The 144179-nt window shown below is 44.3% G+C and overlaps 1 protein-coding gene across 3 annotated transcripts; it reads right to left on the bottom strand.

Annotated features, from left to right (window-relative positions):
• Positions 1-33221: 33221 nt before the first annotated feature.
• On the bottom strand, positions 33222-141092 carry LOC121539004 (ribosomal protein S6 kinase alpha-1). 3 transcript variants are annotated; one of them, XM_041847165.2, is made up of 22 exons: positions 140436-141092; positions 124554-124601; positions 63798-63914; positions 60587-60668; positions 59668-59748; positions 59339-59418; positions 59001-59107; positions 56694-56731; positions 47400-47542; positions 47043-47113; positions 45110-45198; positions 44543-44607; positions 44245-44347; positions 43222-43352; positions 42377-42502; positions 42010-42099; positions 41712-41870; positions 40937-41098; positions 35422-35498; positions 35159-35276; positions 34805-34942; positions 33222-33781 (listed from the first exon to the last, which is right to left on the bottom strand). In XM_041847165.2, the coding sequence occupies exons 1-22, from the start codon at positions 140496-140498 to the stop codon at positions 33659-33661; spliced, it is 2211 nt and encodes a 736-aa protein (XP_041703099.1). In that variant the 5' UTR covers positions 140499-141092; the 3' UTR covers positions 33222-33658. The 3 variants fall into 3 exon arrangements, with proteins under 3 accessions (XP_041703099.1, XP_041703100.1, XP_041703098.1); XM_041847166.2 differs by lacking the exons at positions 124554-124601; positions 140436-141092 and adding an exon at positions 72276-72323; XM_041847164.2 differs by lacking the exons at positions 124554-124601; positions 140436-141092 and adding an exon at positions 68685-69025.
• Positions 141093-144179: the final 3087 nt, after the last annotated feature.

Here is a 144179-nt window from a genome sequence, read left to right as displayed (position 1 = left end):
GGTCTGAGGATCTCATCTCGGTACCTAATGGCAGTCAGGCTACCTCTGGCGAGCACATGGAGGGCTGTGCGTTAATGCCACCCCACACCATGACAGACCCACCGCCAAACCGGTCATGCTGGAGGATGTTGTAGGCTGCAGAACGTTCTCCACGGCGTCTCCAGACTCTGTCACATGTGCTCATGTGCTCAGTGTGAACCTGCTTTCATCTGTGAAGAGCACAGGGCGCCAGTGGCGAATTTGCCAATCTTGGTGTTCTCTGGCAAATGCCAAACGTCCTGCACGGTGTTGGGCTGTAAGCACAACCCCCACCTGTGGATGTCGGGCCCTCATACCACCCTCATGGAGTCTGTTTCTGACCGTTTGAGCAGACACATGCACATTTGTGGCCTGCTGGAGGTCATTTTGCAGGGCTCTGGCAGTGCTCCTCCTGCTCCTCCTTGCACAAAGGCGGAGGTAGCGGTCCTGCTGCTGGGTTGTTGCCCTCCTACGGCCTCCTCCACGTCTCCTGATGTACTGGCCTGTCTCCTGGTAGCGCCTCCATGCTCTGGACACTACGCTGACAGACACAGCAAACCTTCTTGCCACAGCTCGCATTGATGTGCCATCCTGGATGAGCTGCACTACCTGAGCCACTTGTGTGGGTTGTAGACTCCGTCTCATTCTACCACTAGAGTGAAAGCACCACCAGCATTCAAAAGTGACCAAAACATCAAGTGAAGTGGTCTGTGGTCACCACCTGCAGAACCACTTCTTTATTGGGGGTGTCTTGCCAATTGCCTATAATTTCCACCTGTTGTCTATTCCATTTGCACAACAGCATGTGACATTTATTGTCAATCAGTGTTGCTTCCTAAGTGGACAGTTTGATTTCACAGAAGTGTGATTGACTGGGAGTTACATTGTGTTGTTTAAGTGTTCCCTTTATTTTTTGAGCAGTGTATATATACATATATACACTACCGGTCAAAAGTTTTAGAACACCTACTCATTCAATTTTCTTTATTTTTACTATTTTCTACATTATAGAATAATAGTGAAGACAGGAAAACTATGAAATAACACATATGGAATCATTCAGTAACCAAAAAAGTGTTAAACAAATCAAAATATATTTTATATTTTTCAAAATTCCAGTCAATCCGGAAAATGTCAAGAACTTTGAAAGTTTCTTCAAGTGCAGTCGCAAAAACCGTCAAGCGCTATGATGAAACTGGCTCTCATGAGGACCCAGAGTTACCTCTGCTGCAGAGGATAAGTTCATTAGAGTTACCAGCCTCAGAAATTGCAGCCCAAATAAATGCTTCACAGAGTTCAAGTAACAGACACATCTCAACATCAACTGTTCAGAGGAGACTGTGTGAATCAGGCCTTCATGGTCGAATTGCTGCAAAGAAACCACTACTAAAGGACACCATTAAGAAGAAGAGACTTGCTTGGGCCAAGAAACACGAGCAATGGACATTAGACCGGTGGAAATGTGTCCTTTGGTCTGGAGTCCAAATTGGAGATTTTTGGTTCCAACCGCCGTGTCTTTGTGAGACGCGTTGTGGGTGAACGGATGATCTCCGCATGTGTATTTCCCACCGTAAAGCATGGAGGAGGTGGTGTTATGGTGTGGGGGTGCTTTGCTGGTGACACTGTCTATGATTTATTTAGAATTCAAGGCACACTTAACCAGCATGGCTACCACAGAATTCTGCAGTGATACGCCATCCCATCTGGTTTGGGCTTAGTGGGACTATCATTTGTTTTTCAACAGGACAATGACCCAACACACCTCCAGGCTGTGTAAGGGCTATTTTACCAAGAAGGAGAGTGATGGGAGTGCTGCATCAGATGGCCTGGCCTCCACAATCCCCTGACCTCAACCAAATTGAGATGTGCTGGGATGAGTCGGACCGCAGAGTGAAGGAAAAGCAGCCAACAAGTGCTAAGCATATGTGGGAACTCCTTCAAGACTGTTGGAAAAGCATTCCAGGTGAAGCTGGTTGAGAGAATGCCAAGAGTGTGCAAAGCTGTCATCAAGGCTAAGGGTGGCTATTTGAAGAATCTGTAATATAAAATTTATTTTGATTTGTTTAACACTTTTTTGGTTACTACATGATTCCATATGTGTTATTTTCATAGTTTTGATGTCTTCACTATTATTCTACAATGTAGAAAATAGTAAAAATAAAGAGAAACCCTTGAATGAGTAGGTGTGTCCAAACTTTTGACCGGTATTGTATATATACCAGCTCTAGATTTCATAATCAAATCCAGCATTAATCACAGATCAGTATTATGATAGAAAGTCAAGCGAGAGCAAAAATATCATCTGTATTTTAGGGACATGATAAAGTCATAAACATGTCACATTTTGGCATTAGGCAACTCACAACCCATTATTCTTATTTTATACATTTTATTTTTTTCTCAGTAGACCTTTGAGATAACTCCGTAATGAAAAGAGCTATACAAATTAAATGTATTATTTTATTACTATTATTCTTTAGCATCTAAATGGAGATTAATAATGACTTTATACTGAAGTCAAATTTGATCAAATCATATTGCCAATGTGGAAGCTGCAGACAGATAGCTTTGATATGCCAAGGTAGCTACAGTGGGGGAATTTTTTTTTAGTCAGCCACCAATTGTGCAAGTTCTCCCACTTAAAAAGATGAGAGAGGCCTGTAATTTTCATCATAGGTACACGTCAACTATGACAGACAAATTGAGGAAAAGAAATCCAGAAAATCACATTGTAGGATTTTTAATGAATTTATTTGCAAATTATGGTGGAAAATAAGTATTTGGTCACCTACAAACAAGCAAGATTTCTGGCTCTCACAGACCTGTAACTTCTTCTTTAAGAGGCTCCTCTGTCCTCCACTCGTTACCTGTATTAATGGCACCTGTTTGAACTTGTTATCAGTATAAAAGACACCTGTCCACAACCTCAAACAGTCACACTCCAAACTCCACTATAGCCAAGACCAAAGAGCTGTCAAAGGACACCAGAAACAAAATTGTAGACCTGCACCAGGCTGGGAAGACTGAATCTGCTATAGGTAAGCAGCTTGGTTTGAAGAAATCAACTGTGGGAGCAATTATTAGGAAATGGAAGACATACAAGACCACTGATAGTCTCCCTCGATCTGGGGCTCCACGCAAGATCTCACCCCGTGGGGTCAAAATGATCACAAGAACGGTGAGCAAAAATCCCAGAACCACACGGGGGGATCTAGTGAATGACCTGCAGAGAGCTGGGACCAAAGTAACAAAGCCTACCATCAGTAACACACTACGCCGCCAGAGACTCAAATCCTGCAGTGCCAGACGTGTCCCCCTGCTTAAGCCAGTACATGTCCAGGCCCGTCTGAAGTTTGCTAGAGTGCATTTGGATGATCCAGAAGAGGATTGGGAGAATGTCATATGGTCAGATGAAACCAAAATATAACTTTTTGGTAAAAACTCAACTCGTCGTGTTTGGAGGACAAAGAATGCTGAGTTGCATCCAAAGAACACCATACCTACTGTGAAGCATGGGGGTGGAAACATCATGCTTTGTGGTTGTTTTTCTGCAAAGGGACCAGGACGACTGATCCGTGTAAAGGAAAGAATGAATGGGGCCATGTATCGTGAGATTTTGAGTGAAAACCTCCTTCCATCAGCAAGGGCATTGAAGATGAAACGTGGCTGGGTCTTTCAGCATGACAATGATCCCAAACACACCGCCCGGGCAACGAAGGAGTGGCTTCGTAAGAAGCATTTCAAGGTCCTGGAGTGGCCTAGCCAGTCTGCAGATCTCAACCCCATAGAAAATCTTTGGAAGGAGTTGAAAGTCTGTGTTGCCCAGCGACAGCCCCAAAACATCACTGCTCTAGAGGAGATCTGCATGGAGGAATGGGCCAAAATACCAGCAACAGTGTGTGAAAACCTTGTGAAGATTTACAGAAAACGTTTGACCTGTGTCATTGCCAACAAAGGGTATATAACAAAGTATTGAGAAACTTTTGTTATTGACCAAATACTTATTTTCCACCATAATTTGCAAATAAATTCATTAAAAATCCTACAATGTGATTTTCTGGATTTTTTTTTCTAATTTTGTCTGTCATAGTTGACGTGTACCTATGATGAAAATTACAGGCCTCTCATCTTTTTAAGTGGGAGAACTTGCACAATTGGTGGCTGACTAAATACTTTTTTTCCCCACTGTACATCTGAATGACACAATGATATTACAGATCATGCTTTTTGATCCTCTTGACTGGAGATGCACAACAACAACAACACAGGGAAACATCTGCAATCTCTTTTAATTTTATGATAACCAGGCATGGTACATTGGTACAAACATGACTAGAATTCTACACTGACAAGTATTAGGCCTAGTGTTTCTCTATGAGCAAAATATGTTGAAAATGTGTTTCTGGTTGAAAATACATATTTTCAACCTCTTGTGCTCACTGGGTTGTCATTGGTGGGCAATGAGGGCCCAACACAGTGATGACATCATTTCCTGTCAATGTTTATTCTACATTACATCACAGGCTCTCTGTGTACATTCAGACCAGGTACGGATCCCTCATCCAGATCATGACCAATACATACATACATTCTTCAGACGACCGTACAGGCAAAGTGAGGTGCACCAAAAAACTAAAGCCTTCACTTCACATCAGACATTCCAAGGTGGAGCCAATCTTTTGGACGCTTGAGTGAAGATCTTGCATCCCATTAGTCAATGGGGTACCGGTCACATTCAGCACCATCACATCTATAACTCAAGTTCAATATGGGTGTTGTAACAAGCTCACTTAAAACCCAGGATGATCTTCATTCAGAATGCAATACACATATCACGTCTGCTGATGCTCCCAGCGGTGTTAGATTTAGATTTTTACATTTTAGTCATTTAGCAGACGCTCTTATCCAGAGCGACTTACAGTTAGTGAGTGCATACATTATTTTTTATATTTTTCATACTGGCCCCCCGTGGGAATCGAACCCACAACCCTGGCGTTGCAAACGCCATGCTCTACCAACTGAGCTACATGCCTGCCGGCCATTCCCTCCCCTACCCTGGACGAGGGTCAATTGGGCCAATTGTGCGCCCCCCCCCCCATGGGTCTCCCGGTCGCGGCCGGCTACGACAGAGCCTGGATTCGAACCAGGATCTCTAGTGGCACAGCTTGCACTGCGATGCAGTGCCATAGACCACTGCGCCACTCGGGATACCTGTTAGGGTGTTATGTTATCAGATCCCCTGGCTCTGTCTCTCTGCAGGATGCATGCGGTGTCTCATTACGTCGTTACGTCGTGAGCCATTTCAGTTCTGCTGAGCAGGTTCTATTGTTCTGCTCTTGTGCTCCAAGGTGACACACTACTACTGCCTCTGTCCAAGTCGTGACAGGCCAAATGCGTCATTTCTCCGGAGAGAGAGAGGAGAGAGAGAGAGGAGATAAAAAGAGGAAGGGAGGCGAGAGAGAGCAAGAGAGGGAGGAGAGAAAAAGAGAGATGGAGAGAGAGAGGTGAGAGAGACATTTGCCCAACTGATTGTGCATGGGTAAGCAATAAGCATTCTCACACTACAGGAAAATAGACCCCATTCCACCACATTTCAGACTGCCTCAATTCATTTTCTCTCCCCCAATCAGCAGTATACTACCAGTCCCACTCCCTCTCTCTCTCTCTCTGACAGAACCGAGAACAAATCATCCTGAACGATGTAAAAAAGCCCATCTATTTTTCATGTCTTTACAGAACGTACCATTGTACATTTGTTTCAGCTCTGCACTAAAGCCTATGATTAAGTGATGTATTACAAGCAATTTGTCACACGAGCAAACCATTCTATAATGCAAAAGCCTTATTCAGAGCAATGAGCATGTTCTCAAATTGATGCAAGTTAAGGAGAACACATTTTATCAGTAGAGCTTCAAATATATCTAAATGTATTTTCAAGGTCAACATAGCACTTTAATAATGAAGGACATCTATATAATTTAAAATAAACGGATTAAACCTGGTTTAAAAATGAAATATATTTTAGGACCTTTAGGCTGCATTTACACATGCAGCCCATTTCTGATCCTTTGCCAAATTATGGGCAAAAGATCTGATCTGATTTTTCAAAAGACCAATTGGTGGAAAAATAATTGGGCTTCCTGTGTAAACGCAGCCTTATGTTCATTTTAACAGAACAAAACACTTTCACATCACCAATGAACTATTTAACACAATAGAAGAGAAGTACATTCATAAACAGTAAAGTAATATTGTCATAAAACTTGTTTTGGACCTGTGGTTGACACAGAATGCCCAAATTTTGTTTTAGGTTATCTTTAAACCAGTTTGGATTACATTTGATTGGCTTAGCTGTATGCCTTTAATAGCCTGGTCCCATATCTGTTCGTGCTGTCTGACAATGACCATAAGAAAAGGTAGGACACCACAAACAGATATGGGACTGGACCAGGCTATGCCTATCTAGCCTCCTTCTACCATTTGTTTTGTTTGATGTTAAACGAAACGAGAGTGCAGCAGCAGTCAGGACTGTGGATCAGGATAATGCCTATCATGGAAGCCTCTGACAATTTGGCAAACCAAGATACTGTATTTGACTCTGCCTAACTGTCCTTCAATCAGTCATATTCAAGGGGAAATGTGTCCCTGCAACTCAATTGTAAAGAGAGGAGGGGAATGATTGGGATAACCCTGACGTAAGGAGGATACATTTACAAAAAAATGAAGACAAGGTTTGTTGAGCAGATACCCAGACAGAGAAGAGTCTTTTCAACCACAGGCCCTTATCAGGTTAAGGGAACAATATTTAGTGAGAAACAGATTTAAACATTACATTCATTCTGCATGTGGGCCCACAGCTCTTTAGGAAACTGTTTTTCATAGCAAAACACAAAACAAGGTGTTTTAGCGGTAAAAATAGTATATGAGTTTGAAAGTATTCCAAACTGGACATTGGTGTTCTGGTTTTCATCATTAGAACAATGGTCATGAATTCATAATTTTACATTTAAGTAATTTAGCATACGCTCTTATCCAGAGCGACTTACAGTAGTGAGTGCATACATTGTCATTATTTTTTTCGTACTGGTCCCCCCCGTGGGAATCGAACCCACAACCCCGGCGCTGCGAGCATCATGATCTACCAACTGAGCTCCGCGGGACTCCATCATCACACTATTATATACACACACATTGCATAAGGCATTTAATGAAGAACCATTGTAGCCTGTAGGCTTCCAGTATATTCAGTATAATTTAATCATTTATGTACATAAAGAAAGATAAAGGTGTTTGGGTCTGCAGCCTACAATAGGAATTTTGCTCGTCTCTGTTTGGCAGTACACATAGCAGGCAGTAACTGACCCTAATCAATAAGTAAGCCTATGCAGTGGACTATGATTTAATAATTGAGCAAAAAAATGTTTTGGGAAACGCTGGTGTAGAGACTCATTGTACCATCTAAACCGCTGTGAAATATATTGTATTTTCAGCTGTTTGACGCTGGTGTACAAAACCTAAAGTAAAAGAGGTAAAAACTAAACTTAAGAACGGGAAGCATAGAAATAGCCATTTAGAACAGATCTACCGATTTGTAGACTTGCTTTCAATGAGAATGACAGATCTATAACTCCCATTTCTATGTGAATTTGGTTGGATCGCCCAAAAAGTTACATATTGCAGCTTTAAATTGAAATCAGAAACACTTCCCTGCTTAACTAGGAACCTCGATTGAACCTTGATTGAACCTCGATTGAGCTGTTGAGCAGAATAATAGTGCAAACTGTCACCATGCTGTGAAGTAGCCAATTACCAGTAAGTGGTTTTTTCTGCCCACCTATGACAAGTCGGTTATTATGAAATATGATTAGCCAAAAGGGTCCTCACCATTTCCCCTTTTCAGCCCACTTGTCATATATCAAATGATTGAGCTTTGTATCAGTGTTGAAACGGTATTAGCTACAATCTGACGTTACCTAAACGTCAGTACTCCTTGGATTTGATGCAATATTTGCTCTGTTGTAGCATCAGTTTCAACAATACTAACATAGATACTGCACTCACGTGCACACACACTCTTCCAATTTATGTAGCACAGAGATTGCCTGCCATTACCTACAATTGCCAAAAATAGGTCCCCCTCGTGAACCGTCTGTGCCTTCGATGCACACACACTGCCGCTTAAGTAAAAGGGCCTAGGGGAAGGAAGGGGAAATAGATCAATAATTACGTGAGTGTGTGAAGTAAAGGGTCGATCTCGGTAGAATCAGGTCACCTGCATGGAACACTGATACGGTGCTGTACACAAGAAACATCTAAACACCTTCAAAAAGAGAACTAGCTTCAAAGACACGGTCACACAACCCATCCTTGAACCATCCTCCATCCTTGAACCATCCTCACTTAATCTTTCCTATGAAAAGGAGCACTAATTGAGACGGGTACCGACAACGTCAACAACATTAAATGTCTGCGTCTGCTGATTTATCTACTACTTTGACCCCTCCCTTTCACGTGACTGTCATCCTTTTGCACAAACATCCATCCTCCGTCTCTCAGCTAGTCTATAACCTTGTTATACAGTATATACCCTACCTGTGCTTGTCTCTCTGGCCATGGCATGGCTAGCGCAACCCTCAAACATTTCATCAACCGTAAAAGCATTGAGAGGCCAGCTCTGCCTTTGTCAAACGAACACAGTTTTGCAACAGCGCCATTGTCCATCGCTCAGGTCCGATTTGAAAGAAATGCACCAGAAAAGGAAGTTGTTCTTGAACCCTTTGTTTTCCAAGGACACAATGTTTGTCAGATACATTCTGGAAGGTGAGTTAGGCCAGGTGACAAGGAACTACTTTATTTCTCACCCTCTGAGAGAGCAGACTACTACTCCACTGGAGGCTTGACCGTAAAAGCTCAAAAGATGAGTTGGCTGGGAGATATAGTGAGTGTGCTGGGGAATGCCAAGGCACGTTGCCCTTCTTGACACCATGCGGTCCCCCACGGCCCTCTACCACCCCCTTTCTCAGTTTTCCCCCCTGGTTTTATGAAGCAATGTAGCAAAAAACCCACAGTGTGAAACCTTGACTGCCCTTCGCTCCTCTTTTCTCAAGTCAGTGGGTTGAAAAGGCAGATTGTTTAACTCTCTCTCCCATCCCGTAAGCCCGGCTTTCTTATGGAACCCTCTGCTCTCTTTGCATAACTTAAGAGGTGCAGAGAAAAGGAACTGTTTCCATGTTACCTCACGGTCCAATGCCTGCAACCTGACTCTGTTCTTCTGTCATTGCCACTTCTTCCAACACATAAAGCAAATAAGAAAGAATCTACCAACCACATCAAAGCGATGACATTTTTTGTACAAGTACGGTTCGTACAGTTTCATACAACAACCTTTTGGATTTACAGGTGCACCATGCGAGTCCCATGGCCTCCAAACCAACCCAGACATACAATATACACCCTTTAGTCCACAGAGGGCCAGCTTCCTGGAACCAAGCTCAAGGGAGATTGTAGCATCAAGGAGGGGTAACAGTCTGGGGATGGTGGCAGTCTGTAGTACACGGGTCATTTGAGCTTGACGGGCCATGGCAGGCACGTGCGGAGTCCCAGCATGGAGGAGAAGATGATGGTGGGCCGGTGCTTCTTGAAGCGCAGGCCCTTCTTGAGCCGCTGGCTGTTCTCGGCCGCATATATCTCTCCCTGCTGGGCAGCGCAGGCGATGCGGGTCAACACCTCGTCACGCTCCACCGCCTCCTGTTCCGAGCGCACGAACACCTCCCGGAGCTCCTCCAGGCGCCGTTCCATCTCCCGGATGACGCGCTGGCGCTCCTCCATCTCTAGCAGGCGCCGACGGGCCGCTTCGAACTCCATGCTAGAGCTGGGGGTCACCATCTTGGAGGAAGGGGCTGTGGTAGCCGTTGAGGGGGGCTCCGAGCCGTACAAGGCTGTGGTCACCCGCTTAAAGTCGCCCATGGAGATGGAGCGTCGGGTGGCGGGCGATGGGAGTGGGAGGGCAAGGTTGCCGGAGGCTGAGAAAGGGAGGGAAGGGAGAGCAAGAGGGGGAAGGTGGGGATCCATGGCGTCTGTGGTGTCCGCGGCATGCGCTTGTCTGTGGCGTTTCTTCATGGCTGGGTGCGGGCATCTGTCTGTGCTGCTGTTGTTGATTCTAGTGCTCTGTGGGAGAGCGGTGAGCGGCGTGCTGCCTCAGAGCCGCTCCATTCATTAATAAGGGATCGGAGCTCAGCACAGCGCTTCATGGGGAGGAGTCCACTCGCCCCTCATTGGTTGCTTGCTTCCTGTTGAATGCCGATTGGCTGCTTGCCCCTCTGCTGGCCCTCTCTACCCTCCTCTGGACTGCTATCTCCAGTGCTCTTAGTCTGCTTCAACAGGAAGTGGAAGAGAGGGATAAAATATATTCAGCGATTCTATCCTTTTTCCTCTCCGTGGTTGGCTCAGTGTGTGTATTGTGTGAGCCGCTCTCCTCTCCGCCCTCCCTCCCTCCCTCCCTCTCTCCCACCAGCTGGGATCAATCCATCCTCCTCTCTACTGCTCGGCTCGTTGCCCATAGCAACGCAGTCTTGACATCAGATGGCAAGTGGAGGAGGGAGTGAGGGAGGGAGGGGTGTTGTTCTCCCTCTCTCCCTCTGTATACTTAATGTTGTTTAAAATAAGCCTAGTTAATGTACTTAATGTTGTTTAAAATAAGCCTAGTTAATATACTTAATGTTGTTTATGTGTAGCCTATTTCACACTATTTGTTGTCTCTTAGCTCCTATTTCTAACCACTAGGCTAGAAATAGGAGCTAAGTTCAATGGTCAGGTCATTCTGAGGAAGACGTCAGCTTGATGTCGAAACGTCAGTCACCTGTTCGCATCCTTTACAATGGTAAAATAAATCAATCTCCGCTTTCTTTGTTGAGTGTTCCAACTCCTTTCTACCTTGAATTAGTCCTTTTGGAAATTTTTCTTCGGAAGCCCTTCTCATATTTCACACTATGTTGGGGTAGAAATCAGAGTATAATACTTTCAACCCCAATACATGTTCATGTCATCGTCACCAATCAACTGCATTACACTTGAAAAAACCTTTAGCTACCACGACCGATTTCTATATGGCTAGCTATGCTAACAGCTTATACGAACAGGAGACTTGTGTTTCTAAACCTGAATAGGACAACTTCTATATGCAGCAAAAACAGCCAAATATATCCAAATCGGATTTTAGTAACCATACTATGGGCCTGTTAGAACACGATGGATTTGACGAATATCCACTTTGTTAGATCAACCACAACAAAAATGGCCGCCAATGACCATGTCCTTTTTCTATTCCCCGTGGTCTGCATTCCATTGATCTCTTTACCACATGTACAGCACCCAACCACGGCAACACAAGACAGGAAGTGAATGGCGAGGCTGAATGGTTTCTTCACTCTAGATTCCTGTGATCTTGTGGTGATGTGGGGTGTGGCGATGTGTTTGGGAGATGTAATTACTGTCGTCCACGTCCATGCTGTCAGTGATTGCACTAAACAACAGAAGAAGTGAAGCAGGAAGAGGAGGAGGGGTCGTACCATAGAATCTATCACAACCAGTGTGCCTTTATCAATACATCCATCAGCTCAGAGTACCCAAGGGGCGTATCCACAAAGCACCTCAGAGTAGAAAAGCTGATCTAGGATCAGGTCCCCACCTGTCCATATAATCGTATTCATTATTATCTAAAAGGCGACACTGATCCTAGATCATCATTCTGAGACGCTTTGTTAATATGGGCCCCGATCTAGAACAACGTTCAGAGACCGACATCCTGTTAGCTGCTGTTGTACGTTAAACACACACTACTACATAAGCTACTCAGACCTGGGTTGAAATACTATTTCAGGTATTTCAATTACTTTTCTAAACATTTCAAACAAGTATTCTGAGGCTACTGTTGTATACATGAGACAGACGAAGCGGTAGCCATGGTTATTTTGACCTTAGGTATCTAATGGATGCTTTCCATTGTTTGTTCCATTTGCTGCCATCATAGCTGTCTAGACAATTATTGACCAGGGTTTTGATGCTTCCAGTCATGCCAGGCTAGGTGGAAAATAACAGACAGAGCGAGAGAGCGATCGTTCTGGGGTGGAGGTACATGCAGTATTGGTTCGTAGCGGTAGTGGTGGTGGGAGCGAGAGTGCTACTTTAAATAACAGTTTTTAAAAGCCTCTACCTTGGATGAGTAGTGGCAATTAACCGAGCACGAGTGGGTGGGTGGAAATGGTAGAGGCGGGGGGGGTAAGGTGCTCACTCAGCCACATGCTTTTATCTCCGGATCTGCATGACATCAGCAACGATCTACCGACTGCTGCTACCGCTACTTCTCTTACTTTAATGTTCACGAGGGAGAGGGAGAGAGGGAGTGAGAGGTTTTTTTATAGTGCGTATCTGAGCAGAGGAAGTAGACGTTCAGGGACGAAGGCCTTATTGATTCCCATTGGATGGATTTTGCTGATTGTTGAGGCTTTGGCTGGCTAGAGGCCAAATGAGGGCTTGTGTGGCTTTGGGAATGAGTGATATTAGGATTAACTGGGGTTGGTTGGTGGGTTTTGGGAGTGAGTGATATTAGGATTAACTGGGGTTGGTTGGTGGGTTTTGCGGTGCACATGCTGCAAGGTTGGGGTCAATTCTATGTCAATTCTAATTCCAATTTCCCTTACTCAAACCCTGGCATCCTGTAGCTAGCTTAATGTTTGGGAAGCCACCACTGGTTGGTAGCGCAACAGAGTTCAAAGCAGCATTTCTCATCTAAACCACGGACAGGTTGCCAAGAGTTCAAAAGCATGCATACACACACACCGCCCACTGGGCACACACTGGTTGAATTAACATTGTTTCCACGTAATTTAAATGAAATTAGGTTGAACCAACATGGGACTAGACGTTGAATTGACGTCTGTGCCCAGTGGATGGACACTGCCACCATCAACAGCAACGTGTCCATTCGTGACTTAGTGTGTGAGCCAAGCAAACCAGAGGGATACATAATGCGGATCCTGTCCTGTTATGAAAGACTGGTGCACAGACGCACGCACGCAGTCTCGCGCACACACACACACACACTAAACAAGGCTCTTGATAGGATAATTCAGGATGCATTATAGTATTTCAGGGTCTCTCTCCCATCTCAGATATAATCTCACCCCCCCTCCCTCCCTCCCTCCCTCCTCTTCACTTAAACAGTCCTAATAGCCTGCTCTCAATCCCTTATGAGAATAACCATCCATCCCTGCATCCATCCCTCCCTGTGCATACACAGACCCTCTGTCCCAGATTAGTTTAATCTCCTCTGCCTATGTTTGTTGGTGCTAGTTGGATGGAGTGACTTGGCAGTTGCTGGATAGAGGGAATTGCATCATCATGACGTCTGATTGGGGATTGTGGAGAGGGGGCCACGGGTGAGGCAGGGACAGGGGACTACATTGGCAGCTAGGGTGCATGGTAGTATCTTGGTAGCAAGATGTCACGTTAGTGGAAGGACTGGGTTGTATGAATGCTAGTTATTCAGTAATAGCTTGTTGTACCCATTACAACATCAGATAATTGGGGATGCAGTTTGTAGTAACATGAATCTGTGTATAAAAATAAGTGTTTGACCATGATCACTCCTAATAGGTCTAATAGGCCTTCCCAGGTCCTTGTTGTGCATGCTGGCTGCATCACAGTGAGAACAAGACGTTGGAAATATGTATTTTCAACCAAAAATACATATTTTGCTCATAGGGATAGCATAGTGCCTGTGTGTATGGTTTCAGAGTATGTTCTACTTTTAGGGAGATTTAGTGGGCTGTGCTGCAGAGGAACTGGAGAGAGACAAATCACCTGCTGAGAGAGAGAGAGAGAGAGAGACAAATCACCTGCTGAGAGAGAGAGAGAGAGAGAGAGACAAATCACCTGCTGAGAGAGAGAGAGAGAGAGCGAGAGAGAGACAAATCACCTGCTGAGAGAGACAAATCACCTTCTGAGAGAGAGAGAGAGAATAGTCCATCTTTGGTTTTTACGTGCTTGTGTGTGCACTACTGTAGCACTAACAAACGCTTTCAAGAGGCACAATCAGAATTGAGTTCACCAGCCAGAAAGAGCAATAAAAACCAACTGCATAAAACATCCATTAAAATCAGGTTGTTCAGTAGATGTACATACTGTACTAGTATCAAAAATGTTGATGAAGCTTCACTGTTTTGGAGTGAGAGGGGTCAATGCTCCCTGCGTCTCCAAGGTCTGCTGCCCACACAGAGACAGAGGAGGAGTCAGAGGCAGCCTTCGCTCTGCGTCTTAGGACTTTCAGACATGGTTTCTCATCCGCAGTACAATTGACGCTCTTGCCTCTTAGTCACTGCCTCTAAGTCACTGCCTCTAAGTCACTGCCTCTAGTGCTGACTCTAAATCACTGTCTCTAAATCACTGTCTCTAGTGCTGACTCTAAATCACTGCCTCTAAATCACTGTCTCTAAATCACTGTCTCTAAATCACTGCCTCTAGTGCCGACTCTAAATCACTGCCTCTAAATCACTGTCTCTAAATCACTGTCTCTAAATCACTGTCTCTAGTGCCGACTCTAAATCACTGTCTCGAAACCAAACAGACTTGTGTTTAGTAGGCACATAACAGGGGGGTGTTTAGTAGGAACATAACAGGGGGGTGTTTAGTAGGAACATAACAGGGGGGTGTTTAGTAGGAACATAACAGGGGGGTGTTTAGTAGGCACATAACAGGGGGGTGTTTAGTAGGCACATAACAGGGGGGTGTTTAGTAGGAACATAACAGGGGGGTGTTTAGTAGGCACATAACAGGGGGGTGTTTAGTAGGCACATAACAGGGGGGTGTTTAGTAGGCACATAACAGGGGGTGTTTAGTAGGAACATAACAGGGGGGTGTTTAGTAGGCACATAACAGGGGGGTGTTTAGTAGGAACATAACAGGGGGGTGTTTAGTAGGCACATAACAGGGGGGTGTTTAGTAGGAACATAACAGGGGGGTGTTTAGTAGGCACATAACAGGGGGTGTTTAGTAGGAACATAACAGGGGGTGTTTAGTAGGAACATAACAGGGGGTGTTTAGTAGGAACATAACAGGGGGTGTTTAGTAGGCACATAACAGGGGGGTGTTTAGTAGGAACATAACAGGGGGGTGTTTAGTAGGAACATAACAGGGGGTGTTTAGTAGGCACATAACAGGGGGTGTTTAGTAGGCACATAACAGGGGGGTGTTTAGTAGGCACATAACAGGGGGGTGTTTAGTAGGCACATAACAGGGGGGTGTTTAGTAGGCACATAACAGGGGGGTGTTTAGTAGGAACATAACAGGGGGGTGTTTAGTAGGAACATAACAGGGGGGTGTTTAGTAGGAACATAACAGGGGGTGTTTAGTAGGAACATAACAGGGGGGTGTTTAGTAGGCACATAACAGGGGGTGTTTAGTAGGCACATAACAGGGGGTGTTTAGTAGGAACATAACAGGGGGGTGTTTAGTAGGAACATAACAGGGGGGTGTTTAGTAGGCACATAACAGGGGGGTGTTTAGTAGGAACATAACAGGGGGGTGTTTAGTAGGAACATAACAGGGGGGTGTTTAGTAGGCACATAACAGGGGGGTGTTTAGTAGGCACATAACAGGGGGTGTTTAGTAGGCACATAACAGGGGGGTGTTTAGTAGGCACATAACAGGGGGTGTTTAGTAGGCACATAACAGGGGGGTGTTTAGTAGGCACATAACAGGGGGTGTTTAGTAGGCACAGAACAGGGGGGTGTTTAGTAGGCACATAACAGGGGGGTGTTTAGTAGGCACATAACAGGGGGGTGTTTAGTAGGCACATAACAGGGGGGTGTTTAGTAGGCACATAACAGGGGGGTGTTTAGTAGGAACATAACAGGGGGTGTTTAGTAGGAACATAACAGGGGGGTGTTTAGTAGGCACATAACAGGGGGTGTTTAGTAGGAACACAACAGGGGGTGTTTAGTAGGCACATAACAGGGGGGTGTTTAGTAGGCACAGAACAGGGGAAAGTACTATCTGTACTTACACAATAAGAAATGCTAGCTTTGTGCATGGGGGCATTTTCATGCTGAAACAGGAAAGGGCCTTCCCCAAACTGTTGCCACAAAGTTGGAAGCACAGAATCGTCTAGAATGTCATAGTATGCTGTAGCGTTAAGATTTCCCTTCACTGGAACTAAGGGGCCTAGCCCGAACCATGAAAATCAGCCCCAGACCATTATTCCTCCTCCACCAAACTTTACAGTTGGCACTATGCATTGGGGCAGGTAGTGTTCTCCTGGCATCCGCCAAACCCAGATTTGTCCGTCGGACTGCCAGATGGTGAAGCGTGATTCATCACTCTAGAGTACATGTTTCCACTGCTCCAGAGTCCAATGGCGGCGAGCTTTACACCAATCCAGCCGACGCTTGGCATTGCGCGTGGTGATCTTAGACTTGTGTACGGCTGCCTGGCCATGGAAACCCATTTTATGAAGCTCCCGACGAACAGTTATTATGCTGACGTTGCTTCCAGAGGCAGTTTAGAACTCGGAAGTGAGTGTTGCAACAGAGGAAAGATTATTTTTAAGCTCTACGCGCTTCAGCACTCGGCGATCCCGTTCTGAGCTTCTGTGGCTGAGACGTTGTTTCTCCTAGATGTTTCCACGTCACAATAACAGCACTTACAGTTGACCGGGGCAGCTCTAGCAGGGCAGAAATTTGACGAACTGACTTGTTGGAAAGGTGGCATCCTATGACGGTGCCACGTTGAAAGTCACTGAGCTCTTCAGTAAGGCCATTCTACTGCCAATGTTTGTCTATTGAGATTGCATGGCTGTGTGCTTGATTTTATACACCTGTCAGCAACAGGTGTGGCTGAAATAGCCTAATCCATTAATTTGAAGGGGTGTCCACATACATTTGTATATATAGTGTACCTTAATAGAAAATGACTCAAGTAAAAGTCACCCAGTAAAATATTACTTGAGTAAAAATATAAAAGTATTTGGTTTTAAATGTATCAAAAGTAAATGTAATTGCTGAAATATACTACAAAGTGAAAACATGTTTTTAGAAATCGTAGCAAATGTATTGAAAATGAAGTACAGAAATCTAATTTAGAAAAGTATTCACACCCCTGATTCAATACATGTTAGAATCACCTTTGGCAAGAGCCTCCCGAGTGGCGCAGCGGTCTAAGGCACTGCATCGCGGTGCTAGAGGTTCGATCACGGGCTGTGTCGCAGCCGGGCGCGCAATTGGCCCAGCGTCGTCCGGGTTAGGGGAGGGTTTGGCTGGGATGTCCTTGTCCCATCGTGATCTAGCAACTCCTTGTGGCGCATGTATGCTGACTTCGGTCGCCAGCTGTACGGTGTTTGCTCCGACACATTGGTGCGGCTGGCTTCCGGGTTAAGCAACAGTGCGGCTTGGTGGGGTCATGTTTCGAGGACGCATGGCTCTCGACCCCGAGTCCGCACGGGAGTTGCAGCGATGGGACAAGACTGTAACTATCAATTGGATATCACTAAATAAAAAAAAATAAAAAAATCACCTTTGTCAGTGATTACAGCTGTGAGTCTTTCTGGGTAAGTCTCTAAGGCCCCGATTTCCGACCCGAGTTAAGAGCCGTAAATGTAATGTTATTCCCTTTTTACACACTGTTCTCTCTAAGCGTATTCTGACCTTGAACTGAAGCATGACAATAGCACGCTTTTCACCTGCTATTCGTTCTGGGTGGAGATCTAAGAAATGAAGGAGTGGCAGAGGTGTGTCTACAGATATGCGGTATTCTGACCTTGACTTAATTCCGCCACCATTACAGGAGAGGAAACCATGAATAAAGGTTGAGCGAACCTGCTGGTTCCAAGTGGGAAAAACATCTACTTTCTTTTTTTCTGATATAAATAACAGCATTCTCCATGCACTGTAATTTACAACTTGATAAGATCTATTAAGAAAAGCTAGATAAATTAGTAATCCGTTTGGATACGGGAATTATAAATATAAATGACTCTTGTTTTAGATTTATTTTACCTTATAATCACTGGAGACAAATGTGAAACCAGTCATATGGCAGCAAACTGAAGCATATCAACATATCCACAGTAAAGTTGATGAAAGACTGTGCCATTATGCAGAATTTAAATTGTACTGCATTTTAACTTGCAGGGATGGGTACTCTCTAATGCCTTAATTATAGGCTACCCCTGACTTTCCCTGTTTCCTATTTCTATCATGTTAAATATTAGCCACTATCAGTATCGACCATCAGTAGGCCTAATAACAACACATATTCAACTGACAATTTACTGTTAGTTCCCTTCAGTTGGTACAACTACATTATCATTCCTTTTAAGAACATTGTTTCGTTTACCTTCATTTTCTTCCTCTGTAAACGCCAAGCCGTAACAGTTTGAACCCGACGCATGGCGCAGTACTTGGCTGTCATCACAGTTCCATGGTTAGTTCAGACAATAGACGAGGGTATAGCCTACTATTGTACAATATTCTCCTTATTATAATTCTATGTACACTAATCTTCCAACATTACCATGGGTTTAAGAACTGATTGTGGCAATTTTCAGAATGAATCAAACCACTGTGTCTTTGATTAATCAATATATTTAGCGTGTAAACTCTCAAAACGTTTTTTAAAATGTCTTAATGATTCATACCTTCCTAATCCTAAAATGTGCCTAAATCTACAAGATCAGTGTTTTTAAAACTACCAGTTGGTGCCGAAAAGGAGACGAATATGCATATATTTAGATGGCTTTCTTTCATTGATCTCTAATATTCTGAACCCGTTCTCTCGATGTATTCTAGTCTGTCCACAAAATTCTAATTAAAAAGGTACAACGTATTTAATGGGATGGCTTAAGATAAATGTACTGAATACCCTATTGAATGAAAACAACAAGAAAATCCATTGGCCAGCTAGATGGAGGGTTTTCAGCAGTTGAAATACATTTATTCATTGCTCGCTAAAGAACCACACCTGCAAAGCCCTTAACATGCCTTCATAAGGTAAGTCTGAATACCAACTACTGAGAAGTGCATAGGAAAGGCTTGAGTAAGAAAGGCATAATTGTGGGGATCTATTTTCTTACAACTAGATGTGATGCCTAGCTTAGAAATAATACATTAATGATTAAACATAGATTGTTTAACATAACAAGCTGTGATTAATGTGAGGAACCGTTAGGGGGTAGGCTGAGACAGACTTGTGATTCACACAGACACACACACTGCCTCTTTGTTAAACCGCTCAAGGACAAACTATGTCTGAGGTTGCTGACTCGAGACAAGTGGTAAAGATAACAACTAATGCCTGGCAACAGTGAAGCGCCAAGGGGCTGGGACCAGCCTGTGCGCCATCGATAGGCTGGGTAAGTTTAAACCACGCCCAGCCTCTATCCTGACAGGCCCAGCCGGGAGCTATCTCTGTCAGAGTATTTAAAGAAGAACTTATAACAAAAGCTCAGTTCTCTGACTGCCCTGCGTGGTTTTTCAGTGGGCCCGTATATACGAACATCATATTTAAGTGTCTGCATTAATTAAAATACTAGTCTATTTTAGAAGACGTGTATTGACCTCTTTTTGTTCCTATACCAGATTTGAATTGACGCAATTTAACAATATCCTAAGTCGGAATTGGACCCCAAGAACTTTGCACACCTCAATTGTACAACATTTGCCCATTATTCTTTTCAAAAATCTTCAAACTCTGTCAAGTTGGTTGTTGATCATTGTTCGACAGCCATTTTCAAGTCTTGCCATAGATTTTCAAGCCGATGTAAGTCAAAACTGTAACTAGGCCACTCAGGAACATTTAATGTAATCTTGGTAAGCAACCCTAGTATATATTTTGCCTTGTGTTTTAGGTTATTGTCCTGCTGAAAGGTGAATGTCTCCCAGTGTCTGTTGGAAAGCAGACAACCAGGTTTTCCTCTAGGATTTTGCCGGTGCTTAGCTCGATTCAGTTTCTTTTTATAAATAATTTTTTAAAATCCCTAGTCCTTGCCGATGAAAAGCATACCCATAACATGATGCAGGCCACCACCATGCTTGAAGATATGAAGTGGTACTCAGTGATGTGTTGTATTTGCCACAAACATAACTTTATGTCCTGAATACAAGTGTTAATTTCTTTGCCAAATTTTTTGCAGTTTTACTTTAGTGCCTTATTGCAAACAGGATGCATGTTTTGGAATATTTGTATTCTGTACAGGCTTCTTTTCACTGTCATTTAGGTTAGTATTGTGGAGTAATTACAAAGTTGTTGATCCATCCTCAGTTCTCCTATCACACTCATTAAACTCTAACGGTTTTAAAGTCACCGTTGGCCTCATGGTGATAATTGTATGTGTGGGGTACAGAGATGAGGTAGTCATTCAAAAATCATGTTAAACACTATTATTGCACACAGAGTGAGACCATGCAACTTATGTTACTTGTTATGTACATTTTTACTCCTGAACTTATTTAGGTTTGCCATAACAAAAGGGTTGAATACTTCTGGACTCAAGACATTTCAGCTTTTCATTTTTTATTAATTTGTAAACATTTCTAAAAACATAATTCCACTTTCACACAAAATCTCAATTTAATCCATTATAAATTCAGGCTGTAACACAACAAAAGTTGGAAAAAGTCAAGGGGTGTGATTCCTGGCCATGCTAGCTACTCTGTTGACAGTTTGACAAGAACATGTGGTAGCTAACTAGCTTGTTAATTATTTACAAACAAATTAGTGAATGTGCTAGAAAGCTAAACAGCTACCTAGCTTGCTGACTGCTGTGGCTAGCCAGAAAGGATGTATTTTGAGGCTTTAAAAAAAAGTGTTCTTACCCTATGATTTTGAACATTCAAAGCAACTGGGAAACAGCCATGGCAGGCATTGTTGTCACCTTAGCTTGCTACATAATTTCTGAGTGATAGGAAGCACAAGCACCACCACCAATCAGCCTACACCACTGTGCAAACACCCGTCATTACTATGACAACTAGCGTAGGCTTGTCAGCAAACGACTGCTGTCTGAACACACACAAATCCGATTTGGTCACTTGTAACTTGCTGTTTGGACAGTGAGTAGTGCAAAAAGGTTTTGAAAAACAAAACTGATTTAAGCATTAAAGGCCTGCAGTGTGAGCACGGCTTTAGAGACGTACCCAGAAAGACTCACAGCTGTAATCGCTGCCAAAGGGGATTCTAACGTATTGACTCAGGGGTGGTGAATACTTACGTAAATAAAATATTTCTGTATTTCATTTTCAATACATTTGCAAAAAATTCTAAAACATGTTTTCACTTTGTCATTATGGGGTATTATGTGTAGATGGGTGAAACAATTTAATCAATTCTGAATTAACACAAAATGTGGATTAAGTCATTGGGAATGAACACTTTCTGAAGGCACTAAGTCGTTTTTGGGGGTATCTGTAATTTACTATTTATGTTTTTGACAACTCTTACTCCACTACATTCCTAAGGAAAACATGTACTTTTTACTCCTATACATTTTCCCTGACTCCCAAAAGTACTCGTTACATTTCAAATGCTCAGGCAGGACAGCAAACATGGCCCAATTCACGCACCTATCAATATAACATATTGTCATCCCTACTGCCTCAGAGTGTTGGAGTGTGTCCATAAATTTTAAAAACAAGAACATTTTGCCGTCTGGTTTGCTCACTATAGGGAATTTAATGTATAGCATTTACTTTATACTTTTACTCAAGTAGGACAATATAGTACTTTTTTCCACCACTGCTTTTGACAAGAGCACCCGAGTGGCGCAGCGGTCTAAGGCACTGCATCTCAGTGCTTGAGGCGTCACTACAGACCCCCTGGTTCGATTCCAGGCTGTATCACAACCGGCCGTGATTGGGAGTCCAATAGGGCGGCGCACAATTGACCCAGCGTCGTCCGGGTTTGGCCGGTGTAGGCCGTCATTGTAAATAAGAATTTGTTCTTAACTGACTTGCCTAGTTAAGTAAAGATAAAATAAAAGAGCCCTAGAGCCCTGTAGTGCTCCAAATAGGGAATAGGGTGTCATTTGGGAGGAAAATAAAGTATTTCAGAGAGGAGACCTGGGTAATGGGAGCCACTGCTCTGTCTCAAACAGACAGCGGGACAGATGATGATGGCTTCACTCCATCTGAATGGTTCAGATGCACTTACCATACTGTAAATCGATACCGGCAGCTGTTACCGGCTGGGCTGAGTCCATGTGTGTGTGTGGGAGGGAGAGAATCAGTTACTGCAGTGTGAAGTGCACTGACGTCAAGGTAAGAGCAGAGGCCCTGTGGGATGTGTCAGAGGGAGAGGACAACAACAACAACAACACAACTAGACCCAACCAAATCATGAGAAAACAAAAAGAGAATTACTTGACACATTGGAAAGAACAAACAAAAAAACAGAGCAAACTAGAATGCTATTTGGCCCTAAACAGAGAGTACACAGTGGCAGAATACCTGACCACTGTGACTGACCCAAACTTAAGGAAAGCTTTGACTATGTACAGACTCAGTGAGCATAGCCTTGCTATTGAGAAAGGCCGCCGTAGGCAGACCTGGCTCTCAAGAGAAGACAGGCTATGTGCACACTGCCCACAAAATGAGGTGGAAACTGAGCTGCACTTCCTAACCTCCTGCCAAATGTATGACCATATTAGAGACACATATTTCCCTCAGATTACAGCGATCCACAAAGAATTCGAAAACAAACCCAATTTTGATAAACTCCCTTATCTACTGGGTGAAAAACCACAGTGTGCCATCACAGCTGCAAGATTTGTGACCTGTTGCCACAAGAAAAGGGCAACCAGTGAAGAACAAACACCATTGTAAATACAACCCATATTTATGTTTATTTATTTTCCCATTTGTACTTTAACTATTTGCACATTGTTACAACACTGTATATATACATAATATGACATTTGAAATGTCTTTATTCTTTTGAAACTTCTGAGTGTAATGTTTACTGTTAATATTTATTGTTTATTTCACTTTTGTTTACTATCTACTTCACTTGCTTTGGCAATGTTAACACACGTTTCCCATGCCAATAAAGCCCTTAAATTGAAATTGAAATTGAATTGAGTTGTTCTATTTGATGTTGAACAGAATCAATTATTGTAAGTATTTGATACACTGCCGATTTTGCAGGTTTTCCTACTTACAAAGTATGTAGAGGTCTGTAATTTTTTTTATCATAGGTACACTTCAACTGTGAGAGACGGAATCTAAAACAAAAATCCAGAAAATCACATTGTATGATTTTAAAGTAATTAATTTGCATTTTATTGCATGACATAAGTATTTGATCACCTACCAACCAGTAAGAATTCCAGCTCTCACAGACCTGTTAGTTTTTCTTTAAGAAGCCCTCCTGTTTTCCACTCATTACCTGTATTAACTGCACCTGTTTGAACTCGTTACCTGTATAAAAGACACCTGTCCACACACTCAAACAGACTCCAACCTCTCCACAATGGCCAAGACCAGAGAGCTGTGTAAGGACATCAGGGATACAATTGTAGACCTACACAAGGCTGGGATGGGCTACAGGACAATAGGCAAGCAGCTTGGTGAGAAGGCAACAACTGTTGGCGCAATTATTAGAAAATGGAAGAAGTTCAAGATGACGGTCAGTCACCCTCGGTCTGGGGCTCCATGCAAGATCTCACCTCGTGGGGCATCAATGATCATGAGGAAGGTGAGGGATCAGCCCAGAACTACACGACAGGACCTGGTCAATGACCTGAAGAGAGCTGGGACCACAGTCTCAAAGAAAGCCATTAGTAACACACTACGCCGTCATGGATTAAAATCCTGCAGCGCACGCAAGGTCCCCCTGCTCAAGCCAGCGCATGTCCAGGCCCATCTGAAGTTTGCCAATGACCATCTGGATGATCCAGAGGAGGAATGGGAGAAGGGCATGTGGTCTGATGAGACAAAAATATAGCTTTTTGGTCTAAACTCCACTCGCCGTGTTTGGAGGAAGAAGAAGGATGAGTACAACCCCAAGAACACCATACCAACCGTGAAGCATGGAGGTGGAAACATCATTCTTTGGGGATGCTTTTCTGCAAAGGGGACAGGACGACTGCACCGTATTGAGGGGAGGATGGATGGGGCCATGTATCGCGAGATCTTGGCCAACAACCTCCTTCCCTCAGTAAGAGCATTGAAGATGGGTCGTGGCTGGGTCTTCCAGCATGACAACAACCCGAAACACACAGCCAGGGCAACTAAGGAGTGGCTCCGTAAGAAGCATCTCAAGGTCCTGGAGTGGCCTAGCCAGTCTCCAGACCTGAACCCAATAGAACATCTTTGGAGGGAGCTGAAAGTCCATATTGCCCAGCGACAGCCCCGAAACCTGAAGGATCTGGAGAAGGTCTGTATGGAGGAGTGGGCCAAAATCCCTGCTGCAGTGTGTGCAAACCTGGTCAAGACCTACAGGAAACGTATGATCTCTGTTATTGCAAACAAAGGTTTCTGTACCAAATATTAAGTTCTGCTTTTCTGATGTATCAAATACTTATGTCATGCAATATAATGCAAATTAATTACTTAAAAATCATACAATGTGATTTTCTGGATTTTTGTATATATATATATATATATACACACACATACAGTGGAGAGAACAATGTGATTTTCTGGATTTTTGTTTTAGATTCCGTCTCTCACAGTTGAAGTGTACCTATGATAAAAATTACAGACCTCTACATGCTTTGTAAGTAGGAAAACCTGCAAAATCGGCAGTGTATCAAATACTTGTTCTCCCCACTGTGTATATATATATATATTAAAGTGTTTGTATGTAATTGTACAGAAGCATGTGAAAGAGAGAAAGCAGTCAATTATGTGGAGATATCCAATTAAATATCTTGTTAAGGTGAGAGTGTGGTGTGTGAGAGTGTCAGTCTGCTGCCCTATATACATAGACTTGGAATCACTGGCCATTTTAATAATGGAACACTAGTCACTTTAATGTTTACATACTGCTTTACTCGTCTCGTATGTATATACTGTATTCTATTCTACTGTATTTTAGTCAATGCCACTCCGACATTGCTCGTCCTAATATTTCTTTAATTCCATTATTTTAGATTTGTGTGTATTGTAGTGAATTGTTAGATACTACTGCACTGTTGGCGCTAGGAACAAGTATTTCGCTACACCCGCGATAACATCTGCTAAATATGTGTATGTGACCAATAAAATGTGATTTGTTTCAGGTGTGTGTGTTCAGGACATGCGTGTGTTATATAACAGAATGGCATCGTGCAGTAGAGGAGAGGACAGTGTTACTATGCTAAAACCTGCCACCTGGGAGTGGGAGAGAGTGTGTGTGGGCCTGCAGCAGAGTTCCATCACAGAGCTGGTCTGAGTGCATTTGAGGACCTTTGGGAAGGCGGGGAGAACATGAAAGTGTACTCTGCTGTGTGTGGCAGACAGGCAGTGAGATGCAGTGTTCTTCTGCTTGCATAGCACACCTACACCGTTCCCTAGGTGTTTTAAAGGAACACTCCCGTCAATCACTACAGCACAGGGTCTAGAACACTACAGCACAGGGTCTAGAACACTACAGCACAGGGTCTAGAACACTACAGCACAGGGTCTAGAACACTACAGCACAGGGTCTAGAACACTACAGCACAGGGTCTAGAACACTACAGCACAGGGTGTAGAACACTACAGCACAGGGTGTAGAACACTACAGCACAGGGTCTAGAACACTACAGCACAGGGTCTAGAACACTACAGCACAGGGTGTAGAACACTACAGCACAGGGTCTAGAACACTACAGCACAGGGTCTAGAACACTACAGCACAGGGTCTAGAACACTACAGCACAGGGTCTAGAACACTACAGCACAGGGTCTAGAACACTACAGCACAGGGTCTAGAACACTACAGCACAGGGTGTAGAACACTACACTTAAAGGGGTTGGTCTATGAAAATGGTATAAACATACAGACACATTAATATAGGAACACGTACAATTCCCATTTGAAAGGATGCTGCAAAGACCCTTTTCCACAGTATTTGTAATTTTCATATTATCCAAGACAGCCTGAATTCTCAGTGCAGACCCCACTGTTTTTGTCATATTATTAAAGTCCACACACATGCACACATGACAGAAAAGAAGGTTAAAGCTGACACAGAGCAGTCTTAGATCAGCGCAGAGAAAATGTTTTTAATAGAAAGGCATCTCATTTGAACTGGGCCTGAATCCCCACTGCTGCAATGGCAGAAGAGGGTGAACTACCCCATCCCATCCCGACCCAACAACTCCCCCCCATGGAAAACCAGGAAGGAAGGGAATACAAAGCAAGAGGAACACAAACACATAGAAACATAGGATAGTTCCATACCAAATAAAGCTCCCAGTTTAGGGTCCGAACACACTGGTCGTGGCAACAAAAACGATGGCAGTAAGGATGTCTTTTCATTGGTTCTAGATGGCAGAATCATGGGGCGTGTCCAAGTTAGGTTGCAATTCATCGGTGAATCGTGTTTTTGCCGCGAGAAGTGTTTCTGGAGCCTTATAAGGAAAAGGTACAACAATTTAGAACAGAGAAAATGATGCAAATATCATCATAGTAAATTAACTGTTTAATCTCAACCTTTGTAGCTATAAACATATTGATTTTTTAAATACATTATAACTATGTATTCCACTTGATCTGAGATGAAATGGGTGTTAATACTTTGCAACTGTAGTAATATATGTCACTGTGCTACTATGGCAGACGAGTAACTGTTACTACGAGGAGTCCCAGTGGGTGGTAGCTGTTATTTCTTGTTATATTCAAACATTCCCTTCTTCCTGTTGATCTGTTTCTTCTTAATAATGCGTATCCCATAGAAACAGTTATCCCTTCCTTTCTACAGATATGCATCACATATCTAAGAGTAAAGATTCAAGCCTACATAACCTTACAGGATCTATATGCGGTAGGCGCAGGGGCCAGTTTCCCGGACTACTCCTAGACTAAAAAGCATGTTCAATGGAGATTCTGTGTCTAGGAATCCGGCCCTTAAGGAATTAAAAAGCTACCAAAACTTAGCCATGCAAATGTGTACTATCTCATAAGAACCTCTAGTCAAGATAGACGTTGTGACCTATACTGTACTAGAGTCCACGGCCCGTATCCACAAAGTATCTCAGAATAGGAGTGCTGATCCAGGGTCAGTTGTGTCTGTTGGATCATACAGAATAAGATTACATGGACAGGGTGGACCTGACCCTAGATAAGCACTCCCACTCAGAGATAGTCAAATAGAGTCAAACTGAACAGGATACAGAAAGGACCTATGGACATTTACTTTATAAGTCCTGATTAAGACCAGCAGACAGGCCAATCAAAATCAGAAAAGCACAAACAATATTCCTGTCAAGGATTGTCTAAGTAAAAGAAGAACCAATACTTTACAGAGACCTTAAAGACATGCTCCGGTACTTTGGCGACTAGTAAGTATTTTTTAAACCTCCCGCTTTGTGCTGGATGTGCCGTTGTGTAGTTCATACATGCATAATCTATGAGCAGATTACTGTCTTACCTCAATTAGCCACGAAATCCCTAGTTTGAACGGGACAGTTTTCTGGAAGCTGTGTGGCGCCACTTTCCATACATTTACTTGCACGTTGGCCAGCCCCCTAGCAATTTGAGTTTCAGCCAATGAGCTTCAGCCCCTCAACATTTGACTAGCAAGACGCACACACAGTAGAGCAAAAGAGAGAAATGACGTGGTGTACATATCTGCACATTTGTGACATAGTACGCCATTTTCGGGGAACATCTTTGGCTCGTAGGCGCTACTTTCAGAACTACTGGCTAAAAAGTATACAAAAGTAACGGAGAATATCTTTGAGAGAGTGCATTTGAGTGCTCAGTACAATCATTTTGACAATCAGTCTCACCATACTTGACATTGAAACAAAGAGAGAGGAGGACTGTGGGAAAGAGTCCATCATGGACGCGCCAACAGTGTGTGTGTGCTCGACATGCCTTTCAACAACAAAAGCAAATACAAGAAAGACAGCATTCAAAATATGCATATCCAAGAAGAAAACACAATGGAAAAAAACAGAACAAATTTAAAACATAGATTTCAACTTGTTAAGGATATCACAGATATTATTTTATCTTTTTGTAAATTCTTTTTGACAAAAATATTTGGGCATATATCAAATCTCTTTTTTTTTTCTCCTCTTCTCAGAATCGTCAGTGCAGAAAAGGGAAGGACAAAGCAACATGACGCCACACTGCACCAGACCACGCAAACAACTTTCTGCACCCTTCCCTACGACTAGACGCACTGCAAGTCATGCAATTGAGAGTGAGACACTCGGCCTGGTAAAAACAACAACATTAGAATTGACTACATTACCCAGAAATCCTAGTTCCAGTATAGTCTAAAAAATGAAAGGCATTTATGGCAAAATGTTTTTTTTTTCTTTTAATGGTCATTCAAAATGTAGGAGAATGATAGTGATGGACTGTGATCTCTTTTTGTGCCATTGTCCCTTCCATTTTAAATGGAAAAACAGCAAAAACAATAAACAAATCGATTTGGCAAGCTGATCAACTGGAGACAGAACGATACACCAAACAGACAGACGTGCAGAGAGCTTAGCGACAGCCAATCACAGCGATGCTGAGGGGAGATGGAGAGCCAATCAAAATGACAGCAGAACAAAAACACAACCGAAACATCATCAATGGTCATCAACATCCTCTGTGGTAGCAGGTTGTCTCGCAAACTCAAGACTCACGCACACACACCTCTTATCCAAAATATACTGCCAAATCGCTGGTTGAAAACTGTTTTCTGCCCCTCCCAAAAGATAACATTTGTGGATAATTGGCCCTCTTTCTGGGACTCACCCACAAACAGGATCAAGCCTGACCTGCTGAGGAGTGACGGACTCCATCCTAACTGGAGGGTGCTCTCCTCTTATCTACCAACATAGATAGGGCTCTAACTCCTCTAGCCCCACAGTGAAATAGGGTGCAGGCCAGGCAGCAGGCTGTTAGCCAACCTGCCAGCTTAGTGGAGTCTGCCAATAGCATAGTCAGTGTAGTCAGCTCAGCCATACCCATTGAGACTGTGTCTGTGCCTCGACCTAGGATGGGCAAAACTAAACATGGTGGTGTTCACCCTAGCAATCTTATTAGGATAAAGACCTCCTCCATTCCTGCCATTATTGAAAGAGATCGTGATACCTCACATCTCAAAATAGGGTTACTTAATGTTAGATCCCTCACTTCAAAGGCAGTCATAGTCAATGAACTCATCACTGATCATAATCTTGATGTGATTGGCCTGACTGAAACATGGCTTAAGCCTGATGAATTTGCTGTGTTAAATGAGGCCTCACCTCCTGGTTACACTAGTGACCATATTCCCCGTGCATCCCGCAAAGGCGGAGGTGTTGCTAACATTTTACGATAGCAAATTTCAATTTACAAAAAAAAAATGACGTTTTCATCTTTCGAGCTTCCTAGTCATGAAATCTATGCAGCCTACTCAATCACTTTTTATAGCTACTGTTTACAGGCCTCCTGGGCCATATACAGCGTTCCTCTCTGAGTTTCCTGAATTCCTATCAGACCTTGTAGTCATAGCAGATCATATTCTAATTTTTGGTGATTTTAATATTCACATGGAGAAGTCCACAGACCCACTCCAAAAGTCTTTCGGAGCCATTATCGACTCAGTGGGTTTTGTCCAACATGTCTCTGGACCTACTCACTGCCACAGTCATACTCTGGACCTAGTTTTGTCCCATGGAATAAATGTTGTAGATCTTAATGTTTTTCCACAAAATCCTGGACTATCGGACCACCATTTTATTACGTTTGCAATCGCAACAAATAATCTGCTCAGACCCCAACCAAGGAGCATCAAAAGTCGTGCTATAAATTCTCAGACAACACAAAAATTCATTGATGCCCTTCCAGACTCCCTTCTGCCTACCCAAGGGCGTCAGAGGACAAAAATCAGTTAACCACTTAACTGAGGAACTCAATTTAACCTTGCGTAATACCCTAGATGCAGTTGCACCCCTAAAAACGAAAAACATTTGTCATAAGAAACTAGCTCCCTGGTATACAGAAAATACCCGAGCTTTGAAGCAAGCTTCCAGGAAATTGGAACGGAAATGGCGCCACACCAAACTGGAAGTCTTCCGACTAGCTTGGAAAGACAGTACCGTGCAGTACCGAAGAGCCCTCACTGCTGCTCGATCATCCTACTTTTCCAAATTAATCGAGGAAAATAAGAACAATCCAAAATTTCTTTTGATACTGTTGCAAAGCTAACTAAAAAGCAGCATTCCCCAAGAGAGGATGGTTTTCACTTCAGCAGTGATAAATTCATGAACTTCTTTGAGGAAAAGATCATGACCATTAGAAAGCAAATTACGGACTCCTCTTTGAATCTGCGTATTCCTCCAGGGCTTAGCTGTCCTGGATCTGCAAGATCTCGCGAGGGCCTGGGATCGGGAGAGACACTTAAGTGTTTTAGTACTATATCTCTTGACACAATGATGAAAATAATCATGGCCTCTAAACCTTCAAGCTGCATACTGGATCCTATTCCTACTAAACTACTGAAGGAGCTGCTTCCTGTGCTTGGCCCTCCTATGTTGAACATAATAAACAGCTCTCTATCCACCGGATGTGTACCAAACTCACTAAAAGTGGCAGTGATAAAGCCTCTCTTGAAAAAAGCCAAACCTTGACCGGAAAATATAAAAACTATCGGCCTATATCGAATCTTCCATTCCTCTCAAAAATTTTAGAAAAAGCTGTTGCGCAGCAACTCACTGCCTTTCTGAAGACAAACAATGTATACGAAATGCTTCCAGTCTGGTTTTAGACCCCATCATAGCACTGAGACTGCACTTGTGAAGGTGGTAAATGACCTTTTAATGGCGTCAGACCGAGGCTCTGCATCTGTCTCGTGCTACTAGACCTTAGTGCTGCCTTTGACACCATCGATCACCACATTCTTTTGGAGAGACTGGAAACCCAAATTGGTCTACACGGACAAGTTCTGGCCTGGTTTAGATCCTACCTGTCGGAAAGATATCAGTTTGTCTCTGTGAATGGTCTGTCCTCCGACAAATCAACTGTACATTTCGGGTGTTCCTCAAGGTTCCGTTTAGGACCACTATTGTTTTCACTATATATTTTACCTCTTGGGGATGTTATTCAAAACATAATGTTAACTTTCACTGCTATGCGGATGACACACAGCTGTACATTTCAATGAAGCATGGTGAAGCCCCAAAATTGCCCTCGCTAGAAGCCTGTGTTTCAGACATAAGGAAGTGGATGGCTGAAAACTTTTTACTTTTAAACTCGGACAAAACAGAGATGCTTGTACTAGGTCCCAAGAAACAAAGAGATCTTCTGTTAAATCTGACAATTCATCTTGATGGTTGTAAAGTCGTCTCAAATAAAACTGTGAAGGACCTAGGCGTTACTCTTGACCCTGATCTCTCTTTTGACGAACATATCAAGACTGTTTCAAGGACAGCTTTTTTTCCATCTACGTAACATTGCAAAATCAGAAATTTTCTGTCCAAAAATGATGCAGAAAAATTAATCCATGCATTTGTTACTTCTAGATTAGACTACTGCAATGCTCTATTTTCCGGCTACCCGGATAAAGCACTAAATAAACTTCAGTTAGTGCTAAATACGGCTGCTAGAATCCTGACTAGAACCAAGAAATTTGATCATATTACTCCAGTGCTAAGCTTCCCTACACTGGCTTCCTGTTAAGGCAAGGGCTGATTTCAAGGTTTTACTGTTAACCTATAAAGCGTTACATGGGCTTGCTCCTACCTATCTTTCCGAGTTGGTCCTGCCGACATACCAATCGTACGCTACGGTCACAAGACGCAGGCCTCCTAATTGTCCCTAGAATTTCTAAGCAAACAGCGGGAGGCAGGGCTTTCTCCTATAGATCTCCATTTTTATGGAACAGTCTGCCTACCCATGTGAGAGACGCAGACTCGGTCTCAACCTTTAAGTCTTTACTGAAGACTTATCTCTTCAGTAGGTCATATGATTGAGTGTAGTCTGGCCCAGGAGTGTGAAGGTGAACGGAAAGGCTGGAGCAACGAACAGCCCTTGCTGTCTCTGCCGGGCCGGTTCCCCTCTCCACTGGGGTTCTCTGCCTCTAACCCTGTTGCAGGGGCTGAGTCACTGGCTTGCTGGTGCTCTTTCATGCCGTCCCTGGGAGGGGGTGCGTCACTTGAGTGGGTTGAGTTACTGACGTGATCTTCCTGTCTGGGTTGGCGCCCCCCCTTGGTTTGTGCTGTGGTGAGACCTCTGTGGGCTATACTCGGCCTTGTCTCAGGATTGTAAGTTGGTGGTTGGGGATATCCCTCTAGTGGTGCGGGGGCTGTGCTTTGGCGGAGTGGGTGGGGTTATATCCTTCCTGTTTGGCCCTGTCCGGGGTTTCTTCTGGATGGGGCCACAGTGTCTCCGGACCGCTCCTGTCTCAGCCTCCAGTATTTATGCTGCAGTAGTTTATGTGTCGGGGGGCTGGGAGTTAGTTGGTTATACCTGGAGTACTTCTCCTGTCTTATCCAGTGTCCTGTGTGAATTTAAGTATGCTCTCTCTAATTCTCTCGTTCTCTCTTTCTCTCTGAGAACCTGAGCCCTAGGACCATACGTCAGACTACCGGGCATGATGACACCTTGCTGTCCCCAGTCCGCCTGGCCTTGCTGCTATTCCAGTTTAAACTGTTCTGCCTGCGGTTATGGAACCCCCTACCTGTCCCAGACCTGCTGTTTTAAACTCTAATGATCGGCTATGAAAAGCCAACTGAGATTTATTCCTGATTATTATTTGACCATGCTTGTCACTTATGAACATTTTTGAACATCTTGGCATGGTTCTGTTATAACCTCCACCCGGCACAGCCAGAAGAGGACTGGCCACCCCTCATAGCCTGGTTCCTCTCTAGGTTTCTTCCTAGGTTTTGCCTTTCTAGGGAGTTTTTCCTAGCCACCGTGCTTCTACACCTGCATTACTAGCTGTTTGGGGTTTTAGGCTGGGTTTCTGTACAGCACTTCGAGATATTAGCTGATGTAAGAAGGGCTATATAAAATAAAATTGATTGATTGATTGATTGAACACATTTGCCATAACCTGCGCCTACCCCACTGCCCCTCATCCCCAACCATGTCCTGTTGCTAGTCCAGAGTGATTGACATCAAGTGATCATGCCCCCACGCCCATCCAGGAGGAAATAGAGACTACTGATATCACTGGCAGGGGAGGAGACTACAGCAGAGTACTGATATCACTGCCAGGGGAGGAGACTAGAGCAGAGTACTGATATCACTGGCAGGGGAGGAGACTACAGCAGAGTACTGATATCACTGGCAGGGGAGGAGACTACAGCAGAGTACTGATATCACTGGCAGGGGAGGAGACTACAGCAGAGTACAGTCAGTGGTCCTTGGCTGGTTAGATAGAGGTGATCTACTTGTCTCTTCAGTCCCGTGACTTGTTCCTGTACTGACTGACTGGGGGTGTTCTAGCTAGAGTCTCCATGGTCTCTCTCTGGTGGACCTAAAGAGAGGTGGAGGGGAGCTTCTTCACACGTCGCTGGGCCAGGAAGGACGACTCGATGGGCTTGAGCTCCGGGGTGGGCTGGGAGCTCTTCAAGGCAGAGTAGGTTGCCGCCATCGCCCCCTGTGGGAAGAGAAGAGGTAGTGCAACGTTAAGACACCAGTTTGGAGGACAGAGAGACAGTAGCAGGTATTAAAAAGTCAAGTCGCACTGCACTGACTAGAAATACGCTACATGGCCAAAAGTATGTGGACACATGCTCGTCAAACATCTCATTGCAAAATCATGGCCATTAATATGGTGTTGGTCCCCCCTTTGCTGCTATAACAGCCTCCACTCTTCTGGGAAGGCTTTCCACTAGATGTTGGAACATTGTTGCGGGGACTTGCTTCCATTCAGCCACATGAGCATTAGTGAGGTCGGGCACTGATGTTGGCCGATTAGGCCTGGCTTGCAGTCGGCGTTCCAATTAATCCGAAAGGTGTTCGATTGGGTGGAGATCAGGGCTCTGTGCAGGCCAGTCAAGTTCTTCCACACCAATCGACAAACCCTTTCTGTATGGACCTCGCTTTGTGCACGGGGACATTGTCATGCTGAAACAGGAAAGGGCCTTCCCAAACTGTTTCCAAAAGTTGGAATTACAGAATAATCTAGAATGTCATTGTATGCTGTAGCGTTAAGATTTCCCTTCATTGGAACTAAGGGGCCTAGCCCGAACCATGAAAAACAGCCCCAGACCATTATTCCTCCTCCACCAAACTTTACAGTTGGCATCATGCATTCGGGCAGGTAGCGTTCTCCTGGCATCCGCCAAACCCAGATTCGTCCGTCGGACTGCCAGATGGTGAAGCGTGATTCATCACGCCAGAGAACGCGTTTCCACTGCTCTTGGGTCCAATGGCAGCGAGCTTTACACCACTCCAGCCAACGCTTGGCATTGCGCATGGTGATCTTAGGCTTGTGTGCGGCTGCTCGGCCATGGAAAGCACAGCTGAGCATAAATTGAAATATTTTATTTTATTTACTGGACTGATGGTACCTGCATCTGATGGTCATGGTGTTTTCAAGACAACTGACGATCGACCAGTCAATCGCGATCGACCCGTTTGGTGACCACTGGTGTAAAGTATTGTATGAGTCCAGTACCTTGACCAGCTTGGCGTCCTGGTGCTGCAGCTGGCTGTTGGACAGCTTGTCCCTCTGGACGATCCAGGGGTGCTTGAGGACCTGCATGGCAGTCAGCCGCTGGTGGGGGTCCACATGAAGCATCTTAGACACCAGGTCCTATAGAGACACAGCAGGGAGGAAGAAATCAATGGTTAGATGAGTTTTATATTATATACTGTCCCTCTATCCTTGAAATCCAAACCGAAATACATTTAGCCATCGTTTAATTTCACTACAGTGTGAAAATAAAATATACAAGCCAGCACAGTACGGTTCAGGTCGGGCACGATCATGTGAAAAGTGAAGTCACTCAGCAAGTCAGTCCTACGGTACCTTGGCTGCGTCCGACACGGCGTCCCAGTTGCCTCCTGTTAGAGTGAAGTGACCGCTGCCTATCCTGCTCAGGATCTCATCTGGAGTGTCCTCGGGCCCGTTGGCAAACGGCGTGAAGCTGAGGGAGAGGGGAGGGAGGGAGAGAGGGAGCACAGAGGACAAGTCAAATGAGAATGAATGGGTAAGTGAGTGAGAACATTACATTTTGTTGGAATACAGTGCACAGCTGTATGATTAGCATGTGGTGTGTGTGTGCTCCTTACCCAGCCAGCATGGTATACAACAACACTCCCAGACTCCATATGTCACAGCCCTCGTCATAGCCCTGACGCTTTAACACCTAGAACACACACAGCATTATGTCACAACACCGTCCACCATGCATCACCTGGGTAGAGCTATACACCCAAAGGAAATAGTGCTTCGACTTTGACAAGGATGCTAGCCCATCGATGCCCCCTATCGGACAGAGCTCATGGACGGACACACCCCCTTGGTGATGTGGCTTTCTCCTATTTCCCGCGAAATTAGAACACCGCAACATCAAAAACGGTAGGTCCCGTGAAAATCGACCTCAGGTGAAACTTTCTCTTGAAACAATTAACTGTCTTTCAGGTCTCTGATGGCTTGGAGGGGCATTCAATACATTTCTGAAATCGCCATCTTGTGAAGAAAGAGTGAGGGGAGGGATTTATTGTGTCATCACAGTGCTACGGACCGGGTTGAGGGTCAAACATTGCCATGTTACTCAATGACGTTGTTTGCTATGGGGAATGCTCAGAGAAACGCGTTTGTAAACAAACTATAAAGAATTTGCTCGCCCCCTTCGTGGGATTAGACCACCAATCGATTGCTAGACCATACAGTGCAATCGGAAAGTATTCAGACCCCTTCCCTTTTTCTACATTGGATTCTGAAATTGATTAAATAAAACATTATACACTACACACAATAATGACAAAGCGAAAACAGGCTTTAAGTATTCAGACCCTTTGCTATGAGACTCAAAATGTAGCTCAGGTGCATCCTGTTTCCATTGATCATCCTTGAGATGTTTCTACAACTTGATTGGAGTCCACCTGTGGAAAATTCAATTGATTGGACATGATTTGGAAAGGCACACAATTGTCTATATAAGGTCCCACAGTTGGCAGTGCATATCAGAGCAAAAACCAAGCCATGAGGTCGAAGGAATAGTCCGTAGAGCTCCGAGACAGGATTGTGTCGAGGCACAGATCTGGGGAAGGGTACAAAAACATTTCTGCACCATTGAAGGCCCCCAAGAACACAGTGGCCTCCATTATTCTTAAATTGAAGAAGTTTGGAACCACCAAGACTCTTCCTAGACCTGGCCGCCCGGCCAAACTGCACAATCAGGGGAGAAGGGCCTTGGTCAGGGAGGTGACCAAGAACCCGATGGTCACTCTGACAAAGCCCCAGAGCTCCTCTGTGGAGATGGGAGAACCTTCCAGAAGGACAACCATCTCTTCAGCACTCCACCAATCAGGCCTTTATGGTAGAGTGGCCAGACGGAAGCCACTCCTCAGTAAAAGGCACATGACAGCCTGCTTGGAGTTTCCCAAAAAAACATCTAAAGGACTCTCAGACCATGAGAAACAAGGTTCTCTGATCTAATGAAACCAAGATGTAACTCTTTGGCCTGAATGCCAAGCATCACGTTTGGAGGAAACTTGGCACCATCTCTACGGTGAAGCATGGTGGTGGCAGCATCATGCTGCGGGGGATGTTTTTCAGCGGCAGGGACTGGGAGACTAGTCAGGATCGAGGGAAAGATGAACGGAGCAAAGTACAGAGAGATCCTTGATGAAAATCTGCTCCAGAGCGCTCAGGACCTCAGACTGGGGTTCACCTTCCAACAGGACAATGACCCTAAGCACACAGCCAAGACAACGTAGGAGTGGCTTCGGGACAAGTCTCTGAATGTCCTTAAGTGGCCCAGCCAGAGCCCAGACTTGAACTTGATCGAACATCTCTGGAGAGACCTGAAAATAGCTGTGCAGCGACGTTCCCCATCCAACCTGACAGAGCTTGAGAGGATCTGCAGAGAAGAATGGGAGAAACTCCCCAAATACAAGTGTGCCAAGCTTGTAGTCATACTCAAGAAGACTCGAGGCTGTAATCGTTGCCAAAGGTGCTTCAACAAAGAACTGAGTAAAGGGTCTGAATACTTACGTAAATGTGAGTTAAAAAATATGTGTTTTTGCTTTGTCATTATGGGGTATTGTGTGTAGATTGATGAGGAAAACAAACAATTTAATCAATTTTAGAATAAGGCTGTAACATAACAAAATGTGGAAAAAGTCAAGGGGTCTGACTACTTTCTGAATGCACTGTATTTATGATATTTCAACATTTAAATATTGTGTATTTGATTACATTTAATCACATCTGTACATTAAATGTAGCCAGGTAATTGCAAATGGTGAATGAAACGCGTGTCAAAGCAAATGCAAGAAATCCTTCAGATTGAGAATTTGTTTTCGCTAATCATTGATAGCTAGCTAGCTAGAACATAGTTATTCTATCCTAGCTAGCTGTGGAATTGTAATATAACAAGCTAGACTTTTAGTTACTAATGAGCATGGGCATTTATTCACTTTCAAAGTATCCATTCTTCTACAACCCCTTTCTGTTCCTGCCTGTCCTTTTATAACACCCGGGCTCCCTCTTGTGTCCTTCAAGCCCATTACACTAGGGCGTCACATATCCCCTCTTCTTAATTAAGCAACATGCTTACATAGCACAATAACAACATAGTGTGATGCATTGGCTAATGCCACAACTGGGCTCATAACACAACTGGGCCCTACATTACTGTGGTGTATAACACAACTGGGCCCTACATTACTGTGGTGTATAACACAACTGGGCCCTACATTAGTGTGGTGTATAACACAACTGGGCCCTACATTACTGTGGTGTATAACACAACTGGGCCCTACATTACTGTGGTGTATAACAACTGGGCCCTACATTACCGTGGTGTATAACACAACTGGGCCCTACATTACTGTGGTGTATAACACAACTGGGCCCTACATTACTGTGGTGTATAACACAACTGGGCCCTAGATTACTGTGGTGTATAACAACTGGGCCCTACATTACTGTGGTGTATAACACAACTGGGCCCTACATTACTGTGGTGTATAACAACTGGGCCCTACATTACCGTGGTGTATAACACAACTGGGCCCTGCATTACTGTGGTGTATAACACAACTGGGCCCTACATTACTGTGGTGTATAACAAAACACGAGCTACGTATCCCCCAGTTACTCAACCACCTGCAATGACAAGACTCTGCCCACATAACTAGAACCTAACCATAAACATCAGTTCTTTCCTTCAACCCCATTACATCATTACATCACACTAGCCATATTATATTATTAGCCAGCTAGCTAGATGGTCTTGAATTAAAGGTGTAGTTAATTAATTATACAGACACATATAAAATCACATCCTAACCATCATATTTTCTTATTTTCCAGAACATCATGCCAAACATTAGCACATTGAGAAAACCCCCCAAGAAGATAAGGAAACTTTACTGCCAGGAGGCCATGGTTGCCGCACTGGTGGAAGTGAAGGACAAAAGGCTGGTATAGTCAGGCCTTTGCGGATAGAGCCTCAGTCAAGATCAAACATGGCAAGTCTAGCTAACATTTTACTTTCTCCTCAGATGGGACCACTGCCGCCGCCTCCTCCTCAATCACCCCAGCTGGATGCAAGACACGAGTTCTGCCTCCTACGCCAACCGGTAAAAAGCGTATAATTTTCTAACCATTGAATCTGATTTACAACTGACGTAAAGACTTCACCATTATCTAGCTATCACAGTTTATTAAATCCATATGGGCTCTCTCTCGCAACAGGCCACAAAATAAAAAGTAAATTTCCACAGTTCCTTGTGTGGCCAACGCAAGAGGGAGTTCCCTCCCACCAACGAGGACACACCGTCTTGGGTCCAGTGTGAAAACAAGTGGTTTCACTTTAGTTGTATGCGGTGGAACGGGGAAGAGGAGGAGGATGTCCAATAATATAATATAATATAATATAATATGCCATTTAGCAGACGTTTTTATCCAAAGCGACTTAGTCATGTGTGCATATATACACATATATATATATATACACACACACACACACACACATATACAGTGGGGAGAACAAGTATTTGATACACTGCCGATTCTGCAGGTTTTCCTACTTACAAAGCATGTAGAGGTCTGTAATTTTTATCATAGGTACACTTCAACTGTGAGAGACGGAATCTAAAACAAAAATCCTGAAAATCACATTGTATGATTTTTAAGTAATTAATTTGCATTTTATTGCATGACATAAGCATTTGATACATCAGAAAAGCAGAACTTAATATTTGGTACAGAAACCTTTGTTTGCAATTACAGAGATCATACGTTTCCTGTAGGTCTTGACCAGGTTTGCACACACTGCAGCAGGGATTTTGGCCCACTCCTCCATACAGACCTTCTCCAGATCCTTCAGGTTTCGGGGCTGTCGCTGGGCAATACGGACTTTCAGCTCCCTCCAAAGATTTTCTATTGGGTTCAGGTCTGGAGACTGGCTAGGCCACTCCAGGACCTTGAGATGCTTCTTACGGAGCCAGTCCTTAGTTGCCCTGGCTGTGTGTTTCGGGTCGTTGTCATGCTGGAAGACCCAGCCACGACCCATCTTCAATGCTCTTACTGAGGGAAGGAGGTTGTTGGCCAAGATCTCGCGATACATGGCCCCATCCATCCTCCCCTCAATACGGTGCAGTCGTCCTGTCCCCTTTGCATCCCCAAAGAATAATGTTTCCACCTCCATGCTTCACGGTTGGGATGGTGTTCTTGGGGGTTGTACTCATCCTTCTTCTTCCTCCAAACACGGCGAGTGGAGTTTAGACCGAAAAGCTCTATTTTTGTCTCATCAGACCGCATGACCTTCTTCCATTCCTCCTCTGGATCATCCAGATGGTCATTGGCAAACTTCAGACGGGCCTGGACATGCGCTGGCTTGAGCAGGGGGACCTTGCGTGCGCTGCAGGATTTTAATCCATGACGGCGTAGTGTGTTACTAATGGTTTTCTTTGAGACTGTGGTCCCAGCTCTCTTCAGGTCATTGACCAGGTCCAGCTGTGTAGTTCTGGGCTGATCCCTCACCTTCCTCATGATCATTGATGCCCCACGAGGTGAGATCTTGCATGGAGCCCCAGACCGAGGGTGATTGACCGTCATCTTGAACTTGAAGAGGTTGGAGTCTGTTTGATTGAGTGTGTGGACAGGTGTCTTTTATACAGGTAACGAGTTCAAACAGGTGCAGTTAATACAGGTAATGAGTGGAGAACAGGATGGCTAACAGGTCTGTGAGAGCCGGAATTCTTACTGGTTGGTAGGTGATCAAATACTTATGTCATGCAATAAAATGCAAATTCATTACTTAAAAATCATACAATGTGATTTTCTGGATTGTTGTTTTAGATTCCGTCTCTCACAGTTGAAGTGTACCTATGATAAAAATTACAGACCTCTACATGCTTTGTAAGTAGGAAAACCTGCAAAATCGGCAGTGTATCAAAAACTTGTTCTCCCCACTGTATGTATGTATGTAAACTTCCGACTTCAACTGTATGTATATGGTTTATTTTCCCTTAAAAACCCGGAAATAGCGTCCGATAGGGGGCATCGATAAACGCTATGTACGTATTAATCATCAACATCATCATCATCACACTCTCTCCTGGGCCTTACCTCCGGGGCTACAAAGTTAGCAGTGTAGCATGGGGTCATCAGCAGGCCGTTGTCAGCTCTCAGCTGCTTGGCAAAACCAAAGTCACAGATCCGGATAGACTCAGGGTTCCCCGACTCATCTACATAAAGGATGTTACTGGGCTTTAGGTCCCTGTGGACAACCTGGAGAGGAGGAGAGGAGGGGAGAAAGAGGGGAGAGGAGGAGAGGAGGGGTAGGGGAGGAACAGAGCGGAGGGGGGTAGGGGAGGAATAGAGGAGGAGGTAAGGGAGGAATAGAGGAGGAGAGAGGAGGGGAGAGGAGGAGGAGAGAGGAGGGGGTAGGGGAGGAATAGAGAGGAGGGGGTAGGGGAGGAATAGAGAGGAGGGGGGTAGGGGAGGAAGAGAGAGGAGAGAGGAGGGGGTAGGGGAGGAAGAGAGAGGAGAGAGGAGGGGGTAGGGGAGGAAGAGAGAGGAGAGGAATAGATGGGAGGCGGAGAAGGAGAGGAGGAGGGAAGGAGCGGAGTAGAGGAGTGGAGAGGAGGGTGAAAGACAATTTATGAATTAGTAAAGGTCAAATGTGAACGCAAAAACAATCTACTTCAACTGTTCACTTGGAGATAATCTGTTGGTCGTATATAATTTAAAAAATATATATTTTAAAGTAAGCATATTAGAACAAGAAAGAAAACCATACTAAGAATATGAAGGAATATCAACACACTTGTTTAGACATAGTCCATTAAGTCCATAGCGACCAGTCTGTTACAGTGTGTGTGTGTGTAGATGAGTGTCTCACCCCCTGTACGTGGAGGTATTCTACAGTTTTGGTGATGGTGTGGAGCACGGCGCTGGCTTCTCGCTCTGAGAAGATCTTCTGTTTGAGGATCCGGTCCAGCAGCTCCCCGCCTCGCATCAGCTCTGTCACCAGATACACCTGCTTCCCATTGTCATACACCTGACAGATGGACAGAACACATGATGGATGTTTCAGTGTTTGTGTGTGTGTGTGTGTGTGTGTGTGTGTGTGTGTGTGTGTGTGTGTGTGTGTGAGTGAGTGTGTGTGTGTGTGTGTGTGTCGGTGTGTGTGTACTCACATCCTTCAGGGTGATGATGTTAGGGTGCTGGCCGTATCTCAGCAGGATCTCGATCTCCTCTGAGGGGTCTGTCATGGTCTTGTCAATCACCTGACAGCACACAATAATCCGAAAGACGCTATTATAATCCTCCATTAGGAGACCATGTGGAGATGGTGTGAGACAGACAAGAGATGAGAAATCACTCTCCAAAAGAAAGATCTGACTTAATCAATCAAAATGATTTGTTCAAATGTATCTTTTAGAGAGTCATGTCCAACTACTGTATTAGAATGGATTCAGCACCCCACAATGTGGATGAATAAGAACTTGGTGGACTGGGGAGAGTGATACACCCAGAGAGGGAGGTTACAGTGGGTGTTCTGACCTTGGCGGCGTACTCTGTGTTGGTGGCTTTGTGGACGCAGCGCTTGCAGACAGAGAAAGAGCCCATGCCAATGTCCTCCTTTAACATGTAGCCATCGCTGAACAACACGTTCTTCCCATGGAGTTGCTGTATGGAGACACCACACACGCCAGTCTATAGTCTAGTGCTTGAACTGCAGTCTACAACAGCGCTTCACAAACACAACAATCAATGTATTGAATATTATACTATTATGATTTATTATAATTTATTTATCCACACAATCATCTACATACACACCCCTTTCCATGATCACAGATCCAGCTCACCCAGACACAACCACACTCCCCATCACAGTTGTGGTAAAGCACAGAAAACATTGAGGCAAATCAACCACAGCATCCATCCCTACTGATGGTATTAGACCAAGCCATTCAACTGGATTAGAGGCTTACTCCTCAACATGTGCAGTGTAAAACCACCAAGCACTAAACCCACAGCCTTATCTGCCCTTAGTAAGTATGGCTTACACGGTCATTACATTATACTGATTGACACACAGTGCTGCAGGACGGATGAATATGGCCATCTAGTGGTCAGAGAGTGAAAGAGCATGTTCTCCTTCAAAAGACAAATCTTGGGGAGGGAACCATCTGGCTGTCAGACAGCTCTCTGTCTTTTTACTGTCTATATGATATAGTTTTTGATAGAAATTAATGTAAGAGATGAAAATGAGATGGTTAGTGTTTGAATGCACGCATGACTGCAAGTCACTTTAGAAGAACGCACCTGCTAAATGGCATATATTATAATTATATATTTATATATTAATAGTGGGAATTTCCCCTCTGTGATGGATTGCTGACCTGGACCACTGGGTGTGGTGTGGGCTTGGCCAGCTCCTTGGCCCCCTCCTCATCCAACATGGCCGGGGCGACGAAGCTGAAGCCCCGGAAGAGCTGGTGGGCTCCGGCACTGGGTGGAACGCCTGGGGAGTCTGTGGTGGTCAGAGTAAGAATACAACATCATACACACGCTTGAAACAGACAGGAGAGCAAAAGAGTATTTGTTTTTGTCAAAAATGTAATAGTTTGACTAACTGTTACCAGCTGACAAACTTCAAAATGGCATTATAAAAGGTTTCATTCACCTAAATACACTAACTTAAAGAGTAAAAACAATAACACTCCCTGTGCTCCAAGGAGATGTAAGCAGCTTACAAGTACCAACTGTTTTATGATTGTTACTGCTTTCATTACCATTGATAGAATAAAGTGTGGTCTAATTCAGTCCACCCTTAGTGGAGTTGGTAAAAAGCAGATGTTTCTGGTTTTCAGGGATACAGTATTTTCCCGTGAAAAACGGAAGTGGGGACTCCGCTCAGGTGTCTTTTTACACCTGCTATGTTAGGTTAGATTCAGTCAGCTTTTTACACCTGCTACGTTAGGTTAGATTCAGTCAACTTTTTACACCTGCTACGTAAGGTTAGATTCAGTCAGCTTTTTACACCTGCTACGTAAGGTTAGATTCAGTCAGCTTTTTACACCTGCTACGTAAGGTTAGATTCAGTCAGCTTTTTACACCTGCTACGTAAGGTTAGATTCAGTCAGCTTTTTACACCTGCTACGTAAGGTTAGATTCAGTCAGCTTTTTACACCTGCTATGTTAGGTTAGATTCAGTCAGCTTTTTACACCTGCTATGTTAGGTTAGATTCAGTCAGCTTTTTACACCTGCTACGTTAGGTTAGATTCAGTCAGCTTTTTACACCTGCTACGTTAGGTTATATTCAGTCAGCTTTTTACACCTGCTACGTTTGGTTAGATTCAGTCAGACCTGGTCTGTCTTGTCACGCTAGGACAAGTTACTCTTGTCAACTTTGACCTCTTACCTTTGGGTGTGCGGGAGGTGAACTCTGAGTCGAAGTAGAAGGTGTCGTCTGGCCGGGCCACCGCCGGCTTGAACGGGGGCGGGATCTCTCGCCGGAACAGTTTCTGAAAGGGTTAAAATAGTTTCTGAAAGGGTTAAAAGAGTTTCTGAAAGGCTTAAAAGAATGGAGCCTTGAGAATTGCCGAAGCATATGGCAATATTCATTTAAAAATGCTAATTGGATGATGAGATTGATAATGAGTCCTGATAGGACTACACTAGGAGTGTGTGATGAGTGCCAGAGGTGAGGTCCCACTCACATTCCAGTCGATGGTGGAGAAGAAAGTGTGGCGTTTGATCTCCTCTGCACCATCCGCCCCCGAGCCTGTCCACACAATCACACTGTTAGTATGGATGACTGCATACAACATCAGCACAAGCTCTATGCTTAAAGCGGCAATCAGCAGTTGAATCAAAGCGTACTTCCCGCCCACTCTCAAATTCATAAACAGATCTATGGACGCAAGGACTGACCATCCATGACATCAAACATGATAGTTTTAACCATGTTATGAGGCTATATAGTGTTGGTTTACATTGACTTTGTTTACAAACATTGGAGTACAAGAAGCTTCTATTTTGGGTTCTGATGGGGGACGACAGTTGAACTAAGCTCATGAGGCATTTATAAGCTATATTCTTCAAGAATCAATAGTTACATATCATTAATTTATAAGTCCAAAAAATGGGATGTAGCAACTGCAGATTGCCCCTTTCATATCAAATAGGCCTTATTATACCACAGTAATTACTCTCCTAGTGGAGTAACCACTGTAATTAGCTAGTCATTGGCTAGTGGGTAAGTACAGGTAGTTATGGAGACTCACCCAGTCTGTTGGTGGGGTTCCTCTTGAACAGAGATCGTAGGAGACTTTGAGCCTCTGAACTCAGGAACTGGGGCATTCCCAATCTTGCTCTGCAGGGGGAGACATTGTTAAATCCAGAAGGCTAATAAATAGTAGCCTGGTTAATCAAGATTGAACGCTGCTGAACGTTCACCATGGTTTGCCGGAACGCAGCATTCAGGCTGGTTTAGCCAGGCAAAATAAATAGTACTGCTACAGACACTCTAGCCTGTGATTGTGGGCCCAGTGTGGTGAATTACAGTGCATTCGGAAAGTATTCAGACCCCTCAACCTTTTCCATATTTTGTTACGTTACAGCCTTATTCTAAAATGGATTAAATAGAAAATGTTCCTCGTCAATCTACACACAATACCCCATAATGACAAAGTGAAAACAGACTTTAAGAAATGTTTGCAAATGTATTAAAAATAAAAAACAGAAATACCTTAATTACATAAGTATTCAGACCCTTTGCTATGAGAATTCAAATTGAGCTCAGGTGCATCCTGTTTCCAGTGATCATCCTTGAGATGTTTCTACAACTTGATTGGAGTCCACCTGTGGTAAATTCAATTGATTGGACATGATTTTGAAAAGCACACACCGGTCTATATAAGGTCCCACAGTTGACAGTGTGTGTCAGAGCAAAAACCAACCCATGATGTTGAAGGAATTGTCTGTAGAGCTCCGAGACAGGATTGTGTCGAGGCACAGATCTGGGTAAGGGTACCAAAAAATGTCTGCAGCATTGAAGGTCCCCAAGAACAGTGACCTCCATCATTCTTAAATGGAAGAAGTTTGGAACAACCAAGACTCTTCCTAGAGCTGGCCGCCTGGCCAAACTGATCAATCGGGGGAGAAGGACCTTGATTGGGGAGGTGACCAAGAAACCGATGGTCACTCTGACAGAGCTCCAGAGTTCCTCTGTGGAGATGGGAGAACCTTCCAGAAGGACAACCATCTCTGCAGCACTACACCAATCAAGCCTTTATGGTAGAGTGGCCAGACGGAAGCCACTCCTCAGTAAAAGGCACATGACAGCCCGCTTGGAGTTTGCCAAAAGGCACCCAAAAGACTCTCAGACCATAAGAAACAACATTCTCTAGTCTGATGAAACCAATATTGAAATCTTTGGCCTGAATGCCAAGCATCACATCTGGAGGAAACCTGGCACCATCCCTACGGTGAAGCATGGTGGTGGCAGCATCATACTGTGGGAATGTTTTTCAGTGGCATGGACTGGGAGACTAGTCAGGATCAAGGGAAAGATGAACGGAGCAAAGTACAGAGAGATCCTTGATGAAAACCTGCTCCAGAATGCTCAGGACCTCAGACTGGGGCGAAGGTTCACCTTCCAACAGGACAATGACCCTAAGCACACAGCTAAGACAACGCATGAGTGGCTTTGGGACAAGTCTCTGAATGTCCTTGAGTGGCCCAGCCAGAGCCCGGACTTGAACCCGATCGTACATCTTTGGAGAGACCTGAAAATAGCTGTGCAGCGACACTCTCCATCCAACCTGACAGAGCTTGAGAGGATCTGCAGAGAAGAACGGGAGAAACTCCCCAAATATAGGTGTGCCAAGCTTGTAGCGTCATACCCAAGAAGGCTCGAGGCTATAATCGCTGCCAAAGGCGCTTCAGCAAAGTACTGAGTAAAAGGTCTGAATACTTATGTAAATGTCATATTTCAGTTTTGAATTTTTAAACAATTTATATAAACTTTTTTTTGCATTGTCATTATGGGGTATTATGTTTAGATTGATGAGGGGGGAAAAAAATCCATTTTAGAATAAGGCTGTAACGTAACAAAGTGTGGAGTCAAGTGTTCTGAATACTTTCTGAATGCACTGTGTATATATATCACTGGCCAAAAGAAGTGACCTACAGTGTATTGTGAGAGCGTCTCCTTACTTCAGGATGAGGTTCATGGTCTCTTTGCGGTCCTTCCCTTGGAACGGCAGCGATCCGGTCAGCATCTCAAACTGTCAAACAAATACAACCACCACCTTTAAAAAAAAAACACTCATGCCTATCATATGCAATTCTACGGCTCTGACGCAAACACACATCATATTTATGTCTGTTTGATTGTTTGTATTGTGAGGGTCGTGTTCATTATGCACCAAACGGAAGAAAACAGACTAAAACAGGGAGAAATGACCTAAATGTGTCCAATAACTAACGTTTATTTTCATTTTTCAGTTGCAAAGCGTTTTACCAAGTTGTGCACTAATGAATGTGACCCAAATGACAGATGAAATGACTCACCATCAGTACCCCAAACGACCACCAGTCGGCGCTCTGTACGTGGCCCTGCCTGTTCACCACCTCTGGTGCCATGTACTCCACCGTTCCACAGAAGGAGTAGGCCTTCTTCTCGTGGTCAACAGCCTCTTTACACAAGCCAAAATCTGGGGAGAAGACACCACAAAGTCAGTTACTATACAATTACCTGTACTACCATAAACACACATCATGAATACACACAGTAGACAGACGGGCACAGACAGAGAGGAAGAATGGACATCATTTACACTATGCTTTACAGACATGGCCAGGAGGTTGACTATAATAACTAGTCTATAGCCTACAACTAGGGTCCAGGGTGTGTACGCAATGGCACCCTATTCCCTATGGAGGGTAATTATAGAGGGCCCTGTTCAAAAGGAGAGCACTATATTTTAGGGAGGAGGATGCCATTTCAGCCCTAGAGAATTTTGTCTGCCCAGAGTACCCTTGACGAACCCCTCGTGTATTTTACCAGTAGGCCAAGTACCCCCAGGATCCTAGTATCCATTGTGGATAGGCCAAGTACCCCCAGGATCCTAGTATCCATTGTGGATAGGCCAAGTACCCCCAGGATCCTAGTATCCATTGTGGATAGGCCACGTACCCCCAGGGTCCTAGTATCCATTGTGGATAGGCCAAGTACCCCCAGGATCCTAGTATCCATTGTGGATAGGCCAAGTACCCCCAGGATCCTAGTATCCATTGTGGATAGGCCAAGTACCCCCAGGATCCTAGTATCCATTGTGGATAGGCCAAGTACCCCCAGGATCCTAGTATCCATTGTGGATAGGCCACGTACCCCCAGGGTCCTAGTATCCATTGTGGATAGGCCAAGTACCCCCAGGATCCTAGTATCCACTGTGGATAGGCCAAGTACCCCCAGGGTCCTAGTATCCATTGTGGATAGGCCAAGTACCCCCAGGATCCTAGTATCCATTGTGGATAGGCCAAGTACCCCCAGGATCCTAGTATCCATTGTGGATAGGCCAAGTACCCCCAGGATCCTAGTATCCATTGTGGATAGGCCAAGTACCCCCAGGATCCTAGTATCCACTGTGGATAGGCCAAGTACCCCCAGGATCCTAGTATCCACTGTGGATAGGCCAAGTACCCCCAGGGGTCCTAGTATCCATTGTGGATAGGCCAAGTACCCCCAGGATCCTAGTATCCATTGTGGATAGGCCAAGTACCCCCAGGATCCTAGTATCCATTGTGGATAGGCCAAGTACCCCCAGGATCCTAGTATCCATTGTGGATAGGCCAAGTACCCCCAGGATCCTAGTATCCATTGTGGATAGGCCAAGTACCCCCAGGATCCTAGTATTCACTGTGGATAGGCCAAGTACCCCCAGGATCCTAGTATCCATTGTGGATAGGCCAAGTACCCCCAGGATCCTAGTATCCATGGTGGATAGGCCAAGTACCCCCAGGGGTCCTAGTATCCCTGGTTAGGAACCACTGATCTACAGGTCCATGCATAGAGCAGTTATCTACACAGTGTGACGACCCTCCCACTCTGTCTGCCGTATTCTCTCTTTGCTCTTGTTTCCTTATTAGGATGCCGGTGGGCGGAGTTGGGAGGGTCGTCAGCTACATGGGAAACACCTGGGCCGGGTGTGTCCCAGCATAAATGGACCTCTTCCACATTCATTAAGGAGACTCTCTCCAGGCAGATATTTTGATTTTGGTTGTGATATTTTTGTGGCCTTTTTGGGTTGTTTGCTTTGGCACTTCTCAACACTTTTCTATATTACATTTATGCAAGCAAACACTCACTTACACTACTGATTACTGATTACACACCCCATTGTTATTTCAGTTAGTTTACTTTAATTAATAAATATATACTTTGAGTACTCCTTGTCTCCACGTGTCTCCCTTTTGTTACGAACTTGAGCCGGTTCGTGACAAGTGGGGGTTCGTCCGGGATATTGAACTGGTTGTGTTTGGGAGAACGTGGAGTTAATGTCCAATTCTGTAGGTTTTTTTTTGGTAAATGTTGTTAGTTTGGTTGAGTTTGATAGGCCCAGTATTGGTTGTCTTTGGGTTGTGTACTGCGTTGGAGAGAATACATTGGTTAGTTTCCAGTCCCTGCCCAGCTTGGAAACTCTTGCTCTACTCGCTGTTGGGACATCGGTCTGAGGAGGTGAGTACAATCGGCTGTGTACCTCAGTGGGAGATTGGGTAGGGTAGTGACATTTGCTACCCGGAGCTATAGCTTTTCCCCTGATAGGCTTAGTGACGTGTTTTGTTTTGGGATACGTTGGGCATGGTTAAATGTTTGTTATTTTTGTGTGGTGTCTGTGGACTGAGCAGTTGTCTCGGGGGCACATCCGTGGCTTGGGGGAATCTACCAGCGTGCTGGGGGGTTTAATTCCTTGCCAGCGGGCTACAGTGCGTAATTACCCACCGCGAATCTGCACGAAGACTAGGGTTGAGTTATTGTAGGTTTTGGGGAAGCTCCATATCCCAGCTCTCTTCTGTGGTGCTCGGTGTGATTGTCATTTCTCTTGTGTCTGGTGTGCTCAGCAGAGGGGTTGAGCAAGATTACTATGATATATATATATTTATTTATTTTCCTGATTATGGCGTCTAATGTAGACGAGTTCATTCGCTTTCCATCAGAAGAACTGTTAGAATTATGTACTAAAGAACAGCTGTTGAAGGTTGCTGAACACTACAAGGTTGAAATTAGTGATAAACGCCAAAAAAATTATATTAGGTTAATATTGAAGGCCAATTTGATGGAGAGTGGTATTCTGGATGTTACCACTGGGGCAGCCTCTGCTGAGGACACGTTGTCTCCCCGATATGTTACAATGACCGCTCCATCGGTTAGTCATAGTGGTCTTCTTTTTGAACAGCAGAAAGAACTGCTTCTGTTACAGCTAGAGCATGAAAAAAATGGACAAAGAGCTAAAATGGAGCATGAACAAGCTAAAATGGAGCATGATCGTGTAAAATATGAAAGGGAATTGGAATTTAAACAGGATATGGAGCGTGCTAAAATTAAGCTGCAACAAGAGCGACTAGAGTTGGTTAGGGAAGGAAAGCTCTCAGGGGAGAGTTTGCTCTGGGAAGGTGACCCAGAGTTACCTAGGGGTCGTTCCTCTTTTGGTCGTAATCCAGACACATTTGATATTGTTGGGAATTTACGGTTGTTGCCCCAGTTTAATGAAAAGGACCCGGAGACATTCTTTTCGTTGTTTGAGCGTGTTGCTGACGCTAGGAGTTGGCCTGATTCTGATCGCACTTTGATGTTGCAGTGTGTGCTGACTGGTAAAGCACAAGAAGCATATTCAGCTCTTAGTGTAGCAGACAGTGTTAGTTATGAGAAGGTTAAAACGGCTGTGTTACAGAGTTACGAATTGGTCCCTGAGGCTTACCGGCCAACGATTTAGAACTTTAAAAAGGGATGATCAGCAGACTCATGTTGAGTTTGCGCGAATATTATCTTCACAGTTCAATCGCTGGTGTTCTGCCTCTGCAGTTATGACTTTCCAAGGGCTGTGTGATCTGATTATGTTAGAACAATTTAAGGACACAATCCCTGATCGTATAGCGGGCGTACATTAACGAACGAAAAATAAAGACTGTTGCTGAAGCTGCGGTTTTGGCAGATGAATATGTGTTGACTCACAAAAATGTTTTTGCAGAACCCCGTATTCGGAGTGAGTGGGGGCGTTCGCAGAGATTTGGGCCTCGCTCGCCGAGATACTTCGGTTCCCGGGCAGAGTTTCATTCAACTAGGGTTGAGCCTGATACCCGTGGTAAAACTGACGTTGGTCAAGAATGTCACTACTGTCAAGAATTAGGTCATTGGAAAAATGAATGTCCGATTCTTAGGTCTAGGGGTAAATTCAGTACAGGTGCTTATGGTAAATCGAGGCCTGCAGCGTTAGCCGCGCCTGTTCCACATCAGTTCACTCATGACGCATTGTCTCATGCCCGGAGCCAGGTGAAGGGTTATATTGATCACAACTATTTACCTTTCGTTACGGAGGGTTTTGTGTCTATGGTAGGAAGTAAGAACCTAGTGCCAGTAAAGATCCTAAGAGACACAGGTGCCTCTGAATCATTTGTGTTGGAATCTGTGTTACCCTTCTCTGGGAGACTGATTCGGGGAATAGTGTTCTAATTAGGGGAATAGGTTTGAACACTGTCAGTTCCATTGCATAAACTGATGTTGGATTGTGGACTGGTGAAAGGTGAGGTTGTTGTGGGGGTGCGTCCTTCATTGCCTATTGAGGGTATTGACGTGATCCTTGGAAATAACTTGGCTGGGGAGCGTGTGTGGCCTATCGTGTCTCCATCTTTAGTGGTTTCCACAAAGCCGTCAATTGTAGGGATTCCTGATGAGAGTGCGCAGAATTTCCCAGAGGTGTTTTCTGCGTGTGCAGTGACGCGTTCTATGATCCATGACGACCTGGTCACGGAGCTGGCTAACGAGAATACCATAAAGAAGTCTGTTACTGTTTTCCCTGTTATCCCGTTATCTGTATCCCGCTCCGATTTAATCGAGGCGCAACGGACTGACCCTACATTAGAAGAGTTGCGGGACCAAATTGTGCCTGTGGAACAGCTGGGAGATGTCGCACAGGGCTATTTTCTCCAAGAGGAGGTCCTGATGAGAAAGTGGATGTCTCATGGTAGTTGTTTTCTGGGGAGGCGATTAGTCAGGTTGTGGTACCAGTTAAGCTTCGTGAGTTGGTGCTGACAACTTCTCACAACGACGTTGCTGGGCATATGGGTGTGAGAAAAACCTACAATCGCATATTACGACATTTCTTTTGGCCAAGATTAAAGAGGGATGTTTCTGATTTCATCAAAACTTGTCACACCTGTCAATTAACTGGTAAACCTAATCAAGCTATTAAGCCGGTACCACTGTTCCCTATTCCTGTACTCAGTAAACCTTTTGAGTATCTGATTATTGACTGTGTTGGTCCTCTGCCTCGTTCCAGAAAGGGTAGTAATTATTTGTTGACTGTGATGTGTCAGACCACTAGGTTTCCTGCTGCCTATCCTCTCCGGTCTATCACGACTAAGTCTGTGTTAAAAGCTTTGACTCAGTTTTTTCTCACTGTTTGGAATCCCTAAGGTCATTCAAAGTGATCAAGGATCTAATTTCACCTCTAATCTCTTTGGACAGGTTCTCCAACAACTCCATATTAAACACAACTTGTCTAGCGCTTATCATGCCCAAAGTCAAGGAGCACTGGAACGTTTCCATCAAACGCTTAAGTCTTTGTTGAGAGCTTATTGTACTGAGATGGATAAGGATTGGGAGGAGGGGTTGCCTTGGTTACTGTTAGCTGCTAGGGAGGTTTCACAGGAGAGCACAGGTTTTAGCCCAAATGACCTAGTGTTTGGACATAAGGTGCGTGGGCTTTTATCTGTTCTCCAGGATGACTGGAAGTCTCCCGAGCCTCCTCAGTCCCTGTTATCATATGTGTGTGATTTTCGGCGACGCTTGTATGCCGCTGGTGAAATGGCTAAAGAGAAGCTATCATCTTCACAGGACAGGATGAAGAGCATATATGATCGGCGAGCTGAGCCTCGTCACTTTAGTCCAGGTGATCAGGTTCTGGCTCTGCTGCCAATTGTTGGTTCTCCTTTTCAAGCCAAGTTTCAAGGTCCATATACAGTGGTGCGCCAGTACACTGAGCAAAATTATCTAGTTGCCACTCCAGAACGGAGGAAAGCACACCAACTGTGCCATATAAATTTGTTAAAACCCTATTATGCACGTTCCTCTGAGACTGAACAGGGGGAGTCTACAGAGGACGGTAAGGCTGTTCTTTTGGCTGATACTGTTTATTCCCTGGATTCTGGTTATGCTAGGTCTGTGCAGGAGCAGGAAGATGTTTCTGGTCCCGACGATTGCATACTGCAGGGTAGATTGAAGAATTCAGAGACACTGTAGATTTTAGATTGTCTTCTTACTCATCTACCTGTTGATGGGCGGAAAGAAATGGTTGGTCTGATTCGGAGATTTCCAGGGTTGTTTTCTGATACACCAACACGTACAAACTTAATAGAACATGATATTGACATTGGAGATGCTGACCCCATTCGTCAACGGTTCTATAGAGTTTCTTCAGAGAAACTGCGTTGTCTGGATGCTGAGGTCAGGTACATGCTGGAGAGTAAAATAGCAGAGCCTTCTTTCTCCAGTTGGGCTTCTCCCTGTATCTTGGTCAGTAAATCGGATGGAACAAACAGATTTTGTACGGACTACCGTAAGGTAAACGATGTCACTAAGCCGGATTCATTTCCTCTTCCTCGGATGGAGGACTGCGTTGATCAAGTCGGCGCAGCTAAGTTTGTGAGCAAATTTGACCTGTTAAAGGGCTATTGGCAGGTGCCACTGACGAGTAGGGCACGTGAAATCTCTGCCTTTATTACACCTTTTTGGTCTGTACTCGTATTCGGTTATGAGTTTCGGGCTGCGTAATGCGCCTGCAACTTTTCAGCGACTTATGAACAGGGTTGTCTCTGGTCTGGCCGGGTGCGCTGTTTATCTGGACGATGTAGTGATATATGCAGATACTTGGGAGGAACATCTGTCCCGTATTCAAGCCTTGTTCGAACGTCTGGCTGCGGGTCGTCTCACGATAAATTTGGCTAAATGTGAGTTTGCTCAGGCGACTGTTACATACCTTGGAAAGGTGGTTGGGCAGGGTGAAGTGCGTCCTGTTCGGGGCTAAAGTGGTAGCTATTGATGCTTTTCCACTACCAACTACTAAAAAGGAACTGATGCGTTTCTTGGGAATGATTGGGTATTATCGTGGTTTTTGTAGGAACTTCTCTACTGTGGTCGCTCCCTTGACAGATTTGCTGAAAGCTAAGGCTGTGTACGTATGGTCTTCTCATTGTCAACAGGCTTTCGAAGATGCAAAGAGGTTGCTTACTTCAACTCCGGTACTGGCTGCTCCTCGTGTGGATTTGTCATTTACCTTGCAGGTGGATGCTAGTCATGTGGGGCGGGTGCAGTGTTGCTGCAAGCAGATGTGGCTGGGGTTGAGAGGCCTGTTAGTTTCTTTTCCAAAAAGTTTAACCATTATCAGTTGAACTATTCGGTCATTGAAAAAGAAGCATTAGCACTTATATGGGCGCTACAACACTTTGAAGTGTATGTTGGGTCGGGTGTAGTACCTATTGTGGTCTACACCGACCATAACCCTCTCACATTTTTGAGGTCCATGAGGTGTCCTAATCAGAGGATAATGAGATGGTGTTTATTTTTACAATCTTTCCATCTAGATGTGCGGCACATCCGGGGGACTGATAACGTGATTGCTGATGCGCTCTCTCGTGCGCCCTGTTCATGAATATTGATGTGACCGACCAGTGTTTGATTTTGTCATGTTCTATCTTTCCTGTTTGTCCCCTCCTAGTCTTGTGTTTTTCTTTCCTCTTAAAGGTTGCTTCCTGTGTAAAGGTTGCTGAGGTCTGGAGAGGAGGATGATGGGTGGGGCAAGTGGAGGGGTGAACATGTACAAATTGTCGGTTTGGGACGCAGGGGCTGGGACGTTGGTCCGGGGTCCTTGTTGGTCCCCGGTCTTATGGGGGGGGGTGTGACGACCCTCCCACTCTGTCTGCCGTATTCTCTCTTTGCTCTTGTTTCCTTATTAGGATGCCGGGGGCTGGAGTTGGGAGGGTCGTCAGCTACATGGGAAACACCTGGGCCGGGTGTGTCCCAGCATAAATGGACCTCTTCCACATTCATTAAGGAGACTCTCTCCAGGCAGATATTTTGATTTTGGTTGTGATATTTTTGTGGCCTTTTTGGGTTGTTTGCTTTGGCACTTCTCAACACTTTTCTATATTACATTTATGCAAGCAAACACTCACTTACACTACTGATTACTGATTACACACCCCATTGTTATTTCAGTTAGTTTACTTTAATTAATAAATATATACTTTGAGTACTCCTTGTCTCCACGTGTCTCCCTTTTGTTACGAACTTGAGCCGGTTCGTGACAACAGGAACAGATAAGAGTGGTGCTGACTCACTGACTAATGGGGTAGGCCAAGTGGAAAGAGAGAACAGGCAGAGTGACGTATGTGCGGGGGGAGGGGAGTGGGTTAGTGTGTGTGTGGGGGGGTAGTGCCATATATATAGAGAGTTGGGCCAATGCAGTTGAACGATCCGAGAGCGCCACTTTCTCCTCCATAGCCGTTGCTAAGTGATAATGAACTAAGTGACAATTAACTAAGTGATAATGAACTATGTGATAATTACCTAAGTGATAATTAACGCTTCCGTGTCGTGCTGTGTATTTCTGATAGGTTTTGAAAACTATGAAGATGTCCAGTGAAAGCAGATATGCAATTTGTTGACACTACAACACAGTAAAGACATGGATGCACATTATCCTGAATGCTAACCAATACAAATGTCTTAAATTCGCTGCTCTGTTTTGCTTGTTTACAGGGGTCATTTCAGAGGGAACTAGCGGAGGTTCTGTCCTATTGTTACATCACCAACACTTCAAGAATAAAGTTCTATATGGGGGCTAACAAGGCGACTGTTCTAGAACCTGGCCTAATTCTCTATACACTGAGTGTACAAAACATTAAGGACACCTGCTCTTTCCATGACATAGACTGGCCAAGTCTCACTCGACCTCGGAATGCTTGGCTATGAAAAGCCAACTGACATTTACTCCTGAGGTGCTGACCTGTTACACCCTCTATAACCACTGTGATTATTATTTTACCCTGCTGATCATCTATGAACGTTTGAACATCTTGAAGAACAATCTGGCCTTAATGGCCCTGTACCGGTACTCATATAATCTCCACCTGGCACAGCCAGAAGAGGACTGGCCACCCCTCAGAGCCTGATTCCTCTCTAGGTTTCTTCATATGTTCCCGCCTTTCTAGGGAGTTTTTCCTATCCACCGTGCTTCTACATTGTTTGGGGTTTTAGGCTGGTTTCTGTATAAGCACTGTGACATCTGCTTATGTAAAAAAGGGCTTTATAAATAGATGTGATTGATTGATCCCTTACTGATGTCACTTGTTAAATCTACTTCAATCAGTGTAGATGAAGGGGAGGAGACAGGTTAAATAATAACTTTTAAGCCAACTGAGACATGGATTGTGTGTGTGTGCCTTCCAGAGGGTGAAGGGGCAAGACAAAAGATTTAAGTGGTATGGTAGTTGAGGCTGTTCTGAGGGCAAAAGGGGGGTGCAACTCAATATTAGGAAGGTGTTCTTAATGTTTGGTATATTCAGTGTATATGGTAGTGTGTGTCCTACCTGTGAGTTTGATATGGCCCTCTTCATCCAGTAGAATGCTACAACAGATTAGAGAGTTGTTAGTGTTAGGTGTTACATTAGAAATAGAGAGTTGTTAGTGTTAGGTGTTACATTAGAAATAGAGAGTTGTTAGTGTTAGGTGTTACATTAGAAATAGAGAGTTGTTAGTGTTAGGCGTTACATTAGAAATTACAGACCTCTACATGCTTTGTAAGTAGGAAACCTGCATAATCGGCAGTGTATCAAATACTTGTTCTCCCCACTGTGTGTGTGTGTGTATATATATATATATATATATATATATATATACATACACAAAAATCCAGAAAATCACATTGTATGATTTTTAAGTAATTAATTTGCATTATATTGCATGACATAAGTATTTGATACATCAGAAAAGCAGAACTTAATATTTGGTACAGAAACCTTTGTTTGGAATTACAGAGATCATACGTTTCCTGTAGGTCTTGACCAGGTTTGCACACACTGCAGCAGGGATTTTGGCCCACTCCTCCATACAGACCTTCTCCAGATCCTTCAGGTTTCGGGGCTGTCGCTGGGCAATACGGACTTTCAGCTCCCTCCAAAGATTTTCTATTGGGTTCAGGTCTGAAGACTGGCTAGGCCACTCCAGGACCTTGAGATGCTTCTTACGGAGCCACTCCTTAGTTGCCCTGGCTGTGTGTTTCGGGTTGTTGTCATGCTGGAAGACCCAGCCACGACCCATCTTCAATGCTCTTACTGAGGGAAGGAGGTTGTTGGCCAAGATCTCGCGATACATGGCCCCATCCATCCTCCCCTCAATATGGTGCAGTCGTCCTGTCCCCTTTGCAGAAAAGCATCCCCAAAGAATGATGTTTCCACCTCCATGCTTCACAGTTGGGATGGTGTTCTTGGGGTTGTACTCATCCTTCTTCTTCCTCCAAACACGGCGAGTGAAGTTTAGACCGAAAAGCTCTATTTTTGTCTCATCAGACCACATGACCTCCCATTCCTCCTCTGGATCATCGAGATGGTCATTGGAAAACTTCAGACGGGCCTGGACATGCGCTGGCTTGAGCAGGGGGACCTTGCGTGCGCTGCAGGATTTTAATCCATGATGGCGTAGTGTGTTACTAATGGTTTTCTTTGAGACTGTGGTCCCAGCTCTCTTCAGGTCATTGACCAGGTCCTGCCGTGTAGTTCTGGGCTGATCCCTCACCTTCCTCATGATCATTGATGCCCCACGAGGTGAGATCTTGCATGGAGCCCCAGACTGAGGGTGATTGACCGTCAACTTGAACTTCTTCCATTTTCTAATAATTGCGCCAACAGTTATTGCCTTCTCACCAAGCTGCTTGCCTTTTGTCCTGTAGCCCATCCCAGCCTTGTGCAGGTCTACAATTTTATCCCTGATGTCCTTACACAGCTCTCTGGTCTTGGCCATTGTGGAGAGGTTGGAGTCTGTTTGATTGAGTGTGTGGTCAGGTGTCTTTTATACAGGTAACGAGTTCAAACAGGTGCAGTTAATACAGGTAATGAGTGGAGAACAGGAGGGCTTCTTAAAGAAAAACTAACAGGTCTGTGAGAGCCGGAATTCTTACTGGTTGGTAGGTGATCAAATACTTATGTCATGCAATAAAATGCAAATTAATTACTTTAAAATCATACATCATCATTTTCTGTATTTTTGTTTTAGATTCCGTCTCTCACAGTTGAAGTGTACCTATGATAAAAATGACAGACCTCTACATGCTTTGTAAGTAGGAAAACCTGCAAAAATCGGCTGTGTATCAAATACTTGTTCTCCCCACTGTAGATACATATACATACACACACACACACATATCCCTCAGTTAATTCACAGTATCAGAATTGTATATGCCACACACGTACGGGAAGGAATACAAAGTTAGTGTAATCTGTCTGTGCACTCAGGCAAGGCTTTCTCATTCTCTAGTATCCATATGTCACGTTAAGATCCCAGTACTCAAGACCAGACATGATTGTCCTCTCAGTTTTGATGGTATCAACAATCAATTACACTGCAGTGAAATTTGCCGTTTTCTAAAATTAGGATTAGGGGCCTTGAATAATGGATATACATGTAGAAGAGATAGCGAACAGAGAAGCACTCGGCATCTGGATTTGATTCCCACTGGGGCCACTGATATATGTAAAATATATGCACACATGACTAAGTTGCTTTGGATAAAAGTGTCTGCTAAATGGCATATATTATTATTGTACGAACGTAATGCTACGATATGCGATGCTACGCTAGGCTAGCTAGGACTAGCCGCCCTCCGCTGAGGCTCCACCTACTTCTCAGGTTTGAGGTCTCTGTAGATGATGCCCAGGCTATGCAGGTGGTCCAGGCCCAGTGACAACTCTGCTAGGTAGAACTTCACATCCTCCTCTGTGAACATCACCTGGATACCCACACAACACACACACACACACACACACACACACACACACACGATATTACTGACAAAAAAACATATTTGAGTCCAGGCAGGGTAATGCATAGAGGTTATAATTACCGTGACACATAAGATGTCACAAAGATACATTTTCCTGGAATATAGGTCCTTGAGGTCCACCTCTTTAGACAGTCTGGTGAAGACATCTCCTCCTCTCAGAAAACATTAAGAACACACCTCTTTAGACAGTCTGGTGAAGAGATCTCCTCCTCTCAGAAAGTCCAGGATCAGGTAGAGCTTTCCCTCTGTCTGAAATGCTGGAGACACACACACACACACACTTAATGGGCTTGCACAAGTGTATATCCAGTGCTAAAACATTTGCATAAAAATGTCTGGCAAAGCTAGAGACTCAAAGCTTTTCCCATTCATCATATAAACATGGAGGGCACTGCCCATGATGACCAGAGGAAAGGTTATCGCTACAAAAGTGACATGGCGTTGTCACCACCAGCCCTGTGGTCCTTTACCATACTATTTGAACAAAGGTCTGATTGTGAACTTACCATAGTGGAGTTTGACCACAAAGGGGTGGTTGACGTCTGCCAGGATGTCTCTCTCCATCTTGGTCCTCACCCGGTCTCTCACTGTGGGGGTGGGGAAAGGATCGGACCATTTCAGAGCCGTCAGAAGGTTAGCGCAAAACAATCCTACCATGGCTAAGACATAACTTAAACAAATGCCAAACTGTCAGTGTCACCAAAAATATTTCAATCTCACTCAAGGGATACAGTATTTGAGAATTCAGTCAAAAGCAAAACGCCAAATAATCAATCCTTGAAATATTTTGATAATACAAATCATTTTTTTTTAAACATGAAAAGAATGAAAATGTGAACGGACATTCTTGTCGAGTGCCAAGTAAACCTATGTTGACTTAGACACATTTTCAGCACACAATGGCTGTGAGTTCTATTCTGTGAGACAATCTGTTCCCATTGATAATTAAACTGTCAGGGAGTTCACATCTAGGGTAGGCGAGATCCCACAGCACCTGTTGACAGGGTGGGAACCGACTGACAGACTGCTAGCTGGCGGTGTGGTGGTCCTCTCCAACTACACATACAGGAGATACCCACTAACTGAAAAAAACACTCATTTCTTCTCACTGTCAAAGCCTTGAGACAAGATCAAAACACTGGGAGCAAAATTGTAAAGCAAAATGACAGGTGGAGTATCGAGCGAACACAAAAACATGTCAACAAATGAAAGAGGTGAGACCAAGCCTCCCTATGAAGATGTGGTTATGAAACCCGTGGCCTCTGTTGGACGGATTACAACATGTTTACAACCCCATGACTCCACAACATGTTTACAACCCCATGACTCCACAACATGTTTACAACCCCTATTCCTCTTTTGTGTGTGTGTGTGTGTGTGTGTGTGTGTGTGTGTGTGTGTGTGTGTGTGTGTGTGTGTACGTACCTTTGAGGGTGGCTTTTCTCAGGACCTTCATGGCGTACAGCTCGTTGTCGTCGGGCGGCGTCACCTTCCGCACCAAGAACACCTACAGGCAACATCCAACTCTCAATCTCAGAAATAGAAGTACTAGAACGGACAAACTGACATTCCCATCCAAGTCAATGCTCTGTGATGGCGGGACTGGCGGCAATATTGAATATACCCATAATATTTCAATTTCTGTGCTCAATCCAATGCAGTAAGCTAGAAACCTATGGGACCGACAAGGGGAATGGTCATCGGTATAACTACATGTGATGTTCTCTGGAATTCTTCCTGGCCTGCATAAGACCATAAATACTGTATTTTTTAACCAAAACCTCCCCTAAACACCATGAAACTTCCATTATGTAGTAGGCCAAGTTAGTCAAACTAATGAAAGTCATTTCATACTGCGAAACAGCCTGGCCTGACACCCAGAGCAATAAACTCAACCGGAGGAAAAAACACTTGTCGTCTGAAGTGTGAGGGAGATGCAAATTAAATGGAATGAATACGAATGAACATGAAGTGGGTTTGTGTATACAGTGAGGGAAAAAAGTATTTGATCCCCTGCTGGTTTTGTACGTTTGCCCACTGACAAAGAAATGATCAGTCTATAATTTTAATGGTAGGTTTATTTGAACAGTGAGAGACGGAATAACAACAAAAAATCCAGAAAAACACATGATTTGCATTTTAATGAGGGAAATAAGTATTTGACCCCCTCTCAATCAGAAAGATTTCTGGCTCCCAGGTGTCTTTTATACAGGTAACGAGCTGAGATTAGGAGCACACTCTTAAAGGGAGTGCTCCTAATCTCAGCTTGTTACCTGTATAAAAGACACCTGTCCACAGAAGCAATCAATCAATCAGATTCCAAACTCTCCACCATGGCCAAGACCAAAGAGCTCTCCAAGGATGTCAGGGACAATATTGTAGACCTACACAAGGCTGGAATGGGCTACAAGACCATCGCCAAGCAGCTTGGTGAGAAGGTGACAACAGTTGGTGTGATTATTCGCAAATGGAAGAAACACAAAAGAACTGTCAATCTCCCTCGGCCTGGGGCTCCATGCAAGATCGGATGGTGAGAACGCCGAGTTAGTTTGATCACATGATCCTGATGGCATTAATTGCCAGGAGGACCAATGATCTTTCAGCAGCTGCAGGAGGAACCAATGGTCTTTCAGTGACGCAGCAGCAGCGGTGGTGCTTTCTCATGTCACGACACAAGGCTTCCCTCTGCAGTGGGGGTGGAGTAGCATCAGACTGTCCCACTGCTCTAGGATGACTTCCTGTGACCAATGATGAAAATTATACTTTATCGTATGCTTGCGCAGAAATTTAACCAATTATTGAAACAAGTAAAACACCATTTAAAAACAAATCGCTAGGATTAACAAGGGATTGCTGTTGAAAGAGAGATACACACAGGGAAATAATCATGATATCATGACTAATTTCATGATATCAATCATTTTATATCATGGACATGCATTCTAATCGCCTCATTCCATCTGAATCAAGTGTCACAGGAGACAGTATCATTCTGTGTACACGATCGCTGCCTTTACGAAAACACTCGACAATAGAAGATGTGCGAGACATTAATTAGCCAAAAGCGATTAGCATTTAAAAACAGTGTTTACTTAACTGCTCCTCCACAATGTCAAAGGTCAAGAAGAGTTCTCCTCAAATGGCAGACACCTCAACGCTTGTGTAGCAAGTCTTCACCATGGCTCCCAATGGGTTTCCTGTGTGCAAACCTGGTGGCCAACTACAAGAAACGTCTGACCTCTGATTGCCAACAAGGGTTTTGCCACCAAGTACTAAGTCATGTTTTGCAGAGGCATCAAATACTTATTTCCCTCATTAAAATGCAAATCAATCTATAACATTTTTTACATGTGATTTTCTGGATTTTTTTGTTGTTATTCTGTCTCTCACTGTTCAAATAAACCTACCATTAAAATTATAGACTGATCATGTCTTTGTCAGTGGGCAAACATACAAAATCAGCAGGGGATCAAATACTTTTTTCCCCCTCACTGTACGCGTACTTGTTGTAATTGGACTAATTACACATGAACATGGACTGTATTTGTCTATAATGTGTTTTAAGTGCTCTCTAAATAACCCTAATATAGGCCACCTCCTGTTGCACATTAGCAGAGCAAGCAGAGGGGTGGGAGAAACAGTGAGGTGAAAGCCTGGCAGTGTGTGTGTGTGTGTGTGTGTGTGTGTGTGTGTGTGTGTAAAATCCAGGTATGACATTTTAACATCAGCATCAGTCCTTGTCTGAACAATGCATTCTCAAGCCATACGGAATTTGACGCTATCATCTGCAGGGTTTTGCCTTCCTATTATGGAGGCTTTCTTGTTATGTGCATAATCACAGCCATAAGCTACTACGCTTGAGTGATTGAACGCTGCTAAAGCAAGGGGTTTTCAAACCTCTCCTCTGGGACCCCCAGACTTTTCACAATTGTGAAGCAGCCCTGAACACGCTCACCTGGTTCACCTAGTCAAGGGCTTGATGATTAGTCGAATCAGACTAATCTGTGGAATAGTTCAAATGCGTGGAACGGCTGGAGAAGATGTCTGAAAACCACTGTGCTATAACACCAGCTTTCTGCATGGTTTAAAGTGTTAAGTATTTCTACTGAAGAGATAAGCTTAGCAGTCAGTCATTAGTAACTTTCACAAAGTCAAACATGATTCGCTTCCCTAACAAGGTCAGAAGTGTAGTAAAACAGCAGTGTGTGAATTATGTATTTTCTTCTAACCATCATCCACCACAGTGTTGTTAGTCCCATTTTTGTTCTAATCCAGGGATGGGCAACTCTAGTCTTCGGGGGCCGGAGTGGTGTCACACTTTATCCCCATACCTAGCAAACACAGCTGATTAAACTAATTACATTCTAAACTGAAGATCACGCTTAGTTGATTATTGGAGTCAGGTGTTAGCTGGGGCAGGGGCAAAAGTGTGACACCAATCATGCCCCCCGAGGACTGGAGTTACCCATCCCTGTTCTAATCAGTGAGTTGATTTATGGTTGATGACTGGTCATCACTGATCTTTCCCAGAGTGGACAAGTCAAAGCAAGATTTCTATTCCACTGTTTAAACCAATCCACCACAGGCAGAGGATTATTGGAACATGGGAAATGCGCTACCTTAGACAATCTCTTACCTTGCCAAAGGAGCCCTGGCCCAGCACTTTAAGCAGCTCAAACTGGCGGGCATCGGCTTTCTCCGAGCCCTCCTTGACCACGTGGGTGATATTGATCTCCTTGATGATGTCATCGTCCTAGATAGAGAGATAGAGAGAGAGAGAGAGAGAGTCCATTATGCAGGAGATACCACATTATGTATGATACCACAGCATAGTAGGTTACCATTCCAAGCTTTCCATGTGAAAACATTTGACACCGCCTACTGATCAAACCGATCCTAAAACGCGGTCAGATTTTGCCATGCGTCCTTTGGTAGTACAAATCTCTGTCTTTCTCCAAATGGTCCAGTGAGGAATACCAAAGGCATTTGATCACGTGAACATGAAAATAACATCAAGAATATTCTTGATAAGAAGATTTCAGAATGAATAGGACCAGAGCTTCCCACAGTGGACAAAAATCACTATTGCATGTGGCTTTCGTGAGAGCGTGACATTTTAGGATCTGCTGAGAGTTGGTTGAAACAGACAGAGGTCCCTCTTTTCTCACACTAGGGTGTGTCCTGATCAAAGTGCACCGAATTCTGAGAAGCCAACTGAAAAGAGGAAGAGGGTAGAAAACAAGAGGTATTGCCAGAGAGGATATAGAGCGAGAGAGAGAGTTATGAGAACTGTCTGGTGCAGCTATTTAGGCTTAGAATACGTAAAAGGGGAACATGAGGGTGTAGACAAAAAAAAGGAAGAAAAAAAAAACACCTGTCAAAATCCCCTGGGAAACTTCAACCCTCAGGTGTATTTGTGTTGTGAGCATCTTGTGAGAACAAGTGAGGCTGATGGCACCATTTACTGTCAATGATACTGAGAACGGTAACAGTAACCACAACTTTAAATAATTCTGTTTTTACACCAGTGTTGTAGCACATGGGCTGCTTTAGCGCCTAGGCCTACTTAATCTTATTTAACATCTTTAATAGCAGGAAAAATAGAACGAGACAATCATTTGTGCCAGGTGTGATATCCCTCTTAAATAGCTCGGGCAAATGTTCCCATTGACCCCGTAAGGCCAGCAGGCTAGTCTTTGTTTTAAATGTTTTAAATGTTTTATTTCTTATTTCTTACTTTTATTGGTGCGTGACTGTTATTGAAAGTTGTATTGTCAATCTTGTTTTGTATTTAACGCCACTTTAAATGTGTACATGACACTGCAACAAAATTTCCCCATGGGGACAATAAAGTAAGTAAGTAAGTAATAGCGGTATCATACTGAAATTACAACAGAACATTCACACAGTTAAATACATTGCCTTCATATGTTATACCGTGTTTGCTGAGACATTTCTCAAGAAAAATACCCAACCCCAGGCCCCTTAGACTCTAGTGTGCAGAGTTAAAGAGGTCGCTAGGCTAGTAACCATGTGAAGTTACCTAACCCCCCTTAAGCCTTGTTCACACTGCAGGCCTTTAATGCTTAAATCAGTTTTGTTTTTCAAAACCTTTTTGAACTACTGACTTGTCCAAACAGCAAGTTACAAGTGACCAAATCGGATTTGTGTGTGTTCAGACAGCAGTCGTTTGCTACGCTAGTTGTCATAGTAACGACGTGTGTGTGCAGTGGTGTAGGCTGATTGGTGGTGGTGCTTGTGCTTCCTATCACTCAGAAGTTATGTAGCAAGCTAAGGTGACAACAATGCCTGCCATGGACGTTTCCCAGTTGCTTTGAATGTTCAAAAATCACAGGGTAAGAACACTTTTAATGCCTCAAAGGATATGATCCAACTTTCACAAATAGTCATTCTTGGCTAGCCACAGCAGTAAATTAGCTAGCTAGTTAGCTTTCTAGCACAGTAACTAATTTGTTTGTAAACAATTAACAAGCTAGTTAGCTACCACATGTTCTTGTCAAAAAGTCAGAGTAGCTAGCAAGCAACAAGATATGCCAAATAAGTCTAAAAACCACTTGAGGGCAAATAAAATCAGATTTGACTGTCACATGGCCAGGAAGGTGAAAGTCACATGGCCAGGAAGGTGAAAGTCACATGGCCAGGAAGGTGGTTTGAAATTTTGCCTGAAATATCAAATTCCATGTGCTTTTTGGCTGTTCAGACTGCAGGAAAAAGAACAGATTCGAATCGGATATGCGTCACATCAAATTGCCAATGTCAACACTGCTTTAGACTCCAGTATGCAGAGTTCAAGTGCAGTAGGCTAGTAACCATGTGTAGTGACCCAACCAAGACCAGTGAGTAGATAGAGTTCCACCCTCAGTAGGATGGCTAACACTAGACACTTTAAAACTTCTCTACCACACTGTTGACATAGTTAAAACACTGAGTCACCATGAAATGACAACAACGTATAAATTCTTACTTGTGAAAAGTTAATCTCTAAAGTAAAAAACCTCAAACCCACTGAAATCGGTCTCCTACAAAGCCAGCAGGTATAAATCGGTAGTTAAAATGTACATTTATGGCAATCAAAGTAAGTTGTCTGGAATAAATTTGTACATTCTTAACAAATTAACCCTTACAGTCAATAACCATATTACACTACATGGCCAAAAGTATGTGGACACCTGCTCATCGAACATCTCATTCCAAAATCATGGGCATTAATTAATTAAGGCTTTCCACTAGATGTTGGAACATTGCTGCGGGGACTTGCTTCCATTCAGCCACAAGAGCATTACTGAGGTTGGGCACTGTTGTTGGGCGATCAGGACTGGCTCGCAGTCGGTGTTCCAATTCATCCCAAAAGGTGTTCGATGGGGTTGAGGTCCGTCGGACTGCCAGATGGTGAAGCGTGATTCATCACTCCAGAGAACGCGTTTCCACTGCTCCAGAGTCTAATGGCGGCGAGCTTTACACCACTCCAGCCAACGCTTGGCATCTTAGGCTTGTGTGCGGCTGCGTGGCCATGGAAACCAATTTCATGAAGCTCACGAACAGTTCTTGTGCCGACATTGCTTCCAGAGGCAGTTTGGAACTCTGTAGTTAGTGTTGCAACCGAGGACAGACGATTTTTACTCGCTACGTGCTTCAGCGGTCCCGTTCTATGAGCTTACAGTTGACCGGGGCAGTTCTAGCAGGGCAGAAATATGACGAACTGACTTGTTGGAAAGGTGGCATCCTATGACGGTGCCACATTGAAAGTCACTGAGCTCTTCAGTAAGGCCATTCTACTGCTGATGTTTGTCTATGGAGATTGCAGGCTGTGTGCTCAATTTTATAGACGTCAGCAACGGGTGTGGCTGAAATAGCAGAATCGACTAATGAAGGGGTGTCGACATACACTATACAGTGCATTCGGAAAGTATTCAGACCCCTTGACTTTTTCCACATTTTGTTACGTTACAGCCTTATTCTAAAATTGATTAAATTGTTTTCTCCCCTCATCAATCTACATACAATACCCCATAATGACAGCAGGTTTTGCTCCATTCATCTTTGCCTCGATCCTGACTAGTCTCCCAGTCCATGCCGCTGAAAAACATCCCCACAGCATGATGCTGCCACCACCATGCTTCACTGTAGGGATGGTGCCAGGTTTCCTTCAGACGTGACGCTTGGCATTCAGGCCAAAGAGTTCAATCTTGGTTTCATCAGACCAGAGAATCTTGTTCGGTGCCTTTTGGCAAACTCCTGGCGGGCTGTCATGTGCCTTTTACTGAGGAGTGGCTTCCGTCTGCCCACTCTAACATAAAGGCCTGGTTGGTAGAGCGCTGCAGAGATGGTTGTCCTTCTGGAAGGTTCTCCCATCTCCACAGAGGAACTCTGGAGCTCTGTCAGAGTGACCATCGGTTTCTTGGTCACCTCCCTGACCAAGGCCCTTCTCCCCTGATTGTGCAGTTTGGCCGGGCGGCCAGGTCTAGGAAGAGTCTTGGTGGTTCCAAACTTCTTCCATTTAAGAATGATGGAGGCCACTGTGTTCTTCGGGACCTTCAATGTTGCATAAATTGTTTGGTACCCTTCCCCAGATCTGTGTCAACACAATCCTGTCTCGGAGCGCTACGGACAATTCCTTCAACCTCATGATTTGGTTTTTGCTCTGACATGCACTGTCAACTGTGGGACCTTATATAGACAGGTGTGTGCCTTTCCAAATCATGTCCAATCAATTAAAAATGTACCACAGGTGGACTCCAATCAAATTGTAGAAACATCTCAAGGATGATCAATGGAAACAGGATGCACTTCAGCTCAATTTCGAGTGTCATAGTAAAGGGTCTGAATACTAATGTAAATAACAGTTTTTGCTTTGTCATTATGGGGTATTGTGTGTAGATTGCTGAGGATTTAAAAAACATGTAATCTATTTTAGAATTAGGCTGTAAAGTAACAAAATGTGGAAAAAGTCAAGGGGTCTGAATACTTTCTGAAGGCACTTTATATACAAAAGTATATTGATATTGTTGCATTTTCATTCTATCAATATTTCTGTGTTTAGGATTCAAATGACTGATTTACTGTGAAGCACTTAGACTTATTCAGGTGTTTTAGAGGAACTGGATAATGACCAAGGTGATAATGAGGAACACCTGCGATGTGAAGGCATTCAACCCGTTAGACTGCGTCGACCATAATAAGCTCTCATAACACTTGATGCCACAATATAATAAGTCTTAATTCATTAATACACCTACACTACTGCACAATAGCCGCTTCTGGCACTGCACATTCATAGTCTGTCAACAGGAAGCAAAACAAACGGAGAAGAGGACAGGAAATGCAGAACAATACATTCTTACACACATGACATGCCTTTTACACATCTCCTGCTCCATACACAACAAGCCCAGATCTTAAGCCTTCCGCTTAAGTCGAAAATGCACTTCAACGCATGACCATATAAGTGAACATTTTACACAAGTGGAAGTTGGGATTCGCCCCGGTGTGAAGACCGCATTACCATCCACTGGGTTCTGTTCTGACGGTCTGCACGTGAGGTGTCTGTCTCATTGCCCGTCTGTGTCTGTGGTGCGCTGCAGCTGGCCAAAGCCTTGGTCTGGTGTTTCTTGAAGAGGTAGAGGAGGGTCAGCAAACGGCTCACTTTCAACTTCCTCCTGTCCTTGTCCATCTCAACATCGCCTTGCCAGCCTAGACCTCATCCCAGTCCCATCCCCCCTACCTCCGGACAGAGTCCTCAATCTCATACCAGACTGCCAGGTAAGATGAGGTGAAAGTTGTACTCTCTGTATGTAAGCTCTCTCTGATAACTTTGTGTCCTGTCTTCTGCCACCACAGCGCTCTGACTACTGCTGAACTGACAGAGACACACACACACACAGATAGAGAGATAGAGAGAGAGACAGAGAGAGAGAGGCAGGAAGGAAGGAAGGAAGGAAGAGTCTGCTCTCTAAGACCTGTATGCAGAACCCACACAACTAGTGTGTGAACGAGAGAGAGAGAGAGAGCGAGAGAGACAGAGGGAGCGAGACAGATCACCTCCCTTCGGCTACGGCCACAGAGCGGGCAGGGTGGTGTGGGCAGGGTGGTGAGGTGTCGCCTCCCTCACGGTCAACATTATGACTCAGAGAGAGAGCGCGCCCGCAAGAGTGCGAGAGAGAGCGCGCCCGCAAGAGTGCGAGAGAGAGCGCGCCCGCAAGAGTGCGAGAGAGAGCGCGCCCGCAAGAGTGCGAGAGAGAGCGCGCCCGCAAGAGTGCGAGAGAGAGCGCGCCCGCAAGAGTGCGAGAGAGAGCGCGAGTGCGAGAGAGAGAGAGTGCGAAAGAGAGAGAGAGCGAGAGAGAGACAGGACACATTTATAGCCCGATGACAGGAATCCCTTACAGCCTCTTTCCTGCCATCTACCCCTGTGCCTGTGTGAGTTGAAGGACTTCCACACCCCTACAAACACACTGTCACTGTGTGTCTATATAAATTAATCCACACTTCCTCTTAGCTTCACCGAACACTGTTCCACTCAGTCTCCATCTGCTTTCTAAGTCACTTCTTCTTCAAGCTCTAAGATCCCATGTTAGGTACTATTGAGCTCCATTGCATTACTAGACCAAGATCAAAACATCTTGTACTGTACCACTGGCACCTAGGCCACCTTCAGTTACCAAAAGTTGTTGAATGTTGCAGATAGAAATACCATGAATAGCCAACGTGATTCCTTGGCCTACATGACAGAGAGGTACAGTGAGGGAATAAAGTATTTGATCCCCTGCTGATTTTGTGCGTTTGCCCACTGACAAAGACATGATCAGTCTATAATTTTAATGGTAGGTTTATTTGAACAGTGAGAGACAGAATAACAACAACAAAAATCCAGAAAAACGCATGTCAAAAATATTATAAATTGATTTGCATTTTAATGAGGGAAATAAGTATTTGACCCCTCTGCAAAATATGACTTAGTACTTAGTGGCAAAACCCTTGTTGGCAATCACAGAGGTCAGACGTTTCTTGTAGTTGGCCACCAGGTTTGCACACATCTCAGGAGGGACTTTGTCCCACTCCTCTTTGCAGATCTTCTCCAAGTCATTAAGGTTTCGAGGCTGACGTTTGGCAACTCGAACCTTCAGCTCCCTCCACAGATTTTCTATGGGATTAAGGTCTAGAGACTGGCTAGGCCACTCCAGGACCTTAATGTGCTTCTTCTTGAGCCACTCCTTTGTTGCCTTGGCCGTGTGTTTTGGGTCATTGTCATGCTGGAATACCCATCCACGACCCATTTTCAAGCCCTGGCTGAGGGAAGGAGGTTCTCACCCAAGATTTGACGGTACATGGCCCCGTCCATCGTCCCTTTGATGCGGTGAAGTTGTCCTGTCCCCTTAGCAGAAAAACACCCCCAAAGCATAATGTTTCCACCTCCATGTTTGACGGTGGGGATGGTGTTCTTGGGGTCATAGGCAGCATTCCTCCTCCTCCAAACACAGCGAGTTGAGTTGATGCCAAAGAGCTCGATTTTCTGTCATCTGACCACAACACTTTCACCCAGTCCTCCTCTGAATCATTCAGATGTTCATTGGCAAACTTCAGACGGCCCTGTATATGTGCTTTCTTGAGCAAGGGGACCTTGCGGGCACTGCAGGATTTCAGTCCTTCACGGCATATTGTGTTACCAATTGTTTTCTTGGTGACTATGGTCCCAGCTGCCTTGAGATCATTGACAAGATCCTCCCGTGTAGTTCTGGGCTGATTCCTCACCGTTCTCATGATCATTGCAACTCCACGAGGGGAGATCTTGCATGGAGCCCCAGGTCGAGGGAGATTGACAGTTCTTTTGTGTTTCTTCCACTTGCGAATAACCGCACCAACTGTTGTCACCTTCTCACCAAGCTGCTTGCCGATGGTTTTGTAGCCTATTCCAGCCTTGTGTAGGTCTACAATCTTGTCCCTGACATCCTTGGAGAGCTCTTTGGTCTTGGTCATGGTGGAGAGTTTGGAATCTGATTGATTGATTGCTTCTGTGGACTGGTGTCTTTTATACAGGTAACAAGCTGAGATTAGGAGCACTCCCTTTAAGAGGGTGCTCCTAATCTCAGCTCATTACCTGTATAAAAGACACCTGGGAGCCAGAAATCTTTCTGATTGAGAGGGGGTCAAATACTTATTTCCCTTATAAAAATGCAAATCAATTTATAACATTTTTGACATGCGTTTTTCTGGATTTTTTTGTTGTTATTCTGTCTCTCACTGTTCAAATAAACCTACCATTAAAATTATAGACTGTTCATTTCTTTGTCAGTGGGCAAATGTACAAAATCAGCAGGGGATCAAATACTTTTTTCCCCTCACTGTATGTTTGTGCTATAGATATCTTTATTTGAATGTTCCAAAACGTATCCTGCTGAACACACCCCTATTATCTTTATGCAGTATAATATACGTTGACATTTTAGTCATTTAGCAGACGCTCTTATCTAGAGCGACTTACAGTTGCAATTAGGGTTAAGTGCCTTGCTCAAGGGCACAGACAGATTTTTCACCAGCTCAGTGATTCGAACCAGCGACCTTACGGTTACTGGCCCAACGCTCTTAACTGCTAGGCTACCTGCCGTATAAACTCATTCCTAACTCCATTCGTGAGGTGATAAAGACAAGGAATGTAGGGCAGGTTTCCAGGATGCAGAGCCTAGTCCTGGACTAAGAAATACTTTCAATGGAGAGCCATTGAAGCTTTAGGTGTCCCTTTAAAAAGTAATGTGATGATAACCCTAGAAAATCCACACGGATTTCAACCGATATGTTGAAAACACATTTCTACAGCAAAGATGTATGAAAGGTGCCCGTCAAATTCTGAAGCAAAGGACTCAAACAGCCACAGCTATGGGACAGCCACAGCTAAGGAGTACAGAGTGAAATGCAATAGTGCTCCAGTCTTGAGTCGACAGACATTTTGAGTAAGATGGACAGACAGAAAAGCATATTAGTTGCTGCATATGCTGACATTGTTGACACAATATTGATTTTAGCTCAGCAAGGCAAAGCATTAGAGGAAGAGAGTGTATTGACTTAGCTGTGGATAAGGCCACTGAATGAGGACTAATCTTACCTTGGCAATTATATTGGCAAAGTCCTTCTCTACCCAGGTAATATGGGACCTGTCCTGATTGGGAGGTGTCAGAGGGAGAAGGGTGTCAGGTTTGGCTGTGATTCAGTGTTCTATAGTAATAGTTGGTTGCAGAGGCGATGCATGGACAAAAATAAGATTTTTATGATACTACCCTATGACATTGAGGTAGCCATCAGTAAAGGTATTATTTTGGGGACCATTATTTTGATACTAGGCCTCTATAAATAAGCCACCCACACGAGGGGCAGCAAGTGTGTGTCCTGTACACCTGGGCAGTCAGGACGGGTTGGTTGCCAAACACAGATGACAGGAAGCAGCTCTGCCCTCCCACACTTCACTTCCTGTTTCTCTTTTAACCCACAGAGAGAGACTGATGTCACCACTCACGCTCGCTTCCTGTGGCTACATGACAATATTAAATACAGTGTGTTCAGAAAGTATTCATACTCCCTGACTTATTCCACATTGTTGTGTTACAGCCTGAATTTAACCAATTAAATAGAATTTCTTCCCCCTCACCCAATAATGACAGTGAAAACATGTTTTTATAAATTTTTGCAAATGTATTGAAAATGAAATACATAAATCTAATTTACATAGATATTCACACTCCTTTGCTATGACACTCCAAATTGAGCTCAGGTGCATCAATTTCCTTTGATCATCCTTGAGATGTCGTTACAACTTGATTGGAGTCCAGCTGTGGCCAATTCAATTGTTTGGACATGATTTAGAAAGAAACACACCAGTCTATATAAGGTCCCACAGTTGACAGTGCATGTCAGAGCAGAAACTATACCATGAAGTCCAAGGAACTGAACGTAGATCTCCGAGATAGAATTGTGATGAGACACATATCGGGGAAGGGTATAAAACCATTTCTAGAGTCTTGAAAGTTTCCAAGAGCTCAGTGGACTCCATCATTGGGAAATGGAAAAAATATCTAACTACCCAGACTGCCTAGCGCTGGCCGTCTGACCAAACTGCCTAGAGCTGGCCGTCTGACCAAACTGCCTAGAGCTGGCCGTCTGACCAAACTGCCTAGAGCTGGCCGTCTGACCAAACTGCCTAGAGCTGGCTGTCTGACCAAACTGCCTAGAGCTTTTTTTTGCATATATATAATGTTTAAATATTTCTAAAACCCTGTTTTTGCTTTGTCATTATGGGGTATTGTGTGTAGTTTGATGAAGAAAAAAACAACAATTTAATCAATTTTAGAATAAGGCTGTAACATAACAAAATGTGGAAAAGGTCAAGGGGTCTGAATACTTTCCGAATGCGCTGTATATCTGGGGAAGGGTATAAAACAATTTCTAGAGTCTTGAAAGTTTCTAAAAGCACAGTGGGCTCCATCATTGGGAAATTGAAAAAATATCTAACTACCCAGACTACTTAGCGCTGGCCGTCTGACCCAGACTCTGCCTAGAGCTGGCCGTCTGACCCAGACTCTGCCTAGAGCTGGCCGTCTGACCCAGACTCTGCCTAGAGCTGGCCGTCTGACCCAGACTCTGCCTAGAGCTGGCCGTCTGACCCAGACTCTGCCTAGAGCTGGCCGTCTGACCCAGACTCTGCCTAGAGCTGGCCGTCTGACCCAGACTCTGCCTAGAGCTGGCCGTCTGACCCAGACTCTGCCTAGAGCTGGCCGTCTCAACCAGACTCTGCCTAGAGCTGGCCGTCTCAACCAGACTCTGCCTAGAGCTGGCCGTCTGACCAAACTGCCTAGAGCTGGCCGTCTGACCAAACTGCCTAGAGCTGGCCGTCTGACCAAACTGAGCAACCGGGCAAGATGGACCTTGGTCAGGGAGGTGACCACTCTGACAGAACTACAGAGTTCCTTGGCTGAGATGGGAGAACCTGCCAGAACAACAGTCTCTACAGCACTTCACCAATATGGGCTTTATGGGAGAGTGGCCAGACAGAAGCCACTTGAGAAAAAGGAACACGACAGCACGCTTGGAGTTTGCAAAAAGGCACATGAAAGACTGATATCAGGCAAACGATTCTGTGGTCTGTTGAGACAAAAATGTTACTCTTTGGCCTAAATGCAAAGCACTATGTCTGGATAAAACCAGGCACAACTCGTCACCCGTCTAACACCATCCCTACCGTGAAGCATGGTGTTGGCAGCATCATGTTATGGGGATGCTTTTCAGCTGCAGGGACTGGGAGACTGGTAAGGGTAGAGGGAACAATGAATGCTGCTAAATGCAGGCAAATCCTCGATGAGAACCTGCTTCAGAGGGCAAATGACCTTAGACTCTGACAAAGATTTACGTTCCACCAGGACAACAACCCCAAGCATACAGCCAAAGCAACGCTGGAATGGCTACAGAACAAGAATGTGAAAGTCCTTGAGTGGCCCAGCCAAAGCCCAGACTTGAAAATCTTTGGAAAGACTTGAGGACTGCTGTTCACTGCTGCTCCCAATCTAATTTAACAGAGCTTGAGAAAATCTGGAAGAATATCCCTAAATCCAGATGAGTGTACAGACATACACAAGATGACTCAAAGCTGTAATTGCCGCCAAAGGTGCTGCTACAAAAGTATTGACTCAGGGGTGTGAATACTTATGTAAAGTAGATATCTGTATTTCATTTTCAATACATTTGCAAAAAAATTGAAAACAGGTTTTCAGTTTTTCATTATGGGGTAATGTGTGTAGATGGGTGAGAATAAAAAAATTAATAATGTTAATCAATTTTGAATTCAGGATGTAACAACAAAATGTGGAATAAGTCAAGGGGTATGAATACTTTCTGAAGGAGCTGTATATGCCAATTCAGTAGAAGCTTTCATCCACAGTAACTTAGTCATGCGTGCATACATTTTTCATATGGTTGGCCCCAGGAAATCAAACCCACAATCCTTGCTCTACCAACTGAGCCACACTCTCTCTCTACAGCTATCAGAGAATACAGAAAAGTGTTAGTCTCTCTTCCGAGAAGCTGTAAATGAATGCAATTCACCCGACGTCACACTCCATAGGAAGTTCTTTGTGGAAATATGGAACAATGTGAATCTTTTCACAGCAAAGGGAAAGTGAAGGGTAACTCCAAAACGCATACAAATATATACATATCAATCACTTTATAACGGTGTGCCAACTAAAACCTTTTGCTGTAATCGTAACATCTACACAGATCCGATGTAGACTATCCTTGTTTGCCAGGCTTCTAATATCTCACACAGAGAGCAGGCTTCTAATATCTCACACAGAGAGCAGGCTTCTAATATCTCACATAGAGCAGGCTTCTAATATCTCACACAGAGAGCAGGCTTCTAATATCTCACACAGAGAGCAGGCTTCTAATATCTCACATAGAGCAGGCTTCTAATATCTCACACAGAGAGCAGGCTTCTAATATCTCACATAGAGCAGGCTTCTAATAGCTCACACAGAGAGCAGGCTTCTAATATCTCACATAGAGCAGGCTTCTAATATCTCACAGAGAGCAGGCTTCTAATATCTCACATAGAGCAGGCTTCTAATATCTCACACAGAGCTGGGAAGTGTTCCTCAAGGCTCCAGCACACTGTAGCTAGCAAAACGTTTCAAAATAATGGAAATAAAAGAACGAAAAAATGTGTGTTTCTAATAGGACAAGTGCAGACAGTACTTCCAAGTTTCACTCTGTTTCGGAGCGTTTTCTTCAGTTGGGATACAGAACATAACGCTGGGGAACGCCACAAGATTTCAAATCATTTTAAGTGAAGGTTAGAGGTTTCAGTAGAGTTGACAAGTTGACACTTCTCTGGCCTTCTTTCCTCTGTGACAGACAGAGAGGATGAGTAGTTTGGGCTAGTCAGGAGGCTATAGCCATGAAGACACCATGTGTTTCCTACCTCTCAGTTCTCTGAACCCACCGTCCTCACAGCCAAACCCTTTCCTCTAGCCCCTAAAATACACCACACACACAGCCAGTAGCTTTGAACACACGCACAAACACCCTCTCACATCACTGGCGCACGCACGCACGCACGCACACACACACACACACACAGGGTCTGAGACTTGCCTGGGGCACGCAGAAACCCTTTTTGGTGCGAAATATGTGTCTCCACATCTTGTCGATCGGAGCGTCCCATGTCACACTGTCTCTGACTTCGACTGACACACAGACGTGCTGTGACACTCAGAATAGGGCAGTACGCTAATCTCTCACACACACAAATGGGGAAATGCAAAGAGCATGTAATTGTTCACCCCCGGTAGAAGACTGATTCATGTTCACCCCCGGTAGAAGACTGATTGAATGTAAATGTTCACCCCCGGTAGAAGACTGACAGGAGGAAACAGAGACTTCCTAAGGAAGCCACAGCTCTCAAACTGAAACACACACACCATGTAACACAACACACACATTCCATGTAACAAAGGATTCTTTAGAGTCACGGCTGCTGTGTTGTGTTGCTAGGCAGCAGACAGGGACAACTGAGATGTCATGTCCTGACTGAATGAGGAGCATTACCACAGAATTCTATCAAGTCAGTCCCACAGGTGTAGTCAGGAGGAGAGGAGAGAAATGTATATTTGCAACCATGAGAAGAAATACACTACATGACCAAAAGTATGTGGACACCTACTCGAACATCTCATTCCAAAATCATGGGCATTAATATGGAGTTGGTCCCTCCTTTGCTGCGATAACAGCCTGCACTCTTCTGGGAAGGCTTTCCACTAGATGTTGGAACATTACTGCGGGGACTTGCTTCCATTCAGCCACAAGAGCAGGTCGGGCAATTAGGCCATTAGGCTCGCAGTCGGCATTCCAATTCATCCCAAAGGTGTTCCATGGGGTTGAGGTCAGGGCTCTGTGCAGGCCAGTCAAGTTCTTCCACACCAATCTCGACAAACCATTTCTGTATGGACCTCGCTTTGTACATGGGTGCATTGTCTTGCTGAAACAGGAAAGGGCCTTCCCCAAACTGTTGACACAAAGTTGGAAGCACAGAATCGTCTAGAATGTCATTGTATGCTGTAGCGTTAAGATTTCCCTTCACTGGAACTAAGGGGCCTAGCCCGAACCATGAAAAACAGACCATAATTCCTCCTCCACCAAACTTTACAGTTGGCACTATGCCTTGGGGCAGGTAGGGTTCTCCTGGTATCCACCAAACTCAGATTCGTACGTCGGACTGCCAGATGGTGAAGCGTGATTCACCACGTTTCTACTGCTCCAGAGTCCAATGGCGGCAAGCTTTACACCACTCCAGCCGACGCTTGGCATTGCGCATGGTGATCTCATGCTTGTGTGCAGCTGCTCGGCCATGGAAACCCATTTCATGAAGCACCCGACAAACAGTTATTGTGCTGACCTTGCTTCCAGAGGCAGTTTGGAACTCAGAAGAAGACAGACAGACGATTTTGTATGCGCTTCAGCCCTCGGCGGTCTCGTTCTGTGAGCTTGTGTGGCCTACCACTTCGTGGCTGAGCCGTTGTTGCCCCTAGAAGTTTCCACTTCACAATAACAGCACTTACAGTTGACCAGGGCAGCTCTAGCAGGGCAGAATTTTGACAAACTGACCACATACTTTTGTATATAGTGTATGTCACACACTTTTTCTCTTGTACGCTTACACAAGAAACACGCACACACGCTCACACATGCATTTGATCGCACAATAGACACACACACGTAGCCTACACACACACACCGTTGCTGTATCAGTGCCACTGAACAATTCCAGACAAGTCTATTTCAAACAATATCCCAGAGTTCTCTCTGTTTAGGTTACTTACTCATTCAATAGATATCCTGAATAAAAGAGCAATAGTAGGAATGGCCAATGAACCAGATGTAGAAAATGCTAAATCATTTCTGTTTTTTTTAGGACTACAAACTGGCGATCTCTCTGGTCATGATCCAGTGCGTTAAATTCTGTTTGCATATTGTATATACGACGGAGAAGAAATGACTTGCATGCCGACAGGCTGGAATTGAAATTGCACTTGCCTCCCATTGAGAGACCCAAAATTGTATGAAGCGAACCATTTCTTTGTGAATACAGCATCTCTGGCGGCTTTCATCACCTTGAGTTAGTGTGAGAGGGAATTGCTTGAAACGGAATTACATATGTATGGCACAAATATACTTAATGAGTTAAAAAACAAAATCACCCTTCAAAACCACTTCCACATTAAGTGAAAAAGCTCCTCTGTTAATAAAACACATTCCCTTTAAAACCACAGTGAAAGTGTCACTGTTTATTGGTAGTGAAATAGTTTGCTTGAAATGTAGTGTTAAGGCTTTTGTGAAAGTCCCCAAGCAGTAAAGATTGAGCAAGGCACTTAACCCTAATTGCTCATGTAAGTCGCTCTGGATAAGAGCGTCTGCTAAATGACTAAAATGTAAATGTACAGAAAGCCTAGTTTCACTATTGTGGAAAAAAATGTCCACATATTAATGTAATGCAAAATAGACACCACAAGGGGGTAGTGTGGGTCTATTCTCTGCAACAGGCCAACTCCATAGAGACCCATACAGAGTAACGCCAGCACAGATTATAGAGGCGGAGCTGCTGTGGCCAAGAACATGTTCCTACTGTTCCAGCTCAACAAAGCCCCCCCATAATTACATAGATGTAAGAGGCAGGGTGATATGGAGGGAGAGAAAGTGAGACACAGAGACAGCTCTTGCTTTGGCAATGTTAACATACGTTTCTCCCATGCCAATTAAGCCCTTAAATTGAAATTGAATTGAGAGAGACAGAGAGACAGAGAGACAGAGAGACAGAGAGACAGAGAGACAGAGAGACAGAGAGACAGAGAGACAGAGAGAGAGAGAGAGAGCGAGAGACAGAGAGAGAGAGAGAGAGAACACACAGGGGAGGAGAGGTGATAGCCCAGAGGAGAGAAAAGTGAAGGTAGAGTGCAAGACAGTGAAAGAGAAAGTGAGATGGAACTAGATCTTTAGATAAGGTGAGAAACTGCTAAAGACACCGGACAAGGAAAGAAGAGAAGAGAAAATAAAAGAACGAGGTAAGGAAACGATGTGGAGGACACACAACGCAGTCTGGCAGAGGAGAAGAGAGACAACACAGTCTATAGAGGAGAAGAGAGACAACACAGTCTATAGAGGAGAAGAGAGACAACACAGTCTATAGAGGAGACGAGAGACACAGTCTAATAGAGGAGAAGAGAGACAACAGTCTATAGAGGAGACGAGAGACAACACAGTCTATAGAGGAGAAGAGAGACAACACAGTCTATAGAGGAGACGAGAGACACAGTCTAATAGAGGAGAAGAGAGACAACACAGTCTATAGAGGAGAAGAGAGACAACACAGTCTGGCAGAGGAGAAGAGAGACAACACAGTCTATAGAGGAGAAGAGAGACAACACAGTCTATAGAGGAGAAGAGAGACAACACAGTCTATAGAGGAGAAGAGAGACAACACAGTCTGGCAGAGGAGAAGAGAGACAACACAGTCTATAGAGGAGAAGAGAGACAACACAGTCTAATAGAGGAGAAGAGAGACAACAGTCTATAGAGGAGACGAGAGACAACACAGTATAATAGAGGAGAAGAGAGACAACACAGTCTATAGAGGAGACGAGAGACAACACAGTATAATAGAGGAGAAGAGAGACAACAGTCTATAGAGGAGACGAGAGACAACACCGTCTAATAGAGGAGAAGAGAGACAACACGGTCTATAGAGGAGAAGAGAGACAACACAGTCTATAGAGGAGAAGAGAGACAACACAGTCTAATAGAGGAGAAGAGAGACAACACAGTCTATAGAGGAGAAGAGAGACAACACAGTCTATAGAGGAGAAGAGAGACAACACAGTCTGGCAGAGGAGAAGAGAGACAACACAGTCTATAGAGGAGAAGAGAGACAACACGGTCTATAGAGGAGAAGAGAGACAACACAGTCTGGCAGAGGAGAAGAGAGACAACACAGTCTATAGAGGAGAAGAGAGACAACACGGTCTATAGAGGAGAAGAGAGACAACACAGTCTGGCAGAGGAGAAGAGAGACAACACAGTCTGGCAGAGGAGAAGAGAGACAACACAGTCTAATAGAGGAGAAGAGAGACAACACAGTCTATAGAGGAGACTAGAGACAACACAGTCTAATAGAGGAGAAGAGAGACAACACAGTTTATAGAGGAGAAGAGAGACAACACAGTCTGGCAGAGGAGAAGAGAGACAACACAGTCTATAGAGGAGAAGAGAGACAACACAGTCTGGCAGAGGAGAAGAGAGACAACACGGTCTATAGAGGAGAAGAGAGACAACACAGTCTGGCAGAGGAGACGAGACAACACAGTCTAATAGAGGAGAAGAGAGACAACACAGTCTATAGAGAAGAGAGACAACACAGTCTGGCAGAGGAGACGAGAGACAACACCGTCTAATAGAGGAGAAGAGATACAACACAGTCTGGCAGAGGAGACGAGACAACACAGTCTAATAGAGGAGAAGAGAGACAACACAGTCTATAGAGGAGAAGAGAGACAACACAGTCTGGCAGAGGAGAAGAGAGACAACACAGTCTGGCAGAGGAGAAGAGAGACAACACAGTCTATAGAGGAGAAGAGAGACAACACAGTCTATAGAGGAGAAGAGAGACAACACAGTCTGGCAGAGGAGAAGAGAGACCAGTCTATAGAGGAGAAGAGAGACAACACAGTCTGGCAGAGGAGAAGAGAGACAACACAGTCTATAGAGGAGAAGAGAGACAACACAGTCTGGCAGAGGAGAAGAGAGACCAGTCTATAGAGGAGACGAGAGACAACACAGTCTAATAGAGGAGAAGAGAGACAACACAGTCTATAGAGGAGAAGAGAGACAACACAGTCTGGCAGAGGAGAAGAGAGACAACACAGTCTATAGAGGAGAAGAGAGACAACACAGTCTGGCAGAGGAGAAGAGAGACCAGTCTATAGAGGAGACGAGAGACAACACAGTCTAATAGAGGAGAAGAGAGACAACACAGTCTATAGAGGAGAAGAGAGACAACACAGTCTATAGAGGAGAAGAGAGACAACACAGTCTGGCAGAGGAGACGAGACAACACAGTCTAATAGAGGAGAAGAGAGACAACACAGTCTATAGAGGAGAAGAGAGACAACACAGTCTATAGAGGAGACGAGAGACAACACAGTCTGGCAGAGGAGAAGAGAGACAACACAGTCTATAGAGGAGACGAGAGACAACACAGTCTATAGAGGAGAAGAGAGGGGAGGATGAGACGGTCCACTTGGGCCGTGTGCCAGGTTGTCTGACAGACACCCTCTTAGTGCACCGCCTCGGTGCTCTCCCTCTCCTTCCCCCTCTCCTCCCTCCTTCCCCCTCTCCTCCTTCCCCCTCTCCCGAGTGTGCAGCATCTGTAGAGTCTCTCTACAAACACTGGACCCCAGCCCAGAGAGAGGGGGGAGGGAGAGAGAACAAGTGCTCAGTCCAAACATTTGAGCTCACAGCCAAACTCCAGCCATGCCAAGCCAGAGGAGCATAGGTCATATCATATCCACTATGAAACTACTGGAACTGAAATGTAGCACATCACTATCAGAAACTAGGTCTAACTTCACCAACTAACACTCCCAGACATTGATACACACACACACACCCACACACACACACACCCCTACTTACTGTGAATTATACCACACACACACTCCACAGTAATGTTTTCACACTGTTCCTAATAGCAGCTCCTGCTGCCTGCATGACTACACCATGATTATATATAGACAGCGCTGAATGCATGGGGCGGCTACTGTAGGGAGAGGACGTCAACATGAACTCTCACACTTGGGAAACGCACAGTCAGCTGGATTTGGCTCAGACGAGGAAGATAAAAAGTGCTACAAAAAAACCTGTTGAAAATGGATCCAACTGATTCTGATTCCCACACACACAATTAGCTTACCTCACCTTAGTGTGTGTGGCCTCGTGATGTCATCGTTTGGGTTCAAACACACAAACAGTAGATTAGTGTAGCATCATTACAGAGGAGATAAAACCAAACTTAACCCTGGTCACTGTGATGAGTTCCTTTCACACAGTGTGTGTTTGTGTGTGTGTGTGTGTCTACGTACACAGTAGCATTACTGAAGCACCTGGGCCTTGTCGGCAGGTCAGGGCCCCATCATTCAAGTGATGAACGATGAACAGAGGAATGCCCCTCTCTCTGTCCCCCTCTCTCTCTCCATTTCTCCGTCATGCCTCCTCTCTCTTCCATAGAGACAGTGGAGCACTGTTCAAGCAGAGTTCTCTTTCTTTCGCTTTCTATCATCTCTCTCTCCTCCCCCCAGAGAGACGTGAGCCCCTCCTCCCCCCAGGCCCAGCAGAGAGAGACGTACTAACTGTAAGTCTCTCTGGATAAGAGCGTCTGCTAAATGACTAAAATGTAAAATGTAAACGTGATCCCTCCTCCCCCCAGGCCCAGCAGTGAGAGACGTGATCCCTCCTCCCCCCAGGCCCAGCAGAGAGAGACGTGATCCCTCCTCCCCCCAGGCCCAGCAGTGAGAGACGTGATCCCTCCTCCCCAGGCAGCTCCCCCCAGGCCCAGCAGTGAGAGACGTGATCCCTCCTCCCCCAGGCCCAGCAGAGAGACGTGATCCCTCCTCCCCCCAGGCCCAGCAGTGAGAGACGTGATCCCTCCTCCCCCCAGGCCCAGCAGAGAGAGACGTGATCCCTCCTCCCCCCAGGCCCAGCAGTGAGAGACGTGATCCCTCCTCCCCCCAGGCCCAGCAGAGAGAGACGTGATCCCTCCTCCCCCCAGGCCCAGCAGTGAGAGACGTGATCCCTCCTCCCCCCAGGCCCAGCAGTGAGAGACGTGATCCCTCCTCCCCCCAGGCCCAGCAGAGAGAGACGTGATCCCTCCTCCCCCCAGGCCCAGCAGTGAGAGACGTGATCCCTCCTCCCCCCAGGCCCAGCAGTGAGAGACGTGATCACTCCCCCTTCCAGACTCCTTGACAGGTGAGTAAAGCAGCTGAGAAAGAGGGAGGGGGTCTGACATCACCTGTGTGTGTGTGTGTGTGTGTGTGTGTGTGTGTGTGTGTGTGGATATTGTGATGTCACGAGAGGCTACACAGCTTTCAGCGGGATTGCTCAAGTAGTGCAAGGAGACCAGGTTCAACCAAAACAAGGATTTTATTAAAGGTCTTGGGAAACTAACGAAAGTATAACACAATACTGTTCTCTGGTGGCTCTTAAAGGGTAACAGTTCAGGGATGTCTCTTCCACATCCAAAATCATACCTCTCCCTCGCTCAAATAACTTTTCCCCAGTCTTACTGTCTTCCACGTTGCAGCTAGTGGCCAACCCAGCAAAACGTCCGTCCAAATGTCCCACACGTATTTCCACAGGTGCATATATCCAAAGGTGAGTATTTCCCAAAGGTAAGTATCTCCAAATCCTTATATTCCTCATGGAAGTGGACGTGCAGCACTCTTGTCCTCCAGAGAGCCCAGGTTGGAGACTGTGTCTCTTCCCTTCCCAAACCTTCAGCTCATCAGCTCCTCATTGGTTTCAGCTGCGTGGGAAGATTGGCCATAGAGGGTTGGAGTTCCCGACCATACCAGCAGATGGAGCCATAGCTGTCTGGGTTTGCAGCCATCTCAGGGGATGTAACGTCCCTCCAGGACACAGCCTCTCGTGACATCACACATCCCCCTCTCGGGACCGACGTCCTCGTCGGGGTAAAGGCAGCGAAGAAGGCATCACGCCGGGAGAGGGCGTCCGCATTGCCGTGGTGCTTGCCAGACTGCTCTCTCTTCAACTCCTCCAACTCTAGGACCAGGGACTCAGCCTCCTGTTGTCTCTCCTTGAGTTTCTTACTGAACGCATCAGCCTTGGTTTTAGCAGAGTTTAGCTTCTGTTGAGCAGCTTTCAGTTCCTTCTCTCTCTCTGCCTCCGCATTCTTCATCTTGTTCTCCAACACCTTGTACTTCTCCTCTGCCTTCTTCTGGACCTCCTTACTCCTGCGCAGGGTCTCCTCACACTCTCGATGGTCCTGCGCAGCCTCTCCAGCTCCTCCTGTTGCTTAGGGAAGGAGCTCTGTTGGAGTTTAGCCTGGAGGATATCTAACTCTTCTGTCTTCATGTCTAACTGTTGCTTTAACAAACGATACCTCTCAGCGGTCCCCTTCCAGACCAGACAGTTCTTTGTCCAGATTCTGTAGCTCCGTCTCTGTGTCGGTCTGGGCACCTGCCATCCCTATCAGAGCCCGGGCGGGAGTGAGTAATTGGAGGATTGCACCGGAGCCTTCCCAGGATGAGTCTTGCCTCTCCGTTTCCGAGGTACTCGGGTTATCCTCTCCTGAGACTCTCTCCAGAGTGGGTAAAAGGCTGGGCAGTCTCGTCCCAATTAGGACAGGGACGGGGAGGGAATCAACCACCCCCCGCCGTCGTGTGTATGGTTCCCCGTGTGCTGGTCATTGTAAGCTCAGTAATGGGGTATTCTCTGGTGTCCCCATGGACACAGGAAACTGGGAGGACTTTCCCCGGGGTCAGACACGTTGGGCCCACCAAATCCTTACGCACCAGGGTGGCCCGGCTACCAGAATCCAGTAAGGCCTCCACATCATGGTGATTCACAGTTACCGGGCAGGTGGGGGGGTCGATCTGGGCCGCCATCTACGACTCCCAAGAGCGAGGCAAAACGGTGTGTGGGTGCTGAGCTGGAGGACTCCGCAGTGGGCATAGGTTCATCGGCTGGTTTCCCACACTGCCAGGAGATATGTCCCATCTCCCCACACCGGTAACACTGTCGAGTTTCCCCCTCCTGGTGTACTCTTCTTGGACCCGCCTGGTTTCTGGCTCCCCCTGAGCCGGGATAAGTCCTGACGTGGCTGGGTTCGAGACCTTGGGGTCCTTTGGACGGGTTCTTCCCATTTGTGGTGGGGCCGCACTCCTGGGGTCTTTTCGGGAAGCATTCAGCATCTCCGCTGTGGCCTGGTACTTTTCCACAGCTTCCACGGTCAGATCAGCCGTGGTCAAGGCCTGTTGACTGATGAACCGTTTTGCCTCATAAGGCAGGGCGCGTAGGTAACGCATCCACCACAACGGCCTCCACCACCGCCGCTGCTGTATTCCTCTGCGGATCCAGCCATTTCCTTGCGATTCGGACAAGTTCATGCATCTGCGCCCGAGGAGGTTGGTCTGGTTGGAAGGTCCAGCTGTGAAAGCTGGGCCATACCAAACTTTGTGAGTCCATATCTGCTGAGGATCTCAGACTTCAGGGCATCATAGTCAGTAACCTGGTCAGGGCCCAGGTCCCGGACAGCATTCAGCGATTCCCGGTTAGAAAGGGGGCTAACCGACCAACCCCACTGTTGCTTGGGCCAGGCTTCCCCTAGTGGCCGTGGCCTCAAATGCATGCAGGTATGCCTCAATGTCATCGGTAGCTCCCATCTTAGATATAAAGTCACTTGCCTTTATTGGGCGGGTATTTTGGACCACCTCTGTCTCTGCAACTGCAATTCCTCTGCCTTCAGAAGGTTGGCTTTCTTTTGCTCCTCCAAGAGAGCCACGTTTGCTTGCATCTGGGCTTGCTGGCCAGCAACAAGGGCTTTCAATATGTCCTCCATTTCAGTCGGGCGGGGAGCCTACGGCCAACTTGGAAAACTGGGTGATCAAACCTTCGGTATCCTCCTCTGACATGCACTATTAACGCTTGAGCGTGCCTGTATTCTCCACCATCTGTGATGTCACGAGAGGCTACACAGCTTTCAGCGGGGATTGCTCAAGTAGTGCAAGGAGACCAGGTTCAACCAAACAAGGATTTTATTAAAGGTCTTGGGAAACTAACGAAAGTATAACACAATACTGTTCTCTGGTGGCTCTTAAAGGGTAACAGTTCAGGGATGTCTCTTCCACATCCAAAATCATACCTCTCCCTCGCTCAAATAACTTTTCCCCAGTCTTACTGTCTTCCACGTTGCAGCTAGTGGCCAACCCAGCAAAAACGTCCGTCCAAATGTCCCACACGTATTTCCACAGGTGCATATATCCAAAGGTGAGTATTTCCCAAAGGTAAGTATCTCCAAATCCTTATATTCCTCATGGAAGTGGACGTGCAGCACTCTTGTCCTCCAGAGAGCCCAGGTTGGAGACTGTGTCTCTTCCCTTCCCAAACCTTCAGCTCATCAGCTCCTCATTGGTTTCAGCTGCGTGGGAAGATTGGCCATAGAGGGTTGGAGTTCCCGACCATACCAGCAGATGGAGCCATAGCTGTCTGGGTTTGCAGCCATCTCAGGGGGATGTAACGTCCCTCCAGGACACAGCCTCTCGTGACATCACAATATGTTTAACTATACTTGTGGGGACCAGAAGTCACAAGCCACAAGAATAGTAAACAAACAAAAGTTTGACCAACCGGGGACATTTTGTTAGTCCCCACAAGGTAAAATGCTATTTTTAGGGGGTTTAGGGTTAAGGTAGAATTAGTATTAGGGTTAGTATTAGTTTTAGGGTTAGGAGTTCAAGTTAGGTTTGAGGGTTAGGGTAAATAGGTTTTGAATGGTTATAAATAATACTGTATAACCCTGCGCACTTGTGCAGATCTAAGAGGATTTGATTGGAATAAACAATATGGTGAAGCTATTACCATATTGCTGACACCTGTCAGATCCTCTCAGATCTCCACAAGTGCATAGGGCGCACGGCTTAGGGGTCCATTTGGGATCGGGCCCAGTTGTACCTACCATAGATAACAACAGAACAATACTATGCAAATGCTAGCAATAGTAGCTTCAGTTAGCATAGGCTAACAGCTAGTAGGTACATGTCAACAGTGATGGAAAACATTTCCAAAGGCAGCAATTCAGCTACAAGCTGTTAGCGTTACCTGCTTAAGTTGCAGGAAATGCTGACGTGACTAGTAGTATTAGGAGGGTGTAACGTCTGGAGTGGCGGGATGGGTCGATGGGAGAGGAGGATGTCGGTAATGAAAACAATGAGGTCATCACAACGCTCAGCAGGGCTAGGGGCTGACTGCAGAGGAACTGCTGTAGCATGTCAAGCACTACTGTGGAATATGAACGTGACACACAGCAGCCTGCAATTCTCTTCACACACACCTCCCATGTCTTCCTCGTACACACCTCCTCCCATAGCCCACGTCCCATGTCTTCCTCGTACACACCTCCTCCCATAGCCCACGTCCCATGTCTTCCTCGTACACACCTCCTCCCATAGCCCACGTCCCATGTCTTCCTCGTACACACCTCCTCCCATAGCCCACGTCTTCCTCGTACACACCTCCTCCCATAGCCCACGTCCCATGTCTTCCTCGTACACACCTCCTCCCATAGCCCACGTCCCATGTCTTCCTCGTACACACCTCCTCCCATAGCCCACGTCCCATGTCTTCCTCGTACACACCTCCTCCCATAGCCCACGTCCCATGTCTTCCTCGTACACACCTCCTCCCATAGCCCACGTCCCATGTCTTCCTCGTACACACCTCCTCCCATAGCCCACGTCCCATGTCTTCCTCGTACACACCTCCTCCCATAGCCCACGTCCCATGTCTCCCTCGTATACACACACACACACACACACACACACACACACACACACACACACAGACACACACATTCAGGAAACATTACTTCACATCCCCACTGTGGGGAAGAATCCAGACCAGCTGCTTTATACACTACATGACCAAAAGTATGTGGACACCTGCTCGTCGAACATCTCATTCCAAAAATCATGGACATTAATATGGAGTTGGTCCCCCCTTTGCTTCTATAACAGTCTCAATTATTTTGGGAAGGATTTCCACTAGATGTTGGAACATTGCTGCGGGGACTTGCTTCCATTCAGCCACAAAAGCATTAGTGTGGTCGGGCACTGATGTTGGGCAATTAGGCCTGGCTCGCAGTCGGCGTTCCAATTAATCCCAAAGGTGTTCGATTGGGTTGAGGTCAGGGCTCTGTGCAGGCCAGTCAAGTTCTTCCACACCGATCAACAAAACATTTATGTTCCCACGGGGGGCCAGTATAAAAAAAATATGTATTCACTAACTGTAAGTCGCTCTGGATAAGAGCGTCTGCTAAATGACTAAAATGTAAAATGTATGTATCGCTTTGTGCACTGTCATGTTGAAACAGGAAAGGGCCTTCCCCAAACTGTTGCCACAAAGTTGGTAGCACAGAATCGTCTAGAATGTTATTGTATGCTGTGAAGGGAATAGTTCCCTTCACTGGAACTAAGGGGCCTAGCCCGAACCATACAAAACAGCCCCAGACCATTATTCCTCCTCCAAACTTTACAGTTGGCAATATGCATAAGGGCAGGTAGTGTTCTCCTGGCATCCGCCATACCCATATTCGTCCGTCGGATTGCCAGATGGTGAAGCGTGATTCATCACTCCAGAGAACACGTCTCCACTGCTCCAGAGTCCAATTGCGGCGAGCTTTACACTCCAGCCGACGCTTGGCATTGCACATGGTGATCTTAGGCTTGTGTGCGGCTGCTCGGCCATAGAAACCCATTTTGTGAAGCTCCTGACGAACAGTTCTTGTGCTGACGTTGCTTTCAGAGGCAGTCTGGAACTTTGTAGTGAGTTTTGCTATGTGCTTCAGCACTCGGCGGTCCCATTCTGTGAGCTTGTGTGACCTACCACTTCGCGGCTGAGCCGTTGTTGCTCCTAGACATTTCCACTTCACAACAGCACTTACAGTTGACCGGGGCAGCTCTAGCAGGGCAGAAATGGGACGAACTGACTTGTTTGAAAGGTGGCATCCTATGACAGTGCCATGTTGAAAGTCACTGTGCTCTTCAGTAAGGCCATTCTACTGCCAATATTTGTCTATGGAGATTGCATGGCTGTGTGCTCGATTTAATACACCTGTCAGCAATGGTGTGGCTGAAATAGCCGAATCCACTAATTTGAAGGCGTGTCCACATATTTTTGTATATATAGTATTCCAGACAAGCTGCTTCATACCAGACATCTCCAATGTGGGGAAGATTCTTAGACAAGCTGCTTCATACCAGACATCCCCCCTGTGGGGGAGATTCCAGACCAATTGCTTTATACCAGAGTCAAATCCTTACTACCCTAATACAGTGCCTCTCCTCGCCACTCTCCAGAGAGGCCCTGCCTCCTTATTAACATAAAGACAGTACAACCCTGTACCCGGTGCCTTCTCCACATTAACATACAGACAGTACAACCCTGTACCCGGTGCCTTCTCCACATTAACATACAGGCAGTACAACCCTGTACCCGGTGCCTTCTCCTCATTAACATACAGTCAAATACAACCCTGTACCCGGTGCCTTCTCCTCATTAACATACAGTCAAATACAACCCTGTACCCGGTGCCTTCTCCTCATTAACATAGTCAAATACAACCCTGTACCCGGTGCCTTCTCCACATTAACATAGTCAAATACAACCCTGTACCTTTCAACTCCCAGCTTATTTAACCAGCCAGCCATTCCACCTTTTCTTCCCAGGTGGTGCATGACATTCTCTGACTGGTTGCGTCCCAAACGACCACCTATTCCCTGCACTACCTTTAACCGTAAGAAGTGCACTATACAGGCAATAGGGTGCCATTTGGGAGCAGCCATCTTTAGTGTATACAGAAACATTCCACATTAGAGCTCCCCTATACCAAATACCCCTCACCTAGCTACATGCTCTCCATCCCTCAGTTGGTAATTCACTCTCCCATAGCACCCATCTACATCCGATATCTACATCTGATACAATCGAATAAAAACAGCCTTTGGATCACTCATTAGCTTGTAAATCCCACAGTAATTACTGGGTATAGATACGGCTGCAGTGCAGAGTGACTGACCCAGTTGAGACTACAGTTGGATGTAGATAGAGTGTTTAGCCTTAGTTAATGCCTCGCCGCCTACGCCGGCGCTGCTGCCACGGCAACCCGGGTCAAAGGTTAGTGTGCTGTGCTCCGGGCCACACCCTGGTGTATAAATGTAAAGACAGTTGAGAAGAAAAAAAACAACACACAAGCATTAAAGCACACACACACACACACAGTGAGGACAGTAGACACTCGGAGACAATAGCTGAAGGGAAGAAACTTTGGCCAAGTCGGATTTCAAAACGCAGACGGCCTCCATTAAAAATAAAAGCAGCAACAACATAACCAATGTGAAGATGCTGAATAGAGGCCAGCTGAGCCAGACCACACAACAGGGGGTTGAGTGGTAGTGGGCGTTGTGGCCATGGTCCTCAAGGCTCTGGGCTAAACCAGGCCGTCTGTCACTCAGAGCAGGCTGCACACTGCCTTCAGTTCAAACCATGCACACAGACCACCACCTGGTGTCCAGAGACACTGAAGGGCTTTTCACCCTACTGAGCCAAACCGAACAGAGCCAGATTGAGCTGTACCCGAGCTAACCTGGTTATACATCAACCACCCCAGTTGCTTGACACGTGCTGAAAAGGACAAATGTGAAACGAAATGAGACAGCAGTCTGGTTGGGGTCAGCACGGTAGTGTGAAATGCTCAGATACTGTATATTGTTCTTTCCAGCACGGTTCCACTAACTCATTATGGTAGAAAGGGTCATGCTCAGAGACAGGACTATATCTGGGTCATTCCACGAAAAAGGGTGCCTTTTGCGTCCCTTTGATATTTTAAGAAGAAATTGTGCACCCAATATTGAATCTTAAAAGCCTGTTATATTAAATGAATGTATATACCACGTGGAGAATTCTATAAATCTGATTTTTATATGAATGTAGACTTGCTATGTCGCTCTGTGCATCCTCTGTGACTTCTAGGAAGATTTTTTACCCACTTAACTCCAACATTTCTCCAAGTTTTCACCATCATTGTAATGCCCTAGTTATTTTGTTGCTTTGACAAAGATTATTATTTATTTCATGTGATTAGTGATTCATTTACGTCTGTCCCTCATTTGAAAGTCAACCCTGTTATGTGAACTGAACTCTCGTTTTAATATGGTGAAACTATTCCTTTAAAAAAAAATGTTTTTCAAAAGCAACATTGAACATCTAATAGATATCCAATTGAACATCTAATAGTCAAATCATAGTGTCTCTACTCTTTTTGGCCATTTTCTGGTGTTTTGTGGTCGAAAACTGAGCTGGTTGAGCATAACACGTCAACCCCGTTATCCTTAGATACAGGCTAGAAATATTGTAAATAAAAAATAATTCTGAAGCTTGCATTCAATTGCACACAACAAGCGTCAATTCCCCGTCACAAGGGGATTCATGGCTGATTTAAGAAGAAATAGTCAACCCTGTTACGGTCAACCGTCACTTTATTTGGCACTTACTATAGTATTTTTTAATTTATGAGATGGGAAAACATGTTTTTTTTTATGTAGTTGAACATGTGATCTTTAAGACAGAATGTTAAAATTGGGTGACATACATACATACATACATACATACATACATACATACATACATACATACATACATACATACATACATACATACATACATACATACATACATACATACATACATACATACATACATACATACATACATACATACATACATACATACATACATACATACATACATACATACATACATACATACATACATACATACATACATACATACATACATACATACATACATACATACATACATACATACATACATACATACATACATACATACATACATACATACATACATACATACATACATACATACATACATACATACATACATACATACATACATACATACATACATACATACATACATACATACATACATACATACATACATACATACATACATACATACATACATACATACATACATACATACATACATACATACATACATACATACATACATACATACATACATACATACATACATACATACATACATACATACATACATACATACATACATACATACATACATACATACATACATACATATTTACCAAGTTACACTTCTCAAAAGGCACCGAATTGGTGGAACAACCCATCTACTGAGGATCAGAGAAAAACATCTGGCAGAGGTTAAAAGGCAGCGGCTGCATCTAAAACAGCACCCTATTCCCTACATAGAGCTCTGGTCAAAAGTAGTGCACTATTTTACATTTTTAGTCATTTAGCAGACGCTCTTATCCAGGCTTGTACTGTCTGCATACATTTTTTAATTTTCATACTGGCCCCCCCGTGGGAAACGAACCCACAACCCTGGCGTTGCAAACGCCATACTCTACCAACTGAGCTACACGGGACTACTATATAGGGAATATGGAGCCATTTCAGATGCAGCGAGAGACTGCAGAGAGTAAATGGCACCCTATAGATGAGACGTATAGATGACCTCAATGGGTAAATCATTTAAAAAGGAAAAAAAAACTCTGCCCTGTCTCTACACATAGAAACTATGGCAACTGTTGGCTCTCTCTCTCACAACATTTGTTTTCGTCACACAGAGAAGGTTACAGTGGGTTCCTTTGTCACAGCAGACAACAGTAGTAAAACGTTAGTTGATGGTGATCGAAGTGTATCTAGTGACAAGTGTTAATTAGCCTTCTGCATTAGAATCCCCCCTCCATACACACACTGATTAATGGAACCTCCTTCGGCTGGGCAGCGATACATTATTACAGTGTGTGTGTGTGTGTGTGTGTGTTTGTGTGTGTGACTGAATTACAGTGGTTCTGTAGATGAATGAGGTGGGAAAAGCCCCATAAACAGACAGGGGGAGGATTTATGTGAATGGGTACTGCAGTAGTGAGGGGAAGGATGGTGTGTGTGTGTGTGTGTGTGTGTGTGTGTGTGTGTGTACACCTTTACCCTGTGACATGTCAAAAGGGTACTGTGTTGTGGTGCCGAGGAAAAGCCGCAGTAACCATGACAACTCTTCGCTCGGCAGCGGAAGGATGGAGAGATGGATAGGAGATTGAAAAGTGGGCGAAGCCCATGGAGGCTTTACTGATATGATGGAACCAGCTGACATTTCCATCTAACCTCACATACACAACAGAAAACATTAGGCTACATCTCAAATCCTATGAATGAAGACGTAGCCTAGCGAGTACTGACTGGGCCCATATCAATAGGACTATATTTGTATAGACAAACAAATACAAACAGTGCTGTAAAAATAAATGATTGGAAAACACTAGTCAATCTCACAAAACGGTGTGCAATCCGGGAAAGGCGATGAGATCTGCTGGTTGGATTGGTTTAGGTTGAATTGGTTTCTCTGATTGCACTTGTGTCCAATGCCATGTGGGCAAATAGCTCAATAAAAAGGCATGAGGCTTGAGCCCATTGCTATATTGGATAAGAGAAACACAATGCATACACAGCAGATGCCCTGATATGGGAACCCATCCCAGCCAAATAGAATGCTGCTTCACTGCCAGACAGAGCGAGGCTGGGATGGGGGGGGAGGAAAGATCGACCTGGATTCAAATAGGATTTGTTTTCTGCTAAATACTTTAGCTGTGCTTGATTGATCATGCCTAGTGCAGTGGAACCAATGGAATAGTGGACAAAGGTGCAAACCCCGACCATCTGGCACTCCAGGAGGGCTCAGTCAGGCACGCAAAAGTATTTGAAAGGAAACTAATACTATTTAAACCCAGGTCTGTGTGGGGAGGATAGGATAGTAGCACCTGGTGATTTAGTGTCCTCCTCCAGCCCAGCAGCAGTGTGGGTAATTAGACTGTAAACCATGCTCCATTCTGTCTCACCTCCCCATCCACTCCTGCTGGGAGGGGGACTAAAACCACTAAAGCAGGGTTGCCTGCCTACTAATGATGACGCACACGGGTGGAAACAATGGACGTCAACGCTCGACAGACACACGCTCAGGGCCGAAGCAGGATCATCACGATCGCCAAAACGATACAAAGCGCACGTACTGTAAATCCTAGAACCAGAGCCTGAGATAACCAGACGCACTTGACCGTGCGTCCTGAGCGCCCACACCCCCAGGGTCCGCGGAAGCAATCAGAGTCAAAGCTGATTAGGTAGTGCAGATCCTGAAATGCCATTTCATTTTATTTTCAAAGCCCTCTGGAGTGGTTCAATTAATGCAGAGCCACAAACAAAAAACGGGGTTCTGAGTCAGTCAAGTCAAAGCTTGGCTAGAGTAGGCATTCACCAACAACACTGCAGGCCCGGTGTGAGTGAAGGAGTCATTCAGTAAAACTAGAGACCCAGTGTGAGTTCAAAGTCCAGCCGGCTTCAGTGAATTCCAGCCGGCTTCAGTGAATTCCAGCCGGCTTCAGTGAGTTCCAGCCGGCTTCAGTCAGTTCAGACTAAAGTGCAGACAGATTTTCCATGACAAGTTGTTGTTCAAAGACAAGGCTGCCAGAGGGTAAAACAAAAGAAAATCAGGTTCTTCAATCAGCATTGTAGTTCTCAGCATTCAGCATTCCCTAAGACATTGCATTGTCAAGGCTGTTTTTAAAAGGGGTTCACACTTGGCATTGCGTCAGCTGCAGCGCTGAAACTCAGCTAAAAGTACTTGGGCCATCTAGTCAAGGAATATGTTCCTCCTTCATTATCTGCCTTTCTTAAAGACGTGGTGATGAATTACAGAGGAAGAGATGGAGAGATTGGGCAGACAAAGAGAGAAGGAGTGAAAGTGGTAGTCTAGAGTGAGAAAGAAAGACAGGAACAATGAAAGGGCATCTTCAAGCGCCGGTGACTTTTCTAATTTGCTCTGCGTCTGCTGCGGCCTGACGGATGGTGAGAACGCCAAGTTAGTTTGATCACATGATCCTGATGGGATTAATGGCCAGGAGGACCAATGATCTTTCAGCAGCTGCAGGAGGAACCAATGGCCTTTCAGTGACGCAGCAGCAGCGGTGGTGCTTTCTCATGTCACGACACAAGGCTTCCCTCTGCAGTGGGGGTGGAGTAGCAGACTGTCCCACTGCTCTAGGATGACTTCCTGTGACCAATGATGAAAATTATACTTTATCGTATGCTTGCGCAGAAATTTAACAAATTATTGAAACAAGTAAAACACCATTTAAAAACAAATCGCTAGGATTAACAAGGGATTGCTGTTGAAAGAGAGATACACACAGGGAAATAATCATGATATCATGACTAATTTCATGATGTCAATCATTTTATATCATGGACACGCATTCTAATCGCCTCATTCCATCTGAATCAAGTGCCACAGGAGACAGTATCATTCTGTGTGCACGACCGCTGCCTTTACGAAAACACTTCGACAAGAGTAGGAGATGTGCGAGACATTAATTAGCCAAAAGCGATTTGCATTTAAAAACAGTGTTTATTTAACTGCTCCTCCGCAATGTCAAAGGTCAAGAAGAGTTCTCTTCAAATGGCAGACACCTCAACGCTTGTGTAGCAAGTCTTCACCATGGCTCCCAATGGGTTTCCTTTGAGCACAGGAACAATCCAAGGCATATATAGAGGGATCGGAGATGGAAGAGAGTGCTACAGGCTGAGGGACAGTTACCGTCAAGGCCGGAATTAAGTGGAGAGAAAAATCACAGTATCTGAATACAGAGATGCAGAGTGAATAAAAGGATGAGGCTTTGAAAATGAAAAATGTGGAGAATGTAGCTTTTCCGAGAAACAGAAGAACAGTTGACAGACCGAAGGTAATGACTTATCAGAGCAAAGATTGATACAAATGAAAATGAAAAAACACATACCGGTTCTGTCCTGAACCTCAACACAGGGTTGTATTCATTAGGCACCAAAAAAGGAAGGAAACTGACTGAAACAAGGATGGACTACCTGAACTTGTCCAATAAGAAATGCAAAAACGTTTTGCCAGGTGTTGTCTTAGAAAACTGCTCATGGTTTTCCCATGTATAAATACTGTATAGGACTTTCACAGCAGAGACTGTGTCACGACAAGCTCAGTCTCCAGTGTATTCACTGCCAACATCATTAATCATATTTAGCCATTCTAATTTATTAAGAGAATCCCTCAGGAGGTAATAGTACAGCTGGTCCAATTAAGTTGTCCCACTAGTGAAGAGCTGAATCCCCAAACAGCACATTAACCAAACAAATAGGCTCAATCACACACAATAAATTGTCAGGCAAGTCTACACACACCCTATATCCCACGTCTTTTAAACTCTCTCTCTCACACACGGTAGTAGTGCATTAGTAAATGATACTTATCCCCATCTACTCTTCCACTCGTTCTAGGAGAGTGCTCATGCATGCAGACAAATTGCTGTAAAGAATTGGGAGGGATCAATCTGCAGATTTCCGCAGGGTCAAGTGGAATTTAAAATTGGTCTCAGCAAACCTCATACATCCCTATACTATTATACTAGTAGGATTTTCCTTAAAGTAGGCATTAGTTAATGGTTCACATAATCCATTTAAAATGAATTATTCTGACACTGTTTAGATTATGTTTTATGCTCAACAGGGAAACATACAATATCTAAAGTTTTAATCTTCTACAAAAGAGGAAAGGCATTGTTTTGCCTTACATGCTCTCCGGAGACATCAATGTGTGTGTACAGAGATGTATTAGTGCGTGCCACACACTCAAACTGTGTAACAGCATTTGTTTGGCTAGACTTGGAATTAGGCTTGGGCGGTATCCAGATTTTCATATCGTCATCCCGTCCTTCTCTCATCCCGGGATTTACAGTATTATGGGCATAGCACACAAGGGGCGCTAAAAACTCAAGAAAAGCCCATTAGGCCTCCATTGCCAGAACGCTAACAGAATTAGCACCAACTAACAGCAAAATCACATAGACGCTGTTAGCTAAACGCTAACAAGTGAAAACAAACATAACTAATTGCAAAGACAGGCCAATCCAGCTCAAAGTTATACAAGCATTGCTAGTAGCTACCCAATGTAATTTTCAGTGACACATGCTTTTCTGAAGAGCAGAATGTGTACTTCAATATTCACATGGAAAAGTCCACAGACCCACTAAAAGGTTTTCGGAGCCATCGACTCAGTGGGTTTGTCCAACATGTCTCTGGACCTACGCATTGCCACAGTCATACCCTGTATCTAGTTTTGTCCCGTGGAATAAATATTGTGGATCTAAATGTTTTTCCTCATAATACTGGACTATCGGACCACCATCCTATTACATTTGCAATCGCAACAAATAACCTGCTCAGACCCCAACCAAGGATTATCAAAAGCTGCGCTATAAATTCTCCGGCAAACCAAAGATTCCTAGATGCCCTTCCAGACTCCCTCCACCTGGAAGTAATAAAGCATCCTGAAAAAGCCAAACCTTGACACGGAAACTGTAAAAAATGAAATCACCCTATATCGAATCTCCCATTACTCTACAACATTTTTGAAAAAGCTGTTCACTGTCTTCCTGAAGACAAATAATGTAGATTAAATGCTCCAGTCTGGTTTTAGACCCCATCATAGTACTGAAACTGCACTCGTGAAGGTGGTAAATTACCTTTTAATGACGTCAGACCAAGGCCCTGCATATGTCTTCGTGCTCCTAGACCTTAGTGCCGCTTTTAACACCATCGATCACCACAATCTTGTGGAGAGATTGGAAATCCTAATTGGCCTACACGAACAAGTTCTCGCCTGGTTTAGAGCTTATCTGTCAGAAAGATACCAGTTGGTCTCTGTGGATGGTTTGCCCTCTGACAAATCAATCATACATTTTGGTGTTCCTCAAGGTTCCGTTTTAGGACCACTATTGTTCTCTCTCACTCACTCACACACAACCTCTTGGTGACGTCATTCGGAAACACAATGTCAACTTACACTGCTATGCGGACGACACACAGCTGTACATATCGATGAAACATGGTGAAGCCCCAAAATTGTCTAGCCTGGAAGCCTATGTTTCAGACATAAGGAAGTGGATGGTGGCAAATCTTTAACTTTTAAACTCAGACATAACAGAGATGCTAGTTCAAGGTCCCAAGAAGCAAAAGAGATCTGCTGTTTGATCTGACAATTAATCTTGATGGTTGTACAGTCTTCTCAAATAAAACTGAAGGACCTCGACGTTGCTCTGGACCCTGATCCCTCTTTTGACCAACATATCAAGAATATTTCAAGGGCAACTTTTTTCCATCTTCGTAACATTGCAAAAAATCGGACACTTTTTGTCCAAATAATTATGCAGAAAAGCTCATCAATACTTTTGTCACCTCTAGATTAGACTACTGACATGCTCTACTCTCCGGCTACCCAGATAAAGCACTAAATAAAACTCCAGTTAGTGCTAAATACGGCTGCTAGAATCTTGACTAGAACCAAAATATTTGATCACATTACTCCAGTGCTAGCCTCTGGCTTCCTGTTAAGGCTAGGGCTGATTTCAAGGTTTTACTGCTAACCTACAAAGCATTACATGGACTTGCTCCTACCTAGCTCTGATTTGGTCCTGCCGTACATACCTACACGTACGCTACAGTCACAATATGCAGGCCTCCTTTTTGTCCCTAGAATTTCTACGCAAACAGCTGGTGGGAGGGCTTTCGCCTATAGAGCTACATTTCTAATGGAATGGTCTGCCTATCCATGTGAGAGACGCAGACTCGGTCTCAAGTATCCTTTAAGTATTCACTGAAGATTAATCTCTTCAGTAGCTCCTATGATTGAGTGTAGTCTGGCCCAGGGGTGCGAAGGTGAACGGCAAGGCACTGGAGTAACGAACCGCCCTTGATGTCTCTGCCTGGCCGGCTCCCCTCTCTCCACTGGGATTCTCTGCCTCTGACCCCATTACAGGGGCATTACAGAGTCACTGGCTTACTAGTGCACTCCCATGCCGTCCCTAGGAGGGGTGCATCATGTCGTGCCAGGCTTTTTTAGCTATACTCGACTTGAGTGGGTTGAGTCAATGACGTGATCTTCCGGTCTGGTTTTGCGCCCCCTCGGGCTCATGCGGTGGAGATCTTCGTGGGCTATACTCAGCCTTCTCAGGGTAGTAGGTTGGTGGTCTGTTGATATCCCTCTGGTGGTGTGAGGACTGTGCTTTGGCAAAGGGGGTGGGGATATATCCTGCCTGGTTGGCGCTGTCCGGATGGGGCCACAGTGTCAACCGACCCCCCCCCAGTATACAGTGGGGAAAAAAAGTATTTAGTCAGTCACCAATTGTGCAAGTTCTCCCACTTAAAAATATGAGAGAGGCCTGTAATTTTCATCATAGGTACACGTCAACTATGACAGACAAAATGAGAATTTCTTTTCCAGAAAATCACATTGTAGGATTTTTAATGAATTTATTTGCAAATTATGGTGGAAAATAAGTATTTGGTCAATAACAAAAGTTTCTCAATACTTTGTTATATACCCTTTGTTGGCAATGACACAGGTCAAACGTTTTCTGTAAGTCTTCACAAGGTTTTCACACACTGTTGCTGGTATTTTGGCCCATTCCTCCATGCAGATCTCCTCTAGAGCAGTGATGTTTTAGGGCTGTCGCTGGGCAACACAGACTTTCAACTCCCTCCAAAGATTTTCTATGGGGTTGAGATCTGGAGACTGGCTAGGCCACTCCAGGACCTTGAAATGCTTCTTACGAAGCCACTCCTTCGTTGCCCGGGCGGTGTGTTTGGGATCATTGTCATGCTGAAAGACCCAGCCACGTTTCATCTTCAATGCCCTTGCTGATGGAAGGAGGTTTTCACTCAAAATCTCACGATACATGGCCCCATTAATTCTTTCCTTTACACGGATCAGTCGTCCTGGTCCCTTTGCAGAAAAACAGCCCCAAAGCATGATGTTTCCACCCCCATGCTTCACAGTAGGTATGGTGTTCTTTGGATGCAACTCAGCATTCTTTGTCCTCCAAACACGACGAGTTGAGTTTTTACCAAAAAGTTCTATTTTGGTTTCATCTGACCATATGACATTCTCCCAATCCTCTTCTGGATCATCCAAATGCACTCTAGCAAACTTCAGACGGGCCTGGACATGTACTGGCTTAAGCAGGGGGGACACGTCTGGCACTGCAGGATTTGAGTCCCTGGCGGCGTAGTGTGTTACTGAAGGTAGGCTTTGTTACTTTGGTCCCAGCTCTCTGCAGGTCATTCACTAGGTCCCCCCGTGTGGTTCTGGGATTTTTGCTCACCGTTCTTGTGATCATTTTGACCCCACGGGGTGAGATCTTGCGTGGAGCCCCAGATCGAGGGAGATTATCAGTAGTCTTGTATGTCTTCCATTTCCTAATAATTGCTCCCACAGTTGATTTCTTCAAACCAAGCTGCTTACCTATTGCAGATTCAGTCTTCCCAGCCTGGTGCAGGTCTACAATTTTGTTTCTGGTGTCCTTTGACAGCTCTTTGGTCTTGGCCATAGTGGAGTTTGGAGTGTGACTGTTTGAGGTTGTGGACAGGTGTCGTTTATACTGATAACAAGTTCAAACAGGTGCCATTAATACAGGTAACGAGTGGAGGACAGAGGAGCCTCTTAAAGAAGAAGTTACAGGTCTGTGAGAGCCAGAAATCTTGCTTGTTTGTAGGTGACCAAATACTTATTTTCCACCATAATTTGCAAATAAATTCATTAAAAATCATACAATGTGATTTTCTGGATTTTCTTTTCTCAATTTGTCTGTCATAGTTGACGTGTACCTATGATGAAAATTACAGGTCTCTCTCATCTTTTTAAGTGGGAGAACTTGCACAATTGGTGGCTGACTAAATACTTTTTTCCCCCACTGTATATGCTGCAATAGTCTACATGCCGGGGGGGGGGGGCTAGGGTCTCTCTCTCTCTCTCTCTCTCCCCCTCTCTCTCTCTCTCAGCCCTAAGACAATGCCTCAGAACTACCTGGCCTGTTGACTGCTGGCTGTCCCCGTCCCCAGTCCACCTGGTCGTGCTGCTGATCCAGTTTCTGCTGTTTTGCCTGCGGCTATGGAACCCTGACCTGTTCACTGGACGTGCTACCTTGTCCCGGACCTGCCGTTTTCGACCCTCCCTCTCTACCGCACCTGCTGTCTCGACCTCTGAATGCTCGGCTATGAAAAGCCAACTGACATTTAACTTTTGTGGTGCTGACCTGTTGCACCCTCTACAACCACTGATTATTATTTGACCCTGCTGATCACCTATGAACGTTTGAACATCTTGAAGAACGATCTGACCTTAATGGCCATGTACTCTTATAATCTCCACCAGGCACATCCAGAAGAGGACTGGCCACCCCTCAGAGCCTGATTCCTCGCTAGGTTTCTTCCTAGGTTCCTGCCTTTCTAGGGAGTTTTTCCTATCCACCGTGCTTCTACATCTGTATTGCTTGCTGTTTGGGGTTTTAGGCTGCGTTTCTGTATAAGCACTGTGACATCTACTGATGTAAAAAGGGCTTTATAAATACATTTGATTGAGTGATGGACCAGAATGGAGGAGGAAAGACAGAGAAACATGGCACTTGTCAAAGAGCTCTGGAGGAGTTCTGTACTTCTGGCAGAAAGCCATTATAAGATATCTGATGGCAAACATTTAGTAGTGAATTGCATACAAGTGTAACTTCATCACCTCATGTGCACAGCACAGAGAATCACCGATACATACAGAACGCTATGGACTCACCATCTCCTGCTTTCTCCTATTGTGCTATTTACAAAGAAACATGTAACTGGCTCAAGTGTTCTGGGGAACTACGGTAAGCTTCATAATGTAAAAATAATGTGAACAGGTGAAATGAAGCACTCAAATCTGCTTTATCTCCTAACGTATTGCACAAGTTGACTGCAGGTATTAAGTATGCAACCATCATGGCTACACTACCGCTACGGTGGACATCAAAAGCAGTGGAATTCCCTTTTATGTGTGAACTGTGAATGTTATCACACAGTTGAGCTCATCATGCTGGGGCTTCACAGGACTTCAAACCCCCTGTCAGCCAGCCAGAGTCAGCCAGCCAGAGTCAGCCAGCCAGAGTCAGCCAGCCAGAGTCAGCCAGCCAGCCAGCCAGCCAGCCAGCCAGCCAGCCAGCCAGCCAGCCAGCCAGCCAGCCAGCAGGGGAAGGCCTTAATGACTACACCAACACCACCACTGCTAGGGCTAACACTGGGGACAGAGATACCCAGAATAGGTTTAAAATGTATCCTTCCTTCAGGTAATTACCGACCTGTAAGTGAGTAGACAGGTGAAGACAGTCTTTCAACTCACTTGCTTCCACCAATCTTACCATGTTAGATCAGTGGTTTTACTCAAGGAATGTAGGTTTTTAAAGTATTCAGACAAGGACAGAGAGACTGACTCATTGCACTGAATTAATAATACCTCCCATAGGATGGATGACTAGAACAGCAACGGAAAGCCATCTTCAACCACAACGTCTGAGTGTACTGCAGTGCACGGCCCAGAATTCGTCTGACCAAGGTGAAAAGTTCACGATCGGCGTAAAGACTGTTAACAGCTGCTTTCCGGATCTCCAAAATGAAACACAGTATGATAAGAGTTTATGGAGCGTAACTCAAGTAATGTGTGAACGTCAGCGAAGAGTGCATAGCTGTTGAGGCAACGCAATGACCACATTGAGGGAACTTCATGCGCCAGCCTGAAGAATATAAATCTGATCTTCTGAGTAAGCACCGAGGCACGCATAATGTTGATACTGACCTTTGTGATGGTATATTTCTATCTCACTGTCCAATCTCAGTCTGGCTGGAGATTTCCTCAGACTAAGGCTCTGGTCTCTTTTTAACACCCTCAGTCCGTCCTGAACGGATCATTCCCTACTAGCTTCAGGAATGTTCTGGTATGCCGGAACACGTGCCCCTTTGGCACGCCGTCTTTCACAGCCAGCGCTCTATTTATTCTCTTTCCGCTTCCCCTTCTAAAATGTGTGTGTGTGTGTGTGTGTGTGTGTGTGTGTGTGTGTGTGTGTGTGTGTGTGTGTGTGTGAGAGTGTGTGAGAGAGAGAGAGTGCATGCGTGCTTTAAAAGTGCAGCGTTAGTGGGAACCCCAATGCCCTAGCACTCTTGGTCCTGGCAGTTAGCTCTTTTAAAATCACAGGAAATTAAATGAAACGCTATGTAATGCCATGCCTGCTGAGACAGGCCTGTGGAGGGGCTTAGCAACAGTTTATACATAGTAAGAGAGGGGGAAGGAGAGAGAGAGATGTGGTGGTTAATGAGGTGATGGGGGTCATATAAAGATGGGGTGACTGGTAAAAGCACTGTGAGAGAGAAAGAAGGATAGGGCTCTCGAGTGGCGCAGTGGTCTAAGGCACTGCATCTCAGTGCTTGAGGCGTCGCTACAGACCCCCTGGTTCGATTCAGGGCTGTATCACAACCGGCCGTGATTGGGAGTCCCATAGGGCGGCGCACAATTGGCCCAGCGTCGTCCGGGTTTGGCCGTTGTAGGCCGTCATTGTAAATAAGAATTTGTTCTTAACTGACTTGCCTAGTTAAATAAAAGGTTAAATAAAAAATAGAGAGAGAGGGAGAAGGTGAGTGTCAGAGGGAGAGTGTCAGAGAGGGCGAGAGAGAAAGAAGGTGAAACTGTCAGAAAGAGAGAGTAAGAGTGCTCAGTTGACGCATGTGTTAGCATCAAAGCATATGGCATGGTATACGTCCCTCATGGCCCTGTTGCAAACAACTCGGCTCCATCGGTTTCGAGACAACGCTCTGTGAATATGACTGACAGTCAACTCACAGCTCTCCTGAATACAGAACAGCCAGACGCTCGTCACGAGGCTGATTGTGTCACTCTGTTTTGTCTGCCACCTCTAAGAGTAGGCTGCATTTGCTGCCAGAAGCGATTTTGGTTGACATTTGAAACTCAGTCGAGGTCTAGAATATAGACCTCTAGAATATAGAATTGCAGGATAGAGGGGGGGGTCCAACCAAAAGTCCATGCATAAACAAACACTATTTCTCATTTTAGGCCTACTGATCTCTATTGACACTGACAGACAAAGAGTGGAAAAGAGTGGAGTGACTACTCCTATGAGGTTATAGATGTATCAAACACGGTTGAGACTGCTACAATAACCGAAAAGATTGCTCAACATTCTACACCAACTTCATTGCAGTGAGGGGGAAAACCTACCTGAACTAAAGTAGAACATATGAATAATTGTGTCAACAAAGATGCTTTACTCAACCGTTTGATTGTATGGTACTTAACCAGGCCATAAATGAGAGACGGTGAACGTACAAGGCCATATTTCACTAATGTGTGCATCACCCACGCCTACATAATGTGTTGGCTCCTTCCAGGCCGTCTCAGGGTTCAGAGAACAGGCCAAGGTCTAATCCTGCCTGACAATGGAAAGAGCATGTAACACTTTGTGCTAGCTAGCTAGCTAGCGATTTAGCTGAGTCACCACTCTGGTTACACTGAACATCAGGGTCGGGGTCAATTCCATTTCAATTCAGGAAGTACACTGAAATTCCCATTCCAATTCTCGTCAATGCTATTCAATTTGGAATTTGTTTACTTTCGGAATTGACTGGAATTTAAATGGAATTGACCCCAACCCTGCTGAACATGTTAGCATGTGAATCTCTGTGGATATGCTAGGCTAGGCTAAGTGTGGGAACCAGACAAATTAGTCTCCAGGCTTTGTAAAGATATGCTACTGTCTCTTGAAGTTCATAAATATGGTATAATGACCTTGTAATTTGTGCAGTCCTATACATAATTTGCATATTTGGAAAGCTGCCTAGGTCTTCTTGGCTAGGCTACGTCTTGGCTAGCCTACGTCTTGGTACACACTGCAGTCCACCAGTGGCTTCCATTGTCTTCCAGTGCAGAAGGCTGGAGCCCAGTCAGTCAGTCCCAGAGTCTGTTGGCCTTGGAGAGCAGACAGAGTGATATCAACCCCTGGCTCCCCTCACCATCATCAATATGCATGAGGGACTATGCTTCTACATCTGCATTGCTTGCTGTTTGGGGTTTTAGGCTAGGTTTCTTTATAGCACTTTGTGACATCCGCTGATGTAAAAACAGCTTTATAAATACATTTGATTGATATGAGAAACTCTCACTACTGCTAAAATGACTATATAGCCTTACATAACACTGAATCTCTGCCAAACACCTGTAGAGATACTGCACCTCCATAAAAACACAAGGTGGGTGCTGCTTGTGTGGATGAGGTATGCTTCATCCCAACCAAAAACACTTTGAACCCTTGGAAAAGCGCTGTAAATCCAATCCATTACATACTGTAGGCCTGCACTGAAGGAAGGTACACATGACCTTGGATGGAATGCTGCAGGGCTGGGCAAACTACAGCCTATTCAAGCCGGCAATTATTATGGGTTAAAAAAAACTCCAGCCCACTCTTGAACATTTAAAACTAGATAGAAAGTATGTCGAAATTATAAAATGGACCTATATTTTCAAATAACGACTTTTTCCTGACCCCCAAATAGATTTTGACAAACAAATAAAAAAATAATCTGTGCGTCCCTCGAGCCATTTATTTTAGCCCGACCCTGGTTTAGTGTGTTGTTTGAAAACTGAGGCATGTTAGGTCAGAGGGTCAGCCAAGCTGCCCACTTCCCAACTGTCAAATAGCTACGCCCCAGTCTAGTGTTTAGAGCATGCAAGTACAGCCAAGAGAAACATATTCACATTTCCAGTAAAATAGTCAGCCGTTACAGAACTCGATAGAACTGAATCTAGATCTGTGATGTCACCCAATCACTTTCCTGACCTCCACTCCAAACTGCCGTTATAATATCCGCATGATAAAGTGTGTGTTTACAGCTGAAGACGGCACCAAGATAGGGAGTGCCGAGGAATCTCCTTCTGGTTTAACTCTTCAATTTGTTTTTGGAGAGATCCCATTCTGTACCCCCACCACTCCCCTCAACTATGAAGGAATGTGAAGTGTTTGGCTCTGCTCTTTGCCCAAAAGCATGTTCCAACACAGCTAATCTAGGGTCCTATTCACTAGGCGCCAAACAGAAGAAAACAGGCTGAAACAGGGAGGGAGTACATGGTTTTGTCCAATAACAAACATTCCTTTTTTATTTCCATTGCTAAATATTTTGCTACAATGTACCCTAATGAATACGACGCAGGCCTCAGAGGTGGAGGCTAGGAGTGCAACATATGCTGGCAAGGCAGATCTCCAGTGTGCTGCCAACTTGACAAGCCTAACCACAGCTGGAACTTGAAGTCGCTAAAAAGGGGTGCAAGTACTTCATTAAATCTGCCAACGGACAGCGGAGTTGTTCGTCCGCGAAACGGAACTTTATGAACATAAACAGCACCTCTGGCAGTAAGGCTGATGGAGCTCAGCAGGGGGTAAAATAACTGCGATATTCTGTTAACTGCCCTCTAGCTTTCTTAACCATCAGGCACAGAGGGTCGCTGAACCTAAAAAGCTTTTTAAAAACACACAATTATGCACGCTTTCCTCGAAAGAAGTGACACTTGGTGCAAAGTGGTGACAAGACACCACACACCTCCTGAAGCAGCAGTAGTCTGGGATCCTGGAGAATAGTGTCGAGTTAGTCAGTGACACACACACACAACGTCTGCCACACACACACACTCCACATACACACCTCCTGAAGCAGCAGTAGTCTGGGATCCTGGAGAATAGTGTCGAGTTAGTCAGTGACACACACACACAACGTCTGCCACACACACACACACTCCACATACACACCTCCTGAAGCAGTGGTCTGGGATCCTGGAGAATAGTGTCGAGTTAGTCAGTGACACACACACACAACGTCTGCCACACACACACACTCCACATACACACCTCCTGAAGCAGTGGTCTGGGATCCTGGAGAATAGTGTCGAGTTAGTCAGTGACACACACACACAACGTCTGCCACACACACACACACACTCCACATACACGCCTCCTGAAGCAGTAGCAGCCTGGCTCTTGGAGAGTTGTGACAAGTTGCAAATGTTGATCATAGAGGACATCCCCAGCTGATCCTAGAACAGAACACCTCTCCCTCGAGCAACTTAAGCACAGCAAAAATGAATGTTTACCCCTCGCATATGAATATAAAAAGTACAGTAACGTTATCATACAGTCAGGGTTTTTTCTGGATCAAAAGGGGGCTTTAGGTGTTGGGCATGGCAGGGGGCGTGATAATGGGTGCAGTCAGCCCGACGCCGCGGCTGAATTTTAGAGAACATTTTAGATGCCCCCCCCCCCATCTTGGCGGTGTAGAGAAATGTCTGCATTTTTAAGACTATTTCCTGCAATTCTACACATTTCTCCATGGAGCCGAGAGAAATGTTGCAATTTTAAAGCGAATTTCCTACAATTCCATGCATTTTGCATTGGCTAATGCTGTGTTTCTTTCCTCAAACATAAAATAAATACTGCTAAATGCTGGTTTTAGTCGTTTAAGTTTACACTGAAAGTGTTTTTCCATGCCGAAAATGTATTTGGACTTAGGTGGCCTTAAAATGAGCTTAGGCGGCCCGCTCAAGGTTTTCAATAGCAGAAAACTCCCTGACAGTGTCATTCACACTATACAGAACTAGGTAGCAAGCTAAACTAAATGTCTGCATCCTCCTCACATACTAACTTACTAGCTAAGCTAGCTAGTTAGCTGAATGCTAACGTCAGCCTACGTTAGCTAAACAATAACTATATTGCTTTTTGGCCTACCCGAGAAGAAACCATGCTTCATTTCATCAAGATCATGCAAATCATTACATGAAAAAAAGCTAATTGCGACTGAAAAAGTTGTTAATTCACTGGGCAGTTGATGCCACTCACTAACTGTAAGTCGCTCTGGATAAGAGCGTCTGCTAAATGACTAAAATGTAAATGTAATGCTTGTGTTCCTGCTTGCTTTTGCATTGAAATAAATTAATGTGTTCTGAGATTCCCTTAAAGCTACACCGTCAATTTCAGAGTAACCGGCTTTCACTGCAATTTCAGGTAAAAACTCAATAAAACAAGTGTCTAATATTAGGAAAATGTCTATAAATTTTTCAGCGGTTTCAAAAACATATTAAGATTTATACTGTTGGGCTGAATGAGACAATTCTGTTTACATTGTCCTGCTTGGAGGGGGGCAACTGTCGGGCGCGACCTCCGGAGGTAGGAAAGAGCCTTTCACTCACTCTCCTCCTGAGGTGTGAAGTACCAACACTGACTCATCATGGGTCACATAGCTTTGGCTCACAGTAAAGCCTCATGACATCAGATACACCACATGACCAGAAATTAGAAAAATCCACTGCATGTTTAAAATGTCTAAAGCATTGTACAGTGCACTCTCCGTATAGTGATCATATCAGTGGAGGCCGATTTGATCACTATAACCCGCAATCACTATAAGCGGAGTGCACACTAGTACAGGTCAAGGCACTGCAGCCCCTTAAGACTTGAGTAGTTAGGGTTTCATGCAGCGAAGCTGGTGAAACCCTACTGTATTTATTGCCGTTGATTATAATTTATTAGTAGTAATTTCTTTCAACCGGCAATTTGATTAAAAAAAAAAAATGTACTTCCCGTGAAATGGTAAGGCCTAGGAGGTTGCAACCTTGCATGATGGTAAAGGGCTAAGGGCCACACCCCCTCATGCAATGCCATGCCAATTAGCCACATGGTGGCGCTATAACAAGCGATTGAAAATGCTAACTTTGAAAGCTCACGCCCCTCACCCCGTGTAAGCTAGTCCTAGAAATTGGTACATAGATCCCTCTCCTCACAAGGAACAAATTTGCCTCAAGAACCCATAAAGTCCGCCATGACAGATTTTCCAACATTTAGACATTTCTGAAAAACACAAAACGCTACTCCTCTGGCACCGAATGACCGAAACTTGATACATGGAATCTATGGACCAATGTCTCCCAACGCAACATTTTCTAGGCTAGTATGTCAAACACGGCCTCTACTGACCGATAAACATTCACGTGGGCGGGGTCTGGCACAAATTCATATAGATCAGACATCGATATTCGTATTGTAACAAAAAAACACATGTTCCAAACACTGTCAAGACTCAACATATGCAAACACAATCCGATTGACCACATGGTGGCGCTATAACTGGCACATGTTTCTCTCTCTTGATTGGTTTGTCTCAGAGTGATGAAATTTGGCACACACGCTCAGAGAAGTGAGTAGTTAACCTGTAGAGTACGGCTGAGTTTGGCAGCATGATGGCACTGTTGGACAGGAAAAACACCCATGTAAGCTCATTGGCTCATAGCGACCATGTTGTTTTAGCTAGACTATTGGAACATGTTGTGTTTAAAGATGTGCATCCATTGATGCTATATACACCAAATTCGGTCCAGCGGTTCAGGAGATTTTTTTTTAATGTAGTCAATATCATTAAAAATAGTCCAAAAATTCATCAAACATTTTGCATGATGTGGTTGATTTTGAGTTCTGATATTTGCCAAGCGTGGTAAGGAGTACTCATGTCACCCCGCTCCTCCGCACACTCCACTGGCTTCCAGTTGAGGCTCGCATCTACTACAAGACAATGGTGCTTGCCTACGGCACTGTGAGGGGAACGGCACCTCCTTACCTTCAGGCTCTGATCATACCCTACACCCAAAACGAGGGCACTACATTCATCCACCTCTGGCCTGCTAGCTCCCCTACCTCTACAGAAGCACAGTTCCCGCTCAGCCCAGTCAAAGATATTCGCTGCTCTGGCACCCCAAATGGTGGAACAAGCTCCCCCACGACGCCAGGACAGCGGAGTCACTGACCACCTTCCGGAGACACTTGAAACCCTACTTCTTTAAGGAATACCTGGAATAGTATAAAGTAATCCTTCTTCCCCCACAAAAAAAAAAAAAAAAGTGGTTGTCCCACTTGCTATCATAAGTTGAATGCACCAATTTGTAAGTCGCTCTGGATAAGAGCGTCTGCTAAATGATGTAAGTGAGCACAGAAGTAGCTCATCCTAGGGTGATGTGTCCAATTTGTCCTGATGGTGGCACAGTGGGGCCACAGATTGAACCCCGGCATTGCTGCTTGCAGCTTTAATTACTGGTTAGTTTCTATTAGAGTGCAGGGGTTTCATAGGGAAAGCCATGCTTGTTGATAAACTATAGTCAATCTTCTTGTCCTCTACTGTCCCTTAGTTACAGGTGTATCAGGGGAGAACCGACAGGTTGGACACACAAGACTTTGAAGATGTGAGTTTCAAACCAAGAGGTTGACATCAACTCCAGACAAAAATGTAGTCAAATTAATTGGAGGAGACGTGATTGATTAAACCGCAAGAAGCAGGAATTTTGGAGGTTTCATTGCCATGGACAAGATTGATGTGAAATCCTAGTGCAATTTACAGGTCCAGCATGCAATGGCCCTCAATCAAACCAGAGCTGATGCCCAGGGGAAAAACCGGGCAGTCAATAGTCGAAATGCCGGGCTTAGGTCAGCAGTAATTATTCAACAGGTATGGTGTTGTCCATTTCGAATCTGACCTTTGACCCCTTTACTGTGGAGTTTGTGTGCCCCCAGGCATAGTTCCTGCCTCTGTTCATTTGTCTAGGTCAGGTAGAGCAGAATAAATGACTGGGTTATATTCAGCAGTGAGCTACTGACAGGACGAGTGTGTGTGTGTGTGTGTGTGTGTGTGTGTGTGTGTGTGTACACATTAGAACACACTAAGAGCATAGGGGTCTGATGGGGGAGGATAGTGAATGAGCCGTTGCCATGCCTACGCCATGAATACGAATACACACGTGCTGCTGACTGGGGACTCCCCATATGAATGGAGGCCTGCATTATTTCCAGAGTTGACATCCATCAACATGACCCCCCACAGCGGTCCATCTCCAATCCCCCGTCTACACACAATCAACCCAGCATACTGGTAAATATTTAAATCCCTATCGGAATGGCTCAATACAGAGCACCCATAGGACACACACGACGACACACACACACACACACACACACACTTAATGTGGATCGTGAGCAGGTGCTAATCCTGATGAAGATAATTAAACACGGGATAATAATAATAATAATAATAATAATAATAATAATAATATGCCATTTAGCAGACGCTTTTATCCAAAGCGACTTACAGTCATGCGTGCATAATTTTTTTTGTGTATGGGTGGTCCCGGGGATCAAACCCACTACCCTGGCGTTACAAGCACCGTGCTCTACCAGCTGAGCTACAGAGGACCACCACAACCAACTCTGTTTTGGATTCTTTAATCTCAATGTGGAGAGGCAGGCACTCCAGAGGAGCCCCATTGATCACGAAGTCACACACACACACACTTTATGACTAAACAAAGACATGCATTTGGGACCAGAGGTGGAAGGGGGAACAATTAGTTACTTCTCACACACGGTCTGCCCGAAAAATGCTGGAATATTGATGACATTGCGCCCCGGCCCACATCAGTTTCGAGAGGCTGTGTGACCTCAAAAGGGCTGTCACTTGCTCTTCATAAACTGCAGCAGGCAGTCAAGCGTTAAAAACATAGCCAGGGCCCGTAGCAGCGCTAATCAAAACCAAAAGCCCATTATGCCACATTAGTAACTTTACTAAATCGCATTGACACCAATGGAAAAAGCATTACCAGCCCAAAGCCCCCTCTTCTGCCTCTAGGGCCTGATGACTGCCTCTAGGGCCTGATGACTGTATGTCAGAGACACACACACTCACTTTGAGGTTTATTGGGATGAATCCTGTCCTGGAGGCAGAGCTGAGCTTTTTCCACTAGATAGGAAAGCTGCAAAGTAAAAAAATGTAATATACAATGTATTAGGAAAGTACATTTACATTATTTAGCAGACGCTCTTATCCAGAGCGACTTACAGTTAGTGAGTGCATACATTATTATTATTATTATTATTATTATTAATTTATTATTTATACTAGCCCCCCGTGGGAATCGAACCCACAACCCTGGCGTTGCAAACACCATGCTCTACCAACTGAGCTACATCCCTGCCGGCCATTCCCTCCCCTACCCTGGACGACGCTGGGCCAATTGTGCGCCGCCCCATGGGTCTCCCGGTTGTGGCCGGCTACGACAGAGCCTGGATTCAAACCAGGATCTCTAGTGGCACAGCTAGCACTGCGATGCAGTGCCTTAGACCACTGCGCCACTCGGGAGGTGTATTCAGACCCCTTCAATTTTTTACATTTTGTTCCGTTACAGCCTTATAAAATGGATTAAATCGTTTTTTTCCCATCAATCTACACACAATACCCCATAACGACAGGGCAAAAACTGTTTTTTATAAATTTTTGCAAATGTATTTAATATAATAAATGCTACATGACTCTACAAGCTTAGCACACCTGCATTTGGGGAGTTTCTCCCATTCTTCTCTGCAGATCCTCTCCAGCTCTGTCAGGTTGCACAGCTATTTTCAGGTCTCTCCAGAGATGTTCGATCGGGTTCAAGTCCGGGCTCTGGCTGGGCCACTCAAGGACATTCAGAGACTTGTCCTGAAGCCACTCCTGCGTTTTCTTGGCTGTGTGCTTAGGGTCGTTGTCCTGTTGGAATGTGAACCTTCACCCCAGTCTGAGGTCCTGAGCATTCTGGAGCAGGTTTTCATCAAGGATCTCCTTGTACTTTGCTCCGTTCATCTTAACCTCGATCCTAACTAGTCTCCCAGTCCCTGCTGCTGAAAAACATCCCCACAGCATGATGCTGCCACCACGCTTCACCGTAGGGATGGTGCCAGGTTTCCTCCCGACCTGACGCTTGGCATTCAGGCATAAGGACCCTGGGACTAAACACCTCCCTCTGCAACTGGATCCTGGACATCCTGACGGGCCGCCCCCAGGTGATAAGGGTAGGTAACAACACATCCGCCACGCTGATCCTCAACACGGGGTCCCCTCAGGTGTGCGTGCTCAGTCCCCTCCTGTACTCCCTGTTCACTTATGACTGCATGGCTAGGCACGACTCCAACACCCTCATTAAGTTTGCTGATGACAACAGTGGTACTGATCACTGACAACGACGAGACAGCCTATTGGGAGGAGGTCAGAGTCCTGGCCGTGTGGTCCTGGCCAGGACAACAACCTCTCCCTCAACGTGATCAAGACAAAGGAGAGGATTGTTGACTACAGGAAAAAGAAGAGGACCAAGCACGCCCCTATTCTCATCGACAGGGCTGTAGTGGAGCAGGTTGAGAGCTTCAAGTTCCTTGGTGGCCACATCACCAACAAACTAACATGGTCCAAGCACACCAAGACAGTCGTGAGGGGGGCACGACAAAACCTATTCCCCCTAAGAAGACTGAAAAGATTTGGCATGGGTCCTCAGATCCTCAAAAGGTTCTACAGCTGCACCATCGAGAGCATTCTGACTGGTTGCGTCACTGCCTGGTATGGCAACTGCTCGGCCTCTGACCGCAAGGCACTAGAGGGTAGTGCGTACGGCCCAGTACATCACGGAGGCCAAGCTTCCTGCATTCCATGACCTCTATACCAGGCAGTGTCAGAGGAAAGCCCTAAAAATTGTCAAACACTCCAGCCACCCTAGTCAGACTTATCTCTGCTACCGCATGGCAAGCGGTACCGGAGCGCCAAGTCTAGGTCCAAGAGGCTTCTAAACGGCTTCTAACCCCAAGCCATAAGACTCCTGAACATCTAATCAAATGGCTACCCAGACTATTTGCATTGCCCGCCCCTCTTTTACGCTGCTGCTACTCTCTGTTTATTATTTATGCAGTCACTTTAATAACTCTACCTACATGCACATATTACCTCGACTAACCGGTGCCCCCGCACATTGACTCTGTACTGGTACCCCCTGTATATAGCCTCGCTACTGTTATTTTACTGCTGCTCTTGAATTATAAATGTCATTTTTTTCTTTTTTTTAGGTATTCTTTCTTAAAACTGCATTGTTGGTTAAGGGCTTGTAAGTAAGCATTTCACTGTAAGGTCTACACCTGTTGTATTCGGCACATGTGACAAATAAAATTTGATTTGATTTTAAGAGTTCAATCTTGGTTTCATCAGCCCAGAGAATCTTGTTTCTCATGGTCTGAGAGTCCTTTAGGTGCCTTTTGGCAAACTCCAAGCAGGCTGTCATGTGCCTTTTACTGAGGAGTGGCTTCCGTCTGGCCACTCTACCATAAAGGCCTGATTGGTGGAGTGCTGCAGAGATGGTTGTTCTTCTAGAAGGTTCTCCCATCTCCACAGAGGAACTCTGGAGCTCTGTCAGAGTGACCATCAGGTTCTTGGTCACCTCCCTGACAAAGGCCCTTCTCCCCTGATTGCTCATTTTGGCCGGGCGGCCAGCTAATGGAAGAGTCTTGGTGGTTCCAAACTTCTTCCATTTAAGAATGATGGAGGCCACTGTGTTCTTGGGGACCTTCAATGCTGCATAAATGTTTTGGTACCCTTCTCCAGTTCTGTGCCTCGACATAATCCTGTCTCAGAGCTCTACGGTCAATTCCTTCAACCTCATGGCTTGGTTTTTGCTCTGACATGCACTGTCAACTGTGGGACCTTATATAGACAGGTGTGTGCCTTTCCAAATCATGTCCAAGCAATTCAATTTACCACAGGTGGACTCCAATCAGGTTGTAGAAACATCTCAAGGATGATCAATGGAAACAGGATGCACCTGAGCTCAATTTCGATTCTCATAGCAAAGGGTCTGAATATTTTAGTAAATAAAAAGGTATCTGTTGTTTTTTATACATTTGCAAAAAATTCTAAAAACCTGTTTTCGCTTTGTCATTATGGGGTATTATGTGTAGATTGCACTGTATATCGTAACATTAAGACCAATAGCTTTTTGGTCTTAAATGTAAGGTTAGGCATAAGATTAACATTGTGGTTAAGGGGACACACACACACTTAGGCGGAGATGGTATTTTTCCACTTTCTCTTACTAAGCAACTGCTTGCTATATATATATATATATATAATTAGATGCTACCAACAAGGTAAACAATTCCCCTATAACAACCTATATGCGTCTCGTACGAGCTGATCAGCCTTGAAGTAAAGTACAACCTGTTGTAGCTCCAGAATCACAATATCAGCTGTGCTGCATTATTCACTAGACCAACTCTTCCTGTCTTCTTGACGCCCTATAGACTTAATCAAATACTAATTAACAATTCTTACATTAAATATATGACTATTGAAAAATATAAAGATTAATATAGAAAATATTTTTTAGATCAGACTTTTTTTTTTACATGTATTTTGAACATAATATGAAAAATGTGTGCACTCACTAGCTGTTATTCGCTCTGGATAAGAGCGTCTGCTAAATGACTAAAATGTAAATAAATATACTCTACAGGCATATCAAAGTTCAAGAGTGGGATCTCTGCTACTTTTAGAGTATGATCCAATGTGTAAGCATTACCAACAGTGTGAATATGAAAATGGATTCAAAAATGGTTACCCTCTGCTGGTGATTTGCAGGATGTGCAATGATACAAGTAAAAGGAGGGCTGTGATTGGTTACATTGCATACTATGCAAATTTCTCTTTAAAAATGGCCCATAACTTTAAAAACGAGCAGAGATCCCACTCCGCAACTCTGATATGCCCCTAGAGCAGTGGTGTAAAGTACTTAAGTATAAATACTTTAAAGTACTACTTAAAAATATAAATACCCCCAAAAACTACTTGACAACTTTTACATCACTACATTCCTAAAGAAAATGATGTAATTTTTACTCCATACATTTTCCCTGACACCCAAAAGTACATTACATTTTGAATGCAGGACAGAAAATGGTCCAATTCGCACACTTATCAAGAGAACATCCCTGGTCATCCCTACTGCCTCTGATCTAGCGGACTCACTAAACACATGCTTTGTTTTAAAATTATGTCTGAGTGTTGGAGTGTGCCCCTGGCTATCTGTAAATTATGTCTGAGTGTTGGAGTGTGCCCCTGGCTATCTGTAAATTATGTCTGAGTGTTGGAGTGTGCCCCTGGCTATCCATAAATAAAATAAAAAACAAGAAAATTGTGCAGTCTGGTTTGCTTAATAAGGATATTTTTTTTCTTTTGATACTTAAGTATATTTTAGCAACTACATTTACTTTTGATACTTAAGTATATATAAAACCAAATACTTTGACTTTTACGCAAGTAGTATTTTACTGGGTGACTTTCACTTGAGTCAACTTACTTGAGTAAAATTAAAGATATTTTCTATTATGAGAATTTAGTACTTTTTCCACCACTGCCTTAGAGTACATTGTTTAACAATATTGAACAATTTGCCAAATCTAAAATTGTATTATATTTTTCTATATTAATAAATTAATGTAAGAAAAGTGTTATTGAAATCAAAATACTACTCATATTATTGAGCAAGTGTTAAAGCTTCATATGACACATCTTTCCTTTGTAGCGCCTATAGATGAAACATTATGGAGTCTTAAAAAAGGAGACCTGGGTAAGGCCAAAATGTCACAAATGTAAATGTTTCAATTAATTATTTCTCAAATTATGCTTTAAGATACAAATGTCAACAGTCCTTCCTCCAAAAAGGACCCTTCTATGGACAAAATGTTATGAAAATCCCCAAAATCAGTCTTGTTTTGTCCTAGTTTTCGTGAGGAATCACCCAGTAGAAACTTTAGGGGAAACCTCAGGGGTCACCCTGACAGATTACATTTAGTCCTAGACTTTAAAAGCAATGCACACTGGTACTTTTTAGTCCATGGCTAGGCTTAAACCAGCCCCACAAGTGAAAGAAAAAAAACAAATCTTGCAAAGCCTAATCCCAAATCTAAACACTCCGGTTGATCGGTTCCTTTTTAACTCACAAGACGACAGTTCTTTATTAGAACCTATAAACTGAAAACCTCAAGGGGGCATTTACATCAAAATGCCAGCCAGACATGGTGACATATTAAAAGCTGCCTTGTCTCAGATAAGTGTTTTTTCATTACTCTCTCAGTGGGCGGGTGTGTGTGTTTCTAGGTGTGTGTGTGTTTCTAGGGTGTGTGTGTGTGTGTGTGTGTGTGTGTGTGTGTGTGTGTGTGTGTGTGTGTGTGTGTATAGCCATACAGTGGGGAAAAAAGTATTTAGTCAGCCACCAATTGTGCAAGTTCTCCCACTTAAAAAGATGAGGCCTGTAATTTGTCAACTATGACAGACAAAATTAGAAAATTTTTATTCTCAGAAAATCACATTGTAGGATTTTTAATGAATTTATTTGCAAATTATGGTGGAAAATAAGTATTTGGTCAATAACAAAAGTTTCTCAATACTTTGTTATATACCCTTTGTTGGCAATGACACAGGTCAAACGTTTTCTGTAAATCTTCACAAGGTTTTCACACACTGTTGCTGGTATTTTGGCCCATTCCGCCATGCAGATCTCCTCTAGAGCAGTGATGTTTTGGGGCTGTCGCTGGGCAACACGGACTTTCAACTCCCTCCAAAGATTTTCTATGGGGTTGAGATCTGGAGACTGTCTAGGCCACTCCAGGACCTTGAAATGCTTCTTACGAAGCCACTCCTTCGTTGCCCGGGCGGTGTGTTTGGGATCATTGTCATGCTGAAAGACCCAGCCACGTTTAATCTTCAATGCCCTTGCTGATGGAAGGAGGTTTTCACTCAAAATCTCACGATACATGGCCCCATTCATTCTTTCCTTTACAAGGATCAGTCGTCCTGGTCCCTTTGCAGAAAGCATGATGTTTCCACCCCCATGCTTCACAGTAGGTATGGTGTTCTTTGGATGCAACTCAGCATTCTTTGTCCTCCAAACACGACGAGTTGAGTTTTTACCAAAAAGTTCTATTTTGGTTTCATCTGACCATATGACATTCTCCCAATCCTCTTCTGGATCATCCAAATGCACTCTAGCAAACTTCAGACGGGCCTGGACATGTACTGGCTTAAGCAGGGGGACACGTCTGGCACTGCAGGATTTGAGTCCCTGGCGGCGTAGTGTGTTACTGATGGTAGGCTTTTTTACTTTGGTCCCAGCTCTCTGCAGGTCATTCACAAGGTCCCCCCGTGTGGTTCTGGGATTTTTGCTCACCGTTCTTGTGATCATTTTGACCCCACAGGGTGAGATCTTGCGTGGAGCCCCAGATCGAGGGAGATTATCAGTGATCTTGTATGTCTTCCATTTCCTAATAATTGCTCCCACAGTTGATTTCTTCAAACCAAGCTGCTTACCTATTGCAGATTCAGTCTTCCCAGCCTGGTGCAGGTCTACAATTTTGTTTCTGGTGTCCTTTGACAGCTCTTTGGTCTTGGCCATAGTGGAGTTTGGAGTGTGACTGTTTGAGGTTGTGGACAGGTGTCTTTTATACTGATAACAAGTTCAAACAGGTGCCATTAATACAGGTAACGAGTGGGGGACAGAGGAGCCTCTTAAACAAGAAGTTACAGGTCTGTGAGAGCCAGAAATCTTGCTTGTTTGTAGGTGACCAAATACTTATTTTCCACCATAATTTGCTAATAAATTCATAAAAAATCCTACAATGTGATTTTCTGGAAAAAATAATCTCAATTTGTCCGTCATAGTTGACGTGTACCTATGATGAAAATTAAAGGCCTCTCTCATCTTTTTAAGTGGGAGAACTTGCACAATTGGTGGCTGACTAAATACTTTTTTTTCCCCATTGTACATCAGTGCTCCTCTGTTACTGACAGCTCTTCTGCAAAGCCCCATTTTTCTATCAATACCCATCACCATTTAGGCCTTAACGGAATAAAATACAGAAAATTATTAAAGTGGCTGTTTTCTTTATTCTTTGAAAAGGCTGAGACAACAAAAGCCTTTCCACAAATGTGGCTATTTACCTAAAAAAAATATAAAGCCTGAATAATTGAATTATGAGCTTACTTCACCACAGCCTCCGTTGTCATTGGCACCGTCTTTTATTGAATGCCATGACAACAAAGCCAACCATCCCAAGCAACCGACCAACTGTGTAGCCTAACAGTAGAATCACTCACTAGGATTCCTTTTGCACAGAGTTCCTTTTCAGTGCAGCTGTGTTTTAAAATACATTTTTTTCAAAAGAATGAAATTGTTGCCATTAGAAATTGTTGCACAATCACACGTACCTAGTCATCATGAAATAAAATTAACACCAAATTCAAAATACAGCTTTCTTTTATATGTAGTAAACATCTCTAAATTATTGCTCAATATCCACTGGCTATGCCAACTTTACATCAAATTACACCATCAACACTTCTAACAATTTCAGAACGCGCTCTCTTCAGGCACAGAAATGCATGACTACAGTTCATTTCACACCCCTTCAAAACTAAGCCCTGGCGGTGATTGATGAAAACTTTCCTCCAAAAACATCCCCGCAAGGACGATGATACCAGGGAGAAACCATTGAGGCTTGCTTGGAACAGCAGTTCTATACACAGTAACGTTATTGCTACAGAGAAAATTGCTAGGTAATATAATTTGCTGCTCAGATAGGGCTCAGACAGCATTACAGCTGTCTGAAGGAGACCGCTCATCTCCCATCAGATGTTATTACATCTTAATTGCGCTAGAATTTGCTTAGAAGTGGATTAGAAGTGTTGGTGTAATTTGACGTCCAGCCGCCCGACAACCTGCCTGCTTGATCCAATCTCCTCCTCCCGACCATCTCTGGAGACTTTCTCCCATTCTTCACTTCCCTCATCAACTCATCCCTGACCACTGGCTGCGTCCCCTCTGACTTCAAAATGGCCAGAGTCGCTCCCCTCCTCTGACGTCAGAAACTACAGACCTGTATCACTTCCACTGGCTTGGCTTCAAGTTGAAGCTTGCATCCACTACAAGACCATGGTACTTACCTATGGAGCAGCAAGAGGAACTGCCCCTCCCTACCTTCAGGCTATGCTCAAACCCTACACCTCAACCCGAGCACTCCGTACTGCCACCTCCGGTCTCTTGGCACTCCCACCCGTACGGGAGGGCAGCTCCCACACAGCCCAGTCCAAGCTCTTCTCTGTCCTGGCACCCCAATGGTGGAACCAGCTTCCCCCTGAAGCTAGAACAGCAATGTCCCTTCCCATCTTCCAAAAACATCTGAAACCCTACCTCTTCAAAAGAGTATCTTAAAATATTCCCACATCACTCTGCCCCCTACTAGCTCGGACTGCTTTGAGGAAAAATTTACTTACTATGACTGATATGCAATTGTCCCACCTAGCTATCTTAAGATGAATACACTAACTAAGTCGCTCTGGATAAGAGAGTCTGCTACATATCTCAAAATGTAAAACGTAGAATAAAAGCTCCTTAAAATCAGTTTAAAAATTACAGGGCTACGAGGATAAGAGGAGAGAGAGAGAGACATTTCAAATCCTTCCAAAGCTTCTTCAGCACAATTCAGAGAGAGGACAGTACCTTCTTCCTGACCCCTAGTCCAGACCAGGAGTTCTTCTTGACCCCTCGTCCAGACCAGGAGTAGTTCCTGACCCCTCGTCCAGACCAGGAGTTTTTCCTTGGTCAGATAATATGGAAAGTAAAAAAACAAAACAAACACAGGCTCTACTTCTGAGTTCATTTATACAGTGAGGGAAAAAAGTATTTGATCCCCTGCCGATTTTGTACGTTTGCCCACTGACAAAGAAATGATCTGTCTATAATTTTAATGGTAGGTTTATTTGAACAGTGAGAGACAGAATAACAACAAAATAATCCAGAAAAACACATGTCAAAAATGTTATAAATTGATTTGCATTTTAATGAGGGAAATAAGTATTTGACCCCTCTGCAAAACATTACTTAGTACTTGGTGGCAAAACCCTTGTTGGCAATCACAGAGGTCAGACGTTTCTTGTAGTTGGCCACCAGGTTTGCACACATCTCAGGAGGGATTTTGTCCCACTCCTCTTTGCAGATCTTCTCCAAGTCATTAAGGTTTCGAGCCTGATGTTTGGCAACTCGAACCTTCAGCTCCCTCCACAGATTTTCTATGGGATTAAGGTCTGGAGACTGGCTAGGCCACTCCAGGACCTTAATGTGCTTCTTCTTGAGCCACTCCTTTGTTGCCTTGGCCGTGTGTTTTGGGTCATTGTCATGCTGGAATACCCATCCACGACCCATTTTCAATGCCCTGGCTGAGGGAAGGAGGTTCTCACCCAAGATTTGACGGTACATGGCCCCGTCCATCGTCCCTTTGATGCGGTGAAGTTATCCTGTCCCCTTAGCAGAAAAACACCCACAAAGCATAATGTTTCCACCTCCATGTTCGACGGTGGGGATGGTGTTCTTGGGGTCATAGGCAGCATTCCTCCTCCTCCAAACACGGCGAGTTGAGTTGATGCCAAAGAGCTCGATTTTGGTCTCATCTGACCACAACACTTTCACCCAGTTCTCCTCTGAATCATTCAGATGTTCATTGGCAAACTTCAGACGAGCCTGTATGTGCTTTCTTGAGCAGGGGGACCTTGCGGGCGCTGCAGGATTTCAGTCCTTCACGGCATAGTGTGTTACCAATTGTTTTCTTGGTGACTATGGTCCCAGCTGCCTTGAGATCATTGACAAGATCCTCCCGTGTAATTCTGGGCTGATTCCTCACCGTTCTCATGATCATTGCAACTCCACGAGGTGAGATCTTGCATGGAGCCCAAGGCCGAGGGAGATTGACAGGACTTTTGTGTTTCTTCCATTTACGAATAATCACACCAACTGTTGTCACCTTCTCACCAAGCTGCTTGGCGATGGTCTTGTAGCCCATTCCAGCCTTGTGTAGGTCTACAATCTTGTCCCTGACATCCTTGGAGAGCTGTTGGGTCTTGGCCATGGTGGAAAGTTTGGAATCTGATTGATTGATTGCTTCTGTGGACAGGTGTCTTTTATACAGGTAACAAGCTGAGATTAGGAGCACTAGAGTGTTCCTGGGAGCCAGAAATCTTTCTGATTGAGAGGGGGTCAAATACTTATTTCCTTCATTAAAATGCAAATCAATTTATAACATTTTTGACATGTGTTTTTCTGGATTTTTTGTTGTTGTTATTCTAACTCTCACTGTTCAAATAAACCTACCATTAAAATTATAGACTGATAATTTCTTTGTCAGTGGGCAAACGTACAAAATCAGCAGGGGATCAAATACTTTTTTCCCCCCTCACTGTATGCCCATCAAATTGGCTACATGCAACATCAACCTCCATATAGAGATGTTGTTAAGGTCCTGGGTGAGAAAGCACAGATCTAGAGAGGAGAGGAGGGATTTTAGAACAATGTACAGGTAACTGCCAAAATAAAAGGAAACACCAACATAGTGTCTTAATAGGGTGTTGGGCCACCACAAGCCAGAACAGCTTCAATGCACCTTGACATATATTCTACACGTGTCTGGAACTCTATTGGAGGGATGCGACACAATTCTTCCACAAGAAATTCCATAAAAAACCTGAAATGAATGCTTGCATGTTTCCATGTATTCCACTTTCAACTCTACCAGAACACCATGTCCATGTTTACAGGCTCTGCACCTTACTTCTCCAAAGCCCAAAAGGTTCACAGGTTTAGTGAAATGCCTTTCTTGCAAGCTCCAAACCCAGTAATCAATGTAGCACTAAAAATAACACAAAGTAGAACAATAACACACAAAAACTAAAAATAACGAAAAAGGAAGAAGCCACACACACACACACACACACACACACACACACTTCCAATACTATATTAACAATGTGCAGGGATACTGGAATGATAGCGGTAGATATGTATAGGGGTAAGGTGACTAGGCATCAGGATATCTGATAAAGCGTAGCAGCAGTATATATGATGATTGTGTGTGTGTGTGTGTGTGTGTGTGTGTATAGAGTCAGTATAAATGTGTGTGCTTGTTATGTGTGTGTAAAATACAAGGGTCAACTCAGATAGTCCGTATAGCCAAAAACAATTTAATCAATTTTAGAATTATGCTGTAACGTTACAAAATGTGGAAAAAGTCAAGGGGTCTCACACACACACACACAATATATAAATGCAACATGTAAAGGATTGGTTTCATGAGCTGAAATAAAAAGATCCCAGGAATATTCCATACTCACAAAAAGCGTATTTCTCTCAAATTGTGCACAAATTTGTTTACATCCTCTTTGTGAGTATTTCTCCTTTGCCAATATAATCCATCCACCTGACAGGTGTGGCATATCAACAAGTTGATTAAACAGCATGATCATTACATAGGTGCACCTTCTGCTGGGGACAATAAAAAGGCCATTCTAAAATGTGCAGTTTTGTCACACAACACAACAGATGTCTCAAGATTTGAGGGAGCGTGCAATTGAATGTTCATTTCTCTACCGTAAGCAGCCTCCAATGTCGTTTTAGAGAATTTGGCAGTAAGTCCAACCTGCCTCACAACCGCAGACTACGTGTAACCACACCAGCCCAGGACCTCCACATCTGGCTTCTTCACCTGCGGGATCGTCTGAGACCAGCCACCTGGACAGCTGATGAAACTGAGGAGTATTTGTCTGTAATAAAGCCCTTTTGTGGGGAAAAACTCAGTCTGATTGGCTGGGCCTGGCTCCCCAGTGGGTGGGGCCATGCCCTACCAGGCCCACCACCCATGGCTGTGCCCCTGCCCAGTCATGTGAAATCCAGAGATTAGGGCCTAATTAATTCATTTCAATTGACTGATTTGCTTATATAAAACTGTAACTCGGTAAAATCGTTGAAATTGTTGTGTTTACATTTTTGTTCAGATAGATAAGCATATTTCTTTATCAATCCTTCCATCTAGTATCCACATCTACAAATATCCCCGTAAGAACTGCGAACCCCCCAAGTTCAGCTGAATCACGAGTCACACCAAAATTGTCCTGAGATGAAAAGATAAAAAGTTTTAGTTCTGCTTGTTTGTCTCTTAACTCACAAAAACCTGAACGCTACATTTTCCTCTCGTACAGGACTGGAGAATAATGGTGTGCTTGAGAGTGTGAGGAATCACACTTCAGAGTGAGACAAAGTGTGCAGGGGAGCAGAAAAATGGTTTATTCATCAAGAAGTGAGCTGACATGTAAAGAACATGGAGTGTGCAATGTTCCATTTCCCTAAAGGCTGTGGTTATATCAGCCTCGACACAATATTGGCCAACACCACCCAGTCATTCTGACAGCACATTGTCAATTGATCCTCGCTTAGGGTTTCCAATGCCACTGCACACATGCACCCACGCAAGCACACGTGCAAAGTGCACACACAAAACATTGAGGATTTTCCTAGTTAGGAAAATGGGAAAATAAATCGCCAAAATACTGAAGAAAATGTGGTCTTAACAGCCTCAGTCCCCAGTTTCACCTTCATTGCTGTATTTGAGTTGAATCAGTAGATTGCCATTATTTGCGAGAGGCGTTAGTCTTCCTGTTCGCACTTCCCATAAAAAGATGGCAGAGGAAAATAGCTCTTCCCAAAGGCATCTTTTCCACTTGTTCCAGCACTGCATAGTTTATTTGGTGAGCATGTGCGAGAGTGTGAGTACAAGATGTGATCAGAAGACGCCTCTTACCTTGTGACCAGCAGGTGTGACCCCTTCCTCTGTGACGCTTTGCCCATTCTGAAAAGAAACGAGACAAAACACATTTTCAGTGCCAATATGGCTGCTGTGTGTGTGATCCTATGTGTGGGTGGGAACCATAGCAACCTAGAGCATCTATAGTCATTATGCTACTTTGTTCCTAAACTGACAAACCCAATAATCTACGGCAAACACACTTCCCCAGTGGGTTTCACCTGTTGAAATGGCACAGTTACACTCCAACAATGCATCTAGCTGAAGCATTGCTAAGAGCCCTTCAGAGAGAACATCCATTTGTTATCAGCCAATCTGCACATTATTTCCCAGCATACACAGGATGGACCAGAGGCTAAACCACCAGATGAGATAATTGTTGTGTAGTTTCACAAGAGCAGACGCTCTTTAAATGTAATGAGGAGAAGAGAATCAAGGTATTTCGAAGACCATTACATGACAGGCCACTTTCCAGTGAAATCACACAGACATTAAAGCCATGATAATGATGATTAGGCAGCCTGATTCAGTTCTTCATTTGAATAACCAACAGTTACCGTGTTTAAAGACTTCAGGTTGCTGAGTTGAGAACATCGGATGATGAAGTGCAATTGACTAAATGTTTCGCCCAAGGCCTTAGCAGATGTGACGGTACCACAGTACAATGTAGTGCACTATCCAGCTACCACAGGCCAATAGAACTGCCACAGGCCATTAAAACAGCCGAAGGTGAGTATCTCTAGAGATGTTCAATCTCTGTTTTCACAAAGAACTAAATACGATTTCTGTTTTGTGTGAAGCATTCTGTAAACTTACACCTAAGAATACACTCTCAAACTCACATTTCTTGCTTTGACATAAACACACCCTTTCTCTTACCATAGCTGTCAAAATATACTTTGCTATATATTGCATTTGAAAAAACCGAACAGTCAAAGACACAAAGAGATAAGTTCAGACTTGAAGCGCCAACACTAACAGAGGCCCCACCCCATTTCCCTGTCATGTCACAATGGAGAGAGACAACCATGAAGTCACACTTCCTCTCCTACTCTTTTCCCCTGACGACAATACACACACAGTTATATTCTTCTAACACACACACACACAAAGAGTAGTCCATCTCATCACAGATCGATAGGTCTGTTGGGTGACAAATTAACTTGCCATGGAAATGTTTAGATGCATCAGTCTCAAAGGCCGCATTTACACAGATAGCCCAATTCTGATATTATTCAACTAATTGGTCTTTAGATTAAGCAAATCAGCTCTTTGGTCAAAATATCATAATTAAAAACGCAGCCAAAAAGACCAAGAGTGAGAAATTACTGCAGCAACCTCTGCTACAAATCAAGAGCTCAAGAGGAAAGTAGGATTCTTCCTAGACTTCCTGGTTGTTTCCATCACATCTGTCGTGTTTTTTTAGTGACATCACTAGGTTTACATCCATGGGGGTAGCAGGGCGGTTTTTGTATGCTCCAAATGTTACACCTCAAATCATCTCAAAGTTACATCAAACCGGCTTGTAGAGGTCAACTATCCCTTTAATAATCTAAAACTGAAAAGTCAAAAGATAGTTGTGAAACGCTGACCTAACAAGGAAACAATGAATCGTAAAAGGAGGGGTTTACACACACACAAACAATATGTTTAAAAAACTAAAGGAGGAAACCTACTGGTCGTCCGGTTCCGGATTGTTTCCCTAACCTCTGTGTTGACTTCCCCTCTATTTTTCGCACTTCTTCCCTCCTCCATCCTCTACATTCCGTTCCCCCTCCCTAAAGTTTGCGGTACTGTAGTCATATTCCCTGGGTCTTCAGGAGAGGTTGGAGCTGGAATGTGGAAGATGCTGCTCCACACGTTTTGGCCTCATTAGCACTGCATGGCTGATCCAAGTGTCCCAGTTAAACACGCTCTCCCCTGAGATTCCAACCAGAGCAAAACACACAAACTTTAAAAGTATACCCTTACACATACAATTACACACTAACACAGATCCAAAATGTACATAAGGGTTCCCCAACTGGCAGCCCGCGGGCCGAATTTGCACCCCACCCCCCCACCCCTGTTCAAAAAAAAGGAAAAGTGAAAATAACAACAAGACACCAGAGATTTTAATTTTGGAAATCTGTTCCAAAGTATTCCCACGCATAATATAGACGTGATCGTATAGAAATGTAAGCATAGTATTTAGGCAAATATTATATCTGTTTGGCTTTCTTGCGGTCAATTTGCAGTCTACAAATAATTTGTAATTATGTTCGGACCCCCTGACCATGCACTCAATAATTTTATATACGCTACCAGTCAAAGGTTTGGACACACCTACTCATTCAAGGGTTTTTCTTTCTTTATAGAATTTTCTACATTGTAGAATAATAGTGAAGACATCAAAACTATGAAATAACACATACAGTTGAAGTCGGAAGTTTACATAGACTTAGGTTGGAGTCATTAAAACTTGTTTTTCAACCACTCCACAAATTTATTTTTAACAAACTATAGTTTTGGCAAGACGGTTAGGACATCTACTTTGTGCATGACACAAGTAATTTTTCAAACAAATTGTTTACAGACCGATTATTTCACTTATAATTCACTGGTCTCACAATTCCAGTGGATCAGAAGTTTACATACACTAAGTTGACTGTGCCTTTAAACAGCTTGGAAAATTACAGAAAATGATGTCATGGCTTTAGAAGCTTCTGATAGGCTAATTGACATCATTTGAGTCAATTGGAGGTATACCTGTGGATGTATTTCAAGGCCTACCTTCACAATCAGTGCCTCTTTGCTTGACATCATGGGAAAATCAAAAGGAATCAGCCAAGACCTCAGAAAAAAAAATTGTAGACCTCCACAAGTCTGGTTCATCCTTGGGAGCAATTTCCAAAACGCCTGAATGTACCACGTTCATCTGTACAAACAATAGTAGACAAGTATAAACACCATGGGATCACGCAGCCGTCATACCGCTCAGGAAGGAGACGCATTCTGTCTCCTAGAGATGAACGTACTTTGGTGCGAAAAGTGCAAATCAATCCCAGAACAACGGCAAAGGACCTTGTGAAGATGCTGGAGGAAACAGGTACAAAAGTATCTATAGCCACAGTAAAACGAGTCCTATATCGGCATAACCTGAAAGGCCGCTCAGCAAGGAAGAAGCCACTGCTCCAAAACCGCCCTAAAAACCTGACTACGGTTTGCAACTGAACATGGGGACAAAGATCAGACTTTTTGAAGAAATGTCCTCTGGTCTGATGAAACAAAAATAGAACTGTTAGGCCATAATGACCATCGTTATGTTTGGAGGAAAAAGGGGGATGCTTGCAAGCCGAAGAACACCATCCCAACCGTGAAGCACGGGTGTGGCAGCATCATGCTGTGGGGGTGCTTTGCTGCAGGAGGGTCTGGTGCACTTCACAAAATAGATGGATTCATGAGGAAGGAAAATGATGAGGATATATTGAAGCAACATCTCAAGACATCAGTCAGGAAGTTAAAGCTTGGACAATGACCCCAAGCATACTTCCAAAGTTGTGTCAAAATGGCTTAAGGACAACAAAGTCAAGGTATTGGAGTGGCCATCACAAATCCCTGACCTCAATCCTATAGGAATTTGTGGGCAGAACTGAAAAAGCGTGTGCGAGCAAGGAGGCATACAAACCTGACTCAGTTACACCAGCTCTGTCAGGAGGAATGGGCCAAAATTCCACCAATTTATTGTGGGAAGCTTGTGGAAGGCTACCCGAAACGTTTGACCCAAGTTAAACAATTTAAAGGCAATGCTACCAAATACTAATTGAGTGTATGTAAACTTCTGACCCACTGGGAATGTGATGAACGAAATCAAACTGAAATAAATCATTCTCTATTATTCTGACATTTCACATTCTTAAAATAAAGTGGTGATCCTAACTGACCTAAAACAGGGAATTTTTACTAGGATTAAATGTCAGGAATTGTGAAAAACTGAGTTGAAATGTATTGGCTAAGGTGTATATAAACCTCAGACTTCAACTGTATGGAATCATGTAGTAACCAAAAAAAATGTGTTAAACAAATCAAAATATATTTTATATTTCAGATTCTTCAAAGTAGCCACCCTATGCCTTGATGACAGATTTGCACACCTCTTGGCATTCTCTCAACCAGCTTCATGAGGTAGTCACCTGGAATGCATTTCAATTAACAAGTGTGCCTTCTTAAAAGTTAATTTGTGTTTGAGCCAATCAGTTGTGTTGTGACAAGGTAGGGGTGGTATACAGAAGAAGCCCTATTTGGTAAAAGACCAAGTCCATATTATGGCAAGAACAGCTCAAATAAGCAAAGAGAAACTACAGTCCATCATTACTTTAAGACATGAAGGTCAGTCAATAGAGAACATTTCAAGAACTTTTAAAGTTTCTTCAAGTGCAGTCGCAAAAACCATCAAGCGCTATGATGAAACTGGATCTCATGAGGACCACCACAGGAAAGGAAGACCCAGAGTTCCCTCTGCTGCACAGGATAAGTTCATTAGAGTTAACTGCACCTCAGAAATTGCAGTCCAAATAAATGCTTCAGAGTTCAAGTAACAGACATCAACATCAACTGTTCAGACGAGACTGTGTGAATCAGGCCTTCATGGTCAAATTGCTGCAAAGAAAACACTAAAGGACTCCAATAAGAAGAAGAGACCTGCTTGGGCAAAGAAAAACAAGCAATGGACATTAGACCGGTGGAAATGTGTCCTTTGGTCTGGAGTCCAAATGGGATATTTTTGGTTCCAACCGCCATGTCTTTGTGAGACGCGGTGTGGGTGAACGGATGTTCTCCGCATGTGTATTTCCCACCGTAAAGCATGGAGGAGGAGGTGTTATGGTGTGGGGGTGCTTTGCTGGTGACACTGTCAGTGGTTTATTTAGAATTCAAGGTACACTTAACCAGCATGTCTACCACAGCATTCTGCAGCGATACGCCATCCCATCTGGTTTGGGCTTAGTGGGACTATAATTTGTTTATTAACAGGACAATGACCCAACACACCTCCAGGCTGTGTAAGGGCTATTTTACCAAGGAGAGTGATGGAGTGCTAGATCAGATGACCTGGCCTCCACAATCCCCCGACCTCAACCAAATTGAGATGGTTTGGGATGAGTCGGACGGCAGAGTGAAGGAAAAGCAGCCAACAAGTGCTCAGCATATGTGGGAACTCCTTCAAGACTGTTGGAAAAGCATTCCAGGTGAAGCTGGTCGAGAGAACGTCAAGAGTGTGCAAAGCTGTCATCAAGGCAAAGGGTGGCTACTTGAAGACTCCAATATAAAACAGTTTTGATTTGTTTAATACTTTTTTGTTTACTACATGCTATTTCATAGTTTTGATGTCTTCACTATTATTCTAACAGTAAAAATAAAGAAAAACCCTTGAATGAGTAGGTGTGTCCAAACTTTTGACTGGTAGTGTGTGTGTGTGTGTATATATATATATATATATATATATATATATATATATATATATATACATATACACACACACAGCTCAAAAAAAATAAAGGGAACACTTAAACAACACATCCTAGATCTGAATGAATGAAATAATCTTATTAAATACTTTTTTCTTTACATAGTTGAATGTGCTGACAACAAAATCACACAAAAATGATCAATGGAAATCAAATTTATCAACCCATGGAGGTCTGGATTTGGAGTCACCCTCAAAATTAAAGTGGAAAACCACACTACAGGCTGATCCAACTTTGATGTAATGTCCTTAAAACAAGTCAAAATGAGGCTCAGTAGTGTGTGTGGCCTCCACGTGCCTGTATGACCTCCCTACAACACCTGGGCATGCTCCTGATGAGGTGGTGGATGGTCTCCTGAGGGATCTCCTCCCAGACCTGGACTAAAGCATCCGCCAACTCCTGGACAGTCCGTGGTGCAACGTGGCATTGGTGGATGGAGCGAGACGTGATGTCCCAGATGTGCTCAATTGGATTCAGGTCTGGGGAACGGGCGGGCCAGTCCATAGCATCAATGCCTTCCTCTTGCAGGAATTGCTGACACACTCCAGCCACATGAGGTCTTGCATTAGGAGGAACCCAGGGCCAACCGCACCAGCATATGGTCTCACAAGGGGTCTGAGGATCTCATTTCGGTACCTAATGGCAGTCAAGTTACCTCTGGCAAGCATATGGAGGGCTGTGCGGCCCCCCAAAGAAATGCCACCCCACACCATGACTGACCCACCGCCAAACCGGTCATGCTGGAGGATGTTGCAGGCAGCAGAACGTTCTCCACGGCGTCTCCAGACTCTGTCACATGTGCTCAGTGTGAACCTGCTTTCATCTGTGAAGAGCACAGGGCGCCAGTGGCGAATTTGCCAATCTTGGTGTTCTCTGGCAAATGCCAAACGTCCTGCACGGTGTTGGGCTGTAAGCACAACCCCCACCTGTGGACGTCGGGCCCTCATACCACCCTCATGGAGTCTGTTTCTGACCGTTTGAGCAGACACATGCACATTTGTGGCCTGCTGGAGGTCATTTTGCAGGGCTCTGGCAGTGCTCCTCCTTCTCCTCCTTGCACAAAGGCGAAGGTAGCGGTCCTGCTGCTGGGTTGTTGCCCTCCTACGGCCTCCTCCACATCTCCTGGTAGCGCCTCCATGCTCTGGACACTACACTGACAGACACAGCAAACCTTCTAGCCACAGCTCGCATTGATGTGCCATCCTGGATGAGCTGCACTACCTGAGCCACTTGTGTGGGTTGTAGACTCCGTCTCATGCTACCACTAGAGTGAAAGCACCGCCAGCATTCAAAAGTGACCAAAACATCAGCCAGGAAGCATAGGAACTGAGAAGTGGTCTGTGGTCACCACCTGCAGAACCACTTCTTTATTGGGGGTCTCTTGCTAATTGCCTATAATTTCCACCTGTTGTCTATTCCATTTGCACAACAGCATGTGAAATGTATTGTCAATCAGTGTTGCTTCCTAGGTGGACAGTTTGATTTCACAGAAGTGTGATTGACTTGGAGTTACATTGTGTTGTTTAAGTGTTCCCTTTATTTTTTTGAACCATACATCCATACATAGTGGGGAGAACAAGTATTTGATACACTGCCGATTTTGCAGGTTTTCCTACTTACAAAGCATGTAGTCTAATTTTTATCATAGGTACACTTCAACTGTGAGAGACGTAATCTAAAACAAAAATCCAGAAAATCACATTGTATGATTTTTAAGTAATTAATTTGCAATTTACATAAGTATTTGATCACCTACCAACCAGTAAGAATTCCGGCTCTCACAGACCTGTTAGTTTTTCTTTAAGAAGCCCTCCTGTTCTCCACTCATTACCTGTATTAACTGCACCTGTTTGAACTCGTTACCTGTATAAAAGACACCTGTCACTCAATCAAACAGACTCCAACCTCTCCACAATGGCCAAGACCAGAGAGCTGTGTAAGGACATCAGGGATAATATTGTAGACCTGCACAAGGCTGGGATGGGCTACAGGACAATAGACAAGCAGCTTGGTGAGAAGGCAACAACTGTTGGCGCAATTATTAGAAAATGGAAGAAGTTCAAGATGACGGTCAATCACCCTCGGTCTGGGGCTCCATGCAAGATCTCACCTCGTGGGGCATCAATGATCATGAGGAAGGTGAGGGATCAGCCCAGAACTACACGGCAGGACCTGGCCAATGACCTGAAGAGAGCTGGGACCACAGTCTCAAAGAAAACCATTAGTAACACACTACGCCGTCATGGATTAAAATCCTGCAGCGCACGCATGGTCCCCCTGCTCAAGCCAGCGCATGTCCAGGCCCGTCTGAAGTTTGCCAATGACCATCTGGATGATCCAGAGGAGGAATGGGTGAAGGTCATCCCAACCGTGAAGCATGGTGGTGGAAACATCATTCTTTGGGGATGCTTTTCTGCAAAGGGGACAGCACGACTGCACCGTATTGAGGGGAGGATGGATGGGGCCATGTATCGTGAGATCTTGGCCAACAACCATCTTCCCTCAGTAAGAGCATTGAAGATGGGTCTTCCAGCGTGACAACGACCCAAAACACACAGCCTGGGCAACTAAGGAGTGGCTCCGTAAGAAGCATCTCAAGGTCCTGGAGTGGCCTAGCCAGTCTCCAGACCTGAACCCAATAGAAAATCTTTGGAGGGAGCTGAAAGTCCGTATTGCCCAGCGACAGCCCCGAAACCTGAAGGATCTGGAGAAGTTCTGTATGGAGGAGTGGGCCAAAATCCCTGCTGCAGTGTGTGCAAACCTGGTCAAACCCTACAGGAAACGTATCTCTGTAATTGCAAACAAAGGTTTCTGTACCAAATATTAAGTTCTGCTTTTCTGATGTATCAAATACTTATGTCATGCAATAAAATGCAAATTAATTACTTAAAAATCATATCAATGTGATTTTCTGGATTTTTGTTTTAGATTCCGTCTCTCACAGTTGAAGTGTACCTATGATAAACCTCTACATGCTTTGTAAGTAGGAAAACCTCCAAAGTCGGCAGTGTATCAAATACTTGTTCTCCCCACTGTATGTATGCATACATACATGCATACATGCCTACATACATGCATACATACATACATACATACATACATACACAACCGTTCAAAAGTTTGGGGGCTCTTAGAAATGTCCTTGTTTTCCATGAAAACATACAGTGGGGAAAAAAAGTATTTAGTCAGCCACCAATTGTGCAAGTTCTCCCACTTAAAAAGATGAGAGAGGCCTGTAATTTTCATCATAGGTACACGTCAACTATGACAGACAAAATGAGAAAAAAATATCCAGAAACTCACATTGTAGGATTTTTAATGAATTTATTTGCAAATTATGGTGGAAAATAAGTATTTGGTCAATAACAAAAGTTTCTCAATACTTTGTTATATACCCTTTGTTGGCAATGACAGGTCAAACGTTTTCTGTAAGTCTTCACAAGATCTGAGATCTGGAGACTGGCTAGGCCACTCCAGGACCTTGAAATGTTTCTTACGAAGCCACTCCTTCGTTGCCCGGGCGGTGTGTTTGGGATCATTGTCATGCTGAAAGACCCAGCCACGTTTCATCTTCAATGCCCTTGCTGATGGAAGGAGGTTTTCACTCAAAATCTCACGATACATGGCCCCATTCATTCTTTCCTTTACACGGATCAGTCGTCCTGGTCCCTTTGCAGAAAAACAGCCCCAAAGCATGATGTTTACACCCCCATGCTTCACAGTAGGTATGGTGTTCTTTGGATGCAACTCAGCATTCTTTGTCCTCCAAACACGACGAGTTGAGTTTTTACCAAAAAGTTCTATTTTGGTTTCATCTGACCATATGACATTCTCCCAATCCTCTTCTGGATCATCCAAATGCACTCTAGCAAACTTCAGACGGGCCTGGACATGTACTGGCTTAAGCAGGGGGACACGTCTGGCACTGCAGGATTTGAGTCCCTGGCGGTGTAGTGTGTTACTGATGGTAGGCTTTGTTACTTTGGTCCCAGCTCTCTGCAGGTCATTCACAAGGTCCCCCCCGTGTGGTTCTGGGATTTTTGCTCACCGTTCTTGTGATCATTTTGACCCACGGGGTGAGATCTTGCGTGGAGCCCCAGATCGAGGGAGATTATCAGTGGTCTTGTATGTCTTCCATTTCCTAATAATTGCTCCCACAGTTGATTTCTTCAAACCAAGCTGCTTACCTATTGCAGATTCAGTCTTCCCAGCCTGGTGCAGGTCTACAATTTTGTTTCTGGTGTCCTTTGACAGCTCTTTGGTCTTGGCCATAGTGGAGTTTGGAGTGTGACTGTTTGAGGTTGTGGACAGGTGTCTTTTATACTGATAACAAGTTCAAACAGGTGCCATTAATACAGGTAACGAGTGGAGGACAGAGGAGCCTCTTAAAGAAGAAGTTACAGGTCTGTGAGAGCCAGAAATCTTGCTTGTTTGTAGGTGACCAAATACTTATTTTCCACCATAATTTGCAAATAAATTCATTAAAAATCCTACAATGTGATTTTCTGGAAAAAAAATTCTCAATTTGTCTGTCATAGTTGAAGTGGGAGAACTTGCACAATTGGTGGCTGACTAAATACTTTTTTCCCCACTGTAAATGAAATTAGTTTGAATAGGAAATATTGCAAAATGCATAGGAAATGTTAGAAATAATGATTTTTAATAGAAATAATAATTGTGTCCTTCAAAGTTTGTTTTCGTCAAAGAATCCTCCATTTGCAGCAATTACAGCCTTGCAGACCTTTGGCATTCTAGTTGTCAATTTGTTGAGGTAATCAGAAGAGATTTCACCCCATGCTTCCTGAAGCACCTCACACAAGTTGGATTAGCACTTCTTACGTACCATACGGTCAAGCTGCTTCCACAACAGCTCAATAGGGTTGAGATCCGGTGACTGTGCTGGCCACTCCATTATAGACAGAATCCCAGCTGACTGCTTCTTCCCTAAATAGTTATTGCATAGTTTGGAGCTGTGCTTTGGGTCATTGTCCTGTTGTAGAAGGAAATTGGCTCCAATCAAGCGTCTTCCACAGGGTATGGCATGGCGTTACAAAATGGAGTGATAGCATTCCTTCTTCAAGATCCCTTTTACCCTGTACAAATCTCCCACTTTACCAACACCAAAGCACCCCCAGAGCATCACATTTCCTCCACCATGCTTGACAGATGGCATCAAGCACTCCTCCAGCATCTTTTCATTTGGTCTGCGTCTCAAATGTTCTTCTTTGTGATCCGAAAACCTCAAACTTCAATTTGTCTGTCCATAACACTTCTTTCCAATCTTTCTCTGTCCAGTGTCTGTGTTCTTTTGCCCATCTTAATATTTTCTTTTTATTGGCCAGTCTGAGATATGGCTTTTTCTTTGCAACTCTGCCTAGGTCAGCATCCCTGAGTCACCTCTTCACTGTTGACGTTGAGACTGGTGTTTTGCGGATACTATTTAATGAAGCTGCCAGTTGAGGACCTGTGAGGCGTCTGTTTCTCAAACTAGACACTAATGTATTTGTCCTCTTGCTCAGTTGTGCACCGGGGCCTCCCACTCCTCTTTCTATTCTGGTTAGAGCCAGTTTGCGCTGTTCTGTGAAGGGAGTAGTACACAGCGTTGTACGAGATCTTCAGTTTCTTGGCAATTTCTCGCATGGAATAGCCTTCATTTCTCAGAACAAGAATAGACTGATGAGTTTCAGAAAAAGGTTATTCGTTTCTGGCCATTTTGATTTTGTAATCAAACCCACAATTGCTGATGCTCCAGATACTCAACTAGTCTCAAGAAGGCCAGTTATATTGCTTCTTTAATCAGCACAACAGTTTTCAGCTGTGCTAACATAATTGCAAAAGGGTTTTCTACTGATCAATTGGCTTTTAAAAATGACAAACTTGGATTAGCAAACACAACGTGCCATTGGAACACAGGACTGATGGTTGCTGATAATGGGCCTCTGTACGTCTATGTAGATATTACTTTTTTTTTTTTTTTTTTTTATCAGCCGTTTCAAGCTACAATAGCCATTTACAACATTAACAATGTCTACACTGTATTTCTGATCAATTTGATGGTATTTTAATGTTTAATTTGTTACATTTAGTACTGACTCAAAGAAAAAAAATATATGAAAATGCTGGGAATTGAACAAATATGCAAATTGGAACCAGAGTTTGAGGCTACAAAATATGATTTGGATGCAGTGTTCTACAAATAGGACTACTTCACTGTCAGTTTTGTGCACATACAGTATAAAGCAACCAGAATGGAGAAAGCCCATTAAAACCACTTAGAATTAATGTGTTGCCCTCCTAGGGTCATTCACTACCCATAATGCATATTTAGTACTTTCATTATTCAAAAACATCAAATACCGTCATAACTGATATTTTTGCCATCGCCCTACGCACACGCCGCTTGCAGCCAGCCATGTGACAATTTGGTTTCTCAAAAGACAAATCTATAATTCATGCAATGTACACAGCCTTGAAGAACTCACGGCGTGGTTAAAATATAACTTCAGTGTAACAGCTATGATTATAGCAGCGGCACCACCCTGAAACCAGGCAACAGGTAATCTCTCCCTCACACACGCACATCCAAAAAACAACAACCATTGCTTCATTCACAGTGCAAATACTGTACTTCAAACTAAAAAGCTGCAGCATTGACCATCTTTAATCCATAAACCTAGCTTTACTTAAAAAAAACTAGAATGTAGCATAGCTATGATGAAACAAGGAAAGCGACTTGTCCTCATATCTGCCAGTGTAGAACTAGAGGCATGTGATAACTTCAGGTTATCACATGCCTTTATGGCAGCCAGTTAGTCATCTCACCCAGGTGTTCGTTCCAGAGGTCACACCCAGATTAGCTGAAGGTAAGCCAAAGGCTCTTCTCTGGATGTGTTCCAAGACGACTACATTGCAGTCGCCTTCCAGGTCTCACAACGCTAGCGTGCAGCGCCACTGCATTATAGTAGGTCTGGAACGCACCCAATCTCTCCCTCCCTCTGCTTACTTAATGGCCATGGCTTAGTAAAGCACACACACTTGTCTATTATTTCTCCATTTTCTTCTCTCTGAATTGTTGGGAAGGGCCCGTAAGAAAGCATTTCACTGTTAGTCCACACCTGTTGTTTACGAAGCATGTGACAAATAACATTTGATTTGAGCCATTGGTTGCTGTGTGCAGTGCGTATGCAACATAGTCGGTCTGGAATGCACACAATCGCTCTCCATCCCTCTGTGTAGCTCAGAAAGTGTACCCTGTGCTGGCAGGCCACGCCTGGCTCAGAGGAATGTGGACCATTGTCTCACAGTTATTAACTCAACCCCTGGCCTCTTGCGTAATAACAGGGAAATCTCCAGCAGTGCTGACAGTCATCCCTTGCAGAGGCTTGTTGTGTTCTGTTCTGCTCTGTTCTACCCTCCCTCAGCAAATACTTCGGCCTGATGAAGGCATGCGCCGAAACGCATTGGTATTCGCAATAAATAAATATTTCGCAGCGAACTTGCAGTGTCCTGCCAAGAGTTGCTGATATTTCTCTTCATGTTCATGGTCCTCTGTAGCTCAATTGGTAGAGCACGGCGCTTGTAACACCAGGGTAGTGGGTTCGATCCCCGGGACCACCCATACGTAAAAATTTATGCACACATGACTGTAAGTCGCTTTGCATAAAAGCGTCTGCTAAATGGCATATTATTATTATTATTATTATTATTATTATGTTCAGCTCATTCTGCTGCAGAGGGACAGTGTGTAGTAGAGGTAGATACCTAATTGCATCAGTCGCAAACATGTCCTCCAGTCATTGAAAGGGGAAGAAAAGAATATGTCATCCGTGTGGGACGCAAAGTCCTCCAAATTAAAAATACATACATACCATTTATATCAAAGTATTACATGTTCACCAGAAGAAGGGGGTTCATGCAAAATATTAGAAGGAAGGAAGAAAATAGCATTTATGGAGCACTATGAGCAGGGAACAAAAATAATGTGTCCCACACGTAAAGGGGGACAATAAGAGTGACTTCATCCTGTGGCTCATTTGTCTGGTCTTGGCAGTGATCAAAGCAGTGTCTATGACTACGGCAGCTCTCTGAGGCATCTGTCGGAGAATCTCCGGATCACTTTGGGGATCACGGGACTCGCAGACGGACAGCCGATCCCAATTCGCTCCTCCCCCTCCCGCTTTGCCATAACTCTTCGATGTTTGCTTTGCCATAACCCTTGGATGTTTGCTTTGCCATAACCCTTGGATGTTTGCTTTGCCATAACCCTTCGATGTTTGCAGATCTGAAGGTTCTGGATAGGTAGGTCTATAAGCAGCAGTGTGGTGGAGACTGCACCATATTTCTTCCCCATTACAGATCCGCAAATGTCAAATGGTTGGGGCCAAAGGGGAGGGGAAGGGAGCAAACTGGGACCGAAACAAGAAGGCTGGTGGTGTGCCAGGTGCGAGCCAGTGGCAGCACATGGAACGAGACTAGTATAGGGAAGGGAACGGAACCACAGGGTGACAGGGAGGAATGGAGGGGGGGAGGAATGGAGGGAGGGAGGAATGGAGGGAGGGAGGAATGGAGGGAGGGAGGAATGGAGGGGGGGAGGAATGGAGGGGTAACTTTGTAGGGGTACGTGACTAAACCCTGGGCCGGATCTGTAGCCGTCGCACCTTCTCTAGTTTCAAAACACAGAGTCACTGACAGGAAACAAACAGCTCATCAGCTGTCACCTGATAGGAGAGAGTAGCTCCTCTCACCGAGTGGATATGTTAAGAGTGTTGTGATTATAACATTTCTATTCAGATCAGACATTCACAACAATAGGTTTGGGGATTTGACATCCTGCTATTTAGAACTGTAGTTGTATAGTGTAGACAGTTGTCGACAGTAACTGACATCATTATCAGCTAAAGTATACCAAAGGACCAATAGTAGAATCTGAACCTAGTTCGTACTTTGACAGTCAGTACCTTGACATTTCCATAAAGCTGTTAATGAATCTGACCTTGTCCAAACAGATAGTAACCCAAAACCACAACCCTTCAATCAATCAATTGATCCACAGCTCTCTCGTATCCAACCCCAGCCTTAACGTCTGTCTGTCTCAGGGCTCTCAGTTTACAGCTCAATCAATCCCCCTCGGCCTCGTCTGTAGAGCCGGGTGCCAACGAGAGCGGTGGTGTGACAGTAGTGATTTACAGCCTCAAGCTCAATGGGAAAGTTCCAAGTGTGACGCATTCAAAAGGTATTAGTCATCTCTCTCTAAATTACTACACATTGACTGCTCCTCTCGAACACATCATATTCATCAAAGGCCAGGACATGAAACGAGGCAAGACGGGCATAATTTCACCCGCCCATCCAATCTGATGGGGATTGGGCAAGAGCTCATTCCCAACAGGTTGTAGTATAGCTACACTCCTCCAGTTGAACCGAATCACAACACGAAGAAAGAGAAGTATGTGAACATAGTAGAGAGAATGACATTGCTAACTTTGTAGGTTTACATGTGCTGCGTGAGACACAACACTGGTTTATTGCGTTGTGACGGAGACAGTATGTCACTCCTGCCTCCAATTTGCCTTTTCAACTGAAGTTGTAAGTTCATGACCATAGTCAAAATTCCAGTGAGGACTTACTGGCAAGCAGCCACCTGCCAGGAGGTGTTGAGGACATTAAAAAAGCCAGAAACTGAGGTCTCAACTAATGTTCTCTGAACATTAGCCATTAGACTAGCCTACTGTACATCAAAAGGAAAATGTCAAGCCATTTCAACAACTGAAGAAAACAGGAAAAGAGTGACGGGGAGGGTAGCCTACTCACTTGATAACAAATTAAACTAAATGGCAGAGGAACATTTAAATACAGTAAATAACTATTTTGAACACTTAAGAGTCCACAGGACACTGCTCCATGGAATCACTGGAATCATTACACAAAATGATTTTGGCACATCCCACTTCGGCTACACTCCATCACACACACGGGTACATTGCAACAACCTCCTGTAACAAACAAGCAAGCGCTCCTTAACTTTACAAAACATGTAAAATAACAACTGGGGTGCCTTCAGCAGGACACAGCGTTTTGTAACGTTCAGATAGCATATTTCTATGTAGAACAAACATGCATCTATGACAAGAAGAATAAGGAATCACGTCGGCTCCACGTGCTATTTCTATATGCAACGTTCGAGAACGTTTTCGTACTGAACATTGCCCAGGTCAACATTGTTCCATTATGTCAATAAAAACCTATTGAATTCTGGTATTTATTGTCAAGTGTCTTTCCACGTGCACCAATGAACAGAATGGAAAAGTGTAGCCTACAGATAGCCTATATTTGGCACGCGGAATGACAATAAGAGCAATTTCACCGGTGTCCTTACCTCTGAGTCCAGTGTAACTAGTTCCATTTGGGGCCAGGGCTCCGCAAGATTTGCAAGAGGCATTATGCAGGTTTAGTTTTGCTCTCTGCTGCCGAAATACACGTTCAGTTTGCCCAGATGTATTGGGTTGTAGAGTGCGGTTACGTTACCCTGGACAATGTCTTGTTTATTCACAATCTGAATTCCGGTCGCTTGGGATGTATCAATTCAATCCCCGATGCAGACGCGTATCCCAGTCGCACTCGGCAGCCGTTTACTACAAACAAATATAATCCCGACAGAAAAGCACACGAGAAAACTAGTGATGATACCAACTTCAGGATATAAGTAAAAACGAACCCCTCTACACAGGTAGCCTAGGTCAGATTTGTAGCGAAGAGCCAACTGTGTTTGATGTTCTGTCTCTGCGACTGTGAGCTTCCAAGCCGTTTAATAGGCTATGCAATTATATTCATCCGCCAAAAGAATTAGCTTTCTCTTGAGTCCATGTAATTAATCGACGATGCAGCCTATTATATTGTAGGCATACAGCTTCTCTTCTTCTCTGTATTTATGAGAGATTACTCGGAATGGGGACTTCGTTCTGTACTGCCTCCAGAATGTAGCATTGAAGCTGAGCTCAGCTCGACCTATTATTGGCAGACTCCAGACGGATTTCATCCAGCCCGGAATTGGTCGGTCCGCCCAACTGTATTTTCGCCATCCTCTGGAGGCTGGTTGAACTGCAATTTATGGATAGGATTACCCTACGTAATGCGCCAAAGCGCACCAAATGCAATTGTTTATGCAGTAATCAAATAAAAATGTTGCAAGCATAAAAAGACATTGAAGATAATTTTGTTCAGCATGATGGTAAAAAAAGATCATGGGGAGGAGGAAGAGGACGAAGAAGAAGAAGAAGAAGAAGAAGAAGAAGGGGTCAAATGGCGTTGATGATGAGGATGGTAAATAGTGATTCATTTTTATGCACATAGGTGTCATGCCCATTAATTGCACGTGCCCCGCTATCAGTGTCCCTTCAAAAATAAATGTGGTACATGACGCATATTTAGGTTTGAAGGAAAACAGATTGATACTTTAGGGTTATAATTTATTAATGAATACACATTTTATCAAATTTCTTGAGTGTGGTGTATCAATTGATCTATGCATAGTCGAGGGTCATTGTGTTATTGTAACAATGCCTACATGTACAGTACTAGTCAAAAGTTTGGACACACCTACTCATTCAAGGGTTTTTCTTTATTTTTACTATTTTCTACATTGTAGAATAATAGTGAAGACATCAAAACTATGAAATAACACATTTGGAATCATGTGGTAACCAAAAAAGTGTTCAACAAATCAAAATATATTTTATATTTTAGACTCTTCAAAGTAGCCACCCTTTGCCTTGATGACAGCTTTGCACACTCTTGGCATTCTCTCAACCAGCTTCATGAGGAATGTGCTGAGCACTTGTTGGCTGCTTTTCCTTCACTCTGCGGTCTAACTCATCCCAAACCATCTGAATTGGGTTGAGGTCAGGGGATTGTGGAGGCCAGGCCATCTGATGCAGCACTCCATCAGCCTTCTTGGTCAAAAAGCCCTTACACAGCCTGGAGGTGTGTTGGGTCATTGTCCTGTTGAAAAACAAATGATAGTTCCACTAAGCGCAAACCAGATGGGATGGCGTATCGCTGCAGAATGCTGTGGTAGCCATGCTGGTTAAGTGTGCCTTGAATTCTAAATAAATCACAGACAGTGTCACCAGCAAAGCACCCCCACACCACCTCCTCCATGCTTCATGGTGGGAACTACACAGCTGGAGATCATCCATTCACCTACTCTACGTCTCACAAAGACACGGCGGTTGGAACCAAAAATCTCACATTTGGACTCATCAGACCAAAGGACAGATTTCCACCGGTCTAATGTCCATTGCTCGTGTTTCTTGGCCCAAGCAAGTCTCTTCTTCTAAATGGTGTCCTTTAGTAGTGGTTTCTTTGCAGCAATTCGACCATGAAGGCCTAATTCATGCAGTCTCCTCTGAACAGTTGATGTTGAGATTGGTCTGTTACTTGAACTTTGTGAAGCATTTATTTGGGCTGTAACTCTAATGAACGTATCCTCTGCAGCAGAGGTAACTCTGGGTCTTCCCTTTCCTGTGGCGGTCCTCATGAGAGCCGGTTTCATCATAGCGCTTGATGTTTTTTGCGACTGCACTTGAAGAAACTTTCAAAGTTCTTGAAATGTTCCGTATTGACTGACATTCATGTCTTAAAGTAATGATGGACTGTCATTTTTCTTTGCTTATTTGAGCTGTTCTTGCCATAATATGGACTTGGTCTTTTACCAAATAGGACTATCTTCTGTATACCACCCCTACCATGTCACAACACAACTGATTGGCTCAAACGCATTAAGAAGGAAAGAAATTCCATAAATTAACTTTTAACAAGGCACACCTGTTAATTGAAATGCATTCCAGTTGACTACCTCATGAAGCTGGTTGAGAGAATGCCAAAAGTGTGCAAAGCTGTCATCAAAGCAAAGGGTGGCTATTTGAAAAATCTCAAATCTCAAATATATATTGATTTGTTTAACACTTTTTTGGTTACTACATGATTCCATATGTGTTATTTCATAGTTTTGATGTCTTCACTATTATTCTACAATGTAGAAAATTGTAAAAAAATTAAGAAAAACCCTGGAATGAGTAGGTGTGACTGGTACTGTATGTGCATATTTTTCCGTCTCTCTCCATAATTTGCCACCAGTGGAGGCTCCTCATAGGAGGAAAAGAAGGACCATCCTACACAGTGAATTTCATAAAAAGAATGAATGTATAATTTTTTTTATAAAACATGTCACCAAATAACTGATTAAAACACACTGTTTTGCAATAAACATCTACAGTAGCCTCAACAGCACTCTGTAGGGTAGCACCATGGTGTAGAAACTTTTGTTTTAGTTGGTTTGGAATAATGATTTCACACCAGATCAGCTAGATGCAGGCAAGAGTGTGCAAGGCGGTATCGAATGTGTCATTGTCTCTCGACCTGTGCACCTACGTTATAAACATTCATTTGTAGGCTAGGTTGTAGCAACCTCATGATTGGTATAGGGCAAATTCGAGTATCATGTAGTAGCCTAAACCTATTGATGTAACATTGAACTAGCTGGGTGAATGGAATATGAATGACAGTCATCCAATACGCTATAATATGAATAAATCCATGCGCGTAACAAAAAAGTCCTCCCTAATCTCAAACGACACCAACCACCACTGTTTGTCACAAAGCCTTTTGACACAGAGTGCTCCCATTCTCCATCTACTCAATTGACTGGGCTAAGTGAATATTGCTCCTGTATGACGAGTACTGAGGATACGAAGAGGCAGGAATCAACAAGGCAAAGGTTTACTTAACAATTAGAAAGAGAATCACAAAGAGCGACGACGCTAACAATTTCACACAATAATGACTGAACAGTCCAGGGCTATATAGTTGTGGTGATGAGATGATGAGGTGCAGGTGCACTGGAGGTGATTAGGGTGCGTTGGGTTTCCATTCCTGTGTTGCTGAGGTGGTGCGCTCAGACCGGTGGCTCAGTAGACCTGCGAATCAGAGCGCCGGAGGGGAGCAACGGGAGGAATTTGGTTACTATTGGCAACTAGACCGCATCTACCATACTAGAGGCAAGTACTATGATCTATGATTAACATTAGGATGGATACTTGCACTTTATAAGAAATTATGAAAC

This window comes from Coregonus clupeaformis, chromosome 21 (genome assembly GCF_020615455.1).
Source record: "Coregonus clupeaformis isolate EN_2021a chromosome 21, ASM2061545v1, whole genome shotgun sequence".
Lineage (NCBI taxonomy): Eukaryota > Metazoa > Chordata > Actinopteri > Salmoniformes > Salmonidae > Coregonus > Coregonus clupeaformis.
The sequence above is the reverse complement of the archived record's forward strand: the minus strand, read 5'-3'. Positions and strand labels throughout refer to the sequence as shown.

Excerpts from the sequence above, each read along its gene's own strand:
- LOC121539004 (XM_041847164.2), bottom strand. The coding sequence starts at position 68,852 with ATGGACAAGGACAGGAGGAAGTTGAAAGTGAGCCGTTTGCTGACCCTC. Across the intron at positions 44,348-44,542 it reads TCTCCACCATCGACTGGAAT|AAACTGTTCCGGCGAGAGAT; the intron begins GTGAGTGGGACC and ends TAACCCTTTCAG. Across the intron at positions 42,100-42,376 it reads ACACAGAGTACGCCGCCAAG|GTGATTGACAAGACCATGAC; the intron begins GTCAGAACACCC and ends GTGTGCTGTCAG.